Here is a 121,896-nt window from a genome sequence, read left to right as displayed (position 1 = left end):
AACCCCAGGAGCTTCTATCAATATCTCCAACTCCGTCATGCGTTGCAGGCACAACAAACAACGCACCCTCTGACAGTATCAACATCATCTTTGTTGAGAGAAGTTCTTGTAGTAGACACCAGGAAAGGATTAACATCAAAAATTTATAGGGAATTGCTGTCCTCAGTTCAGGACTATGCCTCGTTAAAGTGTCAAAACAAATGGGTGGAAGATATAGAAAAAGGAGATATCCCCCGTGGGGTTTTTTAAGGCAGCAAGAAATTATGAAAAGGATAAGCTGTAACTTGAAAAGGTTTTTATTTTGTAGGACTTGACCATGATGGTTAAAATAAGAGCTGTGCTACAGGAGATAACACAAATGAAGCTGGCACAAATTTATACAATGTTCAAGCGCTATAATAGGATAATAAAACTGACGCGTTTCGACCCCGTTGAGTCAGCTTCAGAGGATTCAGGCGCTGTAACAAGATTTATGTGTTAAAGTTCATGGAAGTAACCATAAAAATAAAAAAGTAATATAATATATATATGTTTACCAGTATAATTACCAATCACATTGTGTTTGAACAGTTTCTCCTGAGCCTAAAATTCTCAGAAGTCTCCCCCACCGGGTCCCCGGCCATCCACCACATCAACAGGGGGAGGAAGGGGGGCTAATCGTCCGTGCGTGTCTTACAAGGAGTCACACCAAGTGGATATTTCCCAAGACCAGGGAGGGGCGTGGGGGCAAGCGAGCAAGACCTGCAGTCAAAGCATCAAATAACAGACAACAGTACCATCAGTGCATTATATTTAGCACGGATAGAAGTATATGTATCATTATCACTTTTTTAGAAGATAACTCTGTTTATAATTTGTTTAATGTTGTCTGTACTTATTGGGGTCAGCGATGTGTAGATATTCCCATAGTGGTGATGGTAAAAAAAAGGGGGGGATTAATGAGGGTAGATATGACTACATGTAGATATCAGTATGTCAGAGTATGTAATATAATAGGTAAATGGTGGTATCTATGTATTTGCCATGAAATAAGTGGCAAAGTAGAGTGGGGATATAGGAATGTAAAGAAAGAGGCGAGTGTGGGGAGAACATGTGAGGAAAGAAGGGGACGGACAGACTAGTAGGGATAAAAGGGAAGAAAAAAAAAAAGCGGGGGAGAGGAAGGGGGTAGGAAAGAGTGAACAGGATGGAGGGGGGAATGGGTAAGGGGGGAATGGGAAAAAAGAATGGGGAGTGAAAGAAAGAAGCCAAGAGGAAAAGATCCAGAGGAAAAAAGGAGACAAAATAGTGAGGTGTAAGGATGGTGCAGGTGGGGTGATGCTTGTTGTGTACCTGTGTATTGTCTTGTTGTGTACCTGTGTATTGTCTTGTTGTGTACCTGTGTATTGTCTTGAGTATTAGTGCCAGGAAGCTAGCTGTTAGGTAATTTGGACAGGGTAAAATCCCCAAATCCTCACTAAATTTAATAGGTACGATGCCCGGCGGGTGTGGAGAGGCGACTCTTTGTACATCTTGCCGCATGTATGCGTTCCTTGATCATCCGATCGAGGGCGAATACTGCTGTGCAAAATGTAAGCACATTGTTTCCCTGGAAGCCCAGGTTCTGAATCTGGGGAAGCAACTGTCAGCACTGAGAAGTCCCTCCATACTAAATGAGAGCCAGGAACGTACACGGCAGGTGCCGGCAGGGGCCAGCACAGAGGCGGGTGGAGACAAAGAGGTGCTGGCACTAGCAAAGAGTAGATGGGTGACAGTCAGGAGGGGTAGAGGGGGAAAAGCCAGGGAGGCCGATCCAGGACTGGAGCATCCCAATAAGTACGCTACTTTGAGTGTCATTGGTGAAACCAGTCAGGGACCAGCACTGCTGGAGATGAGGGACTCTCCTAGCTGCCGGGGGAAGAACTCCTCCAGTGAGAGTGGGGGGGCAGCAAAGGGAAAGGAAAGACAGATTCTGGTGGTAGGGGACTCAATTCTTAGAAGGACAGAGAGGGCAATCTGTAACCAAGACCTGAAGCGCCGAACAGTATGTTGTCTACCGGGCGCTCGGGTTCGGCACATCACGGATCTTGTGGACAGATTACTGGGAGGGGCTGGGGAAGACCCGGCTGTCATGGTGCACGTTGGCACCAATGACAAAGTCAGAGGCAGATGGAGTGTCCTAAAGAACGATTTTAGGGACTTAGGAGCTAAATTGAGGAAAAGGACCTCCAAGGTAGTATTCTCAGGAATACTACCGGTACATCGAGCCACACCAGAAAGGAAGAGGGAGATTAGGGAAGTAAACAAGTGGCTGAAGAGCTGGTGTAGTAAGGAGGGGTTTGGGTTCCTGGAGGACTGGGCCGACTTCTCAGTTGGTAACCGGTACTATAGAAGGGACGGACTGCACCTAAATGAGGAGGGTGCAGATCTGCTGGGAAGGAAGATGGCCAAAAAGTTAGAGGGGTTTTTAAACTAGGCGATGGGGGGGAGGGTCCAGAGGCAGAGATAGCCAGCGCGGAAGATATTCCAGAGGCTAGTATTGGGGGCATTAGTGGTAGGTTAACCAAAGCACAAAAACACAAGGTGAGTATAGTAGCAAGTCCTAGTTGCAATCTCGAAACACCCAATACGAGGACAATATGCGACCGGTCTAAACTATGTGGCATGTTCACCAATGCCAGGAGCATGGCGGACAAGATGGGTGAACTAGAGATACTGTTGTACGAGGAGGATTTGGATTTTGTGGGAATTTCAGAGACCTGGTTCAACAGCTCTCATGATTGGCTGGCAAACATTCAAGGGTATACCCTATACCGCAAGGATAGAGAGGGTAAAAAAGGGGGAGGGGTATGCCTATATATCAAGAATAATGTACAAGTGAATGTGAGAGATGACATCACTGAGGGAGCTAGAGAGGAGGTGGAATCCTTATGGGTAGAGCTCCAAAGGGATAAAGCTAAGGGGAAAATAATACTGGGAGTATGCTATAGGCCCCCAAACCTGAGGGAGGAAGTGGAGACGGATCTCCTATCACAAATTGGATTAGCAGCAAGAATGGGAAGTGTTATCATAATGGGGGATTTTAATTATCCAGACATAGACTGGGCGGAGGGAACCGCACATTCATTTAAGGCTCGCCAGTTCCTTAATGTCTTGCAGGACAATTTTATGGGTCAGATGGTAGACGCACCAACTAGAAATAAAACATTACTGGATCTACTGATTACCAACAATACAGACCTGATCACGGATGTGGAAATGCGGGGCAATTTAGGTAACAGTGATCACAGGTCAATTAGTTTCAGTATAAATCACACAAATAGGAAACATAAAGGGAATACAAAGACACTGAATTTCAAAAGAGCCAACTTCCCTAAACTACAAACCTTGCTAAAAGGCATAAACTGGGATAAAATATTAGAAACAAAGAATACGGAGGAGAGATGGGTTTGCTTTAAGAGCATATTAAATAAGGGCATTATCCAATGTATCCCATTGGGTAATAAATTTAAAAGAGCGAACAAAAGTCCTGGATGGCTTAACTCCAATGTAAAAATGCATATAAAAGCAAAGGAGAAGGCCTTCAAAAAATACAAGGTTGAGGGATCATCCTCAGCATTCAGACTTTATAAAGAATGCAATAAGAAATGTAAGCGTGCAATTAGGACAGCTAAGATAGAACATGAAAGACACATAGCGGAGGAGAGCAAAAAAAATCCCAAGAAATTCTTTAAGTATGTAAACAGTAAAAAAGGGAGGACAGACCATATTGGCCCCATAAAGAATGAGGAAGGACATCTGGTTACAAAGGATGGGGAGATGGCGAAGGTATTGAATTTATTCTTCTCCTCAGTCTTCACGAGTGAATCGGGGGGCTTCAGTAACCAAAACTGCAGTGTTTATCCTCATGACACAACACAGGAAGCACCTACATGGTTAACAGAGGACGGAATTAAAATTAGACTTGAGAAACTTAACATTAATAAATCACCGGGACCAGATGGCTTGCATCCGAGGGTACTTAGGGAACTCAGTCAAGTGATTGCCAGACCGTTGTTCCTAATTTTTACAGATAGTCTACTGACTGGAATGGTACCAGCTGATTGGAGAAAAGCCAATGTAGCACCTATATTTAAAAAGGGCCCAAAATACATCCCTGGGAATTACAGACCAGTTAGCCTAACATCGATAGTATGTAAACTCTTGGAGGGGATGATAAGGGACTATATACAGGATTTTAGTAATACGTACGATATCATTAGCAGTAATCAGCATGGATTCATGAAGAATCGTTCTTGCCAAACCAATCTATTAACCTTCTATGAGGAGGTGAGTTGCCATCTAGATAAAGGAAGGCCTGTAGACGTGGTGTATCTGGATTTTGCAAAAGCATTTGACACAGTTCCCCATAAACGTTTACTGTACAAAATAAGGTCTGTTGGCATGGACCATAGGGTGAGTACATGGATTGAAAACTGGCTACAAGGGCGAGTTCAGAGGGTGGTGATAAATGGGGAGTACTCAGAATGGTCAGGGGTGGGTAGTGGGGTGCCCCAGGGTTCTGTGCTGGGACCAATCCTATTTAATTTGTTCATAAACGATCTGGAGGATGGGATAAACAGTTCAATCTCTGTATTTGCAGATGATACTAAGCTAAGCAGGGCAATAACTTCTCCGCAGGACGTGGAAACCTTGCAAAAAGACCTGAACAAATTAATGGGGTGGGCGACTACATGGCAAATGAGGTTCAATGTAGAAAAATGTAAAATAATGCATTTGGGTGGCAAAAATATGAATGCATTCTATACGCTGGGGGGAGAACCTCTGGGGGAATCTAGGATGGAAAAGGACCTGGGGGTCCTAGTGGATGATAGGCTCAGCAATGGCAGGCAATGCCAAGCTGCTGCTAACAAAGCAAACAGAATATTGGCATGCATTAAAAGGGGGATCAACTCCAGAGATAAAACGATAATTCTCCCGCTCTACAAGACTCTGGTCCGGCCGCACCTAGAGTATGCGGTCCAGTTCTGGGCACCAGTCCTCAGGAAGGATGTACTGGAAATGGAGCGAGTTCAAAGAAGGGCAACAAAGCTAATAAAGGGTCTGGAGGATCTTAGTTATGAGGAAAGGTTGCGAGCACTGAACTTATTCTCTCTGGAGAAGAGACGCTTGAGAGGGGATATGATTTCAATTTACAAATACCGGACTGGTGACCCCTCAATAGGGATAAAACTTTTTCGCAGAAGAGAGTTTACCAAGACTCGTGGCCACTCATTAAAATTAGAAGAAAAGAGGTTTAATCTTAAACTACGTAGAGGGTTCTTTACTGTAAGAGCGGCAAGGATGTGGAATTCCCTTCCACAGGCGGTGGTCTCAGCGGGGAGCATTGATAGCTTCAAGAAACTATTAGATAAGCACCTGAATGACCACAACATACAGGGATATACAATGCAATACTGACACATAATCACACACATAGGTTGGACTTGATGGACTTGTGTCTTTTTTCAACCTCACCTACTATACTATACTATGTGAGTGGAAGGGAAGCATGTGGGCGGGGAAATGGGTAAGTGCAGTGCAAGGGGCCAAATAAAACAACCAAAATTCAATGAAAGCAAAAGCATCAGCAAAGAGAACAATCCAACCGTGTCTAAGTGAGAGATGGAAGTGTGTGATAGTGTACTGGCGAAAATGCATGAGTGCTGGAAAGGGGTGATGAGGGGTCAAGAAGGGAGAGAGATGGGACGGAGGTGAGACAAAGAAAAACACAAAGGGAAGTGCCATGAAAGTGAACGTGTATAAAGGGTGGGTAAAATCAGATATAAATTGTTCAAAATGATGTAACTAGTCACAATAAGAAGAAATGATGTGGAAGGGACCCACAATACAGGGTATGTCACGTCAGGTCCAACTCATCAATATGTTCAAATACTGGTAATTACCTGTCTCCAGACTTTAGGTCAGTTGGTCAGTCTGATGGAATGGTAGGGACTAAATGAAGATCCCCAATCTGCTTAGTCATTATATATACAGTGCTGGCCACTGATTGGATGCCTAATTGGGCTGCAGGTGCATGCAGGCTGTCCCCACCCCCCCTCTCCAGCAGGGATAGTGCCACCTGTTGGCACTCCACATGTGGCTCCCCCGGTGTTAAGGAAGATGGATAACCCGGCACAGCCGTCACATCCAATAGTCAGACAAGTAATTTTTATACTTTCTCATATGAACGATCAAATAAAATTGTACAGATATAAGGCCAGCATAAGACTTGCATATTGTATAGTTGTCAATGGTTGTGAGTAAGTATACTGTACATATTTGTGTGTGGGCAGGTGCACACATATGCATAATTGTTTATGTGTAAAGTACACTGAGAACCATTTTAAACATCTAAACTAGGGGTGTCCAACCTGCGGCCCACTGTGGCCCAGGAAGGTTAAAAGGTTGGACACCTCTGCTCTAAACCTTAAGACAAATCTTTGTATGTTGTATATACTTGACCAATAAAGCTAAAACTGATAACATAATAGATTCTTTACAAGAGTAACAGTCTCTATACCCCTGGTTCCCTACCTTCACCTCAATGGCCACATCCAGCCCTTTGGCACTTGTTGTATGACCCTCCTACCCCAGCAGTTAGTTGGATGAGCATTGATTTGTGAAGGAATTGCAATAGAAGTGATCCTGAGCGGTCCTTTGTAACATGTTCCCAGACTCTGTCTGCCCCCCTGCACCATTCCTCTAATCACCAACCATAACTGAACAACTATGTAGGGAATTTCAGTTAAACCTCAGGAGCTTCTATCAATATCTCCAACTCCATCATGCGTTGCAGACACAACAAACAACGCACCCTCTGACAGTATCAACATCATCTTTGTTGAGAGAAGTTCTTGTAGCAGACACCAGGAAAGGATTAACATCAAAAATTTATAGGGAATTGCTGTCCTCAGTTCAGGACTATGCCTCGTTAAAGTGTCGAAACAAATGGGTGGAAGATATAGGGGAGAAAGATGAAAACCAGTGGGAAATGGCACTTGAATCTATTCCAGCGGTATCGGTATCCGCATCCCATAGATTGTCACAATTTTTTATTTTGCATAGGGCTTATAGAACACCAGAGCAGCTATATAAATGGGGAGGAAGAGACTCCCCTCTGTGCCCTAAATGTAGAATATATAAGGGGGACTTTATACACCTAATTTGGAGGTGTCCTAAACTATATATGTACTGGGAAGAAGTCTCCCAGTGTATTACTAGACTAGCGCAAGTTCCTATCCCCCTAAACCCGGTAGTGTACCTGCTTGGAGCCATAAATGCAGAAATGTTCCCAAGAGGAATGTACTACATGTTAACTAGATTGATGTACCTAGCCAGAAAACTTATTGCAAAATACTGTATGGCACCAGCGGTACCCACGGGGAAGCAGTGGATCTCTTATGTAAATTCTCTGCTTCCTACAGAGCCATTGACGTATAGTCGTAGGAGAGAAAAGGGTAAATTTGACTCTATATGGCAATCATGGTTGGGGGATGCGGATTTAGCACCACATCAACTGGTAGTGGAAAGACTTCAGATGTAGAGCCATGGGGGAGGTATAGGAGAGGGAAGGGCAGAGAGGAGAGGAAAAGAAAGGCCTGAAGGAGTAAAGGTTGAATATTTAGATAGGAAAAAGCATCGGTGGGGGAAGAAAGGGAAAAACGAATGCGGTGAATAAATATTAGGAGACACAGGTGATGGATGTAGCCATGAGATTAGAGGGAGGGGGGAAAGGGAGTGAAAAGGGAAAAGAAGAAAAAAAAAACCCATAACTGTAGCATGTTCACAGTCTGACATCTCCTGTGGTATGTCCACACACAATCTTCTGTAGTATTACATAAACATTATGTGCGGTGCTCTGGTGATGTCAGGGCTGCAGCTGAGGTCCACTATACCTAATTAGTTGACAACTGCTGCTCTGTACCAAATTTATCAGGTCAATTTAAATTATTTCTATAGATCAGTCACATGACATGACATGACACACAATGTTACTTACCTGGTAGTTGGAACATAAGTGGCAGGATTAGCATGCATCTTCCCTAAAATAAGATGAATCGATTAGGGACCAGAACCAGGAAATGATTTGTTCTCTTAATAAATAAAATAAAAAATAGTCAGGTATATGTCTTCATCTAAATCTGACAATAAATGTTTTCTCAGTTTAATGCTTAGTGTCAGTATGAGTAATTTAACTCCCAGGTTTCTGGGAGACATGTTGACATGCGTGTCATAAGTTGCAGTTCTAATGGCCACCCTTACCTGACTCTACATTGTCCGTCCCAACTACACGTCTCTAACATGCATAGAGTACACAATGTCCCAAACCCAGCCTTGTTTCTCCACCCAAAACTGGACTGCAAGAAGTATTTTTATGTGGGGAAAAATTACAATATATACAGTTCTCAGTATATAGTAAATGAGTACACCCCAACAGATTTGTCAGAAAACCTTTACTTTCCTTTCATAATCAACATTTTCTATGGGACAATATACTACAAAATACTCCAACAAATGCGGGCCATTGATTGCAACCAAGATTTTTGTAATTTTCACACACAAAAAAGTGTTTTTCCTAACAAATTCATTCAAGGCCATGTTGCAAAAATGAATACACCCCAATGAAAGTCTTAAGAGCAAAGATACATTTTAGACAAAATCCTAAATAACAAGAATTCACCTACAGGTGAGTCTAATTATTCATTAAACAGGCATCCAGCAGACAGGTGATTATAAAAGGGCGTTGCTTAACAAAGAAAGCCCCTTCCCGCTTCATGCTGTCTGCAATGGCACCACATGGAAGAGAAATGTCACAAGGCCTGAGAAAGAAAACAATTTATTTACACAAGAAAGGTGAAGGCTACAAGAAGATCAGCAAAGCTTTACTTATCAGTCAGAATACTGTAGCAATTGTGATACAAAAATGTAACAAAGATGGAAATGAAACCATCTCACATAGACATCCAGTCTGTCCACGGAAGTTAACACCTCGACAGGAGCATCTTCTGATGGGAAGGGTTGAAGAAAATCACCATGGAAGTTCACTACCTTTAGCTAAAGAAGTAGAAAAGCCAAACTGGGGTGATTGTTTCCTGTGACACAATACGATGTACACTGCAGAGGAATGGCATGCATGGGTGTCATCCATGAAGGAAGCCTCTCCTAAAGCCCATGCACAAAAAGCCTGCCTAGAATTTGCCATGGCCCATGCTGAAAAAGACTACTGGGATGACTGGTGTGATGAGACCAAGATAAATGTTTTTGGAACTGATGGCTTCAAAACTGTATGGCGTCACAAAGGTGAGGAGTACAAAGAAAAATACATGGCGCCTACAGTAAAACATGGTGGTGACAGTGTCCTTCTGTGGGGCTGTATGAGTGCTGCCGGTGTCGGGGAGCTGCATTTCATTGATGGTATCATAAATTCACAGATGTACTGCTCCATATTGAAAGAGAAGATGCTACTATCACTCCGTGCCCTTGGTCGCCGGGCACTTTTCCAACATGACAATGATGGAAGGCCATGGTTGCATTTCTGAAGAACAGGGTGAAAGTGATTCAGTGGCCAAGTATGTCTCCTGATCTGAACCCCATCGAACACTTATGGGGAATTCTGAAGAGACAAGTTGAGCATCACTCTCCATCCAGCATCCAGGCTCTAAAAAAGCTAATTCTTGAAGAATGGAAAAAGATAGATGTTGCAATATGTCGCCAACTTGTTCATTCCATGCCTAGAAGACTTGGTGCTGTCCTTACAAATCATGGAGGTCATACAAAACACTAGATGTAGTAGTTTTTATTGTGGGGTGTATTTATTTTTGCATCAACTAATTTGAGTAAAACTGAAGATTTTGTAATCTAAATTGTATTATTAACCTTACTTTCATGTAATGACCTAAACAAATGTTGTAGATAGATATATAGATAGATACGTTATTATACTTTATTACAATCTATGGATTCTAGCCATTAAAGTATAACTAAAATGAAAAACTTTTTTTTTCTTATTTCTTTCATTTTGGATAGAGGGGAAAGGGATTAGAACGCCTGTCAGTTTTTATTGCTGTCTGTGTCCGGATTAGAAAGATTTACCCTATTTATCCTGTTTGCCATTATCAGTGAAAGTGAATGTAAAAAAAAAATTTACATTTTGGGTTGTCCCCTGAGAAGTAATAGAAGGTAAAATTTCCAATGAGGAAACTAGTTCTGATGACCTGGGGGTCCCCTAGGGATTCCCTCTCACGTCCTGTTTGGCTATGGGACAGGAAGTGAAGGGAATTCTCCCCAATGGGACACAGATAGCAAAAAATAAACTGACAGGGGTTATGACCTTCCCTTATTCTATCCAAAATAAAAAAACGCCTATAGTTCTACTTTAATTTTACTCAAGTTCACTTCACTCGGCAAAGTGTTCACCTTTCACCCACCCACCCAGTTTTGGATAAATATGGCTGCCTTGTAATGAAGACTTCCTCTGTACAAGTTGTCATTAAACATACATTTTTTCCAATAAATAGACCTCAATCTGTCCTAACACAGGGCTCATGGTTCAATATAATAGAACCATTTATTCCAAACTGCTAAATTGTCTTGTAGGGTTCCAAGCCCTACTCCATAGAAACCATGGTTTCCATTCACTGCACTAATGATGACCAAAACTCCTGAAACAGAGGTATGCAGTTTGAAATAAATGACTCTATAATATTAGACTATAACTGAACTATACACCAACAGTTATGTACATCTGGCTGATGGATCATAAAGGAAGGAGTTGCTTGGTTCTGTCCTCTGTCCCATAATGAGGAATGATCCTTTTATGGGATGGAATGAGAATGTTCTAAGAGGGCTTTACTGTGCTAATTTTTTGTAAAATCTTTAATTATACCAAGATATAATAACAAAACAGTTGAGTTTTTTGTGTGAAGAAAGGCCATCAGTTACAAGATACAAGGGAAACTGACAAACCCATATCCCCAAGGAGGACTTTTTGATTCCTTTAGTCTCTCCCCACCATGGCCTGTATGTTTATACTTTGTAATAATATACTGACAAAAAATTAAATGGGGGTCCTTTAAAGCCTTCATGAATAGCCCCTCTGTGCAGCATATTTTTTTTACTTAGCAGAGAAATTATTTATTTGCTTCCAACTGATTAGTCTATGCCGGACTGATGTTTAGTTCTCATATATGGTGAATAGAGCTCTGGTGTGGTAACATGTGGGAAACTGCTTACCTGAACGTTTCTTCTGGCATATGAGGAATCCAATAACAAAAGCGACAATCAGCATTACAGCAACAGCAACACCACCTATGATTATAGGCATATTGTCCTTAGAATTTGCATTGGGATCTGAGGGGGAAACACAAACATGACATGTAAGTTCTGAGAATTTTCTCAATGTAGCCCCAGCTTCACCTGATTACATAGAAGCACATTACTATATTGTCAGAGGGTTCCAGCAGAGCTGCTACATGAATATTCTACATAAAAATCTACAGGCAGACTTCTTCCTACAACACACAGAGGGGTGATTTTCTATAAAAAAGTAAGACTGTTCAAATGGATATTCCACTTTTCCAAGTCAGCAGGTCGAATAACTTACCCGATCTTTATCTTTATACAGTATATGTTGTTCATGTTACAAAAAAATCCCTGTGCTGGGTTCCCATCTCCACTGGTGATGAACCCCCCAGGACAATACTCAACTATCAGAAAAAAGAAACCCAAGCCCTATTTGCCAACCACTGCTAGCTGAATAATCAATGATACTCCATAAACAGAGACATGAAGAAACTCCATCTCTATCCTTGATCTGCATTTTAACATAATTATAAGAATGGGACAATAAAACACTAATGATGGTCAGTACCAGTTGGTTGGAATTAAGTAACACAAAGCCCATGTAGATGTTGGGCTTTTCTTTTCTTTCAGGTGTATAATAGATGGACCAGAACACAAATGTATATTATATTGATGGTGGATTTGTTGTTGGAAAATTTACAGTCTGCAGTGCAACAATCATATCAAAATGTAATTATGAGGTACAACAACAAATATCACAAACTAATAATGGGGTACAACAGGTACCATTGGGATTCTCAGTGTGTCACACTTTTTGCTGTATGGCTGGCATGTGAAATGAAATAATGGGCTAAACTGAGTGGAATAAGACTTTAAGGAGCCAAATTAAAGTGGTTGTAAACCCCAGATATGAAAAATGAACAAAGTATATCCCTCTATAGTGTGTACTTGTCTCATTTAAGAACACTAAGTGTCACTTTTGACAAGTTTTCCTGACACCAAGAGAAAAAAGGTGACACAGGATGGAGCTCCAGCACACATCCTGTGATTGACAGCCTCAGTGTGGTTCCTGTGTGCATTGTGAAGGGTGTGTGTCCATTCCATCCATACAGCTCCCCTCACTGAGCTCTAAAGTATGTAACTTTAGTGTTACAGTGCTGAAAGCTGAAAATTGGCCTGGGCAGGAAGGGGGGAAAGTGCCTGGTAATGAAGTGGTTAACCACTTCAAAACAGGGCACTCCCCCTTTCCTGCCCAGGACAATTTTCAGCTTTCAGCGCTGTCACACTTTGAATGACAATTGCAACACTGTAATCAAACTACATTTTTATAATTTTGTTCCCATAAATAGAGCTTTCTTTTGGTGGTATTTGATCACCTCTGCATTTTTATTTTTTGTAAACAAACTAAAAAAGCTGAAATGTTTGAAAAAAAAGAAGGTTTTTCTTTATTTCTGTTATAAAATTTAGTTTTCTCCTTCACTGACTGGCACTGATGAGTTGGCATTGATAAGGTGGCACTGATGAGGAGGCACTAATATGTAGAATTGATGGGCACTGATTGGCAGCACTGATGGGCACCGATAGGTGGCACTGAAATGCAGCACTGATGGGCACTGATAGGCGGCACTGATGGGCACTAATAGGTGGCACTGATGGGCACTGACAGGCAGCACTGATGGGTACTGACAGGCGGCACTGATGGGCACTAATAGATGACAATGATAGGCAGCATTGATAATGATGATAGGCATTACTGATGGGCACCGATTGACACTTTGGTGGGCACTGACTGGCAGCTGATGGACACTGATTGGCAGATGTGGTGGGCACCATCAATGTGATGAATATCAGCGCAGACCCCCGCTCTGACAGGAGAGCCACCGATCGTCTCTCCCTGTCAGCACAAACCGAGGAAAACCGTATACTGGGACTTCCTGGTTACACGCTGTGATCAGCTGTGATTGGTCAAAGCTGATCATGTGGTAAAGAGTCTACATCATAAGCTCTTTACACCGGTCATGAGTTGCGCTGTGTCAGAGTGACACACCACATCATCGATGGGTGCGTGATCACAGCTTATCCTGCTGGATGCCATATGATGTCCAGTCGTGGATAACGCAACCACTGCCTGCCATCATTCTTCTATAGGCCGGGCTGGAATTGGTTAAAGCCCAACTTCAGAAAATCTAAAAAGTCTCCTCTGCAATGGGGCTCTGCCTACACTGCAAGGGTTAATTGCTCATTTAGGTCTAGGGGAGAGTGAATGTACTTACCCAATCCTCTTCTCTGCCAGGAGACTGCACTCCCCCATGCTCTGGTGGTGGACTTCTCTAGGTGTCCTCATGTCCAATGCAGGGCTATAGACGCTACATCAATCTTGATGACCTCGGAAACTTACACTGCTGGAGCATGGGGGGGATGATGTGGAGACCATCTAGCAGCACAGAGCAGTGAAGGATCACATAAGTAAACTTACTTTTTCATGCCCACAAACCCTAACAAGCAAGTTACCCTTGCAGTACAGAAGCAGCCGTACTGCAAGAGAGAATTATCAAGTTTCCTGGAGTTGGATATAAGCTTTAACATGTAAAAAAAGCTTTGAATCCTGTAGCTTTCATTAAGAGAATAGTAACTGATCCCACCATAAAGGTGCTTTATCCCTGTTATGGTGTGACAACTGTCTTTCCCGAGTTGTCACCCTGTAACATCCAGCTCTGGTGCAGACTTCAAGCAGTCATGTTGATACATATTGCACAGGCATGGTCCACCACTGTCAGTATCAGAAAGTTGGTCTAGTACAATGATGTGCAGCCCATGCTGGGGAGCATGCATGTAGACAGGAAGTTGCTGGAAGACATTCGCAGCACCAAGATGCAAAAAATAATGAAGATAAGGTGAAAATGATATTTTATGAAAAAATACATGGTAACTGTTAATGATTCACAGTGCTACAGCAAATTTAATATCCTTCAGTTTGGGCCTCTTCACATTGCATTGTGTTACGCACATTGGTGTGATGCGGTACCATTTATTTTAAAGGGCAATGCACCTTGCCAAAGAACACTACCAAAAATTCTACATGTTTTTGTATGCGTTTTGAAGAGTTAGGCAGCCCATTCCAATGAATAGGCTGTTTTAAAGCAACACATGTTAACATGAGGCATAATGAAAGTTAGCGCACATGATCTAGCAAAATGCAATTGAAGGCCTAAATTTAAGGAATGTATGTGGCACATAAACACCAGTCTGACATGCCTGCTATATGTTGTATAAGCAGACAAATATACAGGATCCTCAACTGCTCTTTGTAAAGAGCTGAAAGCATTTAAAGTGTGCAAAGGAGCATCAACATTGGACTGTAAGTGAATGACACACATTGGGTTTGATTTACCAAAACAGGAGAGTGCAAAATCTGGTGCAGCTGTGCATGGTAGCCACTCGGCTTCTAACTTCATCTTGTTCAATTACGCTTTGACAAAAAACCTGGAAGCTGATTGGTTTCTCTGCACAGCTGCACCAGATTTTGCACTCTCCAGTTTTAGTAAATCAACCCTACTGTTTGCCCTAATGAATTCTGGCTCAATGTACAAACTGTAAACTAAGGCTGTATGGAGGAGAAATGCATCCTGTATAGAAGAGTCTCCCATCATTCTAAGGCTGGACATACATTATGCAATTTTCTTTCCTTCAACCATGTAATTAGCCACCAGCAGTGATTGCATATAAAAAACCAAACGGACTGGCTATACTGAAGTCAACTTATAGATCAACTTCAGTAAACCAGCCAGCCCATAGATGGATCAAAATTCAGCAGGTACCTGCTGAACCAGCCAAATTGCAATCCATCTATGGCAGGCTTTAGACACATTGATGTCTGTGTTAGAAAGCTACAAATGATTTGAAAAAAGTCAGTGCAAATATCATTTGTCATAGGTGATCAAAAGCACCAAAATTAGGAGGTTTCTATTTTATTGCCCAGGTGATGTAATGAAAAGAAAATGTATTGCATCATTTTCTATTTACCTCTTAACACTCTTAAACATATAAGTTTTGGATGAAATAACTCTTTAAATGTATAGTTGCATGTCAAAGAATACATACTGCCATTGGTGACATTACAGAATAGAACATAGATGAAATACTCAATAAATACTAATAATTAAAGTATCGGGGACAATATATTGCTTTTTATTCTCAGATAAGGATCAGTGATAATTAACAACAAAAGAGCCAGGTGCATGGATGAGTCCAAAAGCCATGTAAATATGAGGGGTTAAAACTGTCCGCTGCTCACCAGATTCATAGGACCAAATGAGAAAACATAAAACAGATCAACAGATGGAGCGCTGTCCCCGTAAACAGTTCAAGCAGAGTGAAAGTTTAAAGTAACAAACACTTTATTAAAACAATCCGTTGTTCTGAAACAATGTATCCATTGTAACATTAGCCCTTGCAGGAGGATGAGTGTGCCCGTAGGACACTAAAACTCAACTAAATAGTTGCATGCCCATCATTTATAAATCCGCCCACAGCATGTAGAAATCCGCCCCTTACCGACATGAACTCGCCATAGGAGTGCGGGGCACAATCTGACAGAAAAAAATATATTTTTTGGCTATTGTGCGCAGGCGTCATCTCGCCGTCACATCAGCTGATTGTAAAATCAGCTGTTGTGCTGTTCCGTACAGCACATGCGCAGGTTCGGCCCGGGCCCTACTCGATAGCGGGCACTTCTCGACAGAACACTGGCTCCAGTCTGCATGGCTTTCTACTGCTTTTTGCCCAGGTGCAGTCTTTGCAGTGGAGCACCTGCTCCTGATGACTCTCTCCCATCGTTGGAGACCAGTCCTGCATAATTCTATCCAGGTCCAGGATCGGGGCCAGCATCCATTGGGCTTCTTGCCCGCCCCCAAGAGCTCCGGGGTCCAAAGCAGCCTTTCATTCCATTGGGCACAGTGGAGGATATCACAGAAGTTATGAGTTTTAGTGTCCTACGGGTACACTCTCATCCTCCTGTGAGGGCTAATGTTACAATGATACATTGTTTTAGAACAAAGGATTGTTTTAATAAAGTGTTCGTTACTTCAAACTTTCACTCTGCTTGAACTGTTTACCGGGACAGCACTCCATCTGTTGATCTGATCAGTGATAATTACAACACATAATGCAGTAGCTACCAAGTCCGAATTACATGGGGTTCCTGGAGTTACTCAAAAGATCACCATACACAGGCAGATCTTTTATTGTAACTGAATCACAAACCTGAACAGCTCATTGGCTACTAGTCACAGAGCTAGAAAAATCTGCCCCAAACTCAAATTATGTTCCACTGAATACTTTGTATATGATATAATGACATTGCTGGTTTTGTCTTTTGGCATACTCATTATCAGTTGTTCATTAACACAAACACAGCCTACATGAGGAAAACGTTGTCCCACCCATTTTCTCTTATGCTTTTAACATGACATTTACATTTTTAGCATAACATTCCTACACTGTATGGACAGTAGAGGTTCTCCATACTCACCCCATATCACACTGAGAATTTCATCACCCAGACTGCTGTGGTCCACATGACAGGAGTAAGTATCTCCCTCCCTTGTTGGCACTTCCACACTGACTCTGATCTGATAGGTGCCATCAGGATGGGGGAGAATTGGAGTCATTTCATCTGAAGGAACATCATCCTCCCCATTCCTCACCCACTTCACATCCACAGGTTGGGGGTGAAACCCGTACACCAGGCACTGAAGTCTGGTCACCCCATCTGACTGACGATGACCCCACACCTTCACCTCTGGGGGCACTGAGAGAGAGAGAGAGAAAGAGGAAAATAATACATGTCATCTACTGATAAATGTAATCAATGTTCCTCCTGTGAGGTGAATGTGGATATATATAAAGATCTCCAGAATATAGAACTGAGTTCCCAGTCATTCCCAGTGATAGTGATAATGTTAGCAGTGAGGTTGGCAGTTCTCTATGTTTTACAGATATGATTTCAAAGTAGCAGAGTTTGTTCTGTAGCCCCGGGGCCCATTTATAACACTTGCATTTTAGTAATACACAGTTAATATTTTATGTACATTGGTATATTGTGCTGAACATTCATTATGAATAGAATTCCTACACAACTCAAAATGCATGTGCACTGCAACATACCATAAAGTGCTATGCTGGCCATACACTATATGAAAAATCGGCCGAAATTCGGTCATTTGGCCAGTTCATTCGTTTTTCGGCCAGTTAATGGGCACAAAATTGGTAATCGTTGGGACATTTTTGAGCCGAAAAAAGGACAAGTTTGGAAATTTTCTGACGAACAAATGTTACAAACGTTGAGGAAAGGGTTAATTAACGAAGAGTTAACTAACAGGGAAGGTGGGACTTTGTGTGAAGCAAGTGGTAGCCAAAAAAGTAATTGGGTGAACATACCAGGATATTAGTTGATAATTTATTCAGAGCTAAATTGTAACATGATTCTGGTAATAAAGGTATAAATAACATACATAATGCATCTTGGCATAAAGCGCAATACATACATGAAAACATGTAACAATGATAGCAATAGGCAAGATAGTGACAATAAGATTGGTTCTTCATAAAATAGCCATACAAAATATCCTAGTTCACCACATAAAAAATAGTTTGAAAGTAATTTGTACGTAATGCCTGCAGGACCTACGGTCTCGCTAAACCTGCCGGGTTCGTAAACTAATAACTTGGATAATCAGGTAAGGTTGATGAAAACACAGCAACCAGTAGCTCTACGTGTTTCGTGGCTAATAGTGCCACTCATCAGGAGCATGCACGTGTGGGATTTGTGAATAAATGATTGTAGAGGTGAGTAAAGAAGTAAAAAATATATAACAAACGATGAACTGAAAGGTTAATGTGTTTCCCGTCCGAACTGTTTGCACTAAGTATATGTAAAAAAAATAAATAAAAGATTAATTTATGTCCACTGAATGATTTATCGGTCATTACATGATGGTACTATCTTCTGCTCTTACGGCCGAATGTTCGTTTTTGGAAAATGAGTTCGCCCGATTTTTTGCATAGTGTATGGCCAGCATTTCTCTGTGATAAAATGCAGTTACCTCCAAATTCACAAGCATTGCTGTGTGTATCAGCCCATTAATATTGAATGAGCATTGTAATGCACCACAATGCATTTATTTTATTTATTTATTTCAGGTACTTATATAGCGCCGTCAATTTACGCAGCGCTTTACATATACATTGTACATTCACATCAGTCCCTACCCTCAAGGGGCTTACAATCTAAGGTCCCTAACTCACATTCATACATACTAGGGACAATTTAGACAGGATCCAATTAACCTACCAGCATGTCTTTGGAGTGTGGGAGGAAACCGGAGCACCCGGAGGAAACCCACGCAGGCACAGGGAGAACATGCAAACTCCAAGCAGGTAGTGTCGTGGTTGGGATTCGAACCAGTGACCCTTCTTACTGCTAGGTGAGAGTGCTACCACTGCACCACTGTGCCGCCCAATGGCAACAGATGACAATTTACAATGATGTACAACTAAATGTATCAATCATTTGCTTGACTAATGTGCCCCATGCTATTTTATTGATAAATTTGTTTTAACCTACATAAACAATTAGAAAAAAGTTAACTTTCACTAAAAGAAAAAAATACATGCATGGAAAGATTAGGATTTGCAGAACAAAGCTTTACTTTGTTCAGGTCTCCCCATATTCAGACTTAAGCAGCATACACACGATAGGACTTTTTAAAACTTTCCTGTGGATTTTTGTACAAAGGGCGTTGGCCATAAGTTTGTATTGCATACAGACTGCAGGACTTTTCCAACCAACTTTCACCAAATCACATGGTTTTTCAGCTCTTTACCACCACCCTTTGGTCAACTTCTGTATTGTTGTCTGATATTGTGTCAATCTTGCCGCTTTTATCGGTGAGATTGACACCTTGCAAGCCGGGTTGACACTGGTGCGGGGATCCGACTTGGATCCCCGCCAATGCCAGGCACTGTGTTTGGTATGTATCTTGAGGGGGAACTCCACGCCAAACTTTCAATAAAAAAACGGCATGGGTTCCCCTCCAGGGGCATACCAGGCCCTTAGGTCTGGTATGGATTTTAGGGGGAACCCCTACGCTGAAAAAACGGCATGGGGGTCCCCCCAGTATCCATACCAGACCCTTATCTGACCATGCACCCCGGCCAGTCAGGAAAGGGGGTGGGGATGAGTGAGCGCCCCCCCTCCTGAGCCATACCAGGCCGCATGCCCTCAACATGGGGGTGGGTGCTTTGGGGGAGAGGGGCACCCTGCGGCCCCCTCTCCCCCAAAGCACCTTGTCCCCATGTTGATGAGGACAAGGGCCTCTTCTGGACAACCCTGGCCGTTGGTTGTTGGGGTCTGTGGGCGGGGGGATTATTGGAATGCAGGAGTCCCCTTTAATAAGGGGGCCCCCAGATCCCGGCCCCCCACCCTATGTGGAAGAGTATGGGGTACATCGTACCCCTACCCATTCACCTAGGGAAAAAAGTGTCAATAAAAAAACACACTACACAGGTTTTTAAAGTAATTTATTAGGCAGCTCCGGCGGTCTTCTTCCGAATCCAGGGGTCTTCTTCCGACTCCGGGGGTCTTCTTCCGAATTCGAGGGTCTTCTTCCGACTTCGAGGGTCTCTCCGGCGTCTTCTCCAGTGTCCGGTTCTTCTGCCAGGCTCCTCCGCTATCTTCTGCCGCTCTTTTGCTAGCAGAGGCCCGGTCTTCTATGTCGTCTTCTTCCCTCTTCTTTTCTTCCGATGTTGACACAACGCTCTCTCCTGATAAAATGCTGTGTAAGCGCTCCGTAATGACTTATATAGGCATTGGGCGGTGTCACCGGGTGATGTCATCCGATGACCACGCCCCCTTATGACGACAGAGTCCCAGCATGCCCCAGGACTGTGACGTCATAAGGGGACGGGGTCACCGCCTATATAAGTCATTGCGGAACGCTCACACACCATTACAGCAGGAGAGAGTGTCGTGTCAACATCAGAAGAAGAGAAGAGGAAAGAAGACGCAGAAGTCTGGGCCACCGCTAGCAAAAGAGCGGCAGAAGATAGTGGAGGAGCCGGCAGAAGAACCGGACACCGGGAGAAGAGGCCGAACACCGGGAGAAGAGGCCGGAGAGCGGGAGAAGAACCAGACAACAGGAGAAGAGGCCGGAGAGAGCAGAGAAGTCAGAAGAGCTGCCTAATAAATTACTTTAAAAACCCGTGTAGTGTGTTTTTTTATTGACACTTTTTTCCCTAGGTGAATGGGTAGGGGTACGATGTATCCCATACTCATTCACATAGTGTGGGGGGCCGGGATCTGGGGGTCCCCTTATTAATGGGGGCTTCCAGATTCCAATAAGCCCCGTGCCCACAGACCCTGACAACCACCGGCTAGGGTTGTAGGGAAGAGACCCTTGTCCTCATCAACATGGGGGCAAGGTGCTTCAAAGCACCCATCCTCCCCCATGTTGAGGGCATACGGCCTGGTATGGTTCAGGGGGGGGCGCTTGGATAAGGGTCTGGTATGGATCTTGGGGGGACCCCACGTGTTTTTTTTTGGCATGGTATCCACTTATTATATTTATCAGCAAGCAAATAAGTGAGGTGGTATAACCCTACGTTCACACCTATCCGTTTAATAGTGCAGTTTGCAGAAACGCACCAGAAACGCAAGTGGTGCATTTGTGATGCGATTTTTTTGTGTTTTGCGGTCCTTATCTTACCACAGTATATAGCTGGTTGCTAAGCAGGGGGCCGGGAAGCTGGCCGCCGCATCCTTAGCAACCAATGAGTCATCAGCTGTCAGCGGGGTTTCCCGATGAAAGCTGAATGTAAAAAAAAAAAAAAAAAATTGCTGTCGAAAAAAATAATGAAAAAACAAAAAAACAGCGTGGGGTTCCCCCCATGCACATACCAGGTCCTTTGGGTCTAGTATGGATTCAGAGGGGACCCCCACGCTGTTTTTTTTTTCATTAATTTTTTCGACGGCAAAATTTTTTTTTTGACTTATTGGCCCCCTGCTTAGCAACCAGCTATATAAAAAAAATTGCATCACAAATGCACCACCTGCATTTCTGGTGCGGTTACATTGAAATCTATTAACCGCAAATCATGGGAAAAAGTCCCCAACCCTTTCCAAAAACGCACCGGCCTGCAAAACGCATAGATGTGAACTAGAACCATAGGAAAGCATGTTAAATGGACTGTAGTGCGTTTCTGCAAACTGCACTAAAAAACGGATAGGTGTGAACGCAGGGTTATACCACCTCACTTATTTGCTTGCTGATAAATATAATAAGTGGATACCACCTTTTGTCTATATCAAAACCTAGGCAATCTTGATGCAGCTCTTACCAAAAAGTTAATAACAAATGATAATGATTGTGTTAAAAATAAAGAGCTAATTTATTTACACAGAAAAGAAGTTTGCTAGTATTAAGTCAAATATAAAATTGTTGATATAACTTAAAAGCAGTGATGTTACAAATAAAATACAAGGTGTTGTCAATGGACAAAGGAAGAAAGAGAAAGTTAAAGATAAATAAATAATGGATGGACCAGGATGTGCTTTGGGGGATGGGACGGTTGCTCCCCAGTGGATCTGCTAGTGCCCAGGAGTATAGGAGTACTAAATACACCAGAGGAAAGTGCCCATGCACCTGTGAAGAGGTGTTGCTTGGTGTATATTATTAATTTTGGGACCCTAAGCAACACCCATGAACTAAGATTTTCGGCCTCCCCTGCGTTGGAAACGCCACATTTGCCATTATTAAAGTAGAGGGATATTAGAATCTTTGAATTTTATTCTCTGAATGCTCCCCCGCACTCGCACAGGGATTTGCATCTCAGTCTGGTGTAGGTTTCCCCTTCTTTTCCTTCAACCTCTGGAGTAAATGCATCAATAATTGCACTACTGACCCCTGAGGAAGCAACTATGTCACAAAAAAAGTCAACCTTACCATCCCATTGTGCCCAAAGATCAAGAGAGAGAGTCTGTGTCTTGTTTTTTTTTATATATATTCCAGTCCTTTAGCCATTTATTCCCACCCATCCAGATAGAGACACTCTATTTCACATATCTTAAGACTTTGCCACTTTCAGTCAATGGGTGGCGCTCTTAGGCTATGACAAAATCTCAAGATACCAGTCAGCTTTAGGTTACCAGCTGTAATTTATGATCAAGTAGTTGTTCCCGGTCCATTCCCATCTAAATTAAAACCTTTAAAGTGACGTTCCATGTAGTCCATAAATTACACCACCAGGTGGCCACAGGAAGGACTTTTGTCAAATAGCTCCTCCAGATAAAATTTATGGTGTCTTTTTATGAAGTCCTGTTCCTGTATTTCTTTGGAACTGAGAATTAGACCCATATCAAAAGTCCACAATAATGTTCATGAATGTAAGGCTACTTTCAGACTAGGGCATTGTGGGCGGTAAAGCGGCACTCTAAATTTAGCGCTGCTTTACCTTAATTTTAGCAAACCGGGGCGGTTTTAACCCCCGCTAGCGGCCAAAAAAGGGTTAAAACCACCCACAAAGTGCCGCTGCAGCAGCGCTTTGCCAGCGGGTTTGCGGCGCTGCCCCATTGTTTTCAATGGGAAGGGGCGCTTTAGGAGCGGTGAATACACCGCTCCTATAGCTCTGCAAAGATGCAGCTTGCAGGACTTTTTTGACTGTCCTGCAAGCACACCGATCCAGTGTGAGACCCAGGAGAGGCACTTTACAGGGGCTATTTTTAGCGCTGTAGCGCCTGCAAAGTGCCTCAGTGTGAAAGTAGCATAAAAAAATCATTGCAGGCCCATATTTCCACTTCAATGTAAAATAATTGCAACTACCACCATTATATTTTCCGGGTCTCTGCTTCTGAAAAATATATAATATTTAGGGGGATTTAACTAATTTAGCTCAAAACCTGAAAAAAATACTTTGGTAGACAAGTGGTCAGGGTCAGGATTTATTCTGTCATAGTGCTACTTTACCAGAACTTTTAGAAGAATTTATGACTCAAACTGTAATATAATAAACATGTTTCATTCCTCTGTTTAGCATTGCTCTGCTGTGTAACAGAATTGATAAATGTCCCCCTGTGTGTACATAGTGTATTGAGTACCTACAGTGTGCAAACGTGTATATAATATAGTGTACATAAACTGTATGCATATAAAGTATTGTGTATCCACTTAAAGCAGGGGTTCACCCACACCGCCAAAAAAAAAGAATATTAAAAGCCAGCAGCTACAAATACGGCAGCTGCCGCCGCCATCCTGGGTGAGGGAATCAGGAAGTGAAGCGTTGCGGCTTTACTTCCCGGTTCCCTACTGCGCATGCGCGAGTTGTGCTGCGCGTCCCTAGTGGTCCCCGCTCTCTCCTGGGAGCTGTGTGTTCCCAGCAGACAGCGTGGTCGGGACGGGAAGAGGCATAGACTCCCATGGGAGTCTATGCCGGAAGTGGGTGCAAATACCTGTCTTAGACAGGTATCTGCACCCCCCTCCCCCCTGAAAGGTGCCAAATGTGACACCGGAGGGGGGGAGGGTTCCGAAAAGCGGAAGTTCCATTTTTGTGTGGAACTCCGCTTTAAAGTGATTGTAAAGTCTCATTGTTTTTTTTTAAAAAACAAACATGTTATACTTACCTCCTTTGTTGCAGTGGATTTGCACAGAGCAGCCCCGATCCTTCTCCTCTCGGGTGCCTCTTTGCTATTCCTGGCCCCTCCCCCCTGTTGAGTGCCCCCACAGTCCAACAGCTTGCTATGGGGTCACCCGAGCCGAGCTGCAACTCTGTGTGTCCATTCAGACATGCAGCTGCCGTTCAGCCCCGCCCCCTCTCCCCTGATTGGCTAACTGACTTTGATTGACAGCCGCGCTAGCCAATGGTTCCAGCTGTTGTGCCCCAGCCAATCAGAAAGAGAGTCACGGGTGGCCAAGGGAATCGTAGACATCGCTGGACAGAGATGGAGCTCAGGGTAAGTATTAGGGGGTGCTGGGGAGGCTGCTACACAGAAAGTTTTTTTATCTTAATGCATAGACTGTATTAAGATAAAAAACCTTCTGCCTTTACAACTCCTTTAAAGGAGAAATACAGCCAAAGCATGTATGGCTGTACCTCTCCTGTGGATCACAGAAGTGCAGTTTGTTCTGTACTCCTGTGACCCGCTTTTAGTAGAGAGCGGACTGAAGTTCACTCTCTGCTGATATCACAAAGTCGGTCCAGGCTCGACGTCATCACGACCATGGAGTCAGGATCTGCCAGATCAGCCTCTCAGTGAGCTGCTTAGAGCTTGAGACGGCCGCTCCTCCCCCTCGACAGCCCTGCACTCCAGTAAGCGAGGAGGGGGCAGAACAGAGAGCTGCTGACTGACAGTCAGCAGCTCTCTGCTCCCGGAGCTGTGAGAACCAATTAATCAGCGGTGTTCAATCGCTCGGTTCTCAGTGCAGAGGCGCCAGGGTACAGGTGCAGCATCGGACTGATGCTGCAGCCACCTAGGTAAATATAAATCTGCAATAACCCAGATTCCCATACTTCTCTTTTAATGAACAGCGACGCACCCGTACATCGCTGGACTTTTGGTCCCAGTCATCATCCCTGTATTGTTTTTTTTTTTTAGAGCTGGCGGTCAGCCCCTCAGACCCAGTTACCCGCTTGGTTGCTGTTACAAGCCTTCCTTGGCTCTCTCGGCTCTTACTTTCAGGGGCAGATTTGGGGTCTTATAGATCCCAGGTCCCTCCATAAAGAGTACCTGTCACTGACTATTTCTGTCACAAGGATGTTTACATTCCTCGTGACAGCAATAAAAGTGATAAAAAAAATGTAAAGCAACAATGTAAAAAAATTAAATAAATAAATAAATAATTAAAAAAAAAAATGTAACCACTTCAGCCCCAGAAGGATTTACCCCTTTCCTGACCAGAGCACTTTTTGCAATTTGGCACTGCGCTGATTTAACTGTTAATTGCACGGTCATGCAATGCTGTACCCAAACAAAATTTGCGTCCTTTTTTTCCCACAAATAGCTTTCTTTTGGTGGTATATGATCACCTCTGCGGTTTTTATTTTTTGCCATATAAATGAAAATAGACGAAAAATTTTGAAAAGAAAATGATATTGTTACTTTTTGTTATTAAAAAATCCAATAAACTCAATTTTAGTCATACATTTAGGCAAAAATGCATTCAGCCACATGTCTCGGGTAAAAAAATAAATAAATTATAGCGTCTACAACTTTAGTTTATGACTGCCTATCTCACTTCTTGAGGTGCTATTAGAGCTGCAATCATGATCTTGAATCAACCCCCCTCATGTTCTCTATTGCAGAGTTTCCTGATTCTTTCATGTAACAAGTGTAGAGAGTTCTCTGCTCACTCAGCTGTTGAGTATGTTGCAGATCTCGCTTTTTGTCACAAAGTTTTGAAAATTGAAAATAAATAAATAAAATTTTCCTTTTCTTTTTTCATTTTCCAAAACAAACTAGAGCTGCAAAATACCGACCATGCCTCTTAGCGCATAGCTTGGGGTGTCTACTTTCCAAAATTGGGTCATTTGGGGGGGTTTTGTGCTATCTTGGCATTTCATGGTATCTGAAACTGTGATAGGTAGTGAGGACGTGAAATCACAATTTTATACCCTTAGAATTTCTGAAGGCGGTGCTTGGTTTTCGGGGTCCTGTACGTGGCTAGGCTACCAAAAAGTCTCACACATGTGGTATCCCCATACTCAGGAGAAGCAGCAGAATGTATTTTGGGGTTTAATTTCACATATTCCCATGGCATGTGTGAGCAATATATCATTTAGTGACAACTTTGTGTAAAAAAATAAATACATTGTAATTTTCCCAAAACTTATGGCAAACTATAAAATATTCCATGGACTCAACATGCCTCTCAGCAAATAGCTTGGGGTGTCTACTTTCCAAAATGGGGTCATTTGGGGGGTTTTGAAATGTCCTGGCATTTTATGCACAACATTAGAAGCTTATGTCCCATATCACCCACTCTTATAACCACTTGAAGACAAAGCCCTTTCTGACACTTTTTGTTTACATGAAAAAATATTTTTTTTTTGCTAGAAAATTACTTTGAACCCCCAAATATTTTATATTTTTTTAAAGCAAAGGTTAAAGCAAAGGCCCTACAAATTAAAATGGTGGGTGTTGCAATTTCCTTTTTCACACAATATTTGAGCAGCTATTTTTAAAACGCAATTTTTTGGAGAAAAAAAACAATTTTTTGAATTTTAATGCACTAAAACACACTATATTGCCCAAATGTTTGGTAGAATAAAAAAAGATGATCTTATGCTGAGTGCATAGATACCAAACACAATATGTTTTAAAATTGCACACAACCATGCAGCGGCGACAAACTATATACATTTTTTAAATGCCTTTCAAAGGCTTTACAGGTTACCACTTTGGATTTACAGAGGAGGTCTACTGCTAAAATGACTGCCCTCAATCTGATGTTCAAGGTGATACCTCACATGCATGTTGCAATTGCTGTTAACATATGACATGAGACCGGCACTTGCATTCGCCTTTACGCACGAGCAGGGGTGATTTATTTTTTTAATTTTTATTTTTGAATTATTTATTTTGCTTTTTTATTTTATTTCTACACTGTTTCTTTCATTTTTTTTAAATCATTTTTATTGCTATCACAGGGAATGTAAATATCCTCTATGATAGCAATAGGTAGTGACAGGTACTCTTTTTTTTAAATAAATTGGTGTCTATTAGACTCTAGATCTCTTCTCTGCCCTCAAAGCATCTGACCACACCAAGATCGGTGTGAAAAGATGCTTTGCCAATTTTCCAATGGCGCTGTTTATATCTGGCGAAACCGAAGTCATGAAATGCTTGTAGCTTCCGGTTTCTTAGGCCATAAAGATGATTGGAGCCATTCTGGTCTCTGATCAGCTCTATGGTCAGCTGGCAGGACCACCGGCTGCATTTTCAGGTTCCCCGGTGGAACAGCAGGAGAGCCAGAGAAAACCATGGAATATGGCGGGAGGGGAACAATCCCTCCCACTGCTTGTAAAAGCAGTCTAGCAGCTAATTAGCCACTAGGATTGCTTTTACATGAAAGCCAATTGCTGACTGAAAAGAATGATGCCAAGATGATACCTGAACCTGCAGGTATCATTCTGCAGGTATCATTCTAACCACTCATAACTACTCAATACCAGTACATTGCTGGTCCTTGTTGGGCATATAGCGTAATGTTCTTTTTTTATATAGCCTGTGGGGTGAACGAAAAAAATAGATTGATCGGTGGGTATGCCCACCATTAGAATACCGCCCTGCATTCACCCACTTCTAATGACGGGCATACATGCAACGTTTTTTATTTAATTGTGGTGGTGAAATCACCTCATACAGCGCTGGAGTCGCTGATTTGCTCATGAGAGCAAACGCTGTTGCTGTCAAGATAAATAAATCAGTGCTGCAGCTGAACGGCATACCTGAAAAGCAAACAATGGTAACAATAAAACATTAACTCAATAAAACAGCAACAATCTGTGCCAAAAAAAGAGTAAAAAAGATATGCCGAAGCATGGGGGCAATCTGCCCCTAATGTTAGGGGCAAATCCACTCCTGCTCCATGCTTTGGCATGTATGCTCTTTTTTTTTAACCTCCTACAGCGCTGATTTACGAATCGTGAGAGCAAACGCTGTTGCTGTCAAGATAAATAAATCCACGCTGCAGCTGAATGGCGTACCTGAAAAGAAATTAATGGTTAACAATAAAACACAGTAAACAGTAAATTATAAAAGAATTACATACCTGAAAAGCAAACATGATAAAACATAGTAACAACAATAAAACATTGCAGTTAAGCATAAAATACATTAAAACAGAGCACAACAATAGAGAGAGAACAATAGAGAGATAAAAACAATAAAACGACAACTATTTTTAGCTTTTCTATTTTATATATATATATTTTTTTTTACACTTTTATTTGTAACTATAACAGTTCCAGGTTTGGGTCTCTCAAAATGTGTGAAATCTTTGGAGACCCTTTGAAAGTGTGCCCTTGACTGTGCCGTGCCTTACCCTACGCTAATAGTCCACTAGTGTGTGGTAGCGATGGAAACATTCACCAATGCAAAGACCAGGACAGGAGGGACAATAATAGCGGGTGTCATGCCTATATCCACGTTTCCTACAGACACATTTTCTTTGGGGGGCTCGTTGGGTAGGGGTACCAGGGAGGACATACGGAAAATGCCTCTCATGCGCCAGGCTCACTGCATTTGGTTTGGGAAGTTGGGCCACAGCACCATCTGGAAACAGAAGGGCTGTGATGATCTCTTCCTGGAATTTAAGGAAGGATCCAGTTCGTCCTGAAGCTCTGTATAGCACATAAGCATTCAGCAGAGCCAAATGAAATAAGTATACAGACACTTTTATTGTACCAGCGTCTGGCCTTACGGCAATTAAGTACTGGGCCATCAATTGGTTGCTGAAGTCCACCCCTCCCATATTAAGGTTGTATTCGTGGACACAGAGTGGTTTCCCAACAACACCAGTCGCCATTTGAATTTGGACAGTTGTATATGCATGAAGGGAGGACAGGACAAAAACATTCCAATTATCCCTCCACTTCACTGTGAGCAAATTATTACTTCTAAAGCAGGCTCTCTCCCCGTCTAAGTCGGGACTCTACAAGCCGTTGGGGGGAGCCCCGGTGATTAGATGGCACAGTGCCACATGCGCCAAAAGTGGCATGCTTGTGTAATAATTGTCCACATACAAGTGGTACCCCTTTCCGAATAAGGGTGACACCAAGTCCCACACAATCTTACCAGTGCTCCCTATGTAGTCTGGGGAGTTCTCGGGCTCCACATGACTATCTTTTCCCTCATAAACCATGAAACTATATGTATAGCCTGTGGCCCTGTCACCGAGCTTATACATCTTGACCCCATATCTGGCACACTTGCTGGGGAGATCTAACGAGATCTTCCGTTAAAAACAGTGAATAAATATCAAGTGGCGTAAAATTAACTGTTTCCACCTGAATTCTGGGTTTACCAGTGAATGGGGGAAGTACAGGTGCTGCAGAAGTGGAGGGCTCCCAATTAGGATTGGCATATGCAGCGGGAAGGGCACTATGGGCTTCCTCTGCCTTCCTCTGCCCATGTTTACAATTCACAGGGAGGGGAAGCTTTTCATTCGCCAGAACCGATCAGCAGGTCCAGGGCAGAAATCATTGGCCTGGACCTGAAGACTGATTGGTTCTGGACCTAATCCGATCGCCCCGGCACAGTGGGAGGGTGTGCGCACGCCCCCTGTCTGCAGGCGTGAGGGACGTACGGGTACGCCCATTTGCGCAGCGGTGCCATTCTGCTGACATATATCGGCGTGTGCCGGTCAGCAAGTGGTTAAAGTGCACCCACCCATGTGCTAGCACGCAAAGATGAAAGTGTACATCGGTCCCGCATGTACGCAAACAGCGATCATCCCACACATGAGGTATTGCCGTGAATTTCAGCTCGTGGGCAGTAATTCTAGCACTAGACCTCCTCTATAAATCTAAAGTGGTAACCTGTAAAGGCTTTTAACCGGTTCAGATCCAAGCTATAGCCAAATGATGGCTACAGCGCGGATCTACATTGCCGGGACTATGTCTATTGACGTCATCCTCTTTCCTCATTCCCAGCGTGCTCTCATGAGCGCTTCGGGGAAAATCTGTGTTGGCCATGTCCCTTGGACACAGCCAATCACAGATCGCTGTAAATGGCCAATCACAGCGGCCATTTACAGCACGATCGCCGTGGCCAATGAGAGATGATCTCAAATGTAAACAATTGAGATCATCTCTCATTGCCGGCTCTCTCTCCTCACACAGGGACAGCGAGTGAGGAGAGAGAGCTTCTGTGAACAGTGAGTTAGTGAATTTTTTGTGACTAAAACAAAAGTGTGCCCAAAAAGTGCCCAACAGTGCCCACAGTGACATCTATCTAGTGCCATCTGTGCCCACCTGTGTGCATCAGTGCCCACTTGTGTCATCAGTGCATCATCTGTGCCATCAGTGCCCATCTGTGCCATTGATGCCCGTCTGTGCAATCAGTGCGCATCTGTGCCATCTCATCAGTGCCCATCTGTGCCACCTCATCAGTGCCCATCTGTGCCATCTCATCAGTGCCCATCTGTGCCAGCTCATCAGTGCCCATCTGTACCAATCAGTTACCATCTGTGCCGCCTCATCAGTGCACATCTGTGCTGCCTCATCAGTGCCCATTTGTGCCACCTCAACAGTGCCCATTTGTGCCACTTCAACAGTGCCCATCTGTGCCACCTCAACAGTGCACATCTGTACTAATCAGTGCCCATCTGTGCCACCTCATTAGTGCACATCTGTGCAATCAGTGCACATCTGTGCCGCCTCATCAGTACCCATCTGTGCCGCCTCATCAGTGCCCATCTGTTCTGCCTCATCAGTGCCAATTTGTTCCACCTCAACAGTGCCCATCTGTGCCACCTCACCAGTGCCACATCAGTGCATATCTGTGCCCACCTGTGCCGCCTCATTAGTGCACATCTGTGCAATCAATCAGTGCACATCTGTGCTGCTTCATCAGTGCCCATCTGTGCTTCCTGTGCCCATCTGTGCCACCACATCAGTGCCCATCTGTGCCACCTCACCAGTGCCACATCAGTGCATATCTGCACCCACCTGTGCCGCTTCATTAGTGCACATCTGTGCAATCAATCAGTGCACATCTGTGCTGCTTCCTCAGTGCCCATCTGTGCTGCCTCAGTGCCCATCTGTGCCACTTCATCAGTGCCCATCTGTGCCGCCTCATCAATACTCATCTGTGCCACCTCATCAGTGCACATCTATGTGATCAGTGCCCATCTGTGCCGCCTCATCAGTGCACATCTGTGCCATCAATCAGTGCACATCAGTGCACATCTGTGCTCATCAGTGCCACCTCATCAGTACCCATCAGTGCAGGCTTAGCACACACCTGTGCAATCTGATCACCACCAGCAGCCATGTCCAAAAAAAGCTTTTCCACCGAGGAGGCATACCAAATTCTTTCCACGGCCGACGAGAGCATCGGGGAGCTTTTTTTTCGGATTCCCTTTCCAATTCGGATTCTGAGTCTGACGTAAATTATGAGCCAGTCCTCAGTAGTGGAACACTAACAGACTCAGAGGAGGAATAAATTCGGCCCGCCAAACGAAGGCATTCTGGTGAGGAGGCATTGGCGTCCACCAGCACCGCAGTGGCATCCACCAGCACCGCAATGCCATCCACCAGCACTGCAGTACCTCGGCAAGAAAGGCCAAGTACCAGTGGGGTGTCCCCTCAGCCCCAAAGGGTTAGGTCCCATGCCAGCCTTCCCTATGCCCTTCAGAACCCCTTGTGGCTTCCTCCTAATTCAGAAGAAGCTAGCGTTCCCCCTTTCACTGCCCAGCCAGGAGTCCAGGTGGACACAGAGAATTTCACCCCAATAAATTTTTTTAATTTAATTTTTACGAAGGACATGGCGTCAATTGTGGCCCAGTGCAACCTGTATGCACAGCAATTTATTTTGCAAAATCCCACATCATATTATGCCCGTCCCTACGAGTGGAGAGACCTAACAGTGGAGGAGTTCAAGGTTTTTTTGGGCCTCACATTTAATATGGGACTCACCAAAAAAAATCAATTATGTAATTGGTCAACCCACCCCATCCACCACATGCCGCTCTTCTCCACAGTAATGCCCAGAACCAGGTATCTGATGATAATAAGGTTCCTACATTTCAGTGACAATACCCAGTGCCCTTCCCGAAATGACCCAAATTATGACAGGCTTTACAAAATTCGGCCAATACTAAATTATTTTTCTGAAGTATTCCCCCAGCTGTTCACCCCGGACCAACACATATGTGTGGATGAGTCCCTTGTTAAATTTAGCGTCAGGCTTAAAATTAAGCAATTTATCCCCAGAAAAAGGGCCCGCTATGGGGTGAAGGTGTACAAATTATGTGACCGAGCCACAGGGTACACATATGCCTTCATAGTGTACGAAGGAAAGGACACCCAGCTGCAGCCCCCTAATTGCCCGGACTACTTGGGAACAACGGGAAAGTTGTTTGGGACCTCATATACCCCCTACTCGACAAAGGATACCACCTGTATGTAGACAACTTCTACACTTCTCTGCCCCTGTTCCACAACCTTCACCGGAAGAAGATGCCAGCATGTGGCACGGTAAAAAAGAATCGGAAGGGCTTTCCTCAAAGTCTTGTCAATAAGAAGTTGAGAAAAGGAGAAACGGCAAGTCTGCAAAACAAAGAGATTCTGGCAGTGAAGTGGAGGGACAGAAGGGATGTCTACATGTTGTCTTCCATCCACAATAACACCTATGTGGAAATCCCCAGAAGGAATGGCCCCATCCAAAAACCAACATGCATCCATGAATACAATTTGTTTATGGGGGGAGTCGACTTCAACGACCAAATGTTGGAACCATACCTTGCCACAAGACGGACATACCATTGGAACAAAAAAGTAGCAATTTATTTTTTTTCAATTGGCCATATTCCATTCCTACATCATTTACTGCAACTCCACCCAAAACCCCCAACCCTTCCTTGGCTACCAGGAGGAAATTTACACTGCTCTTATTGTCCCGAATGGCCCACCAGAAAACATGCGATCAGATGTTGTTAGTCGACTCTCCGAACGCCACTTTCCAGATAAACTCCCTCCCAAACCAACAGGCCAAAGACGTCAAAAAAAATGTAAGGTGTGTACCAGAGCAGGAGTCAGAAGAGACACATCTTATTATTGTGCACAATGTCCTTCCCAACCAGGCCTCTGCATAGGTGAATGTTACCGCCGTTACCATACTTCAATAAATTATTAGTGAAGTATGGTAAATGTAATCCTCAGTTCCTGCCTTCACACCCCTTATGCCACTGCCTGCTCTGTAACTAACCCAGGCTTGTTATTCAACCACGCTTCTGCCTGCCAATTTTGTACATACTGCTGCCTAATCTGGAACTGACCCTGGACTGTTATTTGACCATGCTTCTGCCTAACGATTCTGTACATACCTCTGCCTGATCTGGAACTGACCCTGGACTGTTATTCGACCATGCTTCTGCCTAACAATTCTGTACATACCTCTGCCTGATCTGGAACTGACTCTGGACTGTTTGACCATGCCTCTTGGACTGATCTTGTACCCTGCAACTGGACTAGTGGGATTTAACACAGGGGTCTCACATATGTGAGGGGCTCCAGAATAGTTTTTCTGGATGAAGAAAACTATTTTCTTTGTTTTCTCATTCCTAGATTAGGGTCTGGAGACTTGGAGGCTTCAAAGAGATTTGGGTGGGAGAAGCCTCTACCCCTGTCCCCATTCTGTCCTGAATGAGGCCCTACTTCTGACTGCTGCCTGTAGGACTTACTGCCGTCATGCCTCTGTTTGTCGCACTGACCACAGCACATGGACCATGTTCCTGCCTACTACCAAGACCAATATTTTGGCGCTGCTGGCAATCTCTGCCTGCACTGACCCTGGACTGTATATGGGCAGTATCCCTGTCTGCTGCCTGTACTGACTATGGACAATATTCCTGCCTGCTGCCTGAAAAATTGTGTTGCTGACTGAGTCCCTGCCTGCTGCCTGGACCAGTGCTATCCTCCTGTGGGCAACTGTGCTACTAAAACCACAGGTAATCTTTTGTTTACCCTTTGCTCAGCATAATGTATTTTGGGGTGTAATTCTTGGTATGTGCATGCTATGTGTCCCTGGAACACCTGACGTTGTTCCTTGCATGTTGGATCCCTGTATGTGGCCAGGCTGTGTAAAGGTGTGTAAAGGTCTCACACATGTGGTATTGCCATACTCAGAAGGAGTGGCAGAATGTATTTTGGGGTGTCATTTTTGCTATGTAAATGCTATGTGTTGGAAATATCTTATAAACGGACAACTTTGTGTAAAAAAAAATGCGTTTTCATTTTTTTCCACATTTTCCAAAAACTTCTGAAAAAAAAATGAACCATTCAAAAGACTCATTATGCCTCATAGATTATACCTTGGGGTGTGTGCTTTCCAAAATGGGGTCATTTTGTGGGTGTTTCCATTTTCCTGGTGCTCCAGAGCCTTTAAAAGTGTAATAGGTGGGTGAGAAATGAGATGTGTAATTTATGCTCGTAGAACGCCTGAAGGTGCTACTTTATTATTAGGCCTCTGTATGTGGTCAGGCTGTGTAAAAGTCCCACACATGTGGTATCGTTATACTCAGGAGGAGTAGCAGAATGTATTTTGGGGTGTTATTTTTGCTATGTAAATGCTATGTGTTGGAAATATCTTATAAACGGACAACTTTGTGTAGAAAAAATGCGTTTTCATTTTTTTCCACATATTCCAAAAACTTCTGGAAAAAAATGAACCGTTCAAAAGACTCATTATGTCTCATAGATTATATGTTGGGGTGTGTGCTTTCCAAAATGGGGTTATTTTGTGGGCGTTTCCATTTTCCTGGTGCTCCAGGGCCTTCAAAGGTGTAATAGGTGGGTGAGAAATGAATTGTGTAATTTATGCTCGTAGAACGCCTGAAGGTGCTACTTCAATGTTAGGCCTCTGTATGTGGTCAGGCTGTGTAAAAGTCTCACACATGTGGTATCGTTATACTCAGGAGGAGTAGCAGAATGTATTTTGGGGTGTTATCTGTGTAAATGCTATGTGTTGGAAATATCTTATAAACGGACAACTTTGTGTAAAGAAAAATAGGATTTTTTATAACAGCTTACCTGTAAAATCCTTTTCTTTCGATGGACATCACGGGACACAGAGCCTCAGTAATTACTGATTGGTTATATAGGTATCACTAGGTGATTGGACACTGGTCACACCCTAAACAGGAAGTTCAACCCCCTATATAATCCCTCCCCTTACAGGGATACCTCAGTTTTGTAGCCAAGCAATATAAGTGTATTAGAAGAGGGGCGGGACCTCTGTGTCCCATGATGTCCATCGAAAGAAAAGGATTTTACAGGTAAGCTGTTATAAAAAATCCTATTTTCTTTCTCAAACATCACGGGACACAGAGCCTCAGTAATTACTGATGGGATGTCCCAGAGCAATGCTACCTGAGGGGAGGGGAACCACAACCAAGTAGGGTGCAGTCAGACCTGAGGACCCTGTACCGCTGCCTGCAGCACACTACGCCCAATGGCAATATCCTCATGCCTACTCACATCCACCTGATAAAATCTGGTCAATGTATGAACTGAAGACCAGGTTGCGGTCTTGCAGATTTGGACCATAGAGGCCCAGTGATGTACTGTCCAAGAAGCATCCATAGCTCCTGTGGAATGTGCTTTGATCTGAACCGGAGTAACCTTCTGTTTCAAACCGTAAGCTTAAATAATCCATTTAGAAATGGTAGATCTTGACGCTGCCTGTCCTCTATTGGGACCCTTTGGAAGCACGAACAAAACATCCGTTTTGCGAATTTGAGCAGTTGCTTCCAGATAGGCCTTGACTGCTCTTACTACATCCAAAGAATGTAGTGACCTTTCTTCCGAAGAACAGGGATCTGGAAAAAAGGAAGACAGAACAATGTCTTGGTTTAGATGAAAATCTGAAACCACCTTCGGTAAAAAACTAGGATGAGGGCGCAATACCACTCTATCCTTGTGCATAATCCAATAAGGCTCTTTACAGGAAAGAGCTGCTAATTCTGATACTCTTCCAGCAGAAGAGATGGCTACCAGAAAAATTAACTTCCTTGTCAGCAAGACCAAAGGAATCTGACGTATTGGTTCAAAGGGCTGTTTCTGTAAAACAGACAGAACCAAGTACAAGTCCCAGGGGTTTAGGGGCGCCTTAACCGGAGGATTAAGATGCGTCACCCCTGCATAAATTTTTGGACGAAAGAATGCGAAGCAAGTGGCCGTTGAAATAATACTGATAAGGCCGAGACCTGGCCCTTGATGATACTCAAGGCCAGCTTCATCTCTAATCCCAATTGTAGAGAATCAAGAATTCTACCAATCACATATCTTCTGAGATGCCAACCCCTGGACTCACACCACAATACATAAGCTTTCCAGACTCCATGATAAATTACTCTGGAATCTGGCTTCCTTGCATTGATCAAGGTAGATATCACGGGACCTGAAACCCCATGGCTCTTCAGAACCTGGGTTTGTAAGGCAGGATGGAACACTGGACCCTGAGATAACAGGTCTGGGCGTGATGGTAGGGTCCACGGGGAACCCACCATCCTCCTTACTATTTCTGCATACCAAGTCCTCCTGGGCCAAGCAGGGCTACCAGAAGTACCGACCTTCCTGCCTGATCCTGTGAAGGAATCGTGGCAGTAGCAGAATATGCGGGAATGCATAAACCAGTGAGAACCGATGCCACGGAATCACCACCGCATCCTTCCCGTATGCAAAAGGATCTTTTGTCCCTGCCACAAATTTGATATAAGCCACTGCTGTGGCATTGTCGGACTGGATCCTGACCGGGCAACCATGTAGCCTGAAAGTCCAGGCCTTTAGGGCTAGATATACCGCACAGATCTCCAGAATGTTGATGGGTAAAGACCTCTCGGTCTTGAACCATACCCCTTGGACTGCAGACTGTTCCAGAACTGCTCCCCAACCCGAAAGACTGGCATCCATTGTTACCACCGTCCAGGTGACCGGTAGGAAGGATTACCCTTTCTGCAAGCTTTCGGGTATTAACCACTAATTGAGGCACTGACGCACTGCCTAGGACAAGTGCATCAGAAAATCTAATGCCTGAACTTTCTCGTTCCAGGCTGACAGGATACTGTGTTGCAACAGTCCTGACTAAACTGAGCATAGGGAACTGCTTCGAACGAAGCTACCCTCTTTCCCAGCAGCCTTTAACAAAGGCAGACAGAAGGACCCTTCTTGGTCCTGACTACCAGAATCAGCTCCCTTAAGGCAGTGATCTCTGCCTGAGGTAAAAATACCTTCTTCCTGGCTTGTATCTATGATCAGACCTAAATACTCCAGTTTTCTTACCGGTTTTAGGAAAGATCTTTCTAGGTTGAGGATCCAACCTAAGTGTTCCAGATACTTGACTGTGGTCCTCAAGTTCCCGTTCAACGAGGCTACCGATCGGTCCATCAAGAGCAGGTCGTCTAGGTATGCTATGACAGTTATACAATGAGCCCTTAATCTGGCCAGAGAAGTAGCCAAGATCTTTGTGAACACTCGAGGTGCAATGGCTATCCCGAAAGGCAGAGCCACAAACTGGAAATGACACCCTCCTATCTAGAAGTGCAGAAACTTCTGATTAGCAGGAAAATGGCCACCTGTAGATATGCATCTCTGATGTCTATCGATGCCAGCAAATTCTCCTCCCTGCAGGATGGAGACTACTGTCTGAATTGATTCCATGCGGAAGGACCAAATCCTTAGGAATCGATTCAGATCCCTTAGATCCAGAATGGGTCTGACATCCCTATTTGGTTTTTGGACCGTAAAAAGGTTGGAATAAAACCCAATCCTTGATCCTTCGCGGGAACCACCATAATGACCTCTTGCGACAAAAGTCGCTCTAACGCTAGAAGGAGCGACTGCTTCTTCTCTGGATCTCTGGGGACACCTGATCTGAGGAAACAAGGAGAGGGAAACTCCTGGAACTCCAGTTTGTAACCTAAGGTTACCGTGGAGATTACCCATCTGTCCTGAAATCCTCCTGCCAGAGGCTTTGAGAACTGTAGCAGCCTTCCCCCCACTCAAGCGAGCGGGGGTGCCCCTTCATAAAGAGGCCTTAGAGTCCTGTCTAGCAGGCTTCTTCCCCCAGGACTTCTTTGTCTCTGGGGTTTGACTCTTGTTTCTTGACCCAGATGGAGAAGGCCGTCGCGACTGCCTAGAGGCTGATGCCCCTGGCACTGGGGAAAAGAGTCCGTTTGAAAGAGGGATGCTTACTCCTCTTCTTAACAGGTAAGAGAGTGCTCTCCCACTAGAGAACCTTTGAATATAATTATCCAAGTCTTCTCCAAACAACCTTGCACCCTGAAATGGAAATCCAGCCAGAAGTTTCTTACATGGTGCTTCAGCTGACCAATTTTTCAACCATAAGATTCTACGCATACGCACCAACCCAAGTGAAAATGAGGGGTTTGCATGATAGAATCTCTAATGGCGTAAACAGCAAAAACATAAGGCCACTGGAAGATTAGCCAACCCCTGGGCCTGCTGTTCAAGTAAAACTTTGATGACCTGCTTAACCTGGTCTCTAAGTATTGATAGACTCCGATTGCTGCCACTGCAGGTTGAACTACTGAACCTGCTAAGGAGAAAATATCCTTCAATGGGGATTCCATCCCTTTAATCACAGGATCCCTGAGCCTCTGAGCATTGTCTACAGGACAAGTCAGACTACAGAGGAAATGGCGGCATCAACGGCCGGTATCCCCCACATCTTTATAAACATTTCTTCCATAGGATAAAGTGTTAAAAACTTTCTCAGGCAGAAAAAAACGTTTATCTGGGTGATCCCACTCAGAATAAATGAGCTTTTTCAAGTAAATTATGAACAGGAAAAGCATGTGTTGTTTGAGGAGGCTTTAGTGACCCCAAAGAAATAGAGGGTTTTTTTAATTGATTCAGATACGGGTACTTTAAATGTGGAGCGGACCAATCCAGCAAGGATCTGTACTAAAACTTTCTCATCCTAAAAAGCGAAGGGGGTCCTTCTTTATTATTATTATTATTATACAGGATTTATATAGCGCCGACAGTTTACGCAGCGCTTTACAACATTAGGACAGACAGTACAAGTACAATACAATTTAACACAGGAGGAATCAGAGGGCCCTGCTCGTTAGAGCTTACAATCTAGGAGGGAGGGTCAAGTTATACAAAAGGGTAATAGCTGTGGGGGATGAGCCAATGGAGAAAATAGTGCAGTTGTTAGATGGAGGCAGGATAGGCTTCTCTGAAGAGGAAAGTTTTCAGGGATCGCCTAAAAGTGGATAAATTTGGAGACAGTCTGACAGATTGGGGTAGGGAATTCCAGAGGATGGGCGAGGCTCGGGAGAAGTCCTGGAGGCGGATATGGGAGGAGGTGATGAGGGAGCTAGAGAGCAGGAGGTCTTGGGAGGAACGGAGATGGCGATTAGGTTGGTATTTTGAGACTAGGTTAGTAATGTAGCTGGGGGCAGAGTTGTGGATGGCTTTGTAACTTATTGTTAGTATTTTTAATTTAATTCGTTGGGCGAGTGGTAACAAATGGAGGGATTGGCAGAGAGGGGTAGCAGACACTGAGCGGTTTGTAAGGTGGATGAGTCTGGCAGCTGCATTCATGATGGACTGAAAGGGGATAGTCTATTTAAAGGTAAGGCAATGAGGAGTGAGTTGCAGTCAAGGCGAGAGATAACCAGGGAGTGAATCAGGAGTTTTGTGGTTTCACTGGTTAGAAAGGGACGTAGTTTAGAGATGTTGTGGAGGTTGAGGCGGCAAGCTTTGGAAAGTGATTGGATGTGGGGCCGAAAGGAGAGTTCAGAATCCAGGATAACACCTAGCACCCTGACATGTGGGGACGGGTGGATGGCTTTGCCATTGCTCTTGACAGAGAAGTCAGGGGAAGAGGCACGTGGGGGAGGAAATATTATAAGCTCGGTTTTGGACAAGTTGAGTTTGAGGAAGTGGTGTGACATCCATACAGATATGTTGGTTAGTAAGTTAGTGATGCGTGAGGAGACTGATGGAGTGAGTTGAGGGGTGGAGAGATAGATTTGTGTGTCATCAGCATAGAAATGATATTGAAAGCTGTGAGAGGCTATCAGCGGACTCAGGGAAGAGATGTAGATTGAAAACAAAAGAGGTCCAAGAACAGAACCTTGGGGGACCCCGACAGAGAAGGGAAGAGGAGTGGAGGAAGTAGAATTGTAAGTGACACTGAAGGTGCATTGGGATAGGTAGGATGAGAGCCACTGAAGAGCACAGTCACGGAGACTGAGGGAGTAAAGTTTTTTGAGGAGGAGGGGGTGGTCAACCGTGTCAAAGGCAGCTGAAAGATCCAGAAGTAGGAGTACAGAATAGTGTCCATTGGTTTTTGCAGTTAGTAGGTCATTTGTGAGTTTTAAAAGAGCAGTTTCTGTGGAGTGTTGAGGGCGAAATCCAGATTGAAGGGGATCAAGAAGGTTGTTTTTAATGAGGTGGTCACTCAGTTGGTTGTAAACCAGACGTTCAAGGAGTTTAGAGGAAAAGGGGAGCAAGGAGATAGGGCGTAGGTTGTTAAGATTGGTAGGGTCCAGGGACGACTTTTTGAGTATGGGGATGACCAATGCATGTTTTAGAGCATCGGAGAAGATGCCAGAGGTGAGGGAGAGATTGAAGATGTGGGTTAGAGTGTAGGATGGGGTCAGAGGGTGACCGTAGCATTTGAGAGGGAATAGGGTCCAGGGGACAGGTGGTTAGGTGGGCGATAGAAAGGAGTTTGGCAACTTCATCTATAGTAGCAGATTTGAATAGGGGGAGTGTCAGTTGTACCTGGTGACATGGGGTCTTAGCTGGGGGAGATACCTGTAGAATGGAGATTTCATCACGGATTGTATCTTGTTTTTGAAGTGATTAGCGATTTCCTGGGCAGTGAGTAAGTCAGTGGGTGGAGGTGGTGGAGGACAAAGTAGAGAGTTGAAGGTAGAGAAGAGTTTACGGGGATTGGATGAGAAGGTGTTAATAAGAGTTGTAAAATAGGTTTGCTTGGCAGTATGGAGGAAAGAATAGTATTTTGGAGGGCAGATTTGTATTGGTTGAAGTCTTTGAGAGACTTAGTCTTGTGCCACAGATGCTCAAGAGCGTGACTATGTTTTTTGAGAAATTTAGTGTCATCTGTTTGCCAGTGTTGTAGGGGTCGAGGCCTGATTCTGCATGTAGTGAGGGGAGCGAGCTTGTCCAGGGTGGAGGACAGAGATTTATTGTAGATGGACGTGGCTTGGTTGGGGCAGGACAGGGGAGAGATTTTGTCATAGAGGAGGTCAGTAGCAGAATAGAGGAGAGAGGAGTTGAAGTTGCGAAAGTTTCTATGGGTGATGGTTAGGCGATTGGAGGGAAAAGTGGTGGAAGACAGGGGGAGAGAGAAACTAATAAGGTGGTGGTCGGAGAGAGGAAAAGGATTGTTTGAGAAGTTGCATGGAATGCATAGGTAGGAGAATACAAGGTCAAGGGTGTTGCCATCAGAGTGAGTAGAAGCCTGTACCCATTGCTTCAGGTCAAATGAAGAGGTTAGACTAAGAAGTTTAGAAGTAGCAGGAGTGTTTGTATTAGCAGGGATGTTGAAATCACCGAGAAGGATTGTGGGAATATCCGAAGAGAGAAAGTAGGGTAGCCAGGCAGAAAACTCATCAAGGAAAGTCGATAATGGTCCAGGGGGCCGGTAGATCACAGCAATTCTTAGGGAAGTAGGAGAGAATAGACGTATACAGTGGGCTTCGAATGATGAGAGGGAGAAAGAGGGAGGAGGGTGAAAAACCTGGAAGGTGCTCTGGGGGGATAGGAGGAATCCCACTCCACCTCCCTTGCATCCATTAGGCCTAGGGGAGTGAGTCCAGTGAAGGCCACCCTGGGAGAGGGAAGCAGGAGAAGGGGTGTCATATTTGTGGAGCCAGGTTTCGGTGAGAGCAAGTAGATTAAAGGAATTAGTGACAAAGAGGACATGAACAGCAGTGAGTTTGTTGCAGACAGAGTGGGCATTCCAGAGGGCGCAGGAGAGAGGGAGGCTGGTGTTGGGAAGAAGAGGAATGGAGACTAAATTGTGTAGATTGCGACTACTGCCAGAGGGTGTAGGGTGATGGTGATGGGTGTGTTGGGCACAGTTAAATAAGGGGGGCCAAGGGTTTGGGGAAATATCTCCAGCGATTAGGAGAAGCAGAAGAGTGAGGGAGGTAATATGAGAATATGATTTGTATCATATCATATCCACTTGATTCCTCAGAGAAGGAATCATCCGCCCCATCCCAATCCTCTGAAAGGGATTTTTCTCCCCTATCCTAGAGCTCCTCTCCTGAGGGTCCCGGGTAACAGAGGAAGACCTAGTGCGTTTTCTTCCACTGAGTGAAGATGCAACTACGGCCATTATTCTTTGCTCTAGACCATAAATGGTTGAGGAAAAAACCTCCTGTGTAATGTATACAGGGGCTGAAGTGCCAGAAGCAGGTGTAGCCCCTGACCCCAACAGCTCTCCCTGGCTAGCCATCCCTGGCCCCTAAGGGGGGGAAGGTGCTGCAGAAAGGGAGTCCTCAGAAACTGCAGGAGATCCCCTAGGGTCTCTGGTTCTTGGGGTATTTGAACCTCTTCTACACTAGTGCAAAGCAACAAGGTGGAGGTATCACAAAATGAACACTGACTGCTGAGCGATGTAGTCTGGCAAACGCCTTGCTACCAAATGCCCAGTCTTGTGTTCCCTTAGTAAATGCTGCTTAGGAGAATGCCTGTGTCCCACCTTACATGCGACCGTCAGCTCTGTGTCCCTCCAAAGGCTTAGTGCACCTGTAAAGTGTGCCTTCACTAGCCTGCAGCCTGCAATGTGGGCGTCTGAGCACGCTAGACACTGTACTGATGCCCCCCCTCTACTGCCCCCCCCTTTGTTTTCAAAAAACGTGCGCTTCCAGTGCGAGCTGACCCTCCGGGATCAGCATGGAGGAAAGGCTGGGGGAGGGGGAGGAAGGAGAGAGGCTGGTAGTGATGGGGCCTGCATGTGGCAAATGGCGGTGGCAGCGGCGGTGAAAGTGCGGTGTATAACCGCCTCACAGACCATCAGCGGCCTCCTCTTAGTCTGGGGGGAGATATCCCTAAGGAGAACCCCTCATCCCATCCTACCTGAGCCGGCCGGAGGAGCTTGTGCAGCATGGAAACACTGAGACAGACATCAGCATGAAAAGGTATGTGCTCTTGGCAGCCCCCGGTGGTGACAATAAGCATAGCATGCATTTACCTTAAAGGAGAAAACCTACTAGAATTAAAAAATTCTGTGGAATCTCCATTACCTTATCCAGCCGCAGGGTTCTGTTATACAGACCCAATCTTCACCTCTCACAGTGGGCTCCGTTTGAAAAAAACCTTCAGAGACTGGGGCCCCCTATGAATAGGGGGGTCCACAGTTCTGGGCCTGTGAAGCACCCGGCCAGAAATAAGGATAGAAAACCATTTTCTGATATGTGGGGTCCAGCTCTCTAAAAAGAGGAAGCGTTACAGGTAAAACCTTGTTTCTTTGGACACGAGGCCCAGGTACCATCCAATTCGGCCTAGAAAGGATATTTTGAAATGGATCCGGTTCGCCTGGCTTGCCCCAGTATAGGATATAGGATAATCCCTTTGGAGCTCAGCACAGGACATCTTTACACGTCCAACACCTAAGACACTGGCGAAAAAACTGAGGTATCCCTGCAAGGGGAGGGATTATATAGGGGGTTGAACTTCCTGTTTAGGGTGTGCCAGTGTCCAATCACCTAGTGATACCTATATAACCCATCAGTAATTACTGAGGCTCTGTGTCCCGTGATGTTCGAGAAAGAAAATGTGTTTTCATTTTTTTCCACATTTTCCAAAAACTTCTGGTAAAAAATGAACCGTTCAAAAGACTCATCATGCCTCATAGATTATATACGTTGGGGTGTGTGCTTTCCGAAATGGGGTCATTTTGTGGGCGTTTCCATTGTCCTGGTGCTCCAGGGCCTTCAAACGTGTAATAGGTGGGTAAGAAATGAGATGTGTAATTTATGCTCCTAGAACACCTGAAGGTGCTACTTCAATATTAGGCCTCTGTATGTGGTCAAGCTGTGTAAAAGTCTCACACATGTGGTATCGTTTTACTCAGGAGGAGTAGCAGAATGTATTTCGTGGTGTTATTTTTGCAATGTAAATGCTATGTGTTGGAAATATCTTATAAATGGACAACTTTGTGTAAAAAAAATGCGTTTTCATTTTTTTCCACATTTTCCAAAAACTTTTGGAAAAAAATGAACCCTTCAAAAGACTCATTATGCCTCATAGATTATGCGTTGGGGTGTTAGCTTTCCAAAATGGGGTCATTTTGTGGACGTTTCCATTGTCCTGGTGCTCTAGGGCCTTCAAAATTGTAATAGGTAGTCAACAAGTTAGATGGGTAATTTATGCTCCTTGAACACCTGATGATGCTCCCTGCATGTTGGGCCTCTATATGTGGCCAGTTAGTGAAAAAGTCCCACACATGTGGTATTGTAATACTCAGGAGGAGTAGCCGAATGTATTTTGGGGTGTCATTTGTGGTATGCACATTCCATGTGAGAGAAATAAGCTATTACAATGACAATTTTCTGAAAAAAATATAAAAAATAAAATAAAATCTTAATTTGCAAAGAATTGTGGGAAAAAATGACAACTTCAAATAACTCATCATGCCTCTTACTAAATACCCTGGAATGTATACTTTCCAAAAAGGGGTCATTTGGGGGACATTTGTACTTTCCTGGATTGTTAGGGTCTCAAGAAATTAGATGGGCCTCAGTACATCAGATGTGATCATTTTTTTATAATTTGCACCATAGCTTGTAGACTATAAATTTCACACAGATCACATAATATCCACTAATTTGGGTTATTTTTTATCAAAGATATATAGCAGTATAAATTGTGATCAACATTTATGAAGAAAAATTGCTAATTTTGCAAAATTTTATCACAGAAACGAAGAAAAATGCATATTTTTTTCAAAATTTTTGGTCTTTTTTCATTTATAGCACAAAAAATAAAAAGCCCAGAGGTGATCAAATGCCACCAAATGAAAACTCTATTTGTATGAAAAAAGGACAAAAAAATCATTTGGGTACAGTGTTGCATGACTGAGTAATTGTCATTCAAAGTGTGAGAGCACTGAAAGCTGAAAATTGGTCTGAGCAGGAGGGGGGTTAAAGTGCCCAGTAAGCAAGTAGTTAAAGCATTGCCTATGGATAGTAAAGTTTATGGCGTTTGTTGCCATGGCACGGACGTGTGCAATTTTAAAGCATGACATGTTTGGCAGTTTGGTATCCATTTACTCGGCATAATATCGGCATTTTAGTTCCTGAAAAATTAACAAATTTGCTAGCAAAAAATACAGATTTTTACATGTAAACAAAAGTGTCAAAAAAGGCCTGGAGCTGTTGTGGAAAATGTTATTAATGTATGTTGCCAGATGCCCCCCAGTGTCAGTTTTGCTGCAATACTTTCATGTGAGGGTATTCGCACTTACAGACGCTGGTGGAAGACCATTGGGTGCGGAAACCTTCCCGTGGACATTCCGGATCTGTTTGCTCTTTTAAGGATGTCTGTTTATGCCTCACTAAGGAACTGGCCACTCCATGGCGACAGCATTTCAACTACTAAGTAAGTAAGTCTGCGTACTTTGGGAACCATAGCATAACCATACAGGGTTATGGCCCACTGGGTCATAATTTTGTATGGCTCGCATCACTGGTAGCAGCAGTGGTGGTGTGCACACGGTTGTGTTCAAAACCATGTGCTTGCCGCATGGTTTTGCACACCACCGTCAGCACACGTCACTACTGCATTTCTATTTGATTATATGCATGTGTGTCATTGGTTCTTTTGAATGAATACAAATGTCTGATTGACTGATTCTGAAGCCACCACCTTCTTTTGTTATCCATGTGTTTAGTATAAATAAAAGCAGCTTGGCTATGTTGCTCAGGATTTGTACTGAGCTTGAGGTGATACCAACAACTGTTTGTGTTACTTGGAGAGATAAATGAGCGTGCTTTCCCGGCATTATATAAGAGAGAATTTTGTGCTTTTAAGTGCAGAGAAATTGTATGCTTATAGGGAAAAGCTTAGATTTTCCTTGACAATAATGGCGGGCCAGAAAGGAAGCCAACAGATCTTCTTAATTCTGCAGACCTTGAGGGGGGAAGAGACCTCCAGAACCAGACCAGCAAAGGCCGGCCAATGGTAAGACAACCATACTTCAAGTTTTTTAAACATTTTTGCTGTTCTGTGTTCGGGTTCTTGATTCTCTGTCCGCTGTATGAGGTAAGATCTACCAGGCAAAGAACCTTAATTTTTTTCATCGCTTGTATAATGACTGGACTTTTATTGTAGGTTATATTTTTGTCATTGTAAGTAGGTCTATTAATTGGGGAAGCACCTATATTTAAATCCTCTATAGGTCCCATTTAATACAAACCTAAAGTGAATACTGTGTGTGACTGAGCAGGATGTGTAACTGTATGCTGTGTGAGATGTTTGTGATGTATATGAGAAATATAAATGGATGAATTGTGATTATTACCTTTGTATGGGACCAAGACACATGTCCCCATAAGTGTAAAAATATTTTTAAAGGGTTTGGTTTTAAGTTGAAAAGCCTTTTGCATATCCAAGTGGCCTTGTATTGTTGGGACATCACAATAGGAGCTGTTTACACCCTGTGGCTTCTAGGTAATAGCATGGGGGGAGTTCTGTTGACTTTCTAACTCTCAGAGCCAAGTATTGTGTTGTATTTGGGACAAGAGTATATGGTTAAGACGTTTTATGTCATGTTTTATGTAACTTTGGCGTTTTTGGATATATTACATAATTGCATGGTTGGTGGGGTTGGGTGAAGACACCAGTCCATCCAGTTCAACCTGATTGAGTGTGGGTGTGTGTCTGCAATTGTCCCTGTGCATTGTGTCTCATTGATATGCTCATATTTGTTTAAAGGTACCCATATAGCGCCATCGGTTTGCGCAGGGCTCCACACATGCATCGCACGCTCGCGTCGGTCCCTGCCCTCCAGGAGCCCGCAGTCCAGGGTCCCCGGTTTGCATTCATATACTAGGGCCAATTTTGGACGGAGGCCAATTGGCCTACCAGCATGTCTTTGGAGTGTGGGAGGAAACCGGAGTGCCCGGAGGAGACCCACGCAGGCACAGGGAGAGCATGCAGGCTCCAGGCGGGTGGTGTTGTGGTTGGGATTCAAACCAGCAACCTTTTTGCTGCTGGGTGGGAGTGCTAACCACTACACCACTGTACCACCCAATATTGTCTAGTCGAATATGCCTATATTTTAGTATGGGCCCTAATTGACATAGCCTAAAGTGTTTTTTTAGGGATAAGTGTTCATTTTGATGTCTCAATTGTTTCAGTTTTTGTAGGAAGAAATCCTGGTTTGTCATGGTTTCCTAAAATGTTTGTAAGTGTTCATGTGGTCTCTCAAATGTGTAGTTTTGTGAGGAGAAGTTTGTGTAGCTAAGTGAAGAAATTTTGGTTTTGGCTGGAAAATGTGCCATTTTGTTGTGGCCTGGCTTTCGTCTGCCATTTCCTTTTGTTGTTGTTACCATGTGACTATGCTGTGGTTTTCGTCGGACATCTTGCTGTAGTCTACCATGTGGTCATGGCCTGGCATTCATCTGCCATTTTCTTTTCTTTTGTTGTTGTCTGCCATGTGGCTACTGTCGTCGGCCATTTTGAGGACCTGTGGGTCATCCTATAGGGGAAGGTACAGCCACCATTCCTTTGTGTGTGAAACCATGTGACATGAGCCACCATCTTGTTTCTAGGCATCATTTCTGTTTTCTTTTAAGTGAATGTAAATTATTGTAGGCGAGCTGTGTTTGTACTTTTTATCAACTTTTCAGTATAAGAGTGGCGATTTTTGTATTGGATTCCGGTTTTGGGTGGGGCTGTTTCTTTGCACTGGGTTTCGGTGGATAGTGAAACTAAATTTAACTGAGTTTTTGTACACAGCGGTGTGTGTTATTTTAATTTTCTAAATGTTTGGGAGTTTCTCAGAGGGCAATTCAATGTTTTTGAGGCTTGTATTGTATACCTCATTGAGCCACCTTTTTTGCAGGAGTTTCAGTTTTGGCTTTTTGTTGCGCTGTTGTGTGGTATTTCGGTCTCAAAACTTGTGGTTTGACTTCCCAGGGATATGTGAGTCAAGGGGGATTCCCTTCCATTTGCAATATGGGGGTTTATTCCATCCTTTCCGTGACAAATGTTTTTTTAATTGTTGAAATATATATGATGTTAACCATGTATTTTTATGGTGTCTTGATAGACAAGGTGATAGGGCGAGGCTCCCCCTCCCTCTTCCTGTCCATTGCAATAAACCAGTTTGAAGAGCTGGGCATGCAACAGGAAGTTGGTGGGAGGAGCTTAGTCTTCTGAAATGTGAGCAATGAGATTTGTGCTTGGAAGGACAATGGGAAAATACTGGCATTTGAAAGTGTTTTAAATTTAATTCCAGTTGTCTTTTTAGTTTTATACTGTAATACAGTTTTGGGTAGAGAGCAAACAGGAGGCATCCACGTTATTGTTGTAATATCTTGGTACAGATAGAAGCCATAATATTGTTTTGAATAGTGGAGGATTTCATGGTGTTTTTGTAGTTGTCAGAAAAACATGTTTAGAAGACTGTATATCATGGGACTGCTCGGGCCGTGCAAAATAAGCGGAATTCCAGTGTGCGATTGTATTGGCATAAACATGAGGAGTTTTACGCTAACAGCCCCGCTCAGGCCGTGTATAATAATCAGAATGCAGGGGTCGATTATGGTGATAAAGGTGCAAACCATAACCGCTCCAAAAATAAAGCGCAGGGTTCTCTGGAAGCATAGTTCGCCAAAAAAAGCGATTCGAATTGTCATGGGCAATGGGTCGTCCATGCACCCCAGTCAGACAGATGCATCTCATCCTACCTATCCCACCGCTCCTTCAGTGTCACTTACAACTCTACTTCCTCTTCTCCTCTTCCTTTTTCCGTCGGGGTCCCCCAAGGTTCTGTTCTCGGACCTCTCCTTTTCTCAATCTACACCACCTCCCTGGGTCAATTGATTGCCTCCCACGGCTTTAAATATCATCTCTACGCTGATGACACCCAAATCTATCTCTCCACCCCCCAGCTCTCTCCATCTGTCTCCTCACGCATTACCAACTTATTAGCAGACATATCAGCCTGGATGTCACATCACTTTCTCAAACTCAACCTATCCAAAACCGAGCTCATGATATTTCCTCCCTCAGGTGCCACTTCCCCTGATCTCCCTGTCAAGATCAACGGCTCAACTATCAACCCATCTCCCCACGCCAAGGTCCTAGGTGTAATCCTGGACTCTGAACTAACCTTTCGACCCCACATTCTATCACTATCCAAAGCTTGCCGCCTCTGTCTTCGCAACATCTCCAAGATACGCCCCTTCCTAACCAATGACACCACAAAGCTTCTAATCCACTCCCTGGTCATCTCCCGCCTTGACTACTGCAACTCCCTCCTCATTGGTTTACCTCTAAATAGGCTATCCCCACTTCAGTCCATCATGAACGCTGCGGCCAGGCTCATCCACCACACAAACCGCTCAGCGTCTGCTACACCCCTCTGCCAATCCCTCCATTGGCTGCCACTCAGTCACCGAATTAAATTCAAGATACTAACTATAACTTACAAAGCCATCCACAACCTGGCCCCTAGCTACATCTCTAACCTAGTCACAAAATACCAACCTAATCGTTCTCTTCGCTCCTCCCAAGACCTCCTGCTCTCAAACTCCCTTGTCACCTCATCCCATGCTCGCCTTCAGGACTTCTCCAGAGCCTCCCCCATCCTCTGGAATGCTCTTCCCCAATCCGTCCGATTTTCTCCTACCTTATCCACTTTCAGACGATCCCTGAAAACTCATCTCTTCAGAGAAGCCTATCTGGCCCCCACCTAACAACTGTACATTTATCTTCTCAATCAGCACATCACCCACAGCTATTACCTCTTGTATCTCTTAACCTTCCCTCTTAGATTGTAAGCTCTAAGTGAGCAGGGCCCTCTGATTCCTACTGTATCAAATTGTATTGTATTTGTACTGTCTACCCTCAAGTTGTAAAGCGCTACGTAAACTGTTGGCGCTATATAAATATTGTATAATAATAATAATAATAATAATGAAATCTGAGTATGGGGCTAAGGCCATTAGACCCCTTAAAGATTGGCAAATATGGTCAGAGGGTACAGTAAGGTGTATTCCTTTGAAAGGTACTTTTGATGTCTGGAGGTACAAGACCCCAGAATAAAAATACCTTGGAAGTAGTTCAGCTGTGGCTTCAGAAATCTGTAATGTTGAGTGAGTTGATGGATGCGTAGTACAGGTTTGTGTGATTAAAAATATACAGGCCTGTTTTTGAACTTTGTGTGACTGGTCGATGCAAAGATTTCGAGATGCTCTCATGCTTTTCAAATTGTATTCTTTTTCTATCGTTAAAAGAGTGAAGGCAACATTCCATCTGATTGTTTTTGTTTTTTCATTTTCGTTTTGGGAACTATGAAATATCTCCACCACATTTGTATCTAAATATTTGTCTCATGTTTTAGTCTTCTCAATGTTTGTATGTAGCAACATGAAGAATATGTTTGAACTTACCGTGACAGCCCTCTTACATGTCGCGGCTGTTGTATTTTAGTAAAAACGTGAAAGTAAGATTTACAAAGGGTATAGTTATTATCGGTTTTGTGGAATGTCAGTGACAATTTACCAATGTACACAAATGTTGTATTGTTTACCATTCTTTGAAGGATAGAGTAATAACCTTTGTTTATAAGTATCTTTTCAGGTCCAAGGAGTTTATGTACATAGAAAGCAGGTGTATAAGAAGGTAAAAGTGTCATAGGCTGTTTCAGTTTTTTTCTGCGCCCTTCTAAACCCTGCATGTCTTCCTCCAGTTTGTAATGAGGAGGAAGAAAAGTGGGATGAGAGTGGTGAGAATGACAAATTTTCAAACCAATAATACTAACAGCTCTAATTCTAACCAAGTTTGTGCCAAGACTGTCTTTCTTTGATGGAATTTGAATCAGCAAGCAGCAGTCTGGTGAAGTAGGCTCCCATTCCAAATACTGAGAACCTTTTTGTCACTGGTTCCAGGTATTACACCCCAGATGGTAAGCCACGCACAGGTTATGCAGTGACCACAGTCCTGATGTCTGGGTTATTGTCATATGAGGTTTGTTTGGAGGTCAACAAAAACCAGAGTTGTACTTTCCTCATTAGCTGTCACCTATATTCTCAGCTGATGGGGTGGGTGCTATCACTGCAACATGAACTTCAAAAAGGTCCACCACAGGGTTCACGAGTCCATCCTGGACCCTGACACAATAACCAGTTTACATTCTTTCCAACCAGGTGACTGGGTCATTGTAAAGAAGCTTGAGGGACAAGACCAGGCCAGCCACTGCAAGAAGCTGCCCAACTACACCAAAAGGATGAGGAGTATCTTTGTTTATTTATATTTTTAAAGTGTATTTTCCAACTGGCTAAGAAAGAGAACAGGACACATGGTTGGGTCTACTAGTGCCCCAGCGATGACAGCGGTACATGGTATATGTGATGTTCATATTGGTGTGAGAAGATTTGACAAACTAGTGAAATCCAAACAGACACTTGTCAATAGAATTTAACAATACATTTCTAGAGGGTAAAATTAATTCTAATTTTAACAATAGCTCTGGTTCTTGCCAGCTTTGGTATCGGGATAACTAGGAAGCCTACAAGTGTGTTTCAACTTTAGTTTAGTATTAATGCGGATCTACGGCTTATAAGGTAATTTCCCTAAGGCAAGAGGTTTATGTGTGCTGGTGAAACTTGTCCCAGCATCTTATGTTGCAGCCGATCATGAGGATCTGATGGAGTGAGAGAAGGTAAGAATGGCAGGGACAGCTGGAAGGGAATTGCTCATCAACCCCCACCAGGTCTGGGCATGGTTTCCTGCTTGTACACGGTGGGGGCTTGAGCTTATGAAACGATTAAACAATTTCTCATCCGTTGTGGATGGGATGTTTCATGTAACTGTTGAAGATACAAGGAAGTTCCCACAGTCCAAGGGGGGTTTCTGGGAATTCATAAGTAAACATTGTTATACCTGGATTGAGGATACCAGTGACAAAGTTCAGGCCCATATGGATAAGGTTAGATCCCTGCAATAGCTATAGCTAGTGAAGGTTGGAATCCTTTTAAGGGTTTGGGAAACTTGGGGGATTTTTTATTTTCTATCGGATCATGGTTGAAGGAAGTAGGGGTATATATATTCATGTTGTTTTTATTTCTATTCCTTCTATATGTTGTGATGAGGTGCCCCTGTCACCTGATTGGACGAGTGAACAGAGCCCGAGCAGATGACCACATCTTCCTCACCGAGATGAGATGCCCCGAAGCCCAGCCCACGTACAAGACACAGAGGATCCCAGACCGACCGGCGATTACTACAGCTCACCATGTCGTGTCCTCCCTATAAGTCATTCCTCCTGAAGAACAGAGTCTACATGTCAAGCCGTGTTTTCCTTTTTTTATGGACTCATATGGACTGTAAGGACTGATACATTTCCAGGTGTAAGAAGAAGATCAAGATTCATCGAGGGACACATGGGAGGATATGACAAAGAGGAGGAGCTGTTGTGGAAAATGTTATTAATGTATGTTGTCAGATGCCCCCCAATGTCAGTTTTTGCTGCAATACTCTCATGTGAGGGTATTCGCACATACAGACGCTGGTGGAAGACCACTGGATGCGGAAACCTTCCCGTGGACAAGGCGGATGTGTTTGCTCTATTAAGGATGTCTGTTTATGCCTCACCAAGTAACTGGCCACTCCATGGCGACTGCATTTCAACTCCTAAGTAAGTCTGCGTACTTTTCGAACTATAGCATAACCATACAGGGTTATGGCCCACTGGGCCATAATTTTGTATGGCTCACATCACTGGTGACAGTGGTGGTGTGCACACGGTTGTGTTCAAAACCATGTGCTTGCCACATGGTTTTGCACACCACCGTCTGCACACGTCACTACTGCACTTCTATTTGATTATATGCATGTGTGTCATTGGTTCTTTTGAATGAATACAAATGTCTCATTGGCTGATTCTGAAGCCACCACCTTCTTTTGTTATCCATGTGTTTAGTATAAATAAAAGCAGCTTGGCTATTTTGCTCAGGATTTGTACTGAGCTTGAGGTGATACCAACAACTGTTTGTGTTACTTGGAGAGATAAATGAGCGTGCTTTCCCGGCATTATATAAGAGAGCTTTTTGTGCTTTTAAGCGCAGAGAAATTGTATGCTTATAGTGAAAGCTTAGATTTTCCTTGACATATGTACAGTAAATAGTGTAGAGTGCATATGACTATATATACACACATATACTGTACATACAATATATATATATATATATATATATATATATATATATATATATATACACACACACACACACACACACTTTACAAAACTACTTATAATCCCCACTGAATGTTATCACTCTACACAGTAAACACCGTGTATGTCCAAAATAATTTATAGATCCTACACAAAATAAATATATATATATATATATATATATATATATATATATATATATATATATATATATATATATACACACATACACATATACGCACACTCAGTATATGTAGTCACCTCTCCTCTCCAGATCTTCTCTCCCATTGTTGATGTGTTTCTTCAGCCATTCTATACAGATATTCTCCAGATAATTTTTGTGTCTCTCCCCCATTCTCATCTCTGGACTGTTCCATTTCTGTGTAGTCATCTGAGCCTCATTCATGGCTGGGATAAAGATCCCTCTCTGTGTGTCCAGATACATGAAATCTCTCCCATCATATCCATATTGCATATACTCCTCAGTGGTGCCGTCATCTCTCAGCTCACAGCTGTACATAAACTGGAAGGAATGGATCCCTGCAGAGAGAAGAGGAAGATGTGACCCGGGATCAGGGGAAGTGATGTTATGTAGTGAGGAACACTGGTGTAGTGATGAAGATAAAGCTGATAAATCATTACAGTAATCAAGATTAAAAAATATATATTATAAGTAAAATGATGTCACATCACAGGATGAAGGACCCCAGAGCGTGAAACATGTATGGTATGTGTAAGGGACATTTCAGAAAGTGGCAGTATCACCTTTTAAATGAATGGCACTGCAGCTGCTCCACCAGCCTCTGGAAAGTGATTTACCACAGATCGCAGTTCAGAGGGCTGTAGAAACTGCCACATAAGAAAAAGCCTTAAGAAATGATCAGTCCTGTGTGTTCATAGCCTTGTCTTTATCACCTGGTCTGGAGTCTGTCATATGACTCCTGGGAGGACCCCCCAAATAAGTCCACTGTATGTAGGAAACCTCTATAGATTTCCTGATACACAGACATTGTGCACAAGTGGTGTTCATATTTTGTACTTTTTGTTTCCTGGTAACAATGATGCCTCCCAGGAGCTGCTCATCTGGATGGACATTTTCTTAATTTATCGTAATATTTTTAGTCTGAAAAAAAACTGAATGCTTAACCACATCAGCTCCGGAAAATTTTATCCCCTTCCTGACCAGAGCACTTTTTGCGATTCGGCACTGCGTCATTTTAACTAACAATTGCGCGGTCGTGCGACGTGGCTCTCAAACAAAATTGACGTCCTTTTTTTCCCACAAATAGAGCTTTCTTTTGGTGGTATTTGATCACCTCCGCGGTTTTTATTTTTTGCACTATAAACAAAATAAAAGCGACAATTTTGAAAAAAACGCATTATTTTTTACATTTTGCTATAATAAATATCCCCCAAAAATATATAAAAAAACTTTTTTTTCCCCCAGTTTAGGCCGATACATATTCTTCTACATATTTTTGGTAAAAAAAACCACAATAAGCGTTTATTGGTTGGTTTGCGCAAAAGTTTTAGTGTTTACAAAATAGGGGATAGTTTTATGGCATTTTTATTAATAATTTTTTTTACTAGTAATGGCGGCGATCAGCAATTTTTATTGTGACTGCGGCATTATGGCGGACACATCGGACATTTTTGACACATTTTTGGGACCATTGTCATTTATACAGCAATCAGTGCGATTAAAAATACACTGATCACTGTGTAAATGACACTGGCAGTGAAGGGGTTAACCACTAGGGGGCGGGGAGGGGTTAAGTGAGTACTAGGGAGTGATTACTAACTGTAGGGGGGATGGGATGTCACTACGCTGATCACTGCTCCCGATGACAGGGAGCTGTGATCAGTGACACTTGTCACTAGGCAGAACGGGGAGATGCTGTTTACATCAGCATCTCTCCGTTCATCCTCTCCGTGAGGCGATCGCGGGTATCCCTGTGGCGATCGAGTCCATGGGACCCGCGACCCGACTCACGGAGCTCCCGGCCGGCATGCGCATACGCTGCCGGCGGCATGCATGCAATAGCATGGCGGGGAATTCAAATGGATGTACCTGTAAGTGCATTTGCCCAGCCGTGCCATTCTGCGACGTACAACGGCGTGCGCCGGTCGGGAAGTTGTTAAGGGTTCATTCACACAAGATGTGATGGGACTGCATTGGGTGGATATTCCACCAAAATGCCTTGTCTCCTTATGTGCCCAGTTCACATCACTGGGTTGTGGTGTAGAGATGGGCTCGGGCGTGTTCAGAATCCCACGTGCCTGATCCCGCCAGGAAGCTGACACTGCACACCGCTAATCACAGGCAGTGAGACATTTCCTGATCACTGCAGCTGCAGACTGGGAAATATCTCACTGCTTGTGATTAGTGCTGTGGGACGCCTGATGTAAGGAGGCACTCCGCTGGGGGGACCTGATGTAAGGAGGCACTCCGCTGGGGGTACCTGATGTAAGGAGGCACTCCCCTGGGGACACCTGATGTAAGGAGGCACTCCCCTGGGGACGTCTAAAGTAAGGGGGCACCCTGCTGGGGACGCCTGATGTAAGGAGGCACTCCGCTGGGGACGCCCGATGTAAGGAGGCACTCCGCTGGGGACACCTGATGTAAGGAGGCACTCCGCTGGGGACACCTGATGTAAGGAGGCACTCCGCTGGGGACACCTGATGTAAGGAGGCACTCCGCTGGGGACACCTGATGTAAGGAGGCACTCCGCTGGGGACGCCCGATGTAAGGAGGCACTGCGCTGGGGACACCCGATGTAAGGAGGCACTCCGCTGGGGACGCCTGATCTAAGGAGGCACTCCGCTGAGCCGCATTTTCCTTTTCCCTCTACACCATGCCTTAAACCCCCTGACCCCTAATTATAAAAAGACTCCGCCTACTAGGGGTGCAACGGATCGTCACCGATCCGTGATCCGAACGGGTCAACCCATTCGGATCGGCACACCCGCGATCCGCGGAGCGCTCCACGGCCTCAGGTCTTAGGAAAGGCCGCGGCTTCGGCCTAGCTCCGGAGCCACTGCCATCTTGGTACACCCAGCGGCGCTGAGCTGCGCACTGACGTCATCAGCCCGCCCTCAACTCGTGGGTCCGGCGGCTGGCTTGGCAGCTTCTATTCTTAACTGTAAGGTAAGACTAACAGCACTAGTCTTACTAATACTCATCTCATAATGTATACAGTGGGGAGTCTGGATATTACAGCACTGCAGTGGGGGAGATTTTGGATATAACAGTGGGGATATGTGGCTATATTACAGTGGGGGACATGTGGACTGGACATATTACAGTGGGGGAGATTGTGGATATATTACAATGGGGGAGATTGTGGATATATTACAGTGGGGGAGATGACGTGGATATATTACAGTGGGGGAGATTGTGGATATATAACAGTGGGGGAGATGACGTGGATATATTACAGTGGGGGAGATTGTGGATATATAACAGTGGGGGAGATGATGTGGATATATTACAGTGGGGGAGATGACGTGGATATATTACAGTGGGGGAGATGACGTGGATATATTACAGTGGGGGGAGATGATGTGGATATTACAGTGGGGGAAATTTTTTTTTTGTTGATCCGAAAATGATCCGAACCGTGACTCCTCATCCGAGGAACGATCCGAACCGTGAGTTTTTTGATCCGTTGCACCCCTACCGCCTACAGACAAAAAAGTCTCCCTATACATTTTGTTACAAAGTTGGCAACTATGCAAATTTCGATCCATCTCTGTCCATCTTTAGTTCTGAATGTGCCAGTGATTTATAAGAGTTTAATCCAGATTTTAACACTTTATAAGAGAAAGAAACAATTTTGTGCAGCAGGAGAAAATAGCAGAAAGTGTATTTCATAAGTCAGGGTGTGGCTTTTTCTCCCCGGTCCCTGTAATGAGAATCTGGTAACCAGGGTTGGATTTCTGCCTCAGGTCAGCTACCTTATTCCCTCCATCCACTGTTTTGAGGATAACTCCCTCCCCAGCACGCACACATGTACTCTTTCACATTAACATAAAGAAATTAGTCAAATGTATTTTAAATAATTTAATTAAAAACAAATGACTGATAAAAAACAAATGCCACATAGACAAAATCATAACCCTACTAACCCCCCAAAAAAACTGCTCACAGACACAATCAGTACTGTACTGACACAGCAGGAAACATGTCATCAGATACACAATCAGTACTATATTGTACTGGATTCAGGAAGCAGGTTTTAACATCTCTGTCAATGTGGAACACCACCTGTTTGCACAGTTTACATATGCTCAATGGGGGATAAACAAAGAGTGGAACAGGCATGAACCAGCTGTAGTAGGCAAATTGCTGGCAGGTAAGACTGCATTCACATTTGTGTGACTCCAAAGTCATGCAATTTGGAGTGCAGCTCTGATGCAACTTTGGCTTTAACCAACGATGATGGACAACTGTTGAACAGCTGCCGCATGTATAACATTCAGGTTATACTTTTGAGGGTTTACATTGCAGTTAATGGCACTCAAGTCGCAGGAAAGTCAGACCAACGTAGTGCAGGAACCTTTTTAAAGTCACACATATTTGAACGATTGTGATAAAAAAGCATGGGGTGCAGCTTGTCATGCGACTTTAGTCTCCAAAGTCGCATCACACATTACACAAGTATGGACACGGAGGGGGGATTGTGCACACTGTGGTGTTAGTGGCTGGTGTCAGTGTGCATACTGCAGTGACCAGCAGGGCTGGATTTATCCCAAGGCCACATAGCTATGTCCTAGGGTGCCATCACTGTCACATCCACTGGAGGTGGTGCCTACCAAAGCCAATTGGATGTCTACATGCTATGCACTGCTATGCCCAATGTCCTGCCACACCATTGCCCTGTTTAATCAATCCTCAGATGTCATTTATTTATACCACAGCACGTTTTCATTTTTTCATGTCAGCTCTCAGTAAGATTAGTATGAACATTTAGTAAAGGATAATTTTCAGGGATGGATATCCCCTCCTGAAAACTAGCAGGGATTAAATTATGTTACTAAAAACTAATAAATTGCTCCAGGTCCCCTGTACAGTATGATGCCGCGTACACACGAGCGGACTTTCCGGCAGACTTGGTCTGGCGGACCGGACTCCGTCGGATAATTCGATCGTGTGTGGGCTCCAGCGGACTTTTTTCCCCAAAAGTTTGACGGACCTAGAAATGAAACATGTTTCAAATCTTTCCGATGGATTCGAGTCTGGTCGAAAAGTCCGCTCGTCTGTATGCTAGTCCGACGGACAAAAACCAACACTAGGGCAGCTATTGGCTACTGGCTGTAAACTTCCTTATTTTAGTCCGGTCTTACGTCATCACGTACAAATCCGAAAACTTTGGTTGATCGTGTGTAGGCAAGTCCATTCATTCGGAAGTCCATTGGAAAGTCCGGCGTAAAGCCCGTCGAAAAGTCCACCGGACCTAGTCCATCGAAAAGTCTGCCCGTGTGTACGCAGCATAAGAGGTATAGGGGAGGCTTCATAATTGTTATTGCTACAACTGATCAGTCAATACCAATGCCATCTACTGAACAGATCAGTCTGCCCCACAACCAAATGAGTCTTCTAATCGCACACACTCAGTTGTCTCTCCCATCCTTGTGTATGTGTGTCTGTGTTACACAGGAGACTTTCTACAGTCTGACTAAATTGTGCCATTCTGTAACCATCTACCACTAAAGTATAATGTGTAAATACAAATATAGCACCTCCCATGGAAAGCAACAAGGATTCTGGCAATCTTACAGAATAATTCATAAATCATCAGAATTTTTTCTGTTTATATAATTTTTTATTTTTATTAGGTTCCACCCACGCAGGGACTAGCATTGAGGTTGAAACAGGTCTTAGCTAACAAGAAGGGCCAAAAAAAGGTGACACAAACAGAAAAAATGGGAGCTAACACAATAGCAGTAAATATAATGCCCTGTACACACGATTGGACATTGATTGGACATTCCGACAACAAAATTCATGGATTTTTTCCAACGGATGTTGGCTCAAATTTGTTTTGCATACACACGTTCGCACAAAGTTGTCGGAAAATCCGATCATTCTGAATGCGGTGACGTAAAACACGTACGTCAGGACTTTAAACGGGGAAGTAGCCAATAGCTTTTGTCTCTTAATTTATTAATTTATGCTGCGCGTCATTGCATCACTTCCGGTCTGAGCGGCGATTGTTGTTTACACAGCGCCCGCTCTGGTTTCGCTATTGCATGTTTTTAAACTGTTTAAAAACTGTTCAATTTTTAATAAAATAATTTTTTTTATAAAATAAAGCCTTTCTTAACCAATATCACGCTATGGGCATTCCTCTTTCCCTCATATGATACCCCGGGTGAAAGCCAACAAAATATGTTTCTCAGATTGCCCAGCAAGATTCCAGAGAGCTGCACAGTGGCTTATACTGTGAAGGCACAATACCCCTGGGGGGGTAATGTCATCTGGTGAGTGCAATCACATTACCAACATGGCTATTATCATGTGGCACTACTGGCACTTTGAAAAGATAACCAGCACCAATTTTTGATGAAGCACTGGACACTGTTTTTTAAGCACAAGTCACTTTATTCATTGAATGGACTAATTGCCATTGATTTAGTGTTTGAAGCACTGACACTGTGCACAAGTACTTTATTTATTGTATGGATTCATTGTTATAGGTCTAGTGTTTGAAGCAACTTTATCATTTGTTTTGGTTTTTGTATTTGTTTTTGGGTTTGTACTGTGATGAAACACATGGATGCGCGTTTATTTATACCTTTCTCATATATGTATTTCCCTTTTTCATTTTACTTTTCTTAATCTTTTGTGAATATACATTTGCACACTTGCCTCTGGTTTTTGCTACAGAGGGTCAATCACATTGATCTCTTTGCATACACAGGTAATAGAGAACTTTTATTTCTCAATAACTTTAGTTCACGGTATAGATCAGGTTTTGGTTTGCATACCCCAGAGGGTGTAACACACCAGGTGGGTACATTACATCAGAGGTTATAGCACGGCAGTTAGTTACACCTGTTTGATGTTTAGCACCCATTTTTGTAATACACTCTGTAACCAACAGGCAGAATAAGGCAGTTGCAATAAGGCAGTTGGGCATATCTGTTTTGAAGTTTTGCGCCTATATATATTTCTTCTAAATACACTTTGTGACCAACAGGCAGGGGGTGTAACACTCCTATTTCACAATTAGACAGAGAAAATTGAGTACTGTCCGTGATACTTTTTTTTATTGCACTAACATACAATTTTTCAGGACAAGCTTTCGGGGTATGTCCCCTTCTTCAAGGTCCAAGCAGTACTGATTCACAAATTTTTAAGCAGAATGTTAAAGAAGGAAAAAAAAAAAAATATATGAAAACCAAACACATACAAATCAATGGCAATAAAGATAGCAGCAGAGTTAGTGAGATAAGACAGAGGGAGAGCTAGGGAGGGAATGCAGGGGGGGATGCTGGTCACAGAGGGGGTCGTAAAACTTTAGCATAATGTGTAAGGAAACCAATATCTAAATTCAGGCCATTATTCTTCGTGTCAAAAAGAAGTATCATTCTTAGTTCAAACGTTTTCCTTTCCTGGATAGTTCTGAAATTCCCTTTAAGAACTAAGACATTGAGGTCTTCTATAGTGCGGTCCGATTGTGAGAAATGATGTCCCACAGGTGTGCAGAAACTGTCTTCTTTATGTTCTTTGATGGTATGTCTGTGCAAATTCATCCTCGCTTGCAACTTCTGTCCTGTTTCACCAACATAAGATCCTTTGCTGCACCTTTTGCATTGGATAAGGTACACAACATTACTGGAGGTACAGCTGTAAGATCCCATGATTTTGAAGGTCCCATTTGTGTGTGTAACACTTTTGGATAAATTTATCTGGTTGCATAGTTTGCAGCGTTTTTTATTGCAGGGTTTGCTACCATTATTTGTGACTTCATAATCAGAGTGAAGTTTTCTGCTGATTAGTTTGTGTCTGAGGTTGGGTGGTTGTCTGAAAGCCAATAATGGGGTTGTTGGAATATTCCTTTCAAAGTTTCATCCTCTGTTATTATGGGTTGTAAATCTTTGATTATCTTTTTGATCCCTTCAAGTGCTGGGTTGTATGTGGTGACTAGAGGTACTCGGTTATTTGTTTTTTTCTCTGTGTATTGGAGGAGATTTTCTCTTTGGGTTTTCAAGGCTGTGTTTATGCTGTTCTTGATGGTTTTGTCTTTGTAACCTTTCTTATGGAAGGAGTCTGCCAGTGTTCTGAGATGTTTATCTCTGTCTTCTGGGTCTGAACAAATCCGGTGGTATCTGATGGCCTGGCTGTGTATGATGGCCCGTTTGGTGTGTTGGGGGTGAAAACTGGAACTGTGAAGATAGCTGCATCGGTCAGTGGGTTTTCTGTATATCGACATGTGTAGCTTGTCATCCCTGATGTATACTGTAGTGTCCAGGAAGTTGACATGTGTGTTCGAATAGTCCATTTTTAGTTTGATAGATGGGTGAAAAGTGTTGATCAATGAGAAGAATTGGTTTAGATTTTCTTCACCTTCAGTCCATATCATGAATATATCATCAATATAGCGATAATATCTGTATGGCTTTTGTTGTATGCTGTTCAGAAATTTGTCCTCCAGGTCAGCCATAAATAAATTTGCATATTGGGGTGCCATTTTGCTTCCCATAGCAGTACCCATACACTGGAGATAGATGTCATTATTGAAAGTGAAGTAGTTGTGTGTAAGAATGAATTCAATGAGCCGTGTCACATCCTCAGCAGTGTATTTGTGGTCTGGTGAGGATGATAAGAATCTGTGACATGCCGCCAACCCATCCTTGTGAGGGATGTTACTGTACAGAGATTCTACATCCATAGTGACTAGAAGTGTATTAGGTGGTAATTGTTGTATATTGTTAAGCTTGTTCAGAAAATCGGTGGTGTCTTGCAGGAAACTTGCAGTGTTCATGACTAAAGGTTTTAAAATGTTTTCTACGAGGCCTGAGATATGTTCGGTAAGTGTATTCATACCTGTTATAATGGGTCTGCCTGGATTTCCTGGCTTGTGGATCTTGGGCAGCATGTAGAAGTCTCCAATTTCTGGATTATCCGGAATCGCATTGATGAGTTCTGAATGTAGGTGGCTTGGCATTGTCGCAATGAGACCTTTTAATTGCTGAGTAAAATCCTGGGTCGGATTATAATCCAGTTTTTTGTAGTAAGTAGTATTTGCCAGCTGCCTCTGGCCCTCTTGTATATATTTGTCTGTATCCATCACAACGACTGCTCCCCCTTTATCTGCTGGTTTGATGGTTATGGCCTGATTATTGCGCAGATCATGTACAGCTCTTCGCTCCAGTGGTGAAAGGTTGTATAATATTTTCTTTTGCTGGGTGGATATCAGGGATGTAACTCGCAGCCTGAAGCTGTCAATATAGGTATCCAGTTTGGGGTTGCGTCCTTGTGGAGGTGTGAAGTTGCTGTTCTTTTTACTTTTGTAACCTCCTATTGTCCTAGGATTCCTTTCCTTACTGTCAAAATATTCCTTGAGCCTTAGTCTCCTAAAGAATTCCTCCATATCTGACCATACCTGTAATTTATCCAATTTGGTGGTTGGGCAGAATGTGAGGCCTTTGGAGAGGACTGTTGTTTCTGGTGTAGTAAGTTGATGATTTGACAAATTTATGATTCCGAGTTCCTCTGTTATATCCACATTTTCTGTAAAGTCAGCATTTGCACAAGGGATACCTTGGGATTCTGGATTGGCTTCCAAGTTGCTGATAGCAGGAGTTATAGAAGTTGTGTTTGTTTTGTGTTGTTTAGGTTGTATCCAAAAGGTCTTCTCTTGGTGTAGCTTTTGGAGTTTTTTTTGCTTCCTGTTCATGGCAAGTTTTTGCAGTTGTCTTTGTAAGGTTTCAATTTCATCCTTAATTTGGTTGATGCTTGTGGGGTCCAATGGTGTTGAGGTTTCAAACACCAACTGCTTTTGTTTCCGGATTGTTTCCCTTTTACTATAGAGTTTATGAATGAGGTTGTTCCTTAACCTTTCGCTGGTACGTCTGCAGAGTCCTTCTGCATAAGGAGAGTTCAGTGTATTTGCACAAGGATTTTTAATCCGGAGACCCTGTGGTATGAGATTCCTCTTTTTGCATCTTGAGAGAAAAAAGATGTCGCTGTTGACCTGTGTTTCCTTTGTGATCAGGTTGGTTAACTGCTTCTTTATGCGGCTATATGCAGTATCTTCCATCATACTTGATGGCAGCTGGCAAATACTACTTACTACAAAAAACTGGATTATAATCCGACCCAGGATTTTACTCAGCAATTAAAAGGTCTCATTGCGACAATGCCAAGCCACCTACATTCAGAACTCATCAATGCGATTCCGGATAATCCAGAAATTGGAGACTTCTACATGCTGCCCAAGATCCACAAGCCAGGAAATCCAGGCAGACCCATTATAACAGGTATGAATACAATTACCGAACATTTCTCAGGCCTTGTAGAAAACATGTTAAAACCTTTAGTCATGAACACTGCAAGTTTCCTGCAAGACACCACTGATTTTCTGAACAAGCTTAACAATATACAACAATTACCACCTAATACACTTCTAGTCACTATGGATGTAGAATCTCTGTACAGTAATATCCCTCACAAGGATGGGTTGGCGGCATGTCACAGATTCTTATCATCCTCACCAGACCACAAATACACTGCTGAGGATGTGACACGGCTCATTGAATTCATTCTTACACACAACTACTTCACTTTCAATAATGACATCTATCTCCAGTGTATGGGTACTGCTATGGGAAGCAAAATGGCACCCCAATATGCAAATTTATTTATGGCTGACCTGGAGGACAAATTTCTGAACAGCATACAACAAAAGCCATACAGATATTATCGCTATATTGATGATATATTCATGATATGGACTGAAGGTGAAGAAAATCTAAACCAATTCTTCTCATTGATCAACACTTTTCACCCATCTATCAAACTAAAAATGGACTATTCGAACACACATGTCAACTTCCTGGACACTACAGTATACATCAGGGATGACAAGCTACACACGTCGATATACAGAAAACCCACTGACCGATGCAGCTATCTTCGCAGTTCCAGTTTTCACCCCCAACACACCAAACGGGCCATCATACACAGCCAGGCCATCAGATACCACCGGATTTGTTCAGACCCAGAAGACAGAGATAAACATCTCAGAACACTGGCAGACTCCTTCCATAAGAAAGGTTACAAAGACAAAACCATCAAGAACAGCATAAACACAGCCTTGAAAACCCAAAGAGAAAATCTCCTCCAATACACAGAGAAAAAAACAAATAACCGAGTACCTCTAGTCACCACATACAACCCAGCACTTGAAGGGATCAAAAAGATAATCAAAGATTTACAACCCATTATAACAGAGGATGAAACTCTGAAAGGAATATTCCAACAACCCCATTATTGGCTTTCAGACAACCACCCAACCTCAGACACAAACTAATCAGCAGAAAACTTCACTCTGATTATGAAGTCACAAATAATGGTAGCAAACCCTGCAATAAAAAACGCTGCAAACTATGCAACCAGATAAATTTATCCAAAAGTGTTACACACACAAATGGGACCTTCAATATCATGGGATCTTACAGCTGTACCTCAAGTAATGTTGTGTACCTTATCCAATGCAAAAGATGCAGCAAAGGATCTTATGTTGGTGAAACAGGACAGAAGTTGCAAGCGAGGATGAATTTGCACAGACATACCATCAAAGAACATAAAGAAGACAGTTTCTGCACACCTGTGGGACATCATTTCTCACAATCGGACCACACTATAGAAGACCTCAATGTCTTAGTTCTTAAAGGGAATTTTCAGAACTATCCAGGAAAGGAAAATGTTTGAACTAAGAATGATACTTCTTTTTGACACGAAGAATAATGGCCTGAATTTAGATATTGGTTTCCTTACACATTATGCTAAAGTTTTACGACCCCCTCTGTGACCAGCATCCCCCCCTGCATTCCCTCCCTAGCTCTCCCTCTGTCTTATCTCACTAACTCTGCTGCTATCTTTATTGCCATTGATTTGTATGTGTTTGGTTTTCCTATTTTTTTTTTTTTTCATATTTTTTTTTTTTTCCTTCTTTAACATTCTGCTTAAAAATTTGTGAATCAGTACTGCTTGGACCTTGAAGAAGGGGACATACCCCGAAAGCTTGTCCTGAAAAATTGTATGTTAGTGCAAATAAAAAAAGTATCACGGACAGTACCCAATTTTCTCTGTTACAATTGCACTAATACGGCTACAATCAAATCACAATTAGACAAAATTGGAAATTGGACAGTGTAGTAAGGCAAACATTGCATCTTTTGGTATGGGCAGGTGAAACAACGTGAATAGGAGGCCAAATACCCGGGACCAGAAGCCATTTAGTCTAGGACATTTCCACCATATATGTATAATGTCACCCCGATGGCCACAACCCCGGAAACAGTGGTCACTGTACGATGGATTGGCATTAGCAATGCAAGCAGGGACCCAATACCAATGTAGGAGAACCTTATATGCCGCCTGCAAGGTGGCTGTATAAAACAAGCATTTGGCCACAGAAGAAAAGGCCCCACTCCAGTCTGCTGTCTAAGTCTTGTCACCCAAAAAAAAGTTCAGCTACTTTGGGGCGACATACTTCACGCAATGTGGATTGCCGCGATTGCAGCCCGATTTATCGCACGACAATCGTGGCAAACCCGCACTGTGATTTTAGGTGTAATTAAGATGAAATGTTCTTAAATGTGAGATCCCGCGATTTGTCATTCACACATCGGCGCTTTGAAATCGCGGAAAATCTGCCCGCAATTCAAACCTAAAATGTGAAAGTAGCCTTAGGGAAGATATAAATTGGAGCAATGGGTAATAATTAGAGGCAAATAAGGAGGAGTATGAGGGGGTCAGCTGGATCCCGTGGTAGTTATTGTGGGAGGTTGTAGATTGGAAAGAAAATCATCTGAATTTTTTAATACAAGGTCATCATAAACCTGACAGATCCCATCCTCCAGCACTGAGATACACAGCGCTGTTATAATAAATGCCTCATTGTTATCACTGTTTATATAATTGTATTGTAAAGTGACAACATTATGATCACAATCTGCTTTACCCAATACACAGTGTCAGCAGTGTTCTATTTATTTTGTTTAAAGGATATGTAAACTTTTTTTTTTTTAAACAAACATGGTATACTTACCTCCTCTGTGCACTTGGTTTTGCACAGAGTGGCCCCAATCCTCCTCTTCTGGGGTCCCTCAGTGGCGCTTCTGGCTCCTCCTCTTCTCGAGTGCCCATGCATAGAATGCATTGAGGTGAAAAACCGCGAGGGTTTACAACCCCTTTAATAAATAAATGAGTAAGAATTGTCTCACCTTGGGGGGCGTGGCCTGAAGAGCTATGGAGTAGGACGCTTGCATTGAGTACTCCGCTTGCCCATACTCCTGTAACAGCCATCCTGCTCTAATCCTGCTGATCCTGCCAGATATCTACATCCCAACAAGCCTATCCAGTCTTCTGCTTGGCCCTTGGTGCTGTTTGTCGCCTGAAGCGCTGCCTGAGGCCGCAATCACTGGATCTTTCCGCCCTGGGGCTGCCTGTAGGATAGTCCGCAGCTAATTGTCCATACTCATTTTTCTTGGTCTCCTCCCCCTTTTTTTTCTGTTTTTTTGTTTTTCTGTTTTGTTTTTTTCTTCTTCTTTTTTTCTTTTTTCCTTTTTTCTTCCCTTCTGCTTTCCCTCTTTTTTCTCTGTTTTTTTCCTTCCTTCTTTCCCTTTTTCTTTTCTTTTTTAATTTATCTTATTTTATTTCATTTTCTTTATCTAGTCTTTTTATTTTTATTTTTCATTCTTAACCAATTTTCCGTTTCCTATGGCCTGTTCCCTATCTTTATTCATCTGCCTTCCTTTACTTTTTCTCTGTGGGTGTCTGCACCTACGGACCAGCCCGCTATGTATGTATTGTTCTCTGTATATGCGTATGGCTGTCAATTAGTTGCGCCTTCACCGAGACAACCAGACGCTGACGTACCCACTTATTCCAGCGTCTGGGTTATATAAGATGACTGTCTCGGCTACTGCACATGCTCTGAGGAAATCCAAGTGACAGATGAAACGCGTCAACATGACGCCATCACGCTTCCCATAGCGTGCTCACAGAACCACCCACCAGCCTCGGAATCCCCACCTGCACCCCTGTGAGGCCGCTTGTACCTACTCGGGAACCGGATGAGGGGATGACTGAAAGCGGTACGCTACATACTGCACCTCCCGGTAAAACACAATGCTCCCTGGGCATCATTACTGGGACCCCGCTGGTGACACTCTGCCTGTGGATGGAAGACAGCTTGATCATCCACTTGGAGATGATATGAGCAAGACACGGCTCTCCTACTGCAGGACTGCATAGGACTGCTGCTCTAATTTGCAAACTGCATTCCACCCTTGAGCACTAATGGTCCACCGACATAGCTATACTTTTAAGCCTGCTGCAACCCTCCAGGGCTTACAGCTCCTTACACACAGGAACCTCCCTCACTTGCTATTTGTGTCCCACAGTACTGAATCTCTACGGTGATCTCTGCAGACAAGGACAGCAGTGTTTACTGCCCCACCAGCAAGCTGGTTACTGTCAGTTTCTCTCCCCCTTTGTCTGCATCCACATAGAGGACATTATTCCTTAACGGCTGCATACCATCCACCTTCTCCCCACTATTATTAGCTATTCTCCCAAACCCACTGGGATCATCAGCTTTAAGTTAGATGACTCATCAGGAGATATTATCTTGCATCTACATGATAGGAGGCGTGCATGGTTTATGTGTGTGGTGGCCATCTGTGTTTGTTTATGACAACGTTGTCAATTTTAGTATGGTGGTGGTACCTGTTTTTTAACCATATTTTTTCATTGGTGTTAAAGTGAATTTTTCAATAAACATTATTTATATTTTTTGATAATCGCCTGTTCCTCCTTGATGAATTGCTTTTTCCTCCTTTTTTTGATAGTCCGTGGCTTCGGCCTAGATCTCGGAGCGGCGGCCATTTTGCTCCACCCGGCGGCGGCTCCTATTCGTCTCCCTGGCATACCCCGGAATGCCTGTGGCCACTGGCGCAGAGCCTCTGCACCCTGCAGCAGCTGGTGGGATGGTCCGCAGGCTCCGGCCTGGTCCTCGGAGCGGCGGCCATCTTGCTACATCCGGCAGTGGCCTTACAGGTCTTCCCGGCCTGCCTGATTCCTCAGAGACTGACCTTCACCTGCCTCGGCCTCCGGATCTCCTCTAACAGTGCAGCACATTCTCATCCAGTGGCATCCAGTATGTGCCTACCACATACACCCTATACCAGCCATGAGTTCTCTAAAGTTTTTCACGTGGAATGTTAGAGGCTTGCGCAATAAGGTTAAACACACAGCCGCCCTGACATTCCTTAAGTCCCAGCATGCTGACATCATCACACTAGTTGAGACCCAAGTTACGGACCAATTGCAATCCTCTCTCAAAAAGCCCTGGATAGGTTGGCCATACCACGCCACCCACACCTCTTATTCCAGATGAGTATCGGTCCTGATCGCTAAAAGGATTCCGTTTGACCTAGTGCTGCTCCATATTTGTTTATACACGCCACTATTAATAGATCCCCTATCCTGATACTAGCCTATGTCCCCCCCCCGTACAACTCACTTGTAATTAAGGAGGGCCTTGCCTTTATGGCACAATACCCCTCTGTACCGGCGGTGTGGAAGGGGGACTTTAATATGACCCTCACCCCCCGCTCTAGACAGAATGGGCGCACCGGACCTCCCCCTAGACCCACCGGCCCATACCAGACTACACCAAATACTGACTGACTTTGCTCTTGTAGACAGTTGGAGCCACAAACACCCGCACTCTAAAGTCTTTTCATGTTTCTCAGCCAGCCATAACACAATGTCGCGAATCGATTTCATTATAATCTCAAGGACCCTGACACCTAGACTGGGAGATGTGGGCTTTGCTCCGAGAATACTCTTGGATCACGCCCCTTACTGGGTCACGATTCAGCTCCTGAAGGCCTCCCCTGCTCCTCCTTGGCGGTTAAACCCATTTTGGCTGACTGCTCTGCAGGACCAGGATGACATCCCCATGGAATTGCAATACTATTTTACAGCCAACGGGGAATCAGCCACGCACGACATAGTGTGGGAGACGTTTAAGCTCCACGCCCGCTCCCTGCACTCCACACGTATCAACAGACTTAAGCGATCATCAAAACTCATTGTCCAACAGGCTACATAACACCTACAGGTGCTGGAGGAGGCGTTTCACTGAGACCCCTCACCCAGCACTGCCAACAATCTCAAGATTCAGACGCGGCAAGTCTCCCAGTTACATATTAAGAAGGCCAAGCAACACATCTTTTTCTGTAGGCAAAGAGTATTTGAGTGCAGAGAGATTGGGTAAACTCCTTGCATATCTTGCTCACTTAGACCCTTTTTACACCGAGGGTGTTTTGCAGGCGCTATAGCGTAAAAATAGCGCCTTCAAACAGCTGCAGTATTGTCTCCAGTGTGAAAGCCCAAGGGCTTTTACACCGGAGCGCTGCGCTGGCAGGACGTCAGGAAAAGTCCTGCCAGCAGCTTCTTTGGAGCGTTGAAGGAGCGGTGTGTTTACCGCTCCTCCACCGCTGCTCCCCATTGAAATCAATGGGGCAGCGCCGGGATACCGCCAGCAAAATGCCACTATTGCGGCGCATTGCGGGAGGTTTTAACCCTTTCTCATCTGCTAGCGGGGGGTAAAAGCGCCCCGCTAGCGGCCGAAATGCGCCGCTAATCCGACGGTAAAACACCGCTAAAAATAATGGCGTTTTACCGCCATTGCTATGGGTGGCCCGATGTGAAAGGGCTCTTAGATTCACATCCCCCCGGTGGTGGTGTCGTTGACTGACCCCCAGGGGAACGACGTCACTGATCAGCAACAAGTAGCGGAGGAGTTTGCAAGATTCTATCGTGCACGCTACACCTCCTGGGTCACTCACACTCCCCAAGATACCAAAGATTACCTAGCAAGAATTACATTCCCTAGATTGACTGATGCCCAACGTGAACTCTGATGCCCCGTACACACGGTCGGATTTTCCGACGGAAAATGTGTGATAGGACCTTGTTGTCGGAAATTCTGACCGTGTGTAGGCTCCATCACACATTTTCCATCGGATTTTCCGACACACAAAGTTTGAGAGCAGGATATAAAATTTTCCGACAACAAAATCCGTTGTCGGAAATTCCGATCGTGTGTACACAAATCCGACGGACAAAGTGCCACGCATGCTCAGAATAAATAAAGAGATGAAAGCTATTGGCCACTGCCCCATTTATAGTCCCGACGTACTTGTTTTACGTCACCGCATTCAGAACGATCGGATTTTCCTACAACTTTGTGTGACCGTGTGTATGCAGGACAAGTTTGAACCAACATCCGTTAGAAAAAATCCTAGGACTTTGTTGTCGGAATGTCCGATCAATGTCCGACCGTGTGTACGGGGCATAAGAAGCTCCCATTACAAAGGAAGATATCTCCAAGGCTATCTCCTGTCTGGCTACAACTAAGGCCCCAGGATCAGATGGCTTACCACTTGAATTTTATGCCACCTACTCTGAAATATTAACCCCTAAACTTTATGACCTATACAAATCCATATTTGACACGGGAATCCTATCCCCTCTATGAGAGAAGCCCAAATTGTAGTAATCCCTAAGCCTGGTAAGGACCCTAAATACCTGGAATCATATAGACCCATTTCCTTACTACAGGTCGACATTAAAATACTGGCTAAGATTCTAGGCTCCTGCCTTAACCAGGTCATTCTTTCCCTGATCAGACAGGCTTTATGCCAGGGAAGAATACTGCTATGAATAATCGTCGCCTATTTATGAACATTCAGGGGTCCCATGATGAAGTCGGTTCGAGGGTTGTGGTGGCTCTAGATGCCCCCAAGGCCTTTGATTCCGTGGAGTGGAACTACCTCTGGGAGTGCCTCTCGAGATTTGGACTTGGCCCCAACTTTATTTGCTGGGTTCGGCTCCTGTATCAATCCCCAAAGGCCAAGGTGTTTGTAAATGGCTGGCCCTCTGACCAATTTCCACTGGAGAGAGGGACCCGACAAGGCTGCCCCCTATCCCCTATGTTGTACGCATTGGCTGTAGAGCCGTTGGCTATCATGGTTCGTGCGGACACCAATATTCGAGGCCTCAAGATAGGGAATCTGGAGGAGAAGATTGGGATGTATGCAGATGATACACTCCTCTACTTGGCCGACTCAGGTCCCTCCCTCGTTGCAGCCCTCCACTCCATAGAACGTATTGGTAGCAACTCGGGCATAAGCATAAATTGGTCTAAATCCCAGATCCTTCCGATTGACCATTTTCCCCCATCACTTACATCCCCCCTCTGAATCTCCCCAGGGTCTCTTTAATCAAGTACCTCGGAATGCAAGTTACTAGATCACTCACAGACTACACACTCTTGACTATTGAACCTCTGTATACCCTGATCAAGACTAAGACACAAAATTGTGCTCGACTACCCCTGGGTGTTATGGGACGCGTCAGTTTAGTCAAAATGATACTTCTCCCAAAGATACTCTATTTGGTGTGGCATGCTCCTCTGTGTATAGCACAAAAATTTTTCAAAACAATTGAATCTATTCTTAATTCGTTTATATGGGGACACAGCAGACATAAATTATCTTGGAGAATACTTAAGAAACCAGTGACATTGGGAGGAGTTGCTCTTCCAGATTTTCAGGACTATTATCTTGCCTCCCAACTGTCCCATTTCTATCATTTTGACAAAAATGAGCTACCAAGATACCAGCTACTACTCTGTGAACACCCTGATAGCCCAGCCCATACCCCACTTCAGACAGTCCTAAGGGCCCCATTGACAGGGCATACTCCCCATCACAAAGCAGGCATGTTGACACACCACCGGAGGTTATGGCAGTTGGCACTACAAAAACTTGGGATTCCACAGGTTCATTCTCACACCCCCCTCTGGTTCAACACACATCTGCCTGAACTATTGTCCATCCCAGACCCCGCGGTTTGGATACGTAATAGGATCTTGTATATACACCAGATCATGACCACTACGGGACTTAAAACATTCCAAACGCTAAAAGATGAATTCTCACTTCCCAATCACCTCCTTTTTAGATACTTACAACTCCGCCATGCTCTACAAACTCAGTTTGCTGGCTCCAACCCATCCCTGACAGTCCCCTCCATAATTGACACGATTACAGGTACTGAGCCAGCCAAACTAATCTCCGCCCTCTACTCCGCCATCCGTCTTCCCAACACCACGGCCTTGGCCTATACTGCTAAGACTAGATGGGAGGTGGACGTTGGAATATTTGAGGATGAGGATTGGGATGAGATCTTGGAAGACATAAAAAAAGTTTCCCCTAAACTGTCGGACCGCCTCACACAGTTGTATATTATCTGACTCCTCAGAGGATAGAGTGCTTCAAACCCATGTATAATCCAGGATGCCGCCTATGCGACCATACCCCAGGCTCCTTCTATCACCTTATATGGTCCTGCCCAACTATCCAAGCATACTTGGATACAAGTGATACGCTTCCTGCACGATCAAATGGGCTTCCTGCTACTCTAGACCCAAAGATGTGAATACTCGGTCTGCTGCCAGACCTAGACGCTGACAAACCTCTTAGTACCTTTCTACATGAAACGCTATTCTTAGCGAGAAAAACGATAGCCCGTAATTGGATGCAGGCCCTATCCCCTACAATCCAATGCTGGAAAAAAGGAATTATTGATACTCTCCCATGTAAAATGTTGATTTATGTACACAGAGGGTGCCCGCTTAAATACGAGCAGGTCTGGAACAGATGGTTGGAGGATGGTGAAACATGTACTTGAAATGTTGATATGTTCATCTCTCATTTCCCTCCCTCCTCTCCCCCTTTCCTCTTTATCGTGTACTGGCTTCATGTCTGCGGGATATTTTACCCTACATCATGCAGATGACGTAATGTGTTCATGTATGTACTATTGTTCTGGCCATGTCGGCCTACATTATTTTATGTACCATGCATATATTTTTTTCAATAAAATTGGTCTCTCAAATAAAAAAAAGAATTGCCTCACCTTCAGTCTGGTTGAATCGTCTCATTGCTGTCTGTACTCTGTGCTTGCCACCAGCCTCATTGCCCCGACCTATTTGTGTGTTCCTCTCCCAGTAATCATATCCCAGTTTCTTCATCCACTCAGTCTTGGGAAGATACTGACGGGTGTCACTGTTATAATTTGCTATCTCCTTATCATCCACATATCCGACCTCAGAGTACACAGGGAGTCCGGATCCCGGAGAGGAGACTGCAGTGTTATAATACCGCAGAGAGTGACTGTCTGATAGAGAGATATACAGAGTCACACATTACACAGCACAGTGTATACTAAACAATGACAACCTGATTCTAAAAAATAGGAGAGGAACATTATGCTAGTGATAGCAAAGCTAAATTGTTTTTCAGAATATACTGCACCAAGACATGCTGAGACGTGCAGTTCATTAAAGCAGAGCTCCACCCAGAAGTCCGCCTTCTTCCCCCTTCCGCTGCCACGTTTGGAGACTTTTAAGGGGGAGGGGGGAACAGGTACCTAGTTTTGACAGGTACCTGCTCCCACTTCCAGCTAAGTTTGCCACGGTGAACTGAGCTGGAAGCTCAGCCCCATTCCTCCTCCCCCCCACATCCTTCTGGGACACTTCACAGGTCCCAAAATAATGCAGCCCATTCACAAATTACAGCGTGCTTCATGCCTGCACAATAGGAAACCAGCTGTGAAGCGGCAAGACTTCACTGCTGGTTTCCCTTAGTCAAGATGGCGGCGCCTCCACCTGATAGCCAACTGAAAAAAGCGGCTTTGGGCGAGGACACCGCTGGATGCCTGGACAGGTAAGTGCCCTATTATTAAGAGTCAGCAGCTACAGTATTTGTAGCTGCTGACTTTAAATTTTTTGGGGGGAGCCGGGAGCTCCTCTAACTTATTGATGCATTCCAACAGCTCCACCCTACTACAAATAATACATTTATTTCAGAATTTCCACAGAATATTCCCTGAAATACACAAATTTCAAATGAGCTGCAAGATGAACACAGAAAAAGTGAGAGAATATTTAGACCTTTTTTGCAGCTCAGCATACATTTATGGTATGACTTAAAGTGATTTTAAAGGTTTGCGTTTTTTGTTTTTTTTTAATAACAAACATGTCATACTTACCTCCACTGTGCAGTTCGTTTTGCACTGGAGTGGCCCCGAACACTGTCTTCTGGGGTCCCTCTGCGGCTCTCGTGGCTCCTCCCTGCATCAGATAACCCCCTAGGAGAGGCGCTCTCCTGGGGGGTTAAATTGCGGGCACGCTCACGAGTCCAGCATTTGGCGTCTATAGACACGAATGCTGGACTCGGCCCCGTCCCCCATTGCCCATGTCATTGGATTTGATTGACAGCAGCGGGAGCCAATGGCTGCACTGTTATCAATCAATCCAATCAAGAGCCGAGAACCCTGGGCAGAGGAAGAGCGTGTCTCCGCCGGGTGAAATTCCAGGGCTCAGGTAAATAAAGTGGGGGGACTGGGGGGCCGGTCACTGCCAGGTGTTTTTTCACCTTAATGCATAGGATGCATTAAGGTGAAAAAACATGAGGGTTTACAAGCCCTTTAACCGCTTGCCGACCGCCTCATACCTATATACTGAAGGGGGAATGGGGGGAGAAGAGCAAGGGCTACTCCAACTAAGCCCTACCTCCCCATAAGGGAATTAATGGACTATAGCAGTACCCAATTAGAACATAGAACATAGATAAAATCCCAATTTATTGAGATACAAAATAATAAAATATACACAGTGTACAACAAAGCAACTTAGGAATTGTTGCAACAAGAGACATACATTGAAGTAACAATAAATACAGCCCACATGTATAATTGAAGGCACAATGATGTATTAAAGGATGTTTTGACCTCAACAATTTCGCGGCCAACGCCGCTTCTTCAGGAGGCGTCCAAATATAACATCTAAGAAGATAAATAATCATAATTATATTAAAAAAATGGTGATACATTGTAGTACAGCGTAATATTGGAGTGATTACATGTTGTATAAACACATTCACCAACGACTGCCTCAACAAATAGGGAACGGCAAAATTGAGACGCCCAAAGAGAATTATCAAAATCGGTTTGGGAAGTAAATTGTATTTAGACATACACCAGCCAAGTGCATTGGAATAGAGGGGGCGAAGAGAAGAGAAAGAAGGAGGAAGAAGAATATGAAGGAAGGATGAAGGAGAAGAGAAAAGGAGAAAGAAAGGAACGAGGGAGGAGAAGAGAGGAAGGAAAGGGGAGGGGGGGGGAGGAGGGAAGAGGGAAAAAGGGGTGGTGGGAAAAAGCAGGAAGGGGGAGCAAAAGGAGGGGAGGGGGAAGGGAAAAGAAGGGGAAGGGGGAGAACATCTGGGGGAATCTAGGATGGAAAAGGACCTGGGAGTCCTAGTAGATGATAGGCTCAGCAATGGCATGCAATGCCAAGCTGCTGCAAGCAAAGCAAACAGAATATTGGCATGCGTTAAAAAGGGGATCAACTCCAGAGATAAAATAATAAAACAATAATTCTCCCGCTCTACAAGACCGCACAGAGTATTTTGTCCAGTTCTAGTCACCAGTCCTCAGGAAGGATGTGCTGGAACTGGAGAGAGTCTAGAGTAGGACAACAAAACTAATAAAGGGACTGGAGGACATTAGTTATGAGGAAAGCTAACAAGCACTGAACTGTTTCTCTATGAAGAGAAGAGATGCTTGAGAGCAGATATGATTTCAATGTACAAATACTGCACTGGTGACCCCACAATAGGGATAAAACTTTTCCGTGAAAGGGAATTTAATAAGACACGCAGCCATTCACTAAAATTAGAAAATCGGTTTAACCTTAAAGCGGAGGTTCACACAAAAATGGAACCTCCGCTTTACGGAACCCTCCCCCCTCCGGTGTCACATTTGGCACCTTTCAGGGGGGAGGGGGGTGCAGATACCTGTATAATACAGGTATTTGCACCCACTTCTGGGCATAGACTCCCGCTGTCTGCTGGGAAACACACGGGTCCCAGAGACAGCAGGGACCATCCAGATTGCGCAGCGTGACTTGCGCACGTGCAGTAGGGAACCGGGACGTGAAGCCGCAAGGCTTCACTTCCTGATTCCCTTACCAAAGATGGCAGCGGTAGCACCCGAGAGCTGAGCGACAGAACGGCTTCGGGTGCCGACATCGCGGGTGCCCTGGACAGGTAAGTGTCCTTATTTTAAAAGTCAGCAGCTGCAGTATTTGTTTCAGCAGACCTTCACTTTAAACTGCGTAGAGGGTTCTTTATGGTACGAGCTGTAAGGATGTGGAATTCTCTTCCACAGGCAGTGGTTTCAGCAGGGAGCATCGATAGTTTAAAAAAACTATTACATAAACACCTGAATGACCACAATATACAGGGATATACAATGTAATACGGACATATAATCACACACATAAGTTGGACTTGATGGACTTGTGTCTTTTTTCAACCTCGCCTATTATGTAGCTATGTAACTATGTATTTAAAATCACACAATAAACATGCCAGCCATGCTCAGATACTGAGGTGGGTGCTCTGCGAGAGTGCAGTGAGCTACATGGAGACAAATGCTACAGACTCCTAAGATCTATTGGGCTTATACTGGAGACACTAACCTACTGAAGACCTTGGTTTATGTGCTTTGAGGAGATCCTTGATGGGATCGGTTATCTTGCACCCCGGGACTGATACGTAGGCAGTATGCATTTGCATGTTGTCTTAAAGTGATTGTAAAGTCTCGTTTCTTTTCTATAAAAATAACAAACATGTTACCCTTACCTCCTCTGTTGCAGTGGATTTGCACAGAGCAGCAAAGATCTTCCTCTTCTTGGGTCCCTCTTCTGTGCGCCTGGCCCCCTCCCTCCTGTTCAGTGCCCCCACAGCAAGCAGCTTGCTATGGGGCACCCGAGCCAAGTAACAGCTCCCTGTGTCTATTCCAACACGGAGCCACAGCTCGGTCCCGCACCCTCTCTCTCCTGATTGGCTATCTTGACAGCAGCAGGAGCCAATGGCACCACTGCTGTGTCTCAGCCAATCAGGAGGGAGAGTCTTGGATGGCCGAGAGACTCGTGGACATCGCTGGACAGAGATGGAGCTCAGGTAAGTGTTAGGCGGGACACTGCACACAGAAGGCTTTTTAACCTAATGCATAGAATGCATAGAACGAGAAGGATTAGGGCTGCTCTGTGCAAATCCACTGCACAGAGCCAGTAAGTATAACATGTTTGTTATTTAAAAAAGAAAGTAAATGAGACTTTACAATCACTTTAAGCTCCTGAGGAAGTGCGACAGCGTGAAACATGTAGAGCTTGAACAAGCTACATCAACCTACACCAAGCCCACCCTACTATCGGCAGTTGTACCACTGGTGCAGTTACTACAGATTAGGATGAAGTTCTTTGGTGTTTAGTTGGTGATAGTGACTTAGAATGGCTAGCATGTTTATTGTGTGCTTTTAATTGTTTTTTCTATGTTTTAGAAATGCTTGTAGTGTAATAACATTTATGATATTTTCTTTTCCAATATTTTTATTGAAAATAGTGCATGGAAAATATACAATATACATTTCTTAAGTATAAAATACAATGTGGAAAAAGGAGGATACAACCAACATGGCCTGCAAAAGCTACATTTGGCAAGATATACCAACTCTACTGGCAAAGTATAGCATTTCTGCATCTGTCTATCCTTATACTTTAGTTGCCCCAATATCATTACCATATCACTTGTGAGTTCCTTGTCGAGAAGGTGTGGAGCCTGGCACCCACCCGTCCACCCCATATGGAATCTACACTGTGGACAGGAGGCCCCCAGCTCCCTCCCCCCGACTTACAACCAATAAATCTATTATCACTTCTTGATTCTCTGCAATATTGCGGGGACAATAACATAGAGCAGCAAAACCTGCATAGACTAACCAAAGAAAAAGAAGAATTAAAGTGTGAGGATAGGAAAGAAGGAAAAGAGAAGGGGTGGGGGAAGGATTGGGGTTGGGGTTGAGTGCACCCCTAAGGATCTTCTCCAAGATCCATTATCTATCGAAACCCGTAGATAGATGGGTCCACCATGGTTCCCAAATCCTGTCGAAAGCCTGCTGTTTATCTGAAAGAATCGCCGACAGGCGTTCATTAATCATGATCCATGTTAGCTTCGCTTTTACTAGTTCAAATGGGATCAGAGGCTTTCTCCAGGATCTAGCAATCGCAATCCTAGATGCTGTGAAGACAAAAGATATGAGTTTTTTTGTGTGCCTAGGCACTCCTTCCACTGGACCCCCCAGTAGCGCCTGCTGTGGAGATTTGGTTAGATTAACTTGGGTCAGTGAGTAGATAAAGTTATAGATACGTATCCAAAATCGTCTGACTTTAGGGCAAGTCCACCAAGTATGATATATTGTACCTTCCCTGCCGCATCCCCTAAAACATTGTGGGGAGGCGCCAGGGATGTATGTGGCAATTCTCGCCAGAACTATATACCATCGTAATAAGACTTTATAATTCGCCTCTATCAGGGAGGTATTTATATAACCTTTTGAGGCTAGTTGAGCCGTGTTGAGCTATGTGTCCATATCCATCGTTACCTCCATATCCTGTTCCCACTTTTGCATATAAAATAGTTTTTATGTCTTAGAGGTCAGAATACCATAGATTTTGGATATGTGGCCTTTATGTTTATCAAAGGATCTGCATAAATTTTCCATTGGAGAGGAAGTCATAATATCGGATTTGCGCTGTAGAGTTTTCAGGAAGTGCACTATCTGGAGGTAATGATAGAATTCTGTATTAGGTAACTGGTGTTTTTCTATAAGAGACTGTTTTGATAGTATACCTCTATGATCACACAAATCAGCTATACGAATCAAACCTTTGTTGGTCCACCATGATAATCTTTGAGGATTAAGACCCGGGGTGAAATCTGGATTGCCTGTTAATGGGGCTAAGGGAGCATGATAGGAGCGAAAAGTGAAAGGTTTTTGTAATCTGTCCCACAAGCCTAATGAAAAAGATAGTGTGGGGTACAATATGGTCGGTCTGTCTTCCATATGAAGCCACAACAAATGGCTAATGGTTTTGTGGGATATGGGGGTGATTCCAATTTCATCCAGGAAGGTTGAGGTAGTCCAGAGTGGGCGTGAATAAGTTGGGCCAATTGGGCTGCCTCAAAATATTTGGCCAAATTTGGGACCCCAAACCCCCCTTTAAATTTGGGGGTATAGAGGGTACGCTGATTCACCCTAGGTCTTGTATCTCCCCATATGAATTTCATTATCTTTTTCTGAAGAACCGTAAGGTCGGGCCTATTGATTGCTATTGGAAGAGTTCTGAACAAATACAACAGTCTCGGTAGGAGGTTCATTTTGATGGAGTACAGTCTGCCAAACCACGATGGGGGGCTTTTAGCCCATGACAATAGATCTGCTGTCAGCTTCCTATAAAGAGGGGGGTAATTGGCTTGGTACAGGGTCTGTAGAGAGTGGGTTAGAAAAATTCCCAAATATGGGAGTTTATCTTGCTGCCATTTAAACTGAAACGATTTTTGGAGAAGTTTTACACTCTGCGGTTCTAAGGTTAAATTTAGGGCTTCAGATTTGGAATAGTTTATCGTGAGACCTGAGATAGCGGTGAAGCGTTTTAAAACTTGATAGAGATTAGGGAGGGACGTGATCGGAGAGGAGAGGAACATTAGAATATCATCAGGGAACAGAGAGCATTTCTGCTCCCCGTCTCCGCAGCATATCCCTTTTATGTCTTGGTGGTGTCTAAGCTTTATTGCCAGGGGTTTATAATGATAAAATAAATAAAATAGGAGATAAGGGGCACCCTTGTCTCATTCCCCTGTGTATATTTATTGTGTGAGATTTGTAGCCTTTTATCTGAATTTTAACATTTATGATATTTTAAGAAATTGCTGTACTCTGGTTCCTATAAATTATAGTTTTATCAAAAATGTATATACATAAAAACTGACAGGCATTCCTGATTGGACCTTTCATGTGAAAAGGGGCTTACATGTGCTGTGCTTCAGAGGAAAATAAATAACCACACAAAACTAAGCCCAGCCATGTCTCAACCTTGACTATAGACAAGGTAATCATAACTATCAGGCCTTCACAAACACATTTCTCCCCAACCGTTTTTATAGCTCTGACCTGTCCGTTCCCCAGGCTGCTGAGCACTGACTCTGTGTGTTAATTTCATCGACTAAAAAATTTTCATGTACTAATTTAATACAATTTTAGTCGACTAACATAGAACTAAAACAATTGAGATGACTAAAATACAACTAAAACTAAAATGGCATTTTAGTCAAAAGGCTATGACTAAAACTAAACTGAAATTTGACATCAAAATTAACACCACACTACCACATGAGAATATGTAAGGGGCATCTACTAAGCTGCTAAAAGAAAAAAAAAAAGCTTTTCATATTTTATTTTCTTCATATTTAATGTTGGTAATATATTCAGGTAATATGTGCAATGGTATTACAGCCAATAGAGTTTGCAGTTTTTTGTTTTTTTTATCATTTCAAGTTGTACTTTTGCTTGTCAAAAAGCTATATACCGTATTTATCGGTGTATAACACGCACCTTCATTTTAAGAGGGAAGTTTCAGGAAAAAAAAGTATTTTTTAAATAAAGAACTTTGAAGCAAAATATGGGTTAGTGCCCATCAATGCAGCCTGGTTAGTGCCCATCTGCTGCCTCACCATTTCCCATCAATGCAGCCTGATCAATGCCCATCTGAAGCCTCAATGAAGCCTGATCAACGCCCATCTGCAGCCTCACCATCTCCCATCAATGCAGCCTGAACAGTGTAGGAAACCGCTGAGCCGTCATCTCCTGTTTACTCGGCAGTCACACAGTGACAGTCCCGCCTCTGCCATCGACATTGGACCAGCTCCTATGTAGGGCCAGATTAAGAGCATCATGGGCCTGGTGCTGAGGATTTTGGTGGGCCTTTTTATGGAAACAAAATGAAAATGCAAAAAGATTTTTGCTAAAATGAATTAAATATACTCTCACCAGTAATACCAGCCGTGCAGCCTCTGAGCAGCAGCAATACCACCTGCTATGCGGTCTCTCACCAGCAGCAACATAGGGAGACCACATTTCCAAACTGTCATTTAGGGACAACCCCCTCTTCCCAAAAAAAGATGAGGGTGGAGGATGTAGTCTCGGGGTTGGCAGGGAAATCGGCAGTGGAGGTGATTTGTCAGGCAAATGGCTGGTGTTAGTACTTAAAATCAATCATCCTGACACCTTGCTTGATATGGTGTCAGGATGATCAAATTCCATTATTTCAGTTACTACATTGTAATATATAGTGAAATAGTTCAACTCACCATCATGCAGAATCAGCGGGAACCTGAGCTTGTCACTTGCCACCAGATGCAGCTTGTCACTTGCCACCCATAGCCTGCCACCAGATGTAGAGTATCACTTTCCACAGTTGCCTGCCGCTAGATGCAGCATGTCACTTGCCACCAGCAGCCTGCCACCAGATACAGTGTGCCACTTGCAACCAGATACAGTGTGCCACTTGCTACCCACAGCCTGCCACAGATACAGTGTGCCACTTGCTACCCACAGCCTGCCACAGATACAGTGTGCCACTTGCCACCAGCAGCCTGCCACCAGATACAGTGGGCCACTTGCCACTAGCAGCCAGCCACCAGATACAATGGGCCACTTGCCACCAGCAGCATGCCACCAGATACAGTGGGCCACTTGCCACCAGCAGCCTTTCACCAGATACAGTGCGCCACTTGCCAACCACAGTCTGTCACCAGATACAGTGTGCCACTTGCTACCGACAGCCTGCCACCAGATACAGTGTGCCACTTGCCACCAGAAGCCTGCCACCAGATACAGTGTGTCACTTGCCACCAGCAGCCTGTCACCAGATACATTGTGCCACTTGCCACCAGATACAGTGTGCCACTTGCCACCAGCAGCCTGCCACCAGATACAGTGTTTCACATGCTACCACCAGCCTGTCACCATATACATTGTGCCACTTGCCACCAGATACAGTGTGCCACTTGCCACCAGCAGCCTGCCACCAGATACAGTGTGTCACTTGCTACCAGCAGCCTGCCACCAGATAGTGTGCCACTTGCCACCAGCACCCTGCCACCAGATACAGTGTGCCACTTGCCACCAGCCACCAGATACAGTGTCACTTGCCACCAGCAGCCTCCCACCAGATACAGTGTGCCACTTGCCACCAGCAGCCTGCCACCAGATACAGTGTGCCACTTGCCAACAGCAGCCTGCCACCAGATACAGTGTGCCACTTGTCACCTGCAGCCTGCCACCAGATACAGTGTGCCACTTGCCACCAGCAGCCTGCCACCAGATACAGTGTGCCACTTGGCACTAGCAGCCTGCCACCAGATACAGTGTGCCACTTGCCACCAGCAGCCTTTCACCAGATACAGCGTGCCACTTGCTACCAGCAACTTGCCACCAGATAGTGTGCCACTTGCCACCAGATACAGTGTGCCACTTGCCACCAGCAGCCTTTCACCAGATACAGTGTGCCACTTGCTATCAGCAGCCTGCCACCAGATACAGTGTGCCACTTGCCACCAGATACAGTGTGCCACTTGCCACCAGCACCCTGCCACCAGATACAGTGTGCCACTTGCCACTAGCAGCCTGCCACCAGATACAGTGTGCCACTTGCCACTAGCAGCCTGCCACCAGATACAGTGTGCCACTTGTCACCTGCAGCCTGGCACCAGATACAGTGTGCCACTTGCCACCAGCAGCCTTTCACCAGATACAGTGTGCCACTGACAGCCTGTCACCAGATACAGCGTGTCACTTGCCACCACCAGCCTGCCACTAGCAACGTGCCACCACATACAGTGTGCAACTTGCCATCAGATGCAATGTGCCACTTGCCACCAGCAGCCTGACCCCAGATACAGTGTGTCACTTGCCACCAGCAGTCTGCCACTCCCTCCAGGACTCTTCCAGGATGGAAAGAAGGGACAGGGCCTGCATAGTCAAACAAATCCCTGGAGCCCCCACCCCTCCTCATCTGGGATGGTATGGTTGTGTGTAAAATGAATGCCAGCAGTATTGATCAGACCAAGTTCTACAGAGGGGGGTGTGTACAAGTCTTTGGGCTCACACTGGTGTGCTGCAGTTTGGGCGCACTGCTTGTGTATCTACAGTTTTAGCTGCAGACCTATTGCTTTATATCAGGTTGCATATTTTTGCTGCATTTTCTGACAGTGCACCAAAGATAAGATGCAGCATGCAGGAATTTTGGTGCGCTTTCAGAAAAAACATGCAACCTAATAGAAATCAATAGGACTGTGGGTAAAACGCAGGAAAACTGCGGTACACCAGCAATGGGCCAAAACACAGCAAAGCAGTGTGAACCCACCTAAAAGCACAAGGAGCCAAATCTACATATTGGCTGCAGTTATAACAGCCATTGCTGAAGATAAAGGTAAAAGGGGGGAGAGAAGGGAGATAAGAGTCCAGACACTGAGCTCACACTTGGATGGTCAGAAGCTCATCACTCAGATATGTGTTCACCTTCTATCTGCCGGTGTCTTGCGAGAAAGTTCCCTCGGCGGATAAGTTCCCCCCTGTACTGCGCAGGCGCAGCGCCTGCGCAGTACGTACTACTGTCAGCTGCCGGAGATAGCCGAAGCTCAAACGCTTCAATCAGCTGTACACGGCGCCTGCGTCCTAGGTCCAGGTTCCTTCCCCACCATCCAAGTGGACCTAGAGGGGGAATCTAAAAGTGCCGAGCGCAGCGAGGCAGTGCCCGAAGCGTGGCGAGCGAAGTGAGCCCGCGAGGGGCCCTCTTACAGGCGCCGTGTACAGCTGATTTTCAGCTGTTCCGCTTCGGCTATTTCCGCCGGATCCTACTGCGCATGCGCAGTAGAGGGGGGAACTTATCCACCGAGCGGAACTTTCTCGGCAGAACACCGGCTGCAGTTGCTCTGTTCACAATTTCCCAGCCCACACGGCTCCTTCACTGCACACAGAGAGAGGAGAGAGGGGAGGGGGAAGGCAGAGCCATTTGTGTAAGGGGGGAACTGTTCACTGTGACACTGAAATAACCACAGTGAGCCAACACAGATGCAGCCAGACACCCCTACATTTACACACAGCTTCTCCTGTCCCATAGAAGTTTATGGACAGGAGAAACGGGGCTTATACTGCTGGCTGGGAGGGCCAATTTTAAGGCAGGGGCCTGGAGCTGCAGCTCCATCAGCCCCTATGTTAACCCGGCCCTGCTCCTATGATAGACAGAACACTGGTCCAATGCCGGTGGCAGGACTGTGTGTGTGACTGCCGAGTGAGAGCCAAGTAAACAGGATATGACGGCTCGGTGAATTCCGGCAGCGCTCGCCCCCCCTTCCCCTCCGAAGTAACATATCGGTGTATAAAACGCACCCGTGATACGCACCTGTGATTTTCCCCCTATTTTCAGGGGGGAGAAGTGCATGTTATACACGATAAATACGGTATTTGTTCGTTTATGAAACTTGGCTTGGTCTTATAAAGACGTTCTATGTCACATCGGCTAAATCTGTGTCTGTAGTTCATGTTCAAACCTTAATGCCATAACTAATAACATGTGATTAGATTTTTACTCCAGGAGTATATAATGAGTTTGGCAATTCTAAAGAAATGCTTAAATAATGCATTCAAATTTAACTAAACCCATTAGATTTTAGTTGACTAAAATGTCCTGGAGATTTTAACTAAATTACGACTAATGCCACGTACACACGATCAGGATTTTGGTCGGATCCTTTTCCGACAGAATTCCGCTCAAGCTTGCCTTGCATACACACGGTCACACAAAAGTTCTCTGAACTTTTGGCCGTCAAGAACGCGGTGACGTACAACACTACGACGAACCGAGAAAATGAAGTTCAATGCTTCCGAGCATGTGTCAAATTGTTTCCGAGCATGCGTGATTTTTTGCGCGTCCGAATTGCATAGAGACGATCCTTTTTTGGATAGGAACTTTTTCCGACCGAAAAATAGAGAACCTGCTCCCAATCTTTTGCTGGCTGGAATTCCACCAGCAAAAGTCCGGTGGAGCATACACACGGTCGCATTTTCCAACCAAGAGCTCACATCCGACTTTTGCTGGCGGCATTTCCGATCGTGTGTACGGGGCATAAAACTAAAACAATTCAGAACACTAAAATATGACTAAATCTAAATCTGATGTCAAAATGAACACTGCTCTGAGCTCCAGGTGATCCTACATGGCCTTCAAGGGAGAGATAAAACCCGGAGAGGGCAGATTATCAGAGGTCCCGGAAGGTGTAGGACAGAAACCTGGGAGATGTATAAATCCCAAACAGGACCTTTCCAGGCTCCCTGTGAGACATTCAGCCACTATATTTATATATATATGTATATATATACAAATATAAAAATATACAGTATATATGTAATATGAGTACATTATCGGGCAAAATAACAAAGGAACATTTCCATTGCACAGTGAGGACAGAATAGTTTCACATTCAGTAACATCCTCTCTGTTTCCTCTGATATAAAGGAATATATTACAGGATATTTCACAATTCTACAACACATAACCCCCCATACTCACCACAATACCCTCCTGACACCCCCAGAATGATCAGGATGAGGGGTGTCATCTCCATCCTCTGGGGGTGATCTATACGGAGAATCTACAAAACACAACACCATCAACTTCAGAGCAGCCTTATGAAGTCACACTGTGTGTTAGACCTGTGTACAGGAAGCTCTGTGCTGATTGGATGAGGTTGGCTATCTGTCCAATAGGAAAATGAATACACAGATTGTCACTAGTTGTCGGGGAGAGGCAGAATTTATGATTTCTTGACCATTTTTCAGAGAATATGAATGATAACACAAATACTTTTCTTTCACTCATGGTTAGTGTTTGGCTGAAGCCATTTATTATCAATCAACTGTGTTTACTCTTTTTAAATCATAATGACAACAGAAACTACCCAAATGACTCTGATCAAAAGTTTACATACCCTGGTGATTTTGGCTTGACATGCACACAAGTTGACTCAAAGGGGTTTGAATGGCTATTAACTTGTTCAGATCCGTGCTTTAGCCGAATGAAGGCTACAGTGCAGACCTACTTTTCTGGAGTATGTCTATTGACATCCTCTCATGCCCGAGCGGCCTGCGTGCCCCCTGCAGGGTGTGCGCGGCACGCTCTGTGATCAGCGAGTCTATGAGACTTGCATAGGCGTGTGCACAGGGTGTGCCAGGTGTGCCTGGGCACACCCTAATTGCCTTGTGTGCTGCATATTCCCTCCTGTTTAGACCACTGATATTTCAAAAATGTTAGACAAGCCCAAAAATTTTGGCCAATGACAGCTGATCATGTGATGTAAACAGAGTCGGTAATCAGGAAAAAAAATATCACCGGCGGCTGTGAGAGTGACATCGGTCCCGATCAGTGGCCATCAGTGTCACCTACCAGCGCTCATCAGTGCCACCTATCAGTAACACCTATCAGTGCCCATCAGTGCCACCCATCAGTGCCACCCACCAGGGCGCATCAGTGCCATCTTATCAGTGGCCATCAGTGCCGCCTTATCTGTGCCCATCAGTACCGCCTTATCTGTCCCCATCAGTGACGCCTTTACTCTGCCTATCAGTGCCCATCAGTACAGCCTATCAGTGCCCACCAGTGCCGCCTCATCAGCGCATATCAATGAAGGAGAAAAACTACCTGTTTGTAAAATTTTATAACAAACTATGAAACATGATTTTTTTTTGAACATTTTTCCATCTTTTTTTGTTTGTTTAGCAAAAAATAAAAACCCCAGCTGTGATTAAATACCATTAAAAGAAAGCTCTATTTGTGTGAAAAAAATGATAAAAAATGTATTTGGGTACAGTGTTGTATGTGTAGCGCTGGTAGATTTACAATCTACCGCAGATTAGGTAAATTTAGTAAATTGTGTGTTAGGAAGGTTAAAAGTTCGCCTCTGTTCCAGCTTGGCTGACGTTGTGTGTGCTTCCGTGCTGACCGGTGGGTGTCGCTGTTGCCATTAGTCAGTGTTGGAGGGGCAGCGTGTCGAGGTATATGGATGCTCCTCTGTCTCGGAGACAAGCACGGTGGAGGTGGTCCTCTGAGTTGCATTCTGGGAAGGGGGTATTTATGGGACAGATGCCATGTTCTAGTTTCGTTTTACGTTAAGGTGCTACCTCGTGGTCCTCCGATCGGGAGGCCCACGATGCTACGGCGCAGGGGTGGGTCCAGAGGCTTGTCTGGGGCCTATCACCGCGGCCGAGGAATGGTCCTGAGCTGTCGGTCCTGTGTGATGAAGCTGGACAGCCGAGGACATCCCAGGGGAGGACCCGTCTTGGAGAGATCACGCAGTGTGCTGGTCTATAGAGGGGCCTGGTGACTCGGTTGCAGGACGTTTCTGAAAGAAGTAATTATACAGCATAGTGTCGCCGGTTCAGCTTAAAGGTTCAGGCACTGTGACTGACTGTTCACTGCAGAAGATTTGATACATCCTGTGGCAGAGGATTGTGCAGATTTACCCCCCCTCAATTAAGTCTGTGGCAGAGACTTTAGATTCGTGCTGCATACTGGCTGCTAGACCGGTGAGAAAGGCCTATCCAGACAAGCAAAGAGTGTGTCCCATGAGGGGAACGCATTCCACATAACTATCTGAATTCTACCGGGACATTTGTTGCTAAGATCTTGTAAGAAGGTATTTGAGTTTCTCCTGAGAGTTTCCTTTTCCGTCTCTTTCCTGCTACTTCTTAAAGTTTGACTGTTCAATAAAGCATTGAAAACTTACTCCAGTGTTGGTGCGTGTGTCGTCCAGCAGTAAACTCAACAGAACCCCTAGACCTGGTGCCGGTGAAACAGAGGGAAGCAAAGTGAAGGTAACAGACCCGCTTAAACCAGCAGCTCCACCGTGAGTTAATGCTACATATGACTGCGCAATTGTCATTCAAAGTTCGTCAACGCTGAAAGGGGAAAATTGGTCTGGGCAGGAGGGGGGTTTAAGTGCCCAGTAAGTAGGTGGTTAAAGGTAATCATCCTCACCTGTGAACTGTTTGCTTGTAATTAGTGTGTGTGTATAAAAGGTCAATGAGTTTCTGGACTCCTGACAGACCCTTGCATCTTCCATCCAATGCTGCACTGACATTTCTGGATACTGAGTCATGGGGAAAGCAAAAGAATTGTCAAAGGATCTGCGGGAAAAGGTAGTTGAACTGTATTAAACAGGAAAGGGATATAAAAAGATATCCAAGGAATTGAGAATGCCAATCAGCAGTGTTCAAACTCTAATCAAGAAGTGGAAAATTAGGGGTTCTGTTGAAACCAAACCACAGTCAGGTAGACCAACTAAAATTTTAGCCACAACTACCAAGAAAATTGTTCAGGTGAAATACAGGACTCACTGAAAACATATGGTGTGGCTGTTTCAAGATGCACAATAAGGAGGCACTTGAAGAAAGATGGGCTGCATGGTCGAGTCGTCAGAAGAAAGCTATTACTACGCAAATGCCACAAAGTATCCCACTTACAAAGCGCCAAACAGCACAGAGACAAACCTCAAACCTTCTGACACAAAGTCATTTGGAATGATGAGACCAAAATTGAGCTATTTGGCCACAACTAGGGATGAGCTTCGTGTTCGAGTCGAACCCATGTTCAACTCAAACATTGGCTGTTCGGTCGTTCGCCGAATTCTGAACGTTATGGGCCATTTGCGCCAAATTTGTGTGGCGCGTCACGGCTCATAATTCACTGCGGCATCGCAGTGCATTGCTGGCTGATGATTGGCCAAGCATGCACTATGACCTGAATGCTTGGCCAATCACAGCGCTGTCGGTAGAGAGAGCTGTAATTGGCCAAAGCCAGGGTGGCTTTGGCCAATTATGGCTTAGGGGGTTTAGAACATGTCCCACACTATATAAGGCCGCCTGCACGGCGGCCCTGTGTAGTGTGTGTTCCGGCGTTGAGATACATAGATAGACAGAGAGACAGTGTTATTTCATTTGAGTTAGCTAGATTAGGCAGGACAATCAGTGAGTTAGCTGCACTTACAGTGTATTGTGAATATATATGCATCCCAGGTGTTGCATATATATATATATATACACTGTATTCAGTTTAGCTAGATCCGTTCCTGTTATCTTCTTACTGACAGGCAGGCTTGTCTTGTTACAGTATTTACAGCTACCTGAAGTAAATTGTTGGTGTTCTTTTGATCCTATTAGTACCACAATCAGGCAGCTAGACTATTTACAGTTAGTGTAGTGCATCCTGCTCACAGTGTTCAGCTAAAACTACAAGTTAGTGTGGTGCGTCCTCCTCACAGTGTTCAGCTAAACCTACAAGTTATTTTTTTGCAAGCTCTGCACAGTGTTCATCTAAAGCTACAAGTTAGTATAGTGCGTCCTGCTCACAGTGTTCAGCTAAAACTACAAGTTATTGTAGTTAGACCTCTGCACAGTGTTTATCTAAAGCTACAAGTTAGTGCAGTGTGTCCTGCTCACAGTGTTCAGCTAAAACTACAAGTTAGTGTAGTGAGACCTCTGCACAGCGTTCATCTAAAGCTACAAGTTAGTGCAGTGCGTCCTGCTCACAGTGTTCAGCTAAAACTACAAGTTAGTGTAGTGTGTCCTCCTCACAGTGTTCAGCTAAACCTACAAGTTATTTTTTTGTGAGCTCTGCACAGTGTTCATCTAAAGCTACAAGTTAGTGTAGTGCGTCCTGCTCACAGTGTTCAGCTAAAACTACAAGTTAGTGTGGTGCATCCTCCTCAAAGTGTTCAGCTAAAACTACAAGTTAGTGTAGTGCGTCCTGCTCACAGTGTTCAGCTAAAACTACAAGTTAGTGTAGTGAGACCTCTGTACAGTGTTCATCTAAAGCTACAAGTTAACCACTTGAGCCCCGGACCATTATGCTGCCTAAGGACCAGAGGTCTTTTTCCAATTTGGCACTGCGTTGCTTTAACTGCTAATTGCGCGGTCATGCAATGCTGTACCCAAACGAAATTTGCGTCCTTTTCTTCCCACAAATAGAGCTTTCTTTTGATGGTATTTGATCACCTCTGCGGTTTTTATTTTTTGCGCTATAAACGGAAAAAGACCGAAAATTTTGAAAAAAATGATATTTTCTACTTTTTGTTATAAAAAAAATCCAATAAACTAAATTTTAGTCATACATTTAGGCCAAAATGTATTCGGCCACATGTCTTTGGTAAAAAAAATGTCAATAAGCGTATATTTATTGGTTTACGCAAAAGTTATAGCGTCTACAAACTAGGGTACATTTTCTGTAATTTACACAGCTTTTAGTTTATGACTGCCTATGTCATTTCTTGAGGTGCTAAAATGGCAGGGCAGTACAAAACCCCCACAAATGACCCCATTTTGGAAAGTAGACACCCCAAGGAAATTGCTGAGAGGCATGTTGAACCCATTGAATATTTATTTTTTTGTCCCAAGTGATTGAATAATGACAAAAAAAAAAAATATTTACAAAAAGTTGTCACTAAATGATATATTGCTCACACAGGTCATGGGCCTATGTGGAATTGCACCCCAAAATACATTCAGCTGCTTCTCCTGAGTATGGGGATACCACATGTGTGGGACTTTTTGGGAGCCTAGCCGCGTACGGGGCCCCAAAAACCAATCACCGCCTTCAGGATTTCTAAGGGTGTAAATTTTTGATTTTACTCCTCACTACCTATCACAGTTTCGGAGGCCATGGAATGCCCAGGTGGCACAAAACCCCCCAAAATGACCCCATTTTGGAAAGTAGACACCCCAAGCTATTTGCTGAGAGGCATATTGAGTCCATGGAATATTTTATATTTTGACACAAGTTGTGGGAAAGTGACACTTTTTTTTTTTTTTTTTTGCATAAAGTTGTCACTAAATGATATATTGCTCACACAGGTCATGGGCCTATGTGGAATTGCACCCCAAAATACATTTAGCTGCTTCTCCTGAGTATGGGGATACCACATGTGTGGGACTTTTTGGGAGCCTAGCCGCGTACGGGGCCCCAAAATCCAATCACCGCCTTCAGGATTTCTAAGGGTGAAAATTTTTGATTTCACTCTTCACTGCCTATCACAGTTTCGGAGGCCATGGAATGCCCAGGTGGCACAAACCCCCCCCAAATGACCCCATTTTGGAAAGTAGACACCCCAAGCTATTTGCTGAGAGGCATGGTGAGTATTTTGCAGCTCTCATTTGTTTTTGAAAATGAAGAAAGACAAGAAAAAACATTTTTTTTTTTCTTTTTTCAATTTTCAAAACTTTGTGACAAAAAGTGATGTCTGCAAAATACTCACTATACCTCTCAGCAAATAGCTTGGGGTGTCTACTTTCCAAAATGGGGTCATTTGGGGGGGTTTTGTGCCACCTGGGCATTCCATGGCCTCCGAAACTGTGATAGGCAGTGAAGAGTGAAATCAAAAATTCACGCCCTTAGAAAGCCTGAAGGCGGTGCTTGGTTTTCGGGGTCCCGTACGTGGCTAGGCTCCCAAAAAGTCTCACACATGTGGTATCCCCGTACTCAGGAGAAGAAGCAGAATGTATTTTGGGGTGTAATTTCACATATTTCCATGGCATGTTTGAGCAATATATCATTTAGTGACAACTTTGTGCAAAAAAAAAAAAAAAAAAATGTGTCTCTTTCCCGCAACTTGTGTCACAATATAAAATATTCCATGGACTCGACATGCCTCTCAGCAAATAGCTTGGGGTGTCTACTTTCCAAAATGGGGTCATTTGGGGGGGTTTTGAACTGTCCTGGCATTTTATGCACAACATTTAGAAGCTTATGTCACACATCACCCACTCTTCTAACCACTTGAAGACAAAGCCCTTTCTGACACTTATTGTTTACATGAAAAAGTTATTTTTTTTTTGCAAAAAAATTACTTTGAACCCCCAAACATAATATATTTTTTTAAAGCAAATGCCCTACAGATTAAAATGGTGGGTGTTTCATTTTTTTTTTTCACACAGTATTTGCGCAGCGATTTTTCAAACGCATTTTTTGGGGAAAAAACACACTTTTTTAAATTTTAATACACTAAAACACACTATATTGCCCAAATGTTTGATGAAATAAAAAAGATGATCTTAGGCCGAGTACATGGATACCAAACATGACATGCTTTAAAATTGCGCACAAACGTGCAGCGGCAACAAAATAAATACATTTTTAAAAGCCTTTAAAAGCCTTTACAGGTTACCACTTTAGATCTACAGAGGAGGTCTACTGCAAAAATTACTGCCCTCGATCTGACCTTCGCGGTGATACCTCACATGCATGGTGCAATTGCTGTTTACGTTTGACGACAGACCACCGATTGCGTTCGCCTTAGCGCGAGAGCAGGGGGCGACAGGGGTGCTTTTTTTTTTTTCTTTATTATTTTTCTGCTTTTTTTATCTTATTTTTAAACTGTTCCTTTCATATTTTTTTTTTTAATCATTTTTATTGTTATCTCGGGGAATGTAAATATCCCCTATGATAGCAATAGGTAGTGACAGGTACTCTTTTTTGAAAAAATTGGGGTCTATTAGACCCTAGATCTCTCCTCTGCCCTCAAAGCATCTGACCACACCAAGATCGGTGTGATAAAATGCTTCCCCAATTTCCCAATGGCGCTATTTACATCCGGCGAAATCTAAGTCATAAAATGCTCGTAGCTTCCGGTTTCTTAGGCCATAGAGATGTTTGGAGCCACTCTGGTCTCTGATCAGCTCTATGGTCAGCTGGCTGAATCACCAGCTGCATTCTCAGGTTCCCTGTTGAGACAGGAGAGCCAGAGAAAAACACGGAAGACGGTGGGGGGGGGCATTCCCTCCCACGGCTTGTAAAAGCAGTCTAGAGGCTAATTAGCTGCTAGGATTGCTTTTACATGAAAGCCGACCGCTGGCTGAAAAGAATGATACCAAGATGATACCTAAATCTGCAGGCATCATTCTGGTATAACCACTCAAAGTCGTGAATGGCGTACCTGAAGACAAAAAAATGGTTAACAATAAAGCACAGTAAACGGTAAAGTATAAAAAATTGCATACCTGAAAAGCAAACATGATAAAACATAATAACAATAAAACATTGCAGAATAGAATACAGTAAAAAAGAGCAGAACAATAGAGAGAGAATAGAGAGAGAGAGAACAATAAAACGACAACTATTTTTTTTTATTTTATATATATTTTTTTTTTTGACACTTTTTTTGTAACTAACTTTTGTAACTGTAACCGGTTCCAGGTTCGGGTCTCACAAAATGCGATGGCATCTTGGGAGACCCTGTGAAAGTGTGCCTAGTCTGTGCAATGCTGTACCCTACGCTAATACTCAACTAGTGAATGGTAGCGTTCAAAACATTCACCAATGCAAAGACCAGGATTGTCAGGACAGGAGGGACAATAATAGCGGGTGTCACGCCTATATCCGCGCTTCCTGCAGACACAACATCTTTTTTGGGGGGGTTCGTTGGGTAGGGGTACTTGGGAGGACATAAAGAAAATGCCTCTCATGCAGCCGACTGCATTTGGTTGGGGATGTGAATGGGGGAAGTACGGGCGCTGCAGAAGCGGTGGGTTCCCAATTAGGATTGGCGAATGCAGCAGGAAGGGCACTATGGGCACGACGGGCCTGTGTTTGTCTTTTTGGTGGCAGCGGGACACTACTTGTGCTTGCCACCTCACCAGCTTGAACTGCACTTATGGGACTGGCCACGTCACCAAGTGTTGCTGCAGCGCTGGTTTGACTACGACCGGGGTGTACTAGGCCGCTGGTGCTTGCCAGTTTACCAAAACGCTACCAAAAAAACTGTTAGCGATCGCAGGGATCAAGGCCTGACTCTGCGAACGCTGCAGCTATGCGTTTAGTGTTTTGTAAGTGACAGTGATCGATCGATACTGCACTTGGGTGGGCTGGGCTGGGCCGGGCGGAGGGGCAAAACGCAGGTGCTAGCAGGTATCTGGGCTGATCCCGCTAACACTGCGTTTTTGGGAACCCTAAACTGCTGGGGACGCTAGTATAGATCTGATCGGATCAGATATTGATCCGTTCAGATACTATACCACTAAGGGAGGTGTATGCTGCGTGCGTGGGTGTTAGCGGTACTGGCACTAACCTGACGCTGCCTGGGGCTGGTGCTTGCCAGTTCACCAAAACGCTACCAAAAAAACTGTTAGCAATCGCAGGGATAAGGCCTGACTCTGCGAACGCTGCAGTTATGCGTTTAGTGTTTTGTAAGGGACAGTGATCGATCGATACTGCACTTGGGTGGGCCGGGCCGGGCGGAGGGGCAAAACGCAGGTGCTAGCAGGTATCTGGGCTGATCCCGCTAACACTGCGTTTTTGGGAACCCTGAACTGCTGGGGACGCTAGTATAGATCTGATCGGATCAGATATTGATCCGATCAGATACTATACCACTAAGGGAGGTGTACGGTGCGTGCGTGGGTATTAGCGCTACTGGCGCTAACCTGACGCTGCCTGGTGCTTGCTTGCCAGTTCACCAAAATGCTACCAAAAAAACTGTTAGCGATCGCAGGGATCAGGCCTGACTCTGCGAACGCTGCAGTTATGCGTTTAGTGTTTTGTAAGTGACAGCGATCGATCGATACTGCACTTGGGTGGGCCGGGCGGAGGGGCAAAACGCAGGTGCTAGCGGGTATCTGGGCTGATCCCGCTAACACTGCGTTTTTGGGAACCCTAAACTGCTGGGGACGCTAGTATAGATCTGATCGGATCAGATATTGATCCGATCAGATACTATACCACTAAGGGAGGCGCATGCTGCGTGCGTGGGTGTTAGCGGTACTGGCGCTAATCTGACGCTGCCTGGGGTGACGCATATCACCGCCGGGCGATCAGGGGGCTAAACCTTTATTCGGTAATAAACGGCGGGTGCCCTGACACTATAAAAAATAAACGAACTAACCAGCGTCAACCGTAACGTTTATACGGTGATCAGTGGTGAAAGGGTTAACTAGGGGGCAATCAAGGGGTTAAAACATTTATTAGGTAGTATATGGGGGTCCCTGACGCTATAAAACGCTGACGGCGAACCTAAATATTTACGTCCCTAACTAGCGTCACCAGTGACACTAATACAGCGATCAGAAAAATGATCGCTTAGCGACACTGGTGACAGGGGGTGATCAAGGGGTTAAAACTTTATTAGGGGGGGTTAGGGGGGTACCCTAGACCTAAAGGGGGTAATACTATCTGTCCCAACACTGTAAGTGTCACAAACTGACACTATGCAGTAATCAGAAAAAAAAAAAAAACCTGCTGGTGTCAGTTTGTGACAGGGGGGGAGGGTGATTGGGGGGGGATCGGGGGGCGATTGGGGGGGGGATCGGGGTGTTTTGTGTGCCTGGCATGTTCTACTGTGTGTGTGTGTGTTGTGCACTCACATTGATGTCTTCTCCCCTCGGCGCTGGAACGGAAACTACCGAGCCGAGGGGAGATGACATCATTTCCTTTGCTGCTGTTTAGCATACAGCAGCAAAGGAATGTTCCCATTGGCCGGCGGCGATCGCGAGGGGGGGGGCCACGAACGGATGGCCTCCCCCTCATCTCGGATCGCCGGGGAACAGAACGGGACCGCCTCGGGCACCGGGGGGGGTCCGATCGGACCCCCCACCCGCGGGAGGCAAATCACGTACATGTACGTGATTTTGCCTGCCCGTGCCGCTTTGCCGACGTAAATCAGCGTTAGGCGGTCCTTAAGTGGTTAATGCAGTGTGTCCTGCTCACAGTGTTCAGCTAAAAACTACAAGTTAGTGTGGTGCGTCCTCCTCACAGTGTTCAGCTAAACCTACAAGTTATTTTTTGCGAGCTCTGCACAGTGTTCATCTAAAGCTACAAGTTAGTGTAGTGCGTCCTGCTCACAGTGTTCAGCTAACACTACAAGTTAGTGTGGTGCGTCCTCCTCACAGTGTTCAGCTAAACCTACAAGTTATTTTTTTGCGAGCTCTGCACAGTGTTCAGCTAAAGCTACCTGTAGAAGGTTGGTGGTGTTTTCCTGATCCTATCACTACCGCAGGCAGCTAAATAAGCTGCAAGTTATTTTTTGGCGAGCTCTGCACAGTGTTCACCTAAAGCTACCTGTAGAAGGTTGGTGGTGTTTTCCTGATCCTATCACTACCGCAGGCAGCTAAAAAAGCTACAAGTTCGTTTTTTGCGAGCTCTGCACAGTGTTCAGCTAAAGCTACCTGTAGAAGGTTGGTGGTGTTCTCATACTACAGGCAGGCAGTTGATTTTGCTAGCTGCAGTATCAGTATATATATATATCCCAGCTTAGTACAGCTACAGGCCATTAGTATGTCTGGAAGGCCAAGAAGGAGAGGCAGACAGTCACAAGCCAATAAAAGAGGGCAAGCAGGCTCTGTGTCTAGTGCTGGTCGTGGAGACGGTGCATCCTCATCAGCACGTGGCCGTGGGACTCGCTTGGCCTTTGTTTCGGCAGCTGGCCGTGTTGAGCCACAACATGCGGAAGACTTGGTCGAGTGGATGACCAAGCCGTCCTCATCCTCCTCATCCTCTCTCACCCATGCTCAGGGTACTTTGTCCGGCAAAGCAGCGGCCTCTTCCCTCGGCTCAATGTCATCAGTGACTCCTTCCCTAGCCCCACTATGTCCTCCAGAGGAGTCCCTCAAACTGTTTGACCACAGTGTTGGGTACATGCTCCAGGAGGATGCCCAGCGTTTGGAAGGCTCTGATGATGATATTGAGCTCGATGAAGGCAGTAACATGAGCACGGACAGAGGGAGCTGCAGCATACTGCCAGGTTTGCTCCAGTGATGAGGAGGGAGGGGATGATGAGGTCACTGACTCAACGTGGGTGCCTGATAGGAGAGAGGAGGAGGAGGAGGAGGCGGCACATCACCAACGAGGCAGGATGCCCTCCAGGGGCCAGCCTAAGGGCAGCACACTGACTGCATCACACCCCAAAGCTCCACATGTGCAGGGCGCTGCAGTCTCTGCATGTTATTCAAAATGTTCTTTGGTGTGGGCCTTTTTTGAGACGAGTGCATCAGATCGCACCGCTGCTATTTGCAACATATGTCTCAAGCGTATCTCGTGTGGCCAAAACATCTCCCGCTTGGGTACCACATGCTTGACCAGACATATGTTGACCTGCCATACAGTTTGTTGGCAAGCGTATCTAAAAGACCCACACCAAAGAACAAAGAGGACCTCTCCTTGCTCCTCATCAGCTGAGATCTCCAACCCCACTATACCTTCAGTCCTCTCTGAGACCTGCACTGAGAGGAATGAAGGTGTAGAATTAGGTGTGTCACAGCCAAGTACTTGTGGGCAATCTGCTTTCGGTACACCAACGTCAGATTGTACATGGCAAACTTCCCTGCCCCAGCTGCTGCACCGCCAAAAGAAGTTTGCTCCCAGCCATTCACATGCCCAGCGGTTGAATGCTAGCTTGGCAAAATTGCTAGCACTTCAACTGCTGCCTTTTCAGTTGGTAGACTCTGCCCCCTTCCGTGAGTTTGTGGAATGTGCGGTTCCTCAGTGGCAGGTACCCAAATGCCACTTTTTCTCACGGAAGGTGATTCCGGCTCTCTACCGGCATGTGGAAGGCAATGTCCATGCCTCGCTGGACAGGGCGGTCAGCGGTAAGGTGCATATTACTGCTGACTCATGGTCCAGCAGGCATGGACAGGGACGTTACCTAAGTTTCACGGCGCATTGGGTGACTCTGCTGGCAGCTGGGAAGGATGCAGGACAGGGTGCAGTAGTATTGGAGGTTGTTCCACCATCACGCCTCCAAAATGCCACTACTAATGATTTGACACACCTCTCTCCTCCACCCCCTCCTCTTCTTCTTCCTCCATGGCCTCTTCCTGTGCTTTTTCCTCGGAACCAGCGGTGCTCTGTAGCCGTTCAAGGGGCTACGCAAGTACGCAGGCCAAAAGATGCCATGCGGTGCTTGAGCTGGTGTGCTTGGGGGATAGGAGCCACACTGGGGCAGAGGTTCTGTCAGCTCTGCAGGGGCAGGTTCAGAGGTGGTTGACACCACGCCAACTTAAGGCAGGAATGGTGGTTTGCGACAATGGCACCAACCTCCTCTCTGCCCTCCGACAGGGACAAATGACCCATGTGCCCTGTTTGGCTCACGTCCTTAACTTGGTGGTGCAGCGGTTCTTGGGCAGGTACCCGGGCTTACAGGATGTCCTGAGGCAGGCCAGGAAAGTCTGTGTGCATTTCCACCGGTCATATATTGCCAGTGCTCGGCTGGCGGACCTCCAAAAGGAGTTTAACCTGCCCAAGAACCGCCTAATCTGTGACATGCCCACCAGGTGGAACTCAACATTGGCCATGCTGCAGCAGCTGCACACGCAGCAGAGCTCCATCAATGAGTACCTGTGCGACTATGGCACCAGGACAGGGTCAGGGGAGCTTGTTTTTTTTCCCCACACCAGTGGGCCATGGTCAGGGATGCATGCACTGTCCTGTCACCATTTGAGGAGGCCACGAGGATGGTGAGCAGTGACAGTGCATGCATCAGTGACACTGTCCCCCTTGTCCACCTGTTGGAGCACACGCTGCATGGAATATTGGACAGGGCACTTGAGGCAGAACAGAGGCAGGAAGAGGAGGACTTCCTTAGCTCTCAAGGCCCCCTTTATGCAGACAGTGTTCCTGCGTGCCCGCTGATCACACAGGAAGAGGACGAGGAGGAGGAGGAGGAAGATTGTGTCAGTATGGAGGTGGAGCCTGGCACTCAGCATCAGCAGGAGTCTTTAAGGGATCAGTCCCAAGAAACCCATGGACTTGTACATGGCTGGGAGGAGGTGGCTGCGGACCATGTCGTCCTTAGTGACCCAGAGGACTCCGGACCGAATGCCTCAGCAAACCTACGCTGCATGGCCTCCCTGATCCTGCAAAGCCTGCATAAGGATCCTCGTATTCGTGGTATCAAGGAGAAGGACCAATACTGGCTGGCAACCCTCCTTGATCCATGTTACAAGGGTAAGATTGCGGACCTTATCTTGCCATCGCAGAGGGAGCAGAGGATGAAACATCTTCGGGAGGCCTTGCAGAAAGGTCTGTGCAACGCGTTCCCAGAGACTGGGAGCTTACAAACTCCTGTTTCTGGACAACGTGTTGCTGAGGCTTCGGTCAGTCAAAGTCCAGCAACCATCGCCAGCGTCTGTTTTACATGGAGCAGGAATACCTAGGGGCAAGATCTGACTTGGACACCTTTCCCACCGAAAATCCTCTGGGTTACTGGGTCTTGAGGATGGATCACTGGCCAAAGCTTGCACAGTATGCAATTGAGCTACTGGCCTGTCCTGCATCCAGCGTTCTTTCGGAACGCACATTCAGTGCTGCTGGAGGCTTTGTAACCGATCACAGGGTGTGTCTGTCCACCGACTCGATCGATCGACTGACCTTCATAAAAATGAATCAGTCTTGGATCACCACCAGCTACCAAGCACCTGATGCTGATGTAACCGAATTTTTTTTTTTAAATCTCAGATCCCTTCAAAGACTGCCTATGCTGATGCTGAGTGACTATCCCTGAGTAATTATCCTCTTCCTCCTCAATGATCATGCTGATAGCTTGTAAGAACATTTTTGGTTCTGGGCGCCACCACCAGTGCCTAAGGCCCAATTTTTCAGCCCCTGTTTAACAGGAGCGTGTAATTACAATTTTTGATGCAATACTTTGCAGCAGGGCTCGTTTCTGCGTTCCAACTAGAGTATCTGTGAGGGGTTGCAGTGTTGTGGCACCAGCACCAGTGCCTAAGGCCCAATTTTTCAGCCCCTGTTTAACAGGGGCATGTAATTACAATTTTTGATGCAATACTTTGCAGCAGGGCTCGTTTCTGCGTTCCAACTAGAGTATCTGTGAGGGGTTGCAGTGTTGTGGCACCAGCACCAGTGCCTAAGGCCCAATTTTTCAGCCCCTGTTTAACAGGGGCATGTAATTACAATTTTTGATGCAATACTTTGCAGCAGGGCTCGTTTCTGCGTTCCAACTAGAGTATCTGTGAGGGGTTGCAGTGTTGTGGCACCAGCACCAGTGCCTAAGGCCCAATTTTTCAGCCCCTGTTTAACAGGGGCGTGTAATTACAATTTTTGATGGAATACTTTGCAACAGGGCTCGTTTCTGTGTTCCAACTAGAGTATCTGTGAGGGGTTGCAGTGTTGTGGCACCAGCACGAGTGCCTAAGGCCCAATTTTTCAGCCCCTGTTTAACAGGGGCGTGTAATTACAATTTTTGATGCAATACTTTGCAGCAGGGCTCATTCCTGCGTTCCAACTAGAGTGTCTGTGAGGACTTACAGTGTTGTGGCACCAGCACCACCACCACCACCAAAGGCCCAATTTTTCTGCCCTTGTTCAACAGGGGCATGTAATTACAATTCTTGATCTAATATTTCACAGCAGGGCCCATTTCTGCACCCACCAAGAGCGAGTGAGGACTTACAGTGTTGTGGCACCAGCACCACCACCAAAGGCCCAATTTTTCTGCTCCTGTTCAACAGGGGCATGTAATTACAATTCTTGATCTAATATTTCACAGCAGGGCCCTGTGAGGGCTTACAGTGTTGTGGCCACAACAACACCTAAGGCCCAAATTTCTGCTGAGTATATAGGGCAGGCCCCTACTTTCAAACATCTAACTTACAAACGACTCCTACTTGCAAACGGAAGGAGACAACAGGAAGTGAGATGAAATCTACCCCTAGGAAGGGAAATTCTCTCCTGTAAGAGTTAATGTGGGAAAAACATTTCTCCTTTCCACTGATGCTTTCCAATCCTTGTTCCACAAAAAAACCCCAAATTTTCAAAAAACATTCATCATTGGGACAAAAAGTGAGGTGAAATCTTCTGAAGAGGAGGACAGACAGCAAAACAAATGTCACAGGGGTGATAACCCTTCCCTATGTTTTCCAAAAAGCTTAAAAAAGATTTTTTGGCTGGAGCTAAACACGTTAAAAATGTACCCATTCAAAATTAAAAACAGATTCTACTTAACAACAAACCTACAGTCCCTGTCTTGTTTGTACCGCCTGTATACTGCTGTTCAGAGTATATAGGGCCTGGTGGCCCCACACCTTTCCTTATTTTAATTTGGGTGCGGGGTTCCCCTTAATAACCCCTTAGTACCCATGCCATTTGTCTCACTGATTTTCATCCATATTACCAGGAGCCGACATTACATTAAACCCGCAAGCAGTTTTAAATGACATTTTTCCTTTAAAAATGACATTTTGTGCAGGGACTGTTCTAAGCACAGGAAACACGCGCCACTTTACAGGCATACTATAGACACCCCCCAGGTACAATATTTAAAGGAATATTTCACTTTTTTTTTTACTTTAAGCATCATTAAAATCACTGCTGCCGAAAAAACGTCCGTTTTTAAAAGTTTTTTTGCATTGATGCATGTCCCCTGGGGCAGGACCCGGGTCCCCAAACCCTTTTTAGGACAATACCATGCAAATTAGCCTTTAAAATTCGCACTTTTGATTTCAAACGTTCGAGTCCCATAGACGTCAATGGGGTTCTAACGTTCGTGCAAATTTTCGGTCCGTTCGCAGGTTCTGGTGCGAACCGAACCGGGGGGTGTTCGGCTCATCCCTAGCCACAACCATAAACACTACATTTGGAGAGGAGTCAACAAGGCCTACGATGAAAGGTACACCATTCCTACCGTGAAACACGGAGGTGGATTGCTGATGTTTTGGGGATGTGTGAGCTACAAAGGCACAGGAAATTTGGTCAAAATTGATGGCAAGATGAATGCAGTATGTTATCAAAAAATACTGGAGGAACATTTGCATTCATCAGCCAGGAAGCTGCGCATGGGACGTACTTGGACATTCCAACATGACAATGATCCAAAACACAAGGCCACGTCAACCTGTCATTGGCTACAGCAGAATAAAGTGGAGATTCTGGAGTGGCCATCTCAGTCACCTGACCTCAATATCATTGAGCCACTCTGGGGAGATCTCAATTGTGCAGTTCATGCAAGACAGCCCAAGAATTTACAGGAACTGGAGGCTTTTTGCCAAGAGGAATGGGCAGCTTTACCATCTGAGAAGATAAAGAGCTTCATCCACAAATACCACAAAAGATTTCAAGCTGTCATTGATGTTAAAGGGTGCAATACACGGTATTAAGAACTGGGGTATGTAAACTTCCTTGAATTGTCTGGATAGGCGATCTGCTTCCAAGCTCTGACAGCCTGGAAGATTTATGGCCCTCAAATCTGGGAGATATTGTTGTTCCACCTCTCTCAAGAAGGATTGGCTGTGCATCCCACCCTGTCGCTGTATGTAGGACACTGCTGCCATGTTGTCCAGATGGAGCAGATGGGGCGACCCTGTATGTGAGGTAGCAAAGTGGCTAACGACATGAATGCTGCTCGAAGTTCCAGAATATTGGAAACTATCCCCTAAGTGGGAAATTCCCATCTGCCCTGGATCTTGAGTTGTTCGCAGGTGGTGCCCCACCCTGCTGCTCTGGCATCTGTTGTAACAATGATCCATGGGTGCGGCCCTAATGAACAATGTGGTACTAGCATTTCTTGTCTCTTCCACCACCAGAGACATTGGCGCATCCGGCTAGTGATCGTGATTGGCTGGGCTAGACAAATCCTCTTCCATTGTATCAGGAAGCCCTGTTGGAAAACTCTGAGTTTCCAGTGACCCCAGGGGATCATCAGGATACATGAAGCCATCGTACCGAGAAGACTCATGCACTGGGATGCTGACATTTCTGGTGCAGCCAATGCCTGTTGGAACTTTTCCCTGATTTTGGGGAGTTTCTGAAGAGGCAAAGAAATTGTGGCCGCCTGAGTATTGAACTATGCCCCTAAGTAGACCATATTCTGTGTAGGTGTGTAGGTTCCAGCTGGCTTTTTTGATAGTTGACTATCCAGCCTAATGACTGTAAGGTGGACAGCAGGACAGTGCTGTGTCTTGGCCTAGGCTGACAAGGCCCAGGCCTAGGGCGCCACTTTGGGGGGGGGGGGGGGGGGCGGCAGCTGCCACCCCCCTGCTCCTGAGTCAGCCCATTCATTGAGAATTTGACAAAACACCGAAGTTGCTGGCTGCAGCGTTCGGAGAGCGTCTCTCTCTCATACAGCGTGTGGTGACAGTTCCCCCCTCCTCCTCCCCCTCCTCCACTCTACACAGATGGAGAGCAGTGAGAGAGATGGTCAGTTTCTCTTCCTGTGTTGTGACCTCAGGTGCACATGGAGCTGTGGGATTTCGGACCCAGCTACTGTGTACATTCTGCATATCTGACCTGGCTGGATGGGTGAGAGGAAATAGATCCCCACTGTGTCTCCTTGCAAACCTCATAGCACTGCTTATCTGTGCTCCAACTTTCCCACTTTGTTTCTCCTGTTATCTGAAATAGAGACTCTCTAGTAATTAACCCTCTGTGTCCTTGCTGGGGGAGAACTGTGCTTTTCTTTTCTTCTCTGCTTCAGCCCAGGTTCACACCAGTGCGATCACAGACATTGCATGTTATTCACACCCGCACCTGTGGTACCGATTACACGCGATGTCTGTGAGATGCCAGTTCAGCCATTAAATGGTATGGCTGAACTCGCATTGGATTGGCACAGAAAAAATTGCAGGGACTTGTTTTTCCCAGCACTAGAATCAGATCGCACGGGTGTTCTCACCTATGCGATCCGATTCCTGTGCGAGTTCACAGTTAGCACTGCGATCTGTAAACTAAGCTGGGGGTGTCATTAACATTGTTTTGACACCCACAGCGGTTTGCAGAGGGTGGTGTGATCTGCCCGCGGGAGAGATACAATGCGGCAACTGGTCCTGGAATCGCACTGGTTCCCACATCACATCAGTGTGAACCTAGGCTTAATGAACACGTGTACACTGCTGCTTACCCCTTTCACACTGGAGGCATTTTTCAGGCGCTACAGCGCTAAAAATAGCACCTGCATAGCGCCTGAAAAAAGCCTGAGTGCTTTCACACTGGGGCGCTGCGCTGGCAGGGCATTACAAAGAGTCCTGCCAGCAGCTTCTTTGCAGAGGTATAGGAGCGGTGAATACACTGCTCCTGGCCATTGAAATCAATGGGCAGCACCAGCAAAGCGCCGCTACTGCGGCATTTTGCAGGCAGATTTAACCCTTTTTTGGCCGCTAGCAGGGGTTAAAACCGCCCCGCTAGCGGCCGAATAGCGCCACTAAAACGACGGTAAAGCGGCGCTAAAAATAGCGCCGCTTTACTGTCGATGCCCAGGTGCTTTCAATGTGAAAGGACTAAATGGTTAAGGCTGCACTCATACCTAAGCGTATTTTTTTCATGCAGAAAGTCGCACGTTTTTGTCACAATTTTGTACAGGTCAAAAGGTCACCAAAGAAAAGCAGAAACATGCCTATAATCTGCCTATAAAGAAGTTCATGTACTTTTTTGAGCTCAGGCTTTGCTTACACATAGGCGTTTTTGGGCGTTTTTTTGCTCTCAGCCTCAGCTCTAAAAACGCCCAACAAGACTAATCCCATTCATTTCAATGGCCCCTGTTCACATCTGAGCTTTCTGTCACCTAAAGCAAAACGGCCATCGCTCAAAAAAGTACATGAGCTTCTTTTTTGGCAGATTACAGGCGTTTTTAATTCTTTTACATTGGTGACCTTTTGACCTGTACAAAATCGTGGCAAAAATAGCGTAACTTTCTGCCTAAAAACGATACACTCAGGTGTGAATGCAGCTTCAGGCATTTTACTACAAGCGACAAAATGCTCAGATGTGAACAGGGGCCATTTAAATGTATGGGATTTTGCTTGTTGGGCGTTTTCACGGGTTTTTGATGGCATTTTACGAGCTGAAAACGTTCAGGTGTGAATGCAGCCTGACTATTTACAGCTCAACATCTGCAGGCTGGTGCTTCTGGTAAAAAATGGCATTTAACACCTTAGTGTCTGCTTGTATATATTGGTTTAACCTTTCATAGCTACCTGTATGGTTCATGCTGCCTTCTGACATACGAAGAAAAGTGTCATTTCTCATTATAGATCAGTCTGGATTTTATTGTCCATTCTACTAACTACATTTAAGACTGACGTATATTTATTTTTCTTTCTTTTTTCTTTTGTCTCTATTTGGAGTGAACGCAGTTTGCTGAAAAGGCCAATGATTTTGCCCCGCCTCCTTATGATCTATCCAATCTCTGTTATGCCTGCCCCATAAGCTATGTCCATACTCCACTCCCTGATGCACGCATACTAGAGGCTGGAAAATTGGTTAGTAAGTTTAAACATCACCTCCCCCTAGACAACTACACTAATGTCCCCCTCTGCTGCTCTGATTAAAAAAGACTGTCACGCCTCTGAAAAGCAATCCACACAGATTTCTTTTCAGAGGCAATATGCGGCCTCCTCGCCACCTGTGTGGGCTGCACTGATCGGCACTGATGAGGCTGCACTTGGTACCCACTTTAAGCCCACAATCACATTGGGCCGATTTGGCATGTCAAATCGCATGCCAAATTGGCATCTATTGCTGACAATTACACAGCTCAAATCGGTGCGACACCGACTTTGCGGAGCCGAACTGATTCCCAAAATAAGTTACTGTACTACTTTTGGTGACTTTGGGGGCCATTTTAATAGACATCTGTGCATGAACCCACACAGATGTCTGTCAAATCGTCCCCGAATTCGGACTGCATTGCCGGTTTGAAATCATGCAAGTTCAGATTTCAAACCCTCCCTAATGTGAACGTAGGCCTAATGTACAGAGAGGAAGAGGTGGAGCCTAAAGAGGAAGGGGTGTGGCTTACAGATGACAGGGCAGGCCTTAAACATGAAGGGGTGTGGCATCGACAGGAAGGGGCGGGTCATATTTAAATTTGGGGGTGCATGAGTTTAGTCAGGCCTAGGGCAGCACAAAACGTAAATACACCACTGCAGCAGGAGCTCCTTCTGTGTCCGCAAAAGGTCTTGGTCCTGGGCCAGGAGGATGATATCATCCAAGAAATGATGGACTCTGAGCCCTTTCTCCCTTAGTGGGGCCAATGCTGCAACCCAAACCTTGGTGAAGGTTTGAAGAGTATTGGATAGGCTGAAGGGAAGGCAAATTGGTAATGCCTGTCCCCCATGGTGAACCTGAGGAACTGTTGGTATGACTGAAGAATTGGGTTATGCAGGTAGGCATCCTGTAAATCCACCAAAATCATCCAGTCTTTTGGTTGAATTATCTGGATTATAGTGTGGAGAGACTCCATCTTGAATCGCTCTACCCGGATAAATTGGTTCAGCTTCTTAGGGTCGATCACTGGTCTAAAGCCCTGCGTTTTTTTTCTTGACCAGGAAGAGTAGCGAGCAAAAGCCTGTAAACCTTTGACAGACCGGAACTGATATGATTGCCCCTTGAAGCAACAAGATGTTGATGTACTCCTGAAGAGCAGCTAACTTCAGGGGTGACTGGGTTGTCTTGGTGGGGGTGAAGGAGTATTCTGGAGGCTGCTGTTTGAACCGCCAATATTGGCCTTGCACCACTGTGGACTGCACCCACCGATCTTGACAGTGGTCTTACCCGACCTAGGCAAATTTGAGCAGCCTGGCTACAACCACCTCCCTCTTGGCGGGTGTGGTGTCAAAGGGCTTCTGGGTACATGAGGGAGCCGCAGGGGCCTTCATTTTCTGTGATCTAAGAAAGGTTGACTGTGTACCCCTCCAACCCCTTCTGGAATCCTTGGATGGATGAAAACCTCAGAAATCCTGTTTAGCTCCCCTCTTGTTGGTTCGCCCCCTCTGGCGTCTGGATCTCCGATCTTGGGAAAAGGCAGTTTGCTGCAGTTCTGCTTTGTGGATGGGTCAGCCTCCCAGGGTTTTAGCCACAAAGTTCTTTTGGCTGTGACTGAGCTAAGCATAGCTCTGGCAGACCATTGAATAATGTCTATAGCTGCCTCTCCCACAAAGTCCGCTGAGAGCTTTATCTCATCAAGAGTCTTGATGATTTTCTCTTTTGGCAACTAGTTGATTGATTGCATACTCCAGGTTCTGCGCCCACACTCACATAGCGCTTGCTACTGATGTTAAAGCCACAGCAGGCTTACAGGCACCACCTGTTGCGAGGTAGGACTTTCTTAAGTCTGAGTTAATGCGTCTATCCAAGATGTCACGAAAGGAGGAATAGTCTTCCATTGGAAGTGTCACATTCTTGGCCAGTCTAGTAACTGCCGCATCCACCGTCGATGGGTTAGATAAAGACGTTGCATCCTCTTCCGTGAGTGGATACAATTTCTGCAACCTGTTCGTTGAAAACGATTTTCTCTCTCCTTTCTCCCATTCCTCTTGAAACAGGCCTCTTATTTCTATCAGAAGAGGAAAGGTAGCTACCTGTTTCTTTAGGTGGGGATAATAAGTGTTCTCCTTCTTTTGAGAAGGTTCCGGGTCTTCCCATTTCAGTGCAACTTTTACTGTCTTAATGAATGGTTGCACCGTTGCAAAATCAAAGCCTGAACCTTCAGGATCCTCTGCCGAGGAGGATGTAGTATCTTCTCCCTCTGCCTGGAAGGTTGTCTGTGATACTGGGTCTGGAGCATCAGCCCGCCTAATCCGCTGGTCTGGAGTCACCCCTGAAGGCCTGGTACCTCTCTAGTTAGAGAGGATTGAATGGCTTGGTTTAGACCTGGTGCAGGGCCCACACTCTGTTGTTCGTCCACTTCTGTCCCTGGTTGTCCGAGATGTCCGGAAAACTCTGCCAGGGAATCGTGGACTACTTTCTTGAGCAAGGTTGACACCGGCTGACTCTCATACTCCTGGTCTCTGGCAAGCTGTCTGAAGCAGTTGCTGCAAATCAGCTTTCCTTGCATGGGGTCATCTCCACATGACTGACATTTGCCTTTCGGGCGCTGAGCCCTTGGAGGAAAAGCTGTGTGCTTTCACCTAAGCGTACATTTGCGCCCCTTGTACTGGGGTCTGTCAGGACTGGAGGAGTCACTTTCTGGCCTGGAAACTTCCTGACAATCCAGAAGGTCTCTGGACCTTCTAGAGCGGGAGTACGAGCGGCCAGGGCTGAAATAGACAAGAAGGCACGCTTGTCAGGGCATAATGCACTCTTTTTTCCTGCATCTTCTTAATTACCCAAAGGTGGCCCCTACCTGATAGTGCAGGGGTCTTTGTTATGTGGTATTAGGCTCATGCTGGCAGAAGAACCAAAAGATGCAAAGGGGACTGCATGGTAACAGGGAGGAAATAAAAAAGGAACGGAAAGAGCAAAAGAAAACCAAAACACACATATATAAATATGTTTCTCTCTTTATTTTTTTTATTTTTACATTAAAAAATACCCTCCCTCCCCATAATCTGACTTACCTGAAGTCTGTCTGCTCTTTAAAGATCCTACTAGTCCAGATGCCTGAATCAAGTGGTATCCATTAACCTCCCTAGCGGTATTCCAGAGTGTAGCTCGGGGTGAATTTTCACTACCAAAAGCGGTAACCCCCGAGCCACACTCGGGATTGCAACGCAGGATCCAGGCAAAGTTACTTACCTTGTCCCCAGGATCCTGCGATGTCTCCCCGCTGTGTGTGTGAGCCGTGTCCTCTGCCCAATTCATCACAGTGTCAGGCTCCGTTCCCTGTGAGCGTTGTGGCGCATGGGGACAGAGCCTGGCGCCAAATTCAAAAAGTGAAAAACACATAACACATACAGTACACGGTAATCTTACAGATTATATTACTGTATCAAATGATTTCACATTTCTTTTGTCCCTAGTGCTTTGTCCAGTGCCCTACATGCAGTTTTATATTATAAATACTGTTCTGCCTGGAAACTTGAGATTGTCCATGGCAACCAAAAAGTGTCCCTTTACGTCAAAAGTGGTTTTAGACCAGCTAGAAAACAGCAATAGTAAATTAGAATCACTTTCAAAATTGAGTGATAGTGATTCGTGGGGAAATTCGTCATCAAACACTGAAAGTAATGACAACTACAATTCTGCAACTGAGCAAATTTCAGTGTTTTTGATTTGATTACATTATTGAATAATTTTTATTATTATTATATTATTATTTGTTATAAGTATTTATAGTTATTTATTATATTATAATTTATGATTTAGTTTTTCAAACTTTATCATTCCCAGGATGTCTACTAGACTCTTGTTTGGACAGATTTAAGCATGTTATTCCTAAGAATTACAGGCCTACAATATATAATGCTAAATTTCCATGCAAAACAATATCCTGCTTTGAGCATCAAAAATCGGACATAATCATACCACCAGGGAGGATAAGAAATCTGTCTGCCCTTATGATCGACTGTGCCCCCTCTGCGAATACTCCTATCCAAGAGGTCCATGTCATCCGAGGGGAGCCTTTTTATCTCGTCCAAGATGGCCGTCGCAGCTTTGCGGCACATCGCGCATGCGCTGGCATCTCTAGGCCCAGAAAACATGGCCATCGGAGACCCGGAGTCCACCACGCATGTGCAGAACGGCGGGATTGATCAAGGCCACCACGGCTGGTGCCAGAGGACAGGAGAACCGTGCTAGCAACCCTTGGAAGGCAGAAAGCCAGAGGACCCACACCTAGCCTAATATGAACAGAACCTACCACATTAAAACCTGAATACAAAAAGGGAGGTTTACAGGAAATGGGGATGATAAAATAAAAGGGAAAGGTCAGACCTGAGATAGAACTTCCACAGACACACAGATGCCATGCAGTCCCAGCCGCTAGATCCGGACCCCACAGCAGGCATGCCACAAGAGTATTGCCGTCTCTGATTAGAGATCGCCTCAGCCCTAAAAGACCACCAGAGGGGGCTCACCAACTTGTTGGTGCGTTTAGCAGCCTAAGATGCGGGACCACGTTTGGGAGAGGCTGAACCCAAATGGACTCCGATGTAGTTGGCAGTTAAGAGCTTATCCTGAGTGTAACGGTCTGTAGGTGTTCATCTTTGAGGACAAAAAAAGAGAATGGGGGTGGTAGCTCTCAGTCAGACTTTTATAGAGCTAAACAGGTCCTGTGGGTGGATATAGGGGAGGAACTATGTCATATGTATGCTGCCATGTTGGCGTCAGGAAAATTCATTATTTCCCTGCTGACAGGACAGAGTTCTGCCTTTATTTACAGGTGTGTTGTGGACGATCGGCAGGTGTCAGCGCTGATCCATTGGCCGGCACCCGTTGATCGACATATGCTGTGTTTAGTTCCGCCTACCCAGAAGTGCTGGATCACATACATAGTACATGATCTGGTGCAGCGGGGCCGCCTTGCTGCCTTATTTCTAAGTGATACGGTCAGGAAGCGGTTAATTAAAAAGTTGAATATAATACATTATTTATAAAAATATATATATATTTTTTTTAACAAATGTCAATTTCGGTTTCGGCCAAGTGCATCCTGAATTTTCATTTCAGTGCACCACTAGTTCATGGACAAGACTGTGGTTGGGGGATTCTCTCAGCAGAAGATTGCCCAAATACCCTGTGACATGAAGGTCCTCGGTCTGTAGAAAACCAAAAGCAACAAACACATTTTTGAACATTCCAGTTGCAGAGGAAAGCCCGAGTGTTAAGCTGGCCATACATTATACAATTTTCTTGTTCAATTCCCTTTAGATTTACCTTCAACTATGTAATGCAGGGGCCTTCCTGATTGCATAAAAATTAAAAGGCTACTTTCACACTGGGGCGGGCTATTTTTAGTGCCACTTTACCGTCGTTTTAGCGGCGGTGTTCAGCCACTAGCGCGGCGGTTTTAACCCCCACTAGCGCCCGAAAAAGGGTTAAAACTGTCCGCAAAACAGCACTTTGCGGGTGGTTTGGAGGTGCTGCCTCATTGTTTTCAATGGGCAGGGGCGCTTCAGGTGCTTTGTATACACTGCTCCTTCAGAGCTGCAAAGATGCGGCTTGCAGGACTTTTTCGACCGTCCTGCAAGTGCACCGCTCCAGTGTGAAAGCCCAAGGGCTTTCACACTGGAGAGACAGGTGAGGCTTTTTACAGGCGCTATGCAGGCGCTATTTTTAGTGATGTAGCGCCTGTAAAGCGCCTCAGTGTGAAAATAGCCTAATGCCCTGTACATACAGTCGATCTTTCCGACGGAAAATGTGCGATCGGAGCTTGATGTCAGAAATTCCGACCGTGTGTGGGCTCCATCAGACATTTTCCATCAGATTTTCCGACACACAAAGTTTGAGAGCAGGAGATAAAATTTTCCGACAACAAAATCTGATCGCGTCATTTCCGACCGTGTGTGGCCAATTCCAACGCACAAAGTGCCATGCATGCTCAGAAGAAATTTCCGAGACGAAACAGCTTGGTCTGGTAAAATTAGCGTTCGGAATGGATATAGCACTTTCGTCAGACTGCAATGTTTAAAATTGTTTAATACAGCGCACTCTGTTCATCTTTATAATGTGAGAAGAATGAAGTAGTTTTGCTGCTCATATTCACACAGACTTCTCACAAACTTCTTTCTTTATTATTTCTCGTGATTCCCTCAATATATTTTGATTTGTCACATCTGACAAAAAATCTATATATTATTTTTGTTTTGTTTTGTATTTTTTTCAAGCCTTATTTATTTATTTATTTTTTGGTTTGTATTTTTTTCAAGGCTGATCTTTTTTTGTTTTTATTTTTGGATTTTACATCCTGAATATTTTTGTGTGTGTTTTGTGTGTCAAGTTACCACAACACCATTATTATCTTGTATTATTTAATCTCAAGGAGATTGTTTGGTGTTGGTGTCTCTTGTTAATTTCACATTGTATTTTTGAAATGCACCTGCCTCCTCACAAACAAACTGTCCTTTTTAAAGGAAAACACACATAGGCGAGTATAATTAAAACAACAATTCCTTTACTAAGGGCTCTGAACCAAACAAAGAGGGAGGCAACGCTGGAGAAACAGCAGAGATTGGCGAAGCCTTTGGCCCCCAGGGCAGACATCAATTATTTTACAGCAAAATTGGTGGCCTGAGGAGTACATATCTAAGGGAGCGCAGTCTGGTCCAGAAGTCCCAGAGATCCGGAAAGCAGCAAATGACATCTGTGTCCCCAGGCTGTGGTCATACAACAGACTGCATCTTTTGCCAGACCAGACTGAACCCAGGGTCATCATTCTCTGGTCTTCCTTCCACGCTTCCTTCCACGCTGTGGCTCTGGTGGTGGAGTTGTGGCAGGAGGAGGAGGAGGATGGTCCAACTCACTCAGGTGGGTATTGGGTGTTATTTCGCCCCTCACCCCATTAGTTAAGATTTTATAAAGAAGGTCCTCACACAGGAGGCGTTGGCCCTCCTGCATGCCCTGCAGTTTGGTGGCAGCCATGCAGGCAAAGGCCTCTTCAGGAGTGGGGGTGGCTCTGAGGGATGCAGAAGCCTCCTGAATGAGCCTGAGTGCTGAATCCTGCACATGACTCCCCTTCCTGGGTCTTTTGGTTGGAAGGCGGAGGGGAGGGACCTGCGATTCCGTCAGGCTTCTACTGGGCCTGGCCTTCTCCTGGCTGCCACTTACCCCCTCCTCCTCCTGGCTGCCACTAACCCCCACCTCCTCCTGGCTGCCACTTACCCCCGCCTCCTCCTGTGTGCCACATTCCACAGCCTCGTCCTGGCTGAGGTCTTCCTGTGTATGAAAAAGGGACATAGTTTTAGTTTTTTATTCATCAATCACACACAATTTTCACCTCATGATTGTTGCAAATTGAATGTTAACAAATATAACAGACTGTCATTCTGAGCCCAGCATTTTTCATTCTTGTCCCAATTATTTTTGTCCACTACTGTCTATTGATATGTAAAACACTTTATGAAATCAGCAATTAGTGATCAATAATAACATCTAGTAAACATCATTTATTGCTTGCCCAGAAAACTGTAGAAGAATGCTATACCTGGCTCCAGCTGGGCTCCTCCACTTCTGGACGGCTGGAAGTCCCAGGTTGGACATCGGAAGCCTCAGCTGGGGTGGAAGATAGGGTGGAAGGAAGAATGGAAGGAAGAGTGGAGAGGGATTCCCTGACTCGAGTTTGGTCTGACAGAAATCGCAGTTTCTTATAGTACCACAGCCTGGGGACATAAACATCATCTGCTGCAGCTGCGGATCTCTGGAAATCTGTGACGTTCTTGCGCTCCCTAAGATAAGTGCTCCTCAGGCCACCAATTTTGGCTTTTAAATAGGGGATGGTTGCTGTGGGGACCACTGGCGTCACCAACTCCAGCAGTTTCTCCAGCGTTGCTTGCCTCTTTTGTATATGATTATAATGCGGGTGTTTGACCTGCCACAGACAGGGCAGCTCCCTATATTTATCTATGAACAGGGGGAGGAAGTTGTGATCAATAAAGCCATCCAGTTTCTCTGCAAGACACAACACATCACAAGACAAACCCTAATGTCAGGCTAAACTCTCCTAATCTTGTCCCAACATAGGCCTCAATCTATAAGCAGTATAGGCCCAAGTTTAGATCTTACCTTCGTATCACGATCGGCGCCTCCAATACTCCTTCCTCCGCTCACAGATCGTACGTACTACGCACGCGTGTTACGCTTTATATACACTGCGCATGCGTGAAACTCCGCCCGCCCCTGATGTTCTTTCTAGTCTATTCCCCGCCCCTTCTCGTTCAGGGCAGTGGGGGAAGAGCACATGGCAGAGACACAACTGGTGCATGCTAATTACAGCAACGAGGAGGAGGAGGAAAGCCCGGATCCAGAAACATCCCGATCCCGGAAGAGACGATTTAAGGCCTCAAATATGTCCTTTGGGGAGATGTTGGAGATGGTCAATATCCTGAAGAGGGCCGACTATGACGGGAAGTATGGACCTTACCCCAACCCCAATGTCAGAAAGGCTAAGATCATGGCGAAAGTGGTCAAAAGTCTGCAGAATAATTTCGGGGTACGACGATCGAAAGATCAGCTCAGGAAGCGGTGGTCGGACCTGAAATTAAGGGAGCACGAGCAGTACAGAAGGATCAGGAGAGTGCTGCAAAAAAGTAAGTAGTTGTGCTGTGTTCCTATTCTTTTTTTTTATTACGTTTGTGCTGCTCCATGTGCTTTTCTTAACTGTTGTACAGTTTAAAATGGCAACTTTCATGTTCATGGGCACATTATTCGTTCGTATGAAACATTGTTCGTTTGGCCTAGAAAACACCATTGTTTTGGCCATATGCATTTGAATACATTTTTTATGGCCTACTTCTCTTAAAATCATTTTTTTGTGTAGATGGGTTAGTAACTAGAATGTAATGCAAACTAGATTCTGTGTAAGGAGAGGACACTCAGCAGCAGTTTTCACATCTGGACGCTGGAGCACTAGTGTGGGACACAAGAACACCCTTTTTATTAGGGGGTCCCACACAGGTGCTCCAGTGTATACTATAGGGTTGTCTCGTTCTGTGAAGCTTGCACAAAACAGGTAAGTATTCAAGCTTGACAAAGGACAAAAATATTTCTTCATCTTGGAACTCTGCCAAAATAGACAATTGTACCCCACTTCCAAGCAATTTTTCATATTTCTATTTCTACCATGAAATATCTGTGTGCTAAATATACCTATTTTTTTTACATGGGGAGAAAAGACCCGGAGGACACCCCTCATCCGAGGAGACAACAGACCCCCCACCTCAGGAAGAAGTGGAGACCCACCAAAGACAACATGAGGAGGAGGAAGGAGACGTGGTGGAAATTGTCACCACAACAGGTGAGTGTCTACGACCACAGGCTCAGGTAAGAGATGGATGCCGGCATATTTATAATACATGGTGTGTTTTTGTTTCTATCTTTTTAGGTGATCGTGATGTTGTGGATCCAGATCATTTCACCTCTGAAAGTGCACAGATCCTGATCGGCAAGATCATGGGGTGTAATAGGGACTTGGAAAACATCCAGAAAAACATCAATGATGTTAAAAAAAAAATGAAGAACATCATTGATGTTTTAGGGAGAGTTTAAAACCCCTCCAAATCCCTTCAGTTTTTGGTGCTTTTGGGGATTTAAAATTTTCAAACATTTTTTGACATATTCGAGAAAAGCCAAATTTTGAAGATGCACACACTGTGTCAACATCTGCCATCAGGGGAGATCAATGTATGCGTTTTGGGGGTGAAACCCCTTCCTAAATAATAAAGTAGATGGGAGGAAGGGGTTGCACCCCCAAAACATGTCCCTTGATCCCCCGTGATGGCAGGTAGCACATGTTGACATTTGCCAAGTTGTGTGCATCTTCAAAATTTGGCTTTTCCAGGGGTGACTTTACCCCATCTGAACGCAATATCAAACACAGTTTAGAAATACACATGTCTAATAGACATGTGCACACTGAAATATTTCGTTTCGGAATTTCGTTTTCGTCCAAAAAATACATTTATTTAGTTACTCCTGAAATTCGTTTTTATTTATTTCGGTTTTCGTTAAAAATTGCATTAGTCCGAAAATCCTAATTAAGGTCGAATCTGTCATTGAGTGCTTATGGTGTCTGTCGAATGTTCAAAGAAGATTCGACGGAGCAGCTAAACTGTGCGACGCCATATAGTTTACCTGCTCCGTCGAATCTTCTTAGAACTTTCAACAGACACCATAAGCCAAAGTACTGTGTACTTAGTTCTAGCTATTTTACTGCTCCTCCTCTTTGGTTACAATCAGCCAATAACATTCATCATCATCATTATTTTTATTTATCTTTCCTCCCCTACGTCGAATCTTTCCTCCCCTACGTCGAATCTTTCCACCCCTACGTCGAATCTTTCCTTCCCTACGTCGAATCTTTCCTTCCCTACGTCGAATCTTTCCTCCCCTACGTCGAATCTTTTCTCCCCTACGTCGAATCTTTCCTCTCTACGTCGAATCTTTTCTCTCTATGTAGAATAATCTTGGACTAATAAAGCTAAGGTTAGGCACATTCGACCACAGGTTTGATGGACAGATTGTTATTGTCATCATCATGTCGAATCTCCTATCTATATCGAACTGTTGTAGCAACGAAAACGAAAATAAAGCATTTGTTTATGTCAGATCTTTCGTTTTTCGGACTCTGCACTTTCGTTATCGTTTGTTAAAACGATAACGAAAATACCTGAAATTCGGACGAAAATGCATTCGGACGAAAACGAATGCACATGTCTAATGTCTAATATTGCCTTCAATTTCTACAAAAGTTGAACTTTGTAAGTTCCAGATTTGTGTATTTCTTGTTGCTTTTAAACATGCCTGTTTTACCTTAAATGGACATTTCTACTTTTAGTAATGTGACCCAAAAAATTGTTATACAACAAACATGTTGGTTTGTTTTAAAAACCTTTTACAAATGCACATGTGATTGTGCTGGTATTAAAAAGATTGATAATCAAGAATGTGTGGATTATTGTTTCAACGCTCCAAAACTTTTGTGCTCAAATTGGTGTTTTCTGTGACAATGGGGGTTATTTACTAAGGGAAAATCCACTTTGCACTACAAGTGCAGTTTCATGTGCACTTGTAGTGCAAAGTGTCTTTGCCTTTAGTAAATAACACCCAACAGTGCTTTGTAATGTTACCCAATCATGCCATTTTCAGGACTCACCACATTTCTGTCAGGATCAGTTAAAAGAAACACATGCAGTAAATGTCACCAAAGATTTTAGTAGTTAAAATAATTTTTTTATTTTACAAATGTTTCAGACATTGTCTGGCATATTGATGGCCCCCCTACCCGCAAAGTATTCTAGGTATCTAAGACAGACCTCACGGGCACTTAGGGGGGGCAAGCCAGGACGGCCACTTTCAAGCGCCATCAGGGTTGGTTCATTATGAATTCTGGCTTCAGGCCCAATTGAGCCAGCATAGTTGGCAGAATTTTGCCGTAAAAAGTTGTGTAGAACACAGCAGCCCAGGATGATAAGATTCAGTTTGTACTCCGCCATGTGTATGGGTGTAAGAAATAGGCGGAACCAGCTGGCCATGATTCCAAATGTGTTCTCCACCACTCTTCTGGCTCTGGCCAGCCGGTAATTAAAAACCCTCTGGTCCGGGGTGAGGGTCCTCATCTGGAATGGCCGCATAAGATGATCCCCCAGCGCAAACACTTCATCAGCAATGAAGACGAATGGGAGTCCTTCCACATTGTCTTCTGGAGGTGGCAAGTCCAAGCTGCCATTCTGGAGATGCCTGTAGAACTCCGTCTGGGCGATGACTCCACCATCCGACATCTGGCCATTCTTCCCCATGTCCACATACAGGAACTCGTAAGTAGCTGACACCACTGCCAACATCACAATAGTATTGAACCCCTTGTAATTATAATAGTATGACCCCGAGTTGGGTGGTGGGACGATGTGGATGTGTTTCCCATTAATTGCCCCTCCGCAGTTAGGAAAGTCCCACCGCTGGGCAAAGTGGGAGGCCACAGTCTGCCATTCCTGTGGGTTGGAAGGAAACTGTGGAGTCAAACAAGAAAAAAAATTAATCATTTTGCACCTAAACAGGGAAAGCATATTAGACACAAAAATTCTTGCCCAACATCAGTATAACATTTATTTTAGGTAGTTTAGAAAGACCAAGGTATAAGGTCCACCCATCAGATTCCCCCCCATTTCTAACATTTTATGGGGGGCGGAGATGTTTTGGACAGGTAACCCTCTCCACTTCATTGAGAGATGAATGCCTAAATAATGTGTATTACTTTGGCCAGCCCCTCCTTACTTTACACTATTGACAGCCCACTGGACAGGTAAGAAGTGTCATAATACAAAGATATAAATACACACTGTACACATTTTAGCACATTTGGACATTCTGCTATTACCTGTCAAGATAATAATAGTATACACAAACTTGAAACAGTACCATTTGAAAGTATACAGGCAGGCCCTTGCACTACATGCTTTGGGGAATTCATCCATACATCTGACCACAAAAGAGATGGGTATAGTGTGTATGGGTTTGGCAAAGTCAGCAGATAGATGATTGAGAATAGATAGAGAATTGGTATCAGCTGACTTAGCAGTTGGGGGGATGGAGGGTTCCAACTGATTTGGGGACCCAAAAAAAATTTAAAGCACAAATCACATTTTTACACATTTTAGGGGGTGTTTAGGGTAAAGCACTACTATGGAGCTGACAAAATACATTGTTAAGTGACTATACGAGGTGAATATAGGGCCAGGAGAGCATGCTGGGGAGGTAAGTGAAGGCAAATATGTATGAAGGACAAAAAAATAATTACATAAAAATCCAGCATGCATGAGAACAAAGGGGACATTCACAGCATATTACAATCATGGTAATTAGGGAATGAGGAAAGAAATACAATATATTATCAAACATTAAATACAATAAAATGTGATATTAAAGGATAAAAATCTTACCTTAACATGCTCCTTCTGCAGGACCTGGATGATGGCAGAACAGGTCTCTGTCATTGACCTCTGTCATTGCCAACAAAGAATATATAACAAAGTATTGAGATGAACTTTTGATATTGACCAAATACTTATTTTCCACCATAATTTGCAAGTAAATTCTTTCAAAAATCAGACAATGTGATTGTCTGGATTTGTTTGCACATTTTGTCTCTCATAGTTGAGGTATACTTATGATGACAATTACAGGCCTCTCTCATCTTTTTAAGTAGGAGAAGTTGCACAATTGGTGGCTGACTAAATACTTTTTTGCCCCACTGTACATAAAATTAGAGGACGACCGGTATATCGGCCGATATTGGGCCTTTTTTAAGAAATCAGCATCAGCGATTATTATGCAAATTCCACCGATTTTATCGCACCGTGCCCCGTCGACCCACAAGTTTTCCTCCTCCCTTCCCCACACTCCATTGGCAGAGCGGCACTTGACACATTTTAGAGCCGATGAGTGTGTGAAACTGAGTGGTAAGTGTCCTTCGCGCTATCAGTAGTGAATCATTAAAAGTAAAAAAATTGTGTTGGATAATTGCAGCAAAATCTAAATGTTCACAACAACACAACAGTATTAAAATGGAGGAAGAAAGTGATTTTGCACAATAATCAAATAATGAGGAATAATCCTCTGGATAAAATGCAATCTAAGCAATAAAGACAAAAATAAATAATAAAGTGCAGTAGTGGCATGTGAAAAATGTATTACTGTAGGGTAAATATAGAATAATACCACATAAAAAGTGAAACTAAACACTTCAAATAATCACATAGAATAAATAAACATACCTAGTGTGGAGTGCCAAAAATTGTCAACTAATAAGTAGTGTGGTAATAACAACATTGAAAAAATGAATGAATAAATATTAATAATCCAAATAGATAAAATGGGATAAGAATGGTAAGTCCATATGGTGAGGTGGGCTGTTCTTAAAAGTCACTGATATAAGAGATCGTGGATGTATAAAGAAGATCTAATGGGTGACTAATTAATAGTGTGATTCAGTGATGTTGCCCATAAAAACTCCATGTAATGTCTTCTGGATGTGGTCTCACAGAACTCTCACCTTCAAGCTGGTAAATAATTGCATCCATGAGTAAAGGTGTGTAGATGTAATCACTGGTGGGTGCTGTCGGTGAAGCCCGTTGTGGATTTCTCCTTTAAATTCCTCCGCCAGTGTCTCCTACAAAGCTCCAGTATTGCCACAGCAGTGGCGGAGGAAAAGAGAAAGAAAGGCCTCCACTAGTGTAGTATGTTTGAAAAGTAGGGGGATATTTATTAAATGTCTAAAAAGGGACTCTTAAGCCCCATACACACGATAGGACTTTGTACAAACTTTCCCTTGGATTTTTGTACAAAGGGCGTTGCCCAAAAGTTTGTCTTGCATACAGACGACAGGACTTTTCCAGCCAACTTTCACCATATCACGTGGTTTTTCAGCTCTTTAACACCACCCTTTGGTCAACTTGTGTAGTGTTGTCTGATATTGTGTCAATCTCGCCACTTTTTTTTTGGCGAGATTTACACCTTGCGAGCCGGGTTGACACTGGTGCGGGGATCCGACTTGGATCCCCGCCAATGCCAGGCACTTTGTTTGGTATGAATCTTGAGGGGGAACTCCACGCCAAATTTTAAATAAAAAACCGGCATGGGTTCCCCTCCAGGGGCATACCAGGCCCTTAGGTCTGGTATGGATATTAAGAGGAAACCCCTATGCCGAAAAAACGGCGTGGGGGTCCCCCCAAAATCCATACCAAACCCTTATCCGAGCACGCAGCCTGGCCGGTCAGGAAAGGGGGTGGGGACGAATGAGCGCCCCGCCCCCCTGAGCCGTACCAGGCCGCATGCCCTCAACATGGGGGGTGGGTGCTTTGGGGGAAGGGTGCGCCCTGCGGCCCCCCCCACCCCAAAGCACCTTGTCCCCATGTTGATGAGGACAAGGGCCTCTTCCTGACAACCCTGGCCGTTGGTTGTCGGGGTCTGCGGGCGGGGGGCTTATCAGAATCCGGGAGCCCCCTTTAATAAGAGGGCCCCCAGATCCCGGCCCCCCACCCAATGTGAATGAGTATGGGGTACATCGTACCCCTACCCATTCACCTGGGGAAAAAAGTGTCAATAAAACACAGTACACAGGTTTTTAAAGTAATTTATTAGGCAGCTCCGGGGTCTTCTTCCGACTTCGGGGGTCCTCTTCTGACTTCGGGGGTCTTCTTCCGACTTCGGGGGTCCTCTTCCGACTTCGGGGGTCTCTCCGGCGTCTTCTCCCGGTGTCCGCATCTTCTGCCGGCTCCACCGCTATCTTCTGGCGCTCTTTTGCCAGCGGTGGTCCGGACCTCTGGATCGTCTTCTTCCCTCTTCTCTTCCAGAGATGTTGACACGATGCTCTCTCCAGCCAGAATGCTCTCTGTGCGCTCCGCAACGGACTTATATAGGCGGTGACCCCGCCCCTCTATAACATCACAGTCCCGGGCATGCTGGGACTGTGAGGTTATAAGGGGGCATGGTCATGTCATCTCATTAAAGGGGGCTCCCGGATTCCGATAAGCCCCCCGCCCGCAACCAACGGCCAGGGTTGTCGGGAAGAGGCCCTTGTCCTCATCAACATGGGGACAAGGTGCTTTGGGGTGGGGGGCCCGCAGGGCACCCCCTCCCCCAAAGCACCCACCCCCCATGTTGAGGGCATGCGGCCTGGTACGGCTCAGGAGGGGGGGGGCGCTCGCTCGTCCCCACTCCCTTTCCTGACCGGCCAGGCTGCGTGCTCGGATAAGGGTC

The 121,896-nt window shown here is 44.7% G+C and overlaps 1 pseudogene across 1 annotated transcript; it reads right to left on the bottom strand.

Moving 5' to 3' along the window:
- Positions 1-280: 280 nt before the first annotated feature.
- Positions 281-86,456, bottom strand: LOC141107488 (class I histocompatibility antigen, F10 alpha chain-like; annotated as a pseudogene). The gene is made up of 7 exons (XR_012235915.1): positions 86,356-86,456; positions 73,740-74,000; positions 53,771-54,049; positions 16,853-17,131; positions 11,254-11,370; positions 8,021-8,063; positions 281-458 (listed from the first exon to the last, which is right to left on the bottom strand). The product of XR_012235915.1 is annotated as a class I histocompatibility antigen, F10 alpha chain-like (transcript).
- Positions 86,457-121,896: the final 35,440 nt, after the last annotated feature.

This window comes from Aquarana catesbeiana, linkage group LG09 (genome assembly GCF_042186555.1).
Source record: "Aquarana catesbeiana isolate 2022-GZ linkage group LG09, ASM4218655v1, whole genome shotgun sequence".
Taxonomy (NCBI): domain Eukaryota; kingdom Metazoa; phylum Chordata; class Amphibia; order Anura; family Ranidae; genus Aquarana; species Aquarana catesbeiana.
The sequence above is the reverse complement of the archived record's forward strand: the minus strand, read 5'-3'. Positions and strand labels throughout refer to the sequence as shown.